Source organism: Phalacrocorax carbo, chromosome 8, assembly GCF_963921805.1.
Source record: "Phalacrocorax carbo chromosome 8, bPhaCar2.1, whole genome shotgun sequence".
NCBI lineage: Eukaryota > Metazoa > Chordata > Aves > Suliformes > Phalacrocoracidae > Phalacrocorax > Phalacrocorax carbo.
The window spans coordinates 28751145-28895323 of NC_087520.1; positions in this window are offsets into that span (position 1 = coordinate 28751145).

Consider the following 144179-nt stretch of genomic DNA (forward strand, 5'->3'; position numbering starts at 1 on the left):
TGTTTATCTGAGGTTGGGGCAGGAGAGGTTCCTCTGGCCCTTGGGCAGCTCAGGTGATTGAACCCTGAAGCCTGAGGGGGAGGGGAGTGTATGAAGCCACTAGCAACCGGCACAGCACATCCTCTGCATTTTGCCTCAGAAAAGACTGGAAATATTCACCTTGACTTAGATCAGCAGTTGAGCTAGCACAGGGGGAAGAGTCATGACAGTGGTGAGGGAGAAATAAAGTACGTGAATTAGGGATTTCTAAGTAAATTTCTGTCTCTTCAGTGTCATATAAAATGGATTTCTGGCAGTAGTTGCAGCGGGCAGGGAAGAAAATCATGAATATTGATTACTCTCTTAGGAGTAAAGGGTCATTTGTTAAATGCAACCTAACATATGATTGCAGGGGAATAGGTTAATTTCAAAGAGTTATTTTCCACATTTTGTATATTGAACATACTCAGAGAAGGAAGAAAGTGATTGATCATGTTTCATTAAATTTTTTTCCAGCCCTCAATACCTGTGCTTAATTGACAAGGACTTGAAAAAAAAAAAAAAGGAATAAAAGGTTAAAAAGCTTTTTAATTATGTCTTAGATATCATTGCCTTTACTGCAGCATGGAAGGTTCAGCTCAGCATGGGTTTGCAGACCAGGTATATTTCGCAGGGGCGTAGAGAAGTTGTTACTATTGTGCAGAGCATCTGCCATAGTATAACTTCTTTCTCAACTAATTAGGTTTCGATAGCAACACTTAGTCATATCATAGAAGAAAATTAGGAACATGGTTCCATATTCATTGTTAGCAACTTTGCTGTTGTGACTCATCCTGAAGTGCATATTCCACCTCCTATAAGCTCATAGTCTCTCACTTGTTTGAAGTCCCTGTAGTGAGGTGTTCAGGACAGCTTTTGGGCTTTGTGCTGTAGACTAGAGCTGATTCAGCATGTCAGAGCCATTTGATCAGCTGAACCTGAAATAAAGACCTATTGTAGTAAGGGCTGGGGGGGGGGGGAGGGGGGCTGGGGTGGGAGGAATTGACTGGCTATGAGATCTTAGCCAATTTCAGGAGTTTGAATCATGTGGTATTTATGATCAAACGCTGAAACAGAGGTGAATACTGCATGGAACTACCAGCTGAAGAGTTGACCACAGCTGCATCAGATCTTCTTTGCTCTCCTTTCCCCTTGCAGGTGTATGTTATTAAGGGCAGAATCTGTAATGATGCCTCAGCCAGTCAGGCTGTTAGTGCTGACCACTGCAGTCTTCCAGGTGATGGGAGACACATGCTGTTTATTGGGGGATTTTTTGTCAGCTGATCAAAGAAATACTGATTTCCCACCATGCTGCAATTTCCTGTAGAAGCTGTGGTGTGGTCTTCCTAGCAGAGCTCCATCAGGACCTTGCAAGCCTAGTATCAGTGGTTTTATACTTGTTGAAGAGTTGACTTACATCTAAGTTTCTGCTATACAAGTTATTGTAGTATTGGGTTGTTCTTCCAGCTAGTCAGTGCATCAACAGAGATGTGGAGGAAAGATACAGGTAACTTTTAGCAACTCTTGAATTTCTGTAATATATAAGACTATATATGAAATGTTAAAGCCAAATGTTAATTGGTACCTGCTTTAAGTATTATGTTATTTTTTTTCGTTTTTAGTTTCTATTTTGTCTTAGTTATGCACAATGAATTCTGTATTCTGCTGTTGTATGGTATATTATCAAAAAATAACCATGGCTTGATCTGCAATAGAGTTTGTGGATTTGTTACATGTTTTGCCTGAGATGATGCATGTCTAGATAACAGTTTATTTTTTTTAATAGCTCTTTGGAGGAAAAAATATCAGTGTAGTAGTTTAATGACTTTTAGGTGTATTAAAACTGAGATTTGAAATATTTAATGTCAGGAAAGATTGTGGGGTTTTTTTGAGGGGGGTCTTTTGGTGTTTGTGTTTTTGTTTGAGTTGGGCTTTTTGTTGTTGTTGTTTGAGAATTTGGAGGTTTTAAAAACATGCTTGGAGCCTTGATTCTCTTGCCTTCTAAAGTGTTTGTAGATAACTTTATTATTCCCCAGCAAATCTCTAGCAACTGTGCTGTTCACTGTCTAGCGATGAATTAGCACCTATGGTGACTTTGTTATCCACGTGACTATGATAAAATCAGCTTTGGGTTCAAGTTCACTTTTCATTTTCCCTTCAGACAGAGGTATAGAGAGAGAGGAAGAATTAAGTTCTTTCTTGCTTATGTTTCTACCAGTAGTGTGCCAAGTGGTTAACTTCTACGGTCTTGAAGTTACCAATGAGATTTTAAACTGTTAAGGTAAGAATAACATCCACTGTCATCTTCTGAGATCTTTGATGCAGGAAATGGGTAAACTTCTCAAGTTTGATCTAAATGCTAACGCAGATACTCAATAGCTCTGTGGATTTTTGTTTCAGAAATTAGTAACAAGGTAACAACCTGACGTTAATACCCTCAGTCCTCATCTGCCTGACATTTAATATAGATTAAGATTTCTGAAATTGATTGACCATAAAAAATGTATGGGGGGTGGTGGGTGTGGGACACCCTCTCCCCCTTCCCCCCCCCCCCCCCCAAAAAAAAAAAAACAAAAAACAAAACAAAACAAACCACAAACCCCAAACAACCAACCCAACAAATTCAACCCGACAAACCAAAGCAAATCTGCCTTCAAATTTCTCGTGAAATGTGAGATTTACTCTCTGGCAATAACTCTTGCTCTGTGGGCACTACATGTGGCCTGAAATTTGTGAATGCTGCTGCTGAGCTCACTGGTGATGTGATGAACCTACTCTCTTACTTGGATAGTTCACTTCATGGTCTCCATACAGAGATCTTCCTTTAGCAGAGCCCCTTTCCCATTAAAAACTTTGTCAGCCCTCCTTCTTTTCCAAATGTCATAATCTGCACAAAGAATTCTTAAGGACCTAAGATTGCTCAGAACTTCTTTGTAGCTATGGGAACAGGGCTGTGATCCTTTGAGAGAAGGGGAAAAAAAAAAAAAAGCCAGCACTAGTCCTGGTGATGGGGACCTTGTAAAAGAGTATATTCATGCAACAGTTACTGTATATAGCTGAACTCTTCCCCTTCTATTCAGGTGGATCCCTGATGTTTGGAGTTTTCTTTCTTAGCTTTTTTTATATATTACCCAAATCTTTAAATGTATTTTGAAGAGTGATATGGTTAACTTCTAAGCCTATGTACTATATTCCTGAATTCTCTGTCTGCGAGTATAAGGTTTTTTATTTCTTACTATTACAGTATTACATGTCAATGCTGTTAACTAGTGTGACTAATACTATTAACGCTGTTAATCGGTAAAACTATTTCTCAAAAGAACTTTCAGGTTTATCTGTTCGTTCATGACTTAGATAAATAATTGTTCAATGGCATGACAAATTTAGCAGAAGTTCCATCAGTGAAGTATTGAATTGAGTATTTTAAGAATGTGTGATGGAGTTGGTGTGTGATTAACATGTCCTCTGATACTTCATTACCAAGCTAATATAATGCTGTTTGTAGTCCAGAAGGCACTTTCTGAAGATGTGTTTCTGTGACATACAGTGTTTTGAACTTAGCCTTTCATTGGTTAGAGTATTTAGAAGTGGGGTTGGTTAGGGGTAAAATTTAAGGATACTTCAGCAGATCAATTGCTGAATATCTGATTCAACACAGGGAAAAGAAACCCTTCCATTAACTTAGATTATTGGATTTAGACAATAGCAGGGGATGCTGACAGGCTCCAAAGTGGCAGAAGCTTTTGTACATCACACATCAAAATATGTCAAATATAAATTGCTATGTTGGGAATCCTATAATGCTAAGCATGTTCCAGGTGTATGCTAACTAGATTGTGAAGTGAACAAGATGACAGGATAACCTGTGGTGTATTTTTCATATGCAGTAGAAGACATACTTAACTCCTAATCTAACAAAGTATTTCATTTGGAATTAAAAACAGGTGAATTCTAGTTTTGTTTTTGTTGCAGTTTAGCTAATGAAATAGAGCAAGAAATTCCTTCAATGTTTCTTAACTGCTGTTGTTTTAATGGAGATTAATGAGTGGAGTTTTTGCACCTGCTGACGGTTAACACAGATGACTCCTCTTGCTGGTGCAGTACTTGAAGTTATTCTAGTGTTCTGCTAATTTTCTATAATTTTGTGAGCTCACAATGGTCAAAGAATCAACTATGATGTATTATGGTTCATAAAATTCAGACCAAATCAGTCCAGAGTAGTATACAGTCTTTTATCACATAGTATTTCTCATCTTGGTGGTACTTTTCAGGAAATCAGCTAAAGAGAGATTGGATTCTTCCTCTCAGATTAGTTTATCCACTCAGCCTGCCAAAGAACTGCTCAGTAAGGGGTGACAGAGAACAGAATTTGCTTTTACAGTCATGGAAGTCTGCCTGCATCTTTGAAGAAGAATTAAAGCCTTAATGTTTTCCATTTAGTGATTTCTTTTTATTTTGCTAAAAGTTGCAAGAATGATACTATTTTTTTTTTCACCTGGGATGGATATAAATAGCAGTCTTCCATCTAAGAGTCCTGCAGTCCTGGAGGATGAGATATCCTGATCACTTATAAGGAAATCGGGATTTGGTCCACTTGAGACAAAATAAATTTCTTGCTTGTAAGAACAAACTTCAGGTTTTCTGAGTGACTGCCAGAAGGTCACAAACATGAATCACTATCTTCTGAATTACATTAAGTCCTTGCACTAGTGCAAATATCAATTACTATCAAATTAGAAAGATAGCACTTTGCATATCCTTTTTACATTGTTAAGACTGGTTACAAAAGGCATTTGAAAAAGTAAGACAAAGTCTCTATTTAAGCTCTCTAATTGGCACTAGTGAGCTCTATGAAGATTAAAAAGGAAGGAGCTGAGATGATCACTAAAGTTTTGGGGATAGGTGGCATTTGATCTAAATAGGTCATGTTTCACTGTGAACACAAGTCTTTCACTACAAAGTTAAATTGGTCCCTGTAATGATTTTTCTTTCTAGGCTGGATTATGCTCACTTTCAAATCAACAAGCACAGGATGGAACTTGGCAGATCTTCTGTCTGCTTTCGGGAAGCTCTATATGTTTAATACTTAATCTGTTGGATACTGGTTTACTGTTTTGCACTTGCTTTTCTTCCTCTTTCTGGTTTATAAAGAAATGGTCTTGCCAGTTTACAAGCCTTACTTTCTCATAAGTCTATAACCATAATGACTTCTCCCATGGAATAAAGTCTGGGTTTTGAGAATTATGCTATATGGCTTGCAAAATTGCATGCAGTATTATGAGTACATGTTAAACTTTTCTCTCTGTCACTTTTCCTTTCTTAGTCTTCTATGTTTTCGTCTAAGTCTTTATTGAAGCTGTAGCTGTGGTTTATTCCTTCCCCCCCCCCCCGTGTGGAAGTCTTGCATACCATGTCAGTTCTAAGAGTCTGTACTTGGTATTCATCGTCAGTTCAGGTCTATGAAGGAATGTGATGTATCTCAATTTAAAGTAGGACTTGGTGAGCTACTTCAAATAGATGGAAGCCCAATGGGTTGGTGTGGGGTTTTTTGGTGTTGGCTTTTTTCCAGTTTGTGTGGTGTGTGTGGTTTTTTGTGGTGTTTATTTTTGATGTGGGGTGTGGTGGGTTTTTTTGTGACAAGCATAAGATCATATTCTGCTAAGCAAGTTTGTTTAGTTTGATTTGTAAAACCCTAGTCAGACTCTCTAATTTGGGTAAAAAGCATCATCCACTTCTCAATTTAATATGAAGGCTTAAAATGCTGACAGAAAGGCTATGTATCCCTGTACTTCTAGCCAACTAGAAATTCTCTAGGAATTGAGAACTGCTGACTAGAAATGTCAAATTTTAATGCTTATCTGAACAGGGCTGTAGCTACAGAACTTTTGTGGTTTACCCTTCATTGCTTTTAGAGGTACTGTAATTACTAAGATTCGAGAAGGCCATGATGTAGAGGAACTGAAATGGATTTTAAAATATTGTCTGGAAGGGAGAATAGAATTCAACGCAGTGTATTCCTCAATCTGTTTAACATATCACTCATACGTTACTGACAAGATACTTGTTTATTTTGTCACAGAGACTTTTTCCTTTGACAAAAGAATGTGACTATAGAAATAATGATTCTTGAATTGTATGTGCTTTGTGCAGTGCTCCAAAGGAAGGCAGAGGGGTGAGAGCTCAGGAGATCTTAAAATAGTTCTGTATCAAAAGTTTGAATTTAAAAAAAAGAAATATTACATCACTTTATATTGTTCATTCTCATCTTTTCAGATAGGTGATAGTGGGGCCCTGTTCTTCCGTGAACAAAGCACACTGGGCTCCTCAGTTGTTTGTGTACTTTGTAGTGTCAGTATATCTATATAGTATTTATGACAATAGAGTCTTATGTTCTTGCTAGGAAAATGAGGACAAATAAATAGATGATGCAAGGCCTCATTCCCATTTTGTATGGTTTCTGAAATCGTAATACTTTCTGATGAAAGTCAGTGAATGTTTGAAAAGCAGTCTTCATAATAGCATTTTTAAGATCATATCTTACAAAGAAGTTTGTACAATATTGTTCTGTTTCTTAATAGATATGGCATTTTTTCTTGCTGGTGTTTAACATTGTCTAAAACAGAACTCGTGTTCTGATTATTCAGTATTTTCAGGGAATCCATAATAGGCAGGATAATGTTCGTAAGCCTTGCAAAATGTGTTTTAACTTGGGGAATTAAAAAAATAACAACAGGGAAGTTCAGAAACTCTTGGGTTTTCTACTTATTTGTGCAGTCGTTGGAACATTCATCATGTTAGCTTATCAGATAGTGGGGTTTTTTTCAGCTGAAATAGAAAAGTCTGGATGGTATGCCCTTGGCAGAGTACTATAAACTAGCTTACATAGTGTCTGGCAAAGGTGAAATGTGCTGTTGTGGTTTTTGTGAAGTCAGTTTTGCCTCAGAGCTTCTGAAGTTCCTATCAGCCAAAGTGCAATACGTACCCTGGAATCTCAGTATCCGTTTACAGAAGTGCCATGTCAGTCCCTCTGTCTGTATTAACTGTTTTGCATTATATATATCTGGAATATGTTTCCTAGGGTAAGGAAGGTTGAAAGAAAAAATTAGAATGTATCTTCATCTACTCAAATGTTGTTCCCTGATTCTTTTTAACACTTTGGGCTGCATGTTGATCTCTTCTACAAAGACATGTGTTTCTGCATAACATAAAAAATGCATATGCTGCTTGGGTACACTGGTGACAGCAGTTTTCCAAGAGCTACAGTGATGTTTGAGCAGATCTTGTGCTGATTCTGGGAATATTCTATGAATATAATGGGGAACCAAACTCTACTGGAGAACAGAGGTTCAGACTGTTTATGGTTATTAAAATAAGTAAATTTCTGGTATAAATGTATTTAGGTATAACATCTGAACTAAACTGAACTGTGTTGCTTTATATTTTGATCTCCATCTGACTCAGTAGAATAAGACTGTGTTCCTTTTCTCCAATGATTTTTTTGTTGAACAGTCTTTTTTCTTCCAGAAGAAAAACAATTAGGTTACAATAGTTGACAGCAAACACTGGTACTGAGTGACTTTAGTGGGACTACCTTGTTTTGTACCAATATAACTGAGTGGAAAATGAGGCTGATGGATTCTTTAGTGGTGACCCCTTATCTCAAAAGCTATGCTGAGATCTCTAAGGGTGTGTAGGTTTCAGCAAGCCTTTCTCCCAGCCTTCATGTGCAAGAGGTATAGAGATCATGGGAAGAGTTCTAGAAGTCCACTGGAGAGAACCACAAAAAGTGAAAGTAACTTGCACAGTTTGGTCTAGTGGTTTGTTGTTAATAACAGAGATTTGGAACTGAATACTGGAAAAAAAACAGATCAGCCAAACAGGAAGACATTACTCAGAGGTGTATAATACTCCAGCTGAAAATCCCATTGGATCTCTGAGGAAGTAAGTGCTCTTCTGGGCTACCTTTGAGTGTGCCCAGCCCCTGGTATAAGGGAGTCTTCAGCTGTGCATCATCAAGTGTCTTGGCAAATCAAGAAAAAACAGCTGACTGTAGAATGCATAATCCTCTCACCAGGACAGGCTTCTTAAGTACTTGAAGCAGGAGCAGCTAGAGAGCAGGATGAGTAAAAGTGTAAAATAATAAGAGCAAGACAGGGCGCTGAGAGGAAGGATGTGCTCTGGTTGAGAACCAGCCACTTCAGACAATGCGGTTCTCAATTTTGTAGTTCTATCACATAATGATGTTTCAATGGTCAGGAGTGCAGGTCCTACACATGGATGAGTTGGCAAGGGTTATTTTTAGAATTTAATACCGATATTTCATGATTATGAGATAAATGTAATTGTCATTGCAAGGTGCTTGCGGTGTTAAAGGGTGTATGTGAATTAGTCCTCGCTTTTGAATTCCTGGGGAGTTGAGGCCTTTAATCCTTATTCCTAGGAGTCTAGTAGTTCATCCTGTAGACTGAAAGTCAAAAAGGTAAAGGAAATAATAACTCAGTCAAGACAACTAGAACGTTTTTTTCCAAAGGATATAAACAAGTGTCCTGCAGAAATGACAAACTACATTTGCCTAGCGAACCATGTTGGTCTAGTGAATAAGGAAAATCCCTTGTGGAATTATTTGAAGAAAACTGAATGTGCCCTGAAAAGGGATGGGAGGGAGTGAACGGAAAGGGCCTTCATCAGTGTCTTTTTATTGGTGTCCTGTAGAGCTTACATCCCCCTAAGAACTGTACTTCTCCTTTTACTTAGGAGCTCAGCAATATCTGGTGGGTTTTTTGTTTCCAGTAAGAGGAGGAGTTGAAGGGAAGGTGTTGAGGAATAATAGAACCTTATAACACTCTAACATCTACTGTTCACAGGTCTTGGAGTCTTTAATGAATATCAAGTAAGCCACTCCTGTTACACAGCTAAATGTCACTGGCCCCACTTCATGAATGGATAAACTGAGACTGGAGGTTAAGGGACTTGTCAAATATTGTTCAGAAAGTCTGTGTCAAAGTCATACATTCCTGACTCTGCTTTCTAGCCTGGAAACAGTTTTGTTTCTCTGACATTTGGTTAAAAATCATAGCGAAAATGTATGTTTAATAGATAACAAAGATCTGCTGCTATTATTTGTTTGGTTTTTTTACATGTGTTCTTAGAATGTTTCCAGGTATCAGAAAACGTTTTTAAAATACTTTCAGGTGCCTGAAGATGAAAACTTCCTCCTCTTAACCTGCCCCAGTCTACTTCGTTTTTTTTCTGATGCCAGCAAGAAGTGAGTAGAAAGGTCAGGTTCTGTTTCTGAATCACTGTGGCTTACTCTGAATGTGTTGCTGCTTCTCCCCGCCCACTGCCGTCCGTCCGTCCCCCCCCCCCCCTTCAGTTCCCATATTTCTGTGTTTGTCTGTGCTGGTTTCTAACACTTAAATGGAGATACAAAATGACTCAGTCTACAACGACACACTTAGATTTCAGATGTTATACTGGCCAATAAGCTCATAGTTAAGCTGTTTTTGTGAAGTGTACTACTTTTTATTACTGGTGAAAGTGGATTTAGGCTTACTATGAGGAGCTGTGGTAAGATTCATTGAGATGTATCATAGGTGTATTCCCATAGACATTTAAAAAGATACAGTATTCCAGAACTTATTTTCCATTTTTGAAAGAATGTTTAATATTTGTTGTAGGACATGAAGAATGAAAACATCACAGTTTAATCTATTGCATCTCTAACTTCACATCATTGTGAATCCTTGCAAGGAAATGTGGTCAGCTTACCTTCCAGAATAATGTTCTAAATAATTTCCAAGAGGGTTACTTGTAAAGAGGCAAAATTATATTAGTATGGTAATTTCTGATGCCATTGGATATTTCTGTCACTATAAGGCTGTGGTGATCCTCTATTCCAATGAAATGTAAAATTATTAAATATCGGTATTATGAATGATAAGTAAATAACTGTAGATTTTTCTTGAGGATGTGTTTGTGCACAGAATTAGCAGAAAGGCATGTAATAAGGTAAACAAAGAGTTCAGAGCATGTGATTAAGGTCCCAAGGTTAAGATCTTACGAAGAGTGCTGCCCCCAAAACTCTGTGCTTTAGCTTCCTGCTTATGCACTGTAACAAACTAAGCTTTCTTTCCTAACATGTTTTTTTTCCTTTACCTCGTTGGGGTACTGATTCCTTTGTTCTGTTGTGTATAGACCAGCAGATCTTTTGTCTTATTTGTGGTGTTCTTTTTGACAAAAGTAAGGATATATTTATTTGGGTATTACATGATCATATCAGTTAAGAGACACTCTCTTGAGAAATCAAGTCTTATTTTCCTCTGGTGCAGAAGAGGGTGACTCAATCCAAAGCCAGCTCAAATTGAGGAATTGACTCTAACCTGTATCAGCTGGAATCAGGTCTCCTTTCATGAAAAGACAAATCAGTATCAGAACTGAAAACCTGAAGTCTTCTGAATCATCTGCTTATCCTTAATCATGCTTCTCTACTTGAGAGGGAAGGGTTTGTGACATCTAGTGTGATAAATATGTTCTGAACTCCCATGAAAACCTCATTTAGGTTGAGGCTGTCCATCAGAAACTAAGGTAGCCAGATAGCACGTAGTTTTAATTTGTGGAAAATGTCATTAACACTTGTAACTCATATTTGACTGTTGCACTTATATTTGCTATTTTCCATTTGATATCTAATTGCTGTAGTAACAAGGCATTAAATCATAAAAGTATAAAGAGGCATTACATGCAACTGTAGGTTTTGGGGGGGTGGGGGAAAGGATGAGTAAATAATGTTAATCTGAGTAAATTGATCTTTTTCTGGAGATCTTCAGTTTTAGGGTTGCTGAACAGAGCGCACTGCTTTGATAGAAATGACTGCCAGATGTAGCTTTGCACTGTAAACAGCATAATGCCTGTACTTCTGGAGCAGCACTGAGTAAATGTTTGTGTGGAACTCTGCTTGTTACAAAGACTTAGATCTATCTGATATGTTTCCTGGGTTGCTAGGACACACGAGAAGTGTTTTCAGTCATCTGACCGCAGGAAAAAAAATAGGAAGAGAGCAGATGCTTTGGAAGGCAGGTTAGTACTGCCTTGATCCACCCCCAAGCTGTGTGTGTGTGCCCTGGGGCTAGCTCCAGGTGCAGGTCTATGGAGAAAGTCCCCTGGTGACATATTGTTTTTTATAAAGGGTCATTATGGAGTTTAAGGAAATCTGGCTGGAGTCTCTGATCCAGGCCCAGGCAGAAGGGAACACCACAGTGGATTGTAGAAGACCTTGTTAAGAGATGGTGAAAGGGCTGTTGCCACCTTTGCATGCTTTACATGCTTCATCTGCTGAACAGCTGCTATTGTATCCTGAATGAGTAAGAATTAATATGCATTCAGGTTTACCTGTCAGACAACATGAAAGCAATCAGATGGTAGAAACCAGGCTTAATATAGAGGAGATTCGGTATCATTAGCAAAACATTTTGCAGTCTCCTTTGCTGGGTTAAACATGCTGAAGGATTGTTTAGATAGACAAAGCTGGTAGTTATCAATATGGAGGGGTCCTTAGGTAAGAAAATCCAGCATTATTCCAAAAGGTAACACTAGGCTTAGGTTAGGAGAAAGACACACTTTGTTTTTTTCCTGTCAGATCTCAGAACAGTGAATTAAGCACCATTAGTGGTGTAAAAGTCTCTTGGAAGGTGAATCATGTTGGTAACATTAGCAGCTGACTCAGGGTTTCAGTGTTTTCTGTTTTGGTTTTTTTGGTTTTTTTTCCCCCCAGAAGTGGCTAAAACCTAATTAAATCAGACTGGATGTTTTATCACTTCATCTTCATATTTTTAATACATATCAATATACACTTAGTTTGGTATTGGATTCCAGAGAGGAAATCTGTGAAATGAAGTCTGTTTACAGTTTGGTATTGGCATTTTTCCATCAAAAAAGAAATTGGAGGGTTTAAAAAGAAAAATATGCTTCTTGGGGAGCAAGTCAAGTCTTCAGAATTCTTTGCTTTTACTGTGAGCTACTTTTGCCCTTGTAGAAGTTGGTCAGTCTCTGTGCCTTGGTTATGCAAAGTGGGAACCACAGCACATCCCTATTTCCTAGTGACTGGTAGAACATATCTACCAAAGAGTGAGGTGATGTTTTGGTAATGGAAGCTGTGCTGGAATGGAAATTACTGGGTCCATCTCAAAGGGCAAACAAACCTTTTTATTTAGGTGAAGCTGACAGGTTACCATTGGAATGTACCTTCCATAGCTTTAGCAAACTTGTCCTAGGCTTTACACATTGTGCTGTTTGTTACTGTCCAAGGCCACCTTTTTAATTAGAAAAAAAACCCACAAACCAAAAACCAAACGAACAGCCCACCACTGTTAAAGGACAACTTCATATGGTGTCAACTAACTTGCAACCCAGGTACACAAAAGTTTCAGGGTTTTTCTCCTAACTTGCCTGGAAGAGATGAGTAGGAGAGACACCCAATGCATTCATAGCTGTAAGAAACATGGTAAAGGTTGTAAAGGGTGTCTCCTACCAAGACTGAACTATCTTCTTTGAAATTCAAAGTGCAGCTGCTCTTCAGCTGAGGAAGGTTCCCCAACAGTCACTCAGCTTCTGTGGAAGCAGTTCCAGAGTAGGCCTGCAAACAAAACAGAAAGATAAACCTTGTTCTTAGATTTGTCAGGCTTAAGGGTGAAATTTGTCCAAACAGCAGCATTTGCTCCCTTTTGTGCTAAAGTAGACCTATTACTACTATTACATGCTATAATGGAAATAACTTATACTGAAGAATTTGTAACCCTTTTTGTGTAGCTTTACAGTTTTCCTCAAAAAAAAAAAATCCTATATTTACAAAATTCCTTGTGTCCTCCTCTTTTAATAAGAATGGGGAAGGAAAACATTCTACTGATTTGTCCTCGCTTCATTCTATGACTAGTACATTTCTTGTAAAGAAAGACAAGGTCTCTTCTGGGCTGTCTTGCTGCCTTCTAATGCCCAAATAAATGCTTATAAGAAACAGGGACTGGCCAATTCTGTTGACAGGTCTAAAACATTCAGCCTCTTCCTGTCCTGCAGGATTGCTTCTGTAAAGAAATGCTATGTTCCTAATTTAGGGATACATTTATACCAGCAAGGGAGGATACAAACTGATAGTTCCAGCCTTGTAGCTGTCACTAAAAGTTCAGGACCGTCTTCTGGTTTTGGATTTGTCATGTGATAACTACCAGCCAGTTGTCTTAGTGGTTCTGTGAAAAAACCTGGTAGCTTTCTGGTAGTATTAGAAATATGGTCTGGTTGATTTGGGGGGAGCATTCCTGCAAGATCTGGCAAGAACTATGATGCATACTTTCCTTTCTATTGGGATGGGAGTTTTTAAGTGAGCTAATCATCCAGGTGCCAGTATTATCCCACTAGACTTGAGAGTTCTAGCTAGGACCATTCTCTAAAAAACCTTGTTTGGTGACTTCTGATTAAGGTGTCCTGCACAATCAATTTCTTTATAATTAACAATTATTTGGTGTTAGGAGGCCTATATTTTTAGACCTCAATGAAAGAAAATGTTGAAGTACTCAAATATTTAAATCACAATCCCCTCTTCAGTAGTACTTTTTTTTTTCTTCCTGACCCTGTTTGTTTTGCACTTCCCACAGGAAGTCCTGCATATCTTTCAGTTAGTTGTCTACCTCATATGGAGTTATAGCATATTGAAGATCTGGTTCTGTGGGGTCTGGAGTGTTTCCATGTGGTTTAAGTAAGGAATAAGTTTGAGAAAATACAATCTGTTTGTGGACATTCTGGAAGCAGAAAAAGAGGCTAATTTTGTTTAGCTAATTATTCACTGATAATTATTTACTCAGCTTTACAAATTGATGGAAACTTGTAATGATGTTGCTATGGTACCTGATGTCACTTAAATGCTGAGTGAAGCAGCTCTATTTAATTGTAAAACTGGACACAACTATTGAACAAATGAAATCTGTCAAACTGAATTTTGTGAGGGAAATCTTACCAACAGAGTTTGCAACTTAAGCATCTGGCTGTAAATAAATTCTTCCCTGTGAACCTGAAAAACACAGTTGTGCAGTTTTCTGACTCAAGCCTGCATATTATTATCTTGTTAGAGTAAGCAACATCTGAATAACAAATTCTGTTATCTGAAACTGCTGAAGGCCTTTCCGAACTCTTCCTTCACTGTGAAACTTTAGCTGTTTCTGTAATAGTCTTAGTCTTGCAAAACAGCCTTTCAGAGAAGATGGCTATACAAGGCTTTGATGCAAAGACTTTCTAAATCTAATTTTCCAAGCAGTTTAGACAGCAGTTGATGATCCTCCAAGCATCAAAATGTGAATATTATCAGGCCTACAACATTTGAATGTTTAATCCGCAAGCTGGAGATAAAGCTAAAATTTAGGAAATTAAAGTGGACCTTCGTTATTAATTCATTTGCTATATGCTTAATTGAGATATAGCTGAATTCAGTACTAAATACAGCTGTATATTTCCATATGCTTTTCTTCATAATCTGGCCATGTATAATGCATCAGTATTTTACAAGCCCTACCAGCAAATTATTCTGCATGTACTTCTTTTCTAAGTTCTTTAAACATTTTTCTATATTGTGTGATTTCAATTGTTTCTGCTCCTTTCTTGGTAAATAGTCGAGGAGTAAGCACATTTTCAAGAGCTGTAGGGAGGCTAAGATGCCAGTTGCATTTTAACGATATGATGCATTATCATTCCTACTGTAGCCAATTCTCTTTTAAATCATTGCAGTTTCTGCTTTAGCCTCCAGCTATAGAATTCTTTTCAAACTGACAGTGAACTTGGCAGATCGCCAAGAGAAAAATAAAGGTGTTTTGGTCCACCAAAGTATCTTGAGTGGTTCTTAGTGATACAGTTTTCTTCTCTACATCTGCAAAACATTTTTTTTCTGAAGTGAATTTTCATGTGAAAAGCCTTCTTAATAATCACCAGTATTGTTTATTTCAATGCAGTTATTTAACTGCACCCCTGGGTGCTTACAAAATAAACAAGAGAGTCTTCTAAGGAGTTTTAAAAGTGGCAGGTGCTTAGTCTGTGCCCTATTCACTTAGTTTGCAATGACATTTTTGTGCTAATTTATAGACAAACAAGAGACAGGTGACACAGCATCAAGTACAATGTGCTAAATCGACAAACTTTGGTCTGGATAAGATGTTTGTGCTGCATATGCCCACAGTAGCAAAGTGGATTTATACTGTTCATATTAAGTTGTGCTTCTCAGAACTAGTAATATCACAAACTTAAATGCTTATAAACTGAAAGAGAATCAAGGATTTTGGGGTTTAGAGGTTTCAAAGAACCTCCCACAAAAAATATAATTGCTAATGCTAATTCCTGTAAGCAAAATGTAGTTTTAATTTTTAGTGTTATTGAAATATGAATATTAACTAAATTAGATTGTTAAATGCAGCTGAAATAGAAAAATATGTATCGGACTCTGGCTATGAATACAGTTGATTATAAAATACCATATCGTGGCACTCTTAGGCTAACAGTATTGTACACTCTGAAGTGGTATAGATATTACTAAATGTTATATTGTAAAATATGGCCAGAGAGTAGTACTAACTGAATTTAGCAGCAAATGGAAGCAGGATATTCATGATCCCTCCCGTTTTACAGTCTAATCCATTGAGATACCGGATGAGCAACTGTCTCAAAGCTTTTTAATGATCTTGTTTGTAAGTAGGAGGAACTCTATTTAGAGAGGATGAGATTGGAGGACCAAGGGAAGATGAGACAGAAGATTGACCATGTTTTTTTACCAAGGCAGTTATCGTTACCATCTCTCCAAGGGGAGATGGTAATGAAGAGCAGTATATGTAGGTGTAGAGACATTGGGGTGGCTACGTGAACCTACCATGCTATTTAAAAACACTATTAAACTAGGCAGATCTCTTACTTTAAGGCCTGTATTCTCTGCAACTGGTAATTGTAGGAGTCTTCCTATTCCTAGATTCACTTCTGTTTATATACTACTTGTCCCTGACATCAGAAGAAACAGAATAACTTATTACATTATCAGTGTCACTGCATTTGCATGTGAGGCCATGTATCGAATTGCTTTCCCTTACAAAATCAGAGTGGGGAGCTGCAGTGCACACACAACTGTGTAGCTTTTGTAGTGCCTTACATTTCTCCTTATCATTCTCAGTGGGAGGTGTAGCTGATGACAGAAAGGAATGGGATGGGGGCTTGTGGCTGCAATAGAAAAGAATGGCAGAGGTTTTTCCTACTGATTCATCCAAGCCAAACAAACGGGGCTGGCTTTGGGAACCAGGAGCTGCTTCTGTGTAGACAGTTTGTGCAACTTGGCATACAGCGTGAGCAAAACGTATCATCAGTTCACATCAGAATATTGTCTTTGGGTCAAGGACAGTTGTCCTTGGGAGATTTATGCATGTGTTCTCAACTATCCCTTGCATGTTTGTCTATTAAAAATCCTTCCCTCTCTGAGTGAAGTACAAAGATTCACTAAAAAGAAAAATAAGATTGGAAAAGAATCAATTCTATTAATAATTGAATTGGTGGTTGTGGTATGTGCCTTTTTCTTCTCCAGACTGAAATTTGACCTGGACTCTGGGAAATGCAGAGCAAAACTTTATTTTTATCTAACTAAAACCTAGCCCAGGCTTTGATACAGCTATTGATACAATTCTTGATCAGCAGGTGCATTATTATCACCAATACTTCTTGAAGTACATTGTTTTTCATTATGGAAGGGGATAACGTAGAGGTAAAGCCCTGCTCTCCTTATGACACTGATAAAATCCCATTCCCTAAATGGAATGAGAGAGGGGCTTCTCTCAAAGTTAAACTATAATCTAGACAATAGAGAGGCAGTAGATCTAATTTTCTGGACTTCAGTAAAGCATGTCATAAGCTACCACTTGGGAAATGGTTAGTTAACCTGTAGAAGATTGGGATTAGTAGAGGAAATGAATGGTAAGGAAAGGAATGGAAAACAGCATGGAATTTTTTGTGTAAGGGAGTCACTAGTGGAGTATGTCAAGGTGTTGGATGTTTAAAAACTACTCTAGTATGTTCGTTAGTGATTTTTGGGTGGGGAAAAAAATGAGGGCTTTCATGAGACCTGTAGATGAGGCAAAGCTGAGAAAGCATCATTAGCACTAAAAGGGATCATAATTTTAAACAGGTTGAGTAGATGACTGAGAACTGAATAGCAGCTGGATAAGCAGCTCTGGTTCCACAGATAGCAGCAGCAGAGAAATACCGTATATATTAGCTGATCAGAAGGTGATTCCAAAATACAGAACTGAGGCAATGAAGTATTAGTCTGGACTGAGCAAGATGTTAATACTATACAAAGTATTATATTCATTACTACCTTTACATATGAGTCAGCCATTTGAGCAAGAAGGTAGAAGTAGCAGTACAATAAAGAAAAGAGGTATTGGTTTTATGGATGAAGACTTAAAGTGCGCCTATATAGTACAGCAGCACTGTACGGACAGAGATATACTAGTTCTGAACTCTGAAGAGTATAAATCTCTTGCAAATCTAAGTCAGCTCTTTTAGGTCTATGTTTTCTTCCAAGTTGTGTGTCTCCTGTTTATGACAGGCAGGCTATAGCTGTCACTTACGTGCAAAAGCAATTAAAATAATTTCTGCTGTTCTCACAACTGATGTTAGTTCCTCTTTGCTTTCTTTTACAAACAAATGAGCTGTGTTATTACCTATAGCACTGACCATCCTTCCAAGTATCCTATCATGTAAATACTTTGTGTAAATAATTAAAAGCTATGTTTCATAGTGGCATCTGCAACTTGATAGGAAAGATTTGATTTACGTCTGCTCTGGGTATTTTATTCCCTATCTTATTAAAGCTTTCAACTTGGATATACCATAGTTTTTTTTATGGGGAACCTTGCCAAACATTTTCAGATGAAGAGAAATTTTCTCCAATTAAGAGATACTATCAGTGGAATAGAGCTTTGTCACAGGATAATGGTCTCCTGCTGCTTTGTTAAATGCCAAGGTAAACCTGAGGCATTTATCAGAAATTAATGTCAAAGCAAAGTCGAGAGCTTTATCTGGAAAGCTGGAAACACTGAGCCTATGAAAATGTTCTGTTAGAAAATAATTCACTTTTCCCTGTATATCCCTCCTCTCCCGAATTACACTTGGAAAGAAGAAAATTTTCTTTCTGGCACCAAATGCTGCCCACAAAACCAGATACCTTTTTTCACTAGAAGCATAAACAGGCTGCTGAATCTCTAACTTTAAGCTGAAGATGAGTAGCTCTGTTGACTTGTTTTGCAACTACGTATGAACTTTACCATTACATCCCATTACACTGAGCTGATCTAGGGCTTTAATTTTGTCAGGCTTCACATAGCCCTGATCCAAAGTATGTTGAAGTCAACTGAAGGAAAAGGGAAGTTTGAAATTGAAAAACATAAGTATCCCTCAAAGCAAATACATAAATCTGCTGGGCTTGCTCTGTTACCAGGTTAGGGCCTGAAGGAAGGGGTGGGGTGGGGGGAAAAAAGGGCTGGAAGATAATATAGCTCAATCATTTGGAAAGATGCAATAAAATGTCCTGTGGCACAGAAATGGGCTTTAGTGCTATGTTCCTGTTTATTCCTCACAGACACTGAGCTAAGTTTGTCAACTTGCTCTTTATGAAGAACCTGTTTGTCTGTTAGATCTAAAGCAAATCTTGTTAGAGGAGTAAATCCATTTAAGTATCCCTGCTCTTCAGTTGCAATGCAACATTTTTGCTAGTGTCACAAGGTGTCCGCTGCCTTTTAAACCCTAAATTAACCATGTGAAATCAACCTTAACTACTTAGTCATGTATTTAATTAGTCCAGAAATATGCATGAATTTTGATAATTGTCCTCAAATTTCCTTCAATAAAATGTAAAATATTAATATTTGGAGGTCTTAATTTCTTCCTCTTCTTTCTTTTTTTCTTTTTGTAGGAGTGATTGCTTTTTTGTCACTTCCCTTACCTTCTACAGATGTATGGAAAAGGCAATGATGAGTTGGTGTTTTTGTCATTGAATCCTTACTCAATCATACTGTAAAAACAAAATGGAAAATCTCTTGAAATTAATGTTTCAGATTTATAATCTAGAGATTAGAAGACAATATAAATTATCTCATGATCAACAGAATTATTTGGTATTTAAAAATACACTCTTATGGAAACCATTTTTAGCAAGGATTAGGTTACTTTGTACCATTTGCAGACCATATATTGCTTTACTGAATACCTAAAGGTGGAAACCATTGTACATAGAAATGAAGGTGAGTTGATTGATTTCTATTGTCCTAGTCCTGGAGATTAGAAAAACGATACATGTACTGGCAAGTCTAAGAGGAAATCAGTTCAATCTTTAAAACAGCTTTGTTCTTTGCCTGATGTATTCAGGGCAAGTATTTTTCATTTGGGAGTGTTTTGCATCTCCTTAAAGATTAAGATGACCCTGGGCCTCACTCAAAATCTGAATGCTCCCAAAACATTTGTCCATGTACATGGTCCATGTACTGCAGTTTTGTCCCAACAAAACCAAACAACTCCCTGAACCCCTCCTCTGCTCCCCCCCCCCCCAACAAAAACCAACCCCCCACCCACGCAAACTGCCCAAAAAGACCAAAACACAAAAACCCCACGCACATTTCTTGTCCATGTTGGCATTGTATTCTGCTTCATCTTAATTTTAGATAACAGTTCACCATTTTGGGGCCCTGGTAGTTATTACTCCAATTGACTAAGAAGCCTAAAAGAGACAAGTAAGGAGAAACAAGAGGTTTTAGTTATTTATTTTTCTTTCTCTTTCAGAGTAGAGATTCATTTCAGGACTGTTTTCAGAAGACTAGATATTAAGCTTTACTGCAGCATACAGTGTTTCTATGAATTCATTTTAGTTTCTGAGATTTACTGAGGTATGAGAGGGAAAGTCATTCCATGAATAGCTTGAAAGTGCCAGTAGCAGGCAGTTGTCTGTCACCAAATAGGGAGGACCCTTTTCATTTAAGACACAGAGGGTTTGGGAGGAAATGAAGAGATAAAATGGTGAAGCATTCCTAACAAATTAGCACGTAATAGTAAAACTTTGTTCAGAAAAGATGTATGTGACCCTGCAGTGTTCCGGGATGTGGCAGGTTTCGCACCACAGTGGTCAGCTCTGCTCCCCAGTGTCTTCCCCAAAGTCACTGATCTAATGTGTGTGTGGTGAGGCAGGGACAGGAGAAGTTGTTCAGCTATGCCATGTGGTGCAGGAGCATGTGTAATACCAGATGGCAGGCTAATGTGAACCAAAGACCATACCGCAGCCCTCCTTGGAAGGAGGAGGGGGGAGTATGTACCTGTATGGCTATGTCTGTAAATAAACATTTCTTGGTCAGTTTTATCAAAATTGATCCACAGAATAGAAATGAGTTAGTAAAACATGCATTAGCATTCACTGCAACAAATAAATTTATCTTTGTTTTTAAATGTCCCTTGACTTGTGTCAAGCAGTGAGGTGTTTCCAGAACCTCAGACTATCTTGCAAAAGAAAAATTGTTAAATAGTTTGAACTGGTGGAATCATTTTTATTAAAATATTGAACACCCTTCTGAGGTTCACTTGTGTGCGAAAATACTGTAGATATCTATTACACTTCATATTTATGAAGTGTAATAATTTGGTAAGTTTCATTGGATATTGGTAAATGAAAAAGAAATGTTGTACTTAACCTAAGGAATCAGTGAAATTAAGAAAAACATTTCAGGATAGGATACAGGGAAATGAAAAAGTGACTCACATGTTTCTCTGCTTTTAGTCCTAGGAATAGATGGAGTAAACAGTGGAAACTTAAATCTCTCTGGGTAGTTATGAAACAGACATACTGAGATAAAAGACCACCCTTTTGTTACTTTATTCCCTAGTTGGTGATTCAGAAATTATATATTCAGATGGAAGCTTAACTAACTTCTGAACCAAGGAAGTACTTTGCTGGGCTAAAATCGGAAATATTAGCTGTTGCCAAATCAACCTTAACAAAAAATGAACTGGAGCTGATCTGATTCCGTTTCTCAATATGTAATGCTTTTTGGTAAAATTCATTCCATTGTTATTGAGAGAGAAGAATTTCTAGGCAATGTGAAACTATAATCCTGTAAGCAAAAGTAGATTAAAGCTATGCTGGTTTTGGTAACTGGCCTGCAATACTTTACACTTCAAAAATAAAATATTCTTGTTATTTCTTCTAATTGAACATGTTAACATACAATTTAAAAAAGTCTTAATTTCCCTTTGCAGGTCATTACTATGATTGGTACAACCAATGTTTTTCTTTGTTCTAAACAAAGTTCTTCTAAGAAATGATCTTTGTCTCTGTTCTCCTCCTTTCAGGATATATTTTGATGCATCCATAGTTACAATAGCAAAAACTGGGCTCTTGACAGAAAATGGGATGTGTGTTTTGTGAAAGTGTCTCAATATCAGCTTCTGCAAAAAGCAGGAGGAGACCAAGATCTGCAAATCTTTTCTGGAGAAAAGAAAAACAAATCCATAACCTTGGTGGAATAAGGTAATAGCATTAAAATAGCATTACTATACATGCTGATTTTTCAGGAGCTTTTGGAAGTTTTGGAGGGATGTTTCAAGGCTTAGCTGCAACGTCCAATCAAAACAACAGGCAAAGCAGCACCTCACTTCACTGTAGTATAGGTGTGATTTGGCTATGTCACTTGCAGACCCAGCTTCAAATCCCAGAGAAATAAGTGAGGAAAAGCAGGAATGTAAAACTACGTCTTCAATACCTCGATGAAGGCTCCTTCAGATTATAAAAACAAATCTATAATTTAGAGTTCTTAGGACAAGCTGGAACTGTTAGGATGAACAGAAAATTATGTGGATGGAAAGACTGTTTCATAGCTCCAAGACCTTTTTGCTAGTCTATCATAGCAACAGTGCACTTAGATGAAATTCTGGAAATGAGTCCCTGAAGCTGTCTCAAGGCTCTAGGGAGCAGTCCTTTATCTCTGATAATCAGCTCTAGTTACAATATTGTCTGTCTTCTTTAATTGTAGAGGCATTAATAGTTGTCATGTTAGGATGTTAACTGAAGAACATCCTCACGTTTCCATTTGTGGTTTTGCTGAGTAAATTGGATGCTACCTTCCATTGCATGGATGCAATGTGATTGTTAGGTGAAGGACTGCAGGGTGGACCTGAATCCTAACTAACCTTTCACTGAGCAGTATTAAGTATACACTCAACGTACAATGATGGTGTTATATATAATGCGCCTGAACCTGTCTAGCTGAAATTGCTAAGAGTTTTGCTATTGATTTCCAGTAGACCATGATCTGTGCTCTTGGGTGTCATGGTTTAACCCCAGCTGGCAACTAAGGACCACACAGCTGCTTGGTCTTGGTGGGATGGAGAAGAGAATCAGAAGAGTAAAAGTGAGAACTTGTGGCTTGAGATAAAGACAGTTTAATAGGTAAAGCAAAAGCCATGCATCCATAAGCAAAGCAAAACAAGGAATTCATTCACTAGTTCTGATCAGCAGGCAGGTGTTCAGCCATCTCCAGGAAAGCAGGGCTCCATCACATGTAACGGTTAGTTCCGAAGACAAACACCATTGCTCTGAATGTTCCCCCCCATTCCTCCTTCCCCCAGCTGAGCATGTTGTCATATGGTGTGGAATATCCCTTGGGTCAGCTGTCCTGGCTGTGTCCCCTCCCAGCTTCCTGTGCACTCAGCAGAGCATGGGAAGCTGAAAAAGTCCTTGATCAGTGTAAACACTACTTAGCAACAACTAAAGCATCAGCACGTTATCAACGCGATTCTCATACTAAATCCAAAACATAGCACTATACCAGGAAGAAATTAACTCTATCCCAGCCACAACCATGACATTGGCTCTGGTTGGTTTGAGTTGGAATATGTAATCCAACAGCTTTCAAGGTAGAACTTAAAAAACCTGATTTTTCTTTAAAAAAAACCAACTTTCCAGGTTATTTGTCCAAATCAGAAATAACTGTAACCAGTGTCTATGAGCTGAAGTCAGTATGGATGTAATAGCATGAACAGTACATCATTCATTAAACTGCTACAAGTAAGAATAGTATGGCAGTAAATATATACTATGAAATAGTTACACTGTCAAATCTCCAATTATAAAGACATATCAGAGGGAAGGGAGTTGTAACCCATTACACTACTGCACATCCCCAAGGGTGATATCTCAGTAAGGCTGAATACTGACTACTTACAGTAATTTCTAGTGGCTTCAATGGTTCATGGCAGAGAGATGAATATCAGAATCCCCAATAATAGACTTTCTTGCCTAGGTTTCTATTTATAATGAAATTCTGTTCAGATTAGTGGAAAAAAGTACATCCAAAGAAGAAAAGGAGTGAAAACTAAATAGAATTGTCACAGGATTTATTTTTGCTTTAACTTGTAGATGATGATTAAAAATGTGTATTGATTTGCAGTTTGCTCTGATACTTGAAACTGTCAAAAGCGTAAACTACTTTGATTTAATAGCTTTATTAGAGCTGAGGCTGGGTAGAGTTATGTGGGGTCACTTTTTGCCTGGGGTGGCCTATTGGTTTTCAGTGGAAGAAAAGAATATGAATGAAGCACTGACAGATCCTATCTGGGCTCCCTGAGACAGCTGGTTTCAAGACAGTCTGTCTAATGCTAGAATTGTGACTTCAGTTGCTTTCGTTGGCATATCACAATAGTTTAATGTTTTGAGAGAACACCTACAGAATGGACTGAGTCCGTAATGTGTTAGTAGCAACAATTTTCATGAATTAGAGAAATGTTGGATATCTGTGTACTGATTCAGTTGTACAGAGTTAGGGTGTCTGTGTGTGTATATGTATTTATATATATATAAAATAGTCATAAGTGCTATGAATACACAAATTAAGATGAAACTAGAACTAACTTTGTTTCCTTTGGGTTCATCTGTGTCTTTCACTAGCAATAAGAAGTCAAATGGACATTATTTATTTTTTCATATTATCATACAAGTATTGTATATTGATGCTCAGTTTGGCTTGGCTTATAAATATGTGCGGGTCACGCCTTTGTTTATATACCAGATTTTGAGATCCGTGAGTGTCAAAAGGGCAGCAGAAACACCTGAACAAAGATCTTGCGATCTGGTGAGACATTTTTGCTGTGACTGTTTTCCTAGATATCACATCTTTGCATTTAATTTGACTTTTGGTCTTGTGTAAAATTACATTGATTGTATATAATATTCTCTTTATTAGTTTACTAATTCTTATAGGTATATTTAAAAATTTCATACTTCCCTTGCCTGAAAACTACAGGAAGAATAGTGCCTAATCTATGGGGCACAGAACATGAATAAAACATCATAACAAGCAACAGCAACCACACAGGGGTTAGGACTCATTTTGGGAGAACTGAAATTGGAGCCTAATGTGGGGAGAAAATAGCAGACTAGGAACATCGCCATATCCCCTCAGGAACTTGAATGCAGCAATTCAGGAAAAAAAAATACTATGAGATTTCTAATGTACATGCAAATGCACGCAGCAGTATTGGTCCCTGAATCTTCTTCAGCTGAAATCTTATTTTGCAAAAATTAAGTTGCCTTCTGCCAGGAAAAACTACTGTTTGTCATTTATTCGAAGAGACTGCCTTGTCTTGTGGGAGCAGTTCACTACATTTGCAATATGGAAACAACACATTTCCATTAATGCAGACATTGACTTCCATCTCCATAAGACTCCTGAAGCACACTACTCTAAATTTAGAGGTGCTTGCCATTCCCTCCTGCCCCCTCTTCTTCAATTTCTTTTTTAAATGATGTAGTTAGATAGCTAAGATTGATTCTGTAATCAAACCCAGCCCATAAGATGATGCTCACTTTGTGAATAGATAGCTTATCCACCTTCTATCCTAATGTTCAGATGTATAGCAGAGAACAGTAATTCTTTTCATCTCTTCCTTGCTCCCCCACTTTTTTTGAAAAGGTGGTTATCCTCAATATTATACAGTGAGCACAAGGTATTCACAGGAAAGTGTGTGTCTCTTATTGCCTGTTTCTTCTTAAAGTGAGCTATTTTGTCCTGCAAACCAGAAATAATATTGCAACTGCATTGTAAGGGTCACTAACGGGAAGACTCATGTTTAACACTTGCAACAAATACAAGATATCCTGGAAAACAAGTATGTGGGATATTGGATGATACCAGTAAAATCTGTTTGGTTTTTTTATCTGGTTCATCAGAAGATTTTTGTTTTCTTCCTGACATGCTTATAAACCATGAACTTGTACCTTGGTTCTTTAATTGCAATGCAGTTTTGGGAAATGGATGTTGGAAGATGGTAATCTGTGTATAGTGAACATATAGGAATGCCAGCATGCTTTAATAAGAGCTCTAAAAACAAAAGAAGTCTAAAATCAGGACTAAAAGGAAGGGTAAGAACAGGAAAGGTTAGGACTTTTTTCTATTTGAAGAGAAATTTCCCTGAAGATTTGAAGGACTTCTGTAGTTGTGCCTCTCTGCTTTTTTTCTTTAAATTACTATTTAAATGGTGTTAAAATAAACTGCTTGAGCTGAAAGTAGGCAGGCTAAAAAGGGGCGTGAGTTTCAGATAAAATATGTGCAACATACTCTTCTACATTTGTGATATAGTGTTTTGTTCTGGGCATTATATGGTATGTACCAGAGCTTGCTGGAGTGGAAAACGATGCCCCTTGTAACTAACTCCCACGTCTTTGTGTTAAATCACTCTTCCTTTCCCAGGTCTCCAAGCAACAGTATCTTAAAGATGAAATATTCATTTCTGAAACCTAATTTAACTTCAGAGTTGCCTGAGCTGCAGAGCTTATCGGTTCATGGAATCCACAAAATTCGATGAATTAACAACCCTTTTCCATAGATGGAAGGTTATTTTAAATTTTTTTCAGGATCTTGTTAAAATGCATCTTCCAACTTTTAACCTTGGTTTGGCTGGCTATGATTTAATCATTTGTGATACAGGGGATAAGAAAAACTAGACGCAATAATCTTCCCATTAATAAATGCAAGGCATTATTGCTTTATAATAGCTATTTGCAACCCTGAACAGTGCAGCCCCATAAATAAATGAAGGTTAAAACATTTCAAGGCTGTTCTCTATTTCCCTTGTTTTAGTTCAGATTTTTTACAGTATATTTTGTCCAGAACCTTAAGATTATCTAACAGATCACTAGCGGTATATTTTAATCAGTTAAGTCAGTAACAAATGAAACTGGACATAAAAACATTATGGAAATAATGAATGATTACAAGAGCTTAGAAAGGCTGAGCTTTACAAATGCTATTATAAACCAAGCTAAGGTGAACTCACCAAGAGCATCTGTGGATGCTTCCTTTATTTCTGTGAATTTTCAGTGACCGGCAGCTGGATGTCTGTGCTTCTGCTGTTTAATTATGAGACTCGTCAGAAGTATCTAATTTGCAAAATTGTTTAATGTGGAGATAATATTGTCTCCTTTTTCCTCATCTTACACTAAATATGAAGAAATGGTTGGAGATTGGAATACTTAGATACTTTTTGGAGGTTCTTATCTGGAGCTAGGATTAATCATTAGTGCATGCGAGTCATAAATCTTAAGCATTTATCTAGTCTTAAAGACTGCCATTGTTTATTATAATTGTTGGGTCTTCCTGAAAACACAGAACAGCAGTGCTGGTGATGCAAGATGCAAGCAGACCCCTCCTGCCCACCTGAGCTTGTCTCTTGGGCTACTTCTGGACTGGCCTGAGCGAGGTGATTAGACGTGCCAGGATGTCTCTTGGAGTAACTCCCCTGGAGTCACTCCGGGTGGAACAGGAGTTCCTCTCCTTGGATGTCTGCTGCTGATAGGTCTCATGAAGGAGATCCAGTAAAATCTGTTACTGGTGGTCTCCTTGAGAAAAGGTGAAAATGAGATGGTGGACAACATGCAATGAGTCGTGTAATCTTTCTGTTGCTCTGCTCTACAGTATGGCTTCCACAGAGGCTGTTTGGATTTACAGTCACCATATGGCTAGAAATATTTTCTCCAAGGAAAGAAAACTCTGGAGAGTTGAATTATTGTATTATAGGTGTATTATGGAGTAGGTGTATGCAGACAGGACTTGCTCATCACTAACTTCAGCCCAAATATAAATAAATCTGCTGGTGCTTGTGATAGTCATTAATTCTGATCTTTATCCTAAAACCTGAATATTTTGCCTGATGAAAAAGATTTACTTAGCTGCAATTGGGTACACTTATATTCCAAGGAACTTGAATGATTGCTTAATAATTTCTATCCTTCTGTATAAAAAAATATTTTCGTTATTGTTAGGTTCTTATTTTGTTTTTTCCGAGCTAGAATAAAAAGGCTGCAAAGGTGAGAATTTATAGATATTTAAAAATATTTTCCCAGGAATTCTATTGGGAGCTCTTAGAATGAGTTTGCATTTCAGGGCGAATTTTTAATGTTTGCTATGGTTCATAAATGTCAAAAACACAATCACGTTTTTCAGCAGGAGAAATTACAAGCCTTAATTCAAGCATACCTCATCATTTTGTAGCTATGCTTCTTTTCCAAACAACTAGGCAGAACAAACTGGCATGTGTGCAAAAGGAGTAAGCAGAAAGTGCTATAAAAATATGTACTTTCTGCATGGTTTTTATAAAACTCCTATGGTGTCTACCTTTTTTCCTATTTATATTATAAAGATGCTTTGGTTGCTTATGCATTTTTTTATTATCAGAAAATATATACGTTTTCCAAGACTGTGGTGACTTACAACTAAATCAACTTAAATATAAATCATAGCAAGATAATAACCCATTTTTTTTGCAAGTTAGACTATTTCTCTTGACTCGTGCTTGAGAAAAGACAGAAAAAAAATAGATGAGCATTGCAATGCTCTGTGAAGGGTAGTAATCAGGGCTTCTGCAGGACCAAATTAGCACCCCTTTGTTTTTTAGAATTATGGTTTGTTTTAATATTTCTTGCCATTACTTGTGCTGTGGTTTTAAAGTTGTAGCCCTAAAACTTTAACCTTAAACAGCTCTAAAAAAAAGTACAATTAAAATGTAGTGAGAGACTATCTGGAATAAAGGCTTCCTTGCTGTAATGTTGAACACTTACTAGAGAAATATAGTGGTCTCTTCTAAAAAGAAACAAATCTGTGAGAAAGCATCATCCCAAAAGAAAAGGTCATTCCTGGAGGATGTGAGCAGTTTTAGATTATTTAAGATACTGTTGTGGAAGAAGAATCCAGAGGCAGGACATTAAGTTGCTTTTCAGCCTTTTGGCTACAATCAAGTGTAGTGTGTAGTATATCTGATATGTGTGATATTTGTTTTGTTTTTTAAATCACATGGTGGGAAGACAGGAGACTCTGCCTGGATTAAGGTAGATGTTAAGTCCAGAGAGCAAGTCCAGAGTCCAAATTAACCTATTGTGGAGGGAGGCAATTGCTGTTTTTTGGGGAATGATGGGATCAATCTTGGTGCAATTCCTGATTAGCATGTAGGTCTTGATAGTACTCAGGACAGAGCTAAAGAGGAGACAATACAGCACAGTAAAATGAACCAAACTGAGACCACAAGAAGTGCAAATAAGGAAATTGTGGAATCAATTTTTTTAATCTTGTATACATTATTTTGATGTGGTGCAATATATCTCAATATGCTGTAAGAGAGACTTCTGGATCACAAAAGCACTCAAACGTTGGTTAATTTATATTTCAGAAGATAAGTTGGCCAGCGGCTATTCCCCCTTCCTTTTAAATGTTATGATTAATGGGAGAAAATAGTTTGGAACAACTGTTCTTTCCATTAATATTCTGATTATCAGTGGTGTGTGCCAGTTCAGTGCAGAAAACATAATTCTAGATTTCTCCTCGCTGCTGCAGGCATGTCTCATAACCAAGAGCCAGCTCTAGTAGCAGCACAATCTAGATCCATCAGCTCCCTGATAACAGGCAGTGAAGAGTGTGAGAAAGTTTAGATGGTGCATACTGTGCTTTTTGACAAAAATACACAGCACAGAAAAAGTATATGCCCTGCAGATCAAACTTTTGCTGATATGTAGAACCTGAATAAAGCAGGAATCTAAGAACAAATCACAGAGAAACCAAAAGTAATTAGCACTATAGCCACTCCCCTTCTTACTGGCTTATCTTCAATTTATCAATGTATTTGATCATATGTAAACAGACCATTGTTAGGATGGAGAAGTATTTGGAAACATTTTCTTGTTGACATTAATGAAAAATAACATTTGATTCCCTGGGTACTTTTTCAGCTCAGCCCTGAAACTGAACATAATTACCAATGTTGCATTACAAAGTGGAGCTCTTTCTGTTTAGGGAACAGAACAGTCATTAATGAGAGTTGCTTTTTTTTTTTAAGATTTTCTGCACAATGAGTTTAGTTTATTTCACATGCCAGTCCTTGTCTGAAAGTAGCAGACCTCCCTAAAATAAAAACCAACACCCTGTCGTTGCCTTTTAGTTTGTGCTTGATATTTTTTTTGTCAGAGGGAAAATAAAACATTTTAATTTGACTTCACTGTCATATGGTTAGTTACCAACCTGAGATTTCAGTGAGATGTCCTTTGAAGATTTAGAAAAACAATTAGTGTGCAGCAAATAGTGATATGACTCTTAATGGCAATTTAGCTGATTAATATCCTTTCATGTTGCAAAGCAGCATGAAACATAACGTGTAAACGAATGCCAACAATGAGTGTACCAGGTGTGTTACCAAGAAACAATCTCTAGTGTGATTTAATTAATCAAAGCATTGCATGGAGCAATTATGAGTAATCTCATGTAAGTGGCAGTGGTACATGATCTTTGATTTAAAAATGGCTTTAAAGAAAGACATCATGGCTTAATAACTATGCTTTGCCAGTCACAGAACAAACTTCTGCTTAATGAGGCATTTGTTTTCTGGTGGGTTGTTTTCTTTCTTCCTCCACAAAAAAAACCCACTAATGATTTCAAGTGTGGGTAACTGGATGGATTAAAAATCACTAGTCTATTGAATATGTTACTGAATCATATTCTTTCAGTGCTTTTCACCATGCACTTTTCCCTGAATCTGCTGACTTAATTTTTTTTTAATAACTTTCTGAGGGGCTAAAGCTGCTCCTGCTAAGGAGGGGGCATTCCTGACCAGCCTCAGGTGGCAGCTAAGCATGTTCATGTGATTCCAAAGCCAAAGAGCCTGAGGTGCTCTGCAAGGTTAGTGGAGCTGCTTCAAGTGAGCATTTTGGTGGAGAGGAAGAGGGCTCAGCTCACAGTAGAGGAATGTAAAAGAAGGAATAAAACCTTTCCAGAATGAATAGAATGGGCAGGCACTCAAGGCCGATCCAAAATCAGAGTAGTCCAGTGCTTAGCTGGAAACCTCAGGATTTGTTATTAAAAACAACTGGAACACAAATCTATTTAGAGAATTGGGAAGATTTTCCCCTCTGTTTGTTGGAGGAAAAATTATTATGACAGATTTACCTGTTGAAAAAAATCTTGCCTTCCCAATAGAAATTGGAAAGGTTTATCACCTACCATCTTGCTCTTTTAGTGAGATTATAATTGAAATATGTTACCATGCTGTTACTAATTGCTCTGCTATTAATAGTTTTCAAATATCAAAGTAGCAAAAACATTGGTTTTAGATCCTAACATAAACTATTGATGTGTGGATTTTCCCATGTCCAAATCCCAGCTCCAAGAGAACCTTGTGTTTTGAGAAACACACTTACGCTACTGGTGTAAGGTCTTTCATCGAACTTAATATAGCGATATGTGGCTCAGACTCATACCTTCTTGCAGAAGTTGTGGGACAGAAGTGTGGGCACTAGCTGTTCTACCCATGCACAATTATTTCACTCTTAAAATTCTCTGTAGGGCATTTGTAGATGAATTTCATTCGCTTTATAATCTGGAGGTGAAAGGAGGTCAAACAAAGCTGCAGACATCAGCCCTACAAGAAAAGCATGTGCAAAAACCAGATAATTAAAAACAATAGCTGAACTAAATGCTAATTGATGGAGAAAACTTCATGTAAGATGAAAAATTCTGCTACTATTCAGCAGTTACATTTCTGTTCAGGGCACTTTTCAGAGCTTGTTAAATTAACATTTCTATGTCATTGTGGTTTAAGATTTCACAGTGGAAAAAAGACAACTGAATACACAAGCTCTGGCACAACTCCCACTGACATAAGAGTGGGAAAATAGAGAAAGACTGAAGCTTTCATTCTAAAATATCTGCAGAAACTTGGTATGCAAAAAAAAAGTGTATATGGAAAACATTCCTGTTGATACTATGGCTGTGCCCCAGGACTTAAGAGGGCGGTACTGTCTGCAACTCTGTGCACTGGAGAGAAAGTATGTGCATTTTTGAACATAGTCTAAAAATTTTTTCTTTAAATGGAGACCCCTCCTGGGCCCTCAGCCGTCAGCAGAGCTGAAACTGTTATGTGAAGAGCTTAATGCTGTTTTCCTGAATGCAATGGGTTAAGGACATATAGCAAATGATTTTAAAAATTACTCTTGGTCCTTATTCAGCTTCCTTTTAAGTTCCATGGCCATCTTTGTACAGTGGAGCCTGATATTTTTCTGGAATAACAAGAAGGAACTTTTTCAGTTTCCTAGTAAAACCTGGAAAAAGACGTTTAGCTCAAGATGGTAGACTTCATTCATATATTTAGGAGTCTAGATTTCCTTTTATAAAGAAAGGTGGCAAAGTTTTCTTTCTACTTGATATGCCTTCTAGCTTGCGGTGCCACACAGTGAAAACAAATACCTGCTCGCTTTGGTTCTTCATTGGAACATGAACATAGTATCCCTTCAGATGAGGTGTGTGACAGTTATGGAAATATATACCTAGGTATGAATGCCATGAATATCATGAAGTCATAAAGTAGTGTTGCTATTAAATGCATGTGTGGAAAGTGTAATTTCTTTACAGGAGCTGTATTTGACTTCTACCAAGCCAGGGGCAGTGGAGAATCTTTTTTTGACCTTGATAGTTGGTCTGCCTGACCAATGAGTATGCAGAAATTGTTGTGTAAGCAGAGGAATGCAGAGGCTGGGCAACAGAGTAGAGAAGCAGCTTTACTAGAACAGCAGGTATGTTGTGTAGCAATGGGGCTCTAACACCATGTTGGAAGCACTAGGGAAGAAGGAAAGGACTTTGTCTGGTGCTATACTTAGGAACAGTTGAGCAAAGTTGAGCTGGAGAGGCAGAAACAGACTGCAGAACTAAGCACGAACAATGAGTTGCAAAGGTTCAGCTCTGGACAATTTGGTGTACTTGGACTATGTCCCACTGTGCTCTAGGTTAACTTAAGGAAATGACTTTTATTATTATGTGTTTTCATGAAATGGCTTATTTTCTTAAAATTGACTGATAAAGTAATTGTTTTGGTGTTTTTTTTGCAAAGTTTCTTTAGTTGAAATGTTGCACTTAACACTAACATTTTTTTAATGTTGCTGCCTGCATTTTGTTTTAAAGAGCCGTGGCATTTAAAGGCTATGCATAAAAGAGTTAAGATGTCCAGAACATACAGTGAAATTTTGCTTTATGCATTGCCTTTCAACATCATGTCTCTCTATGTACTACATATGCTGGGGAAAAATAACAGCTGAGAATGTTCTGGGTTACACTTTGTGGTTCTGTCTTAAGCTCCCCTAAAAGAAACAGAGCTTGAAGTTTAGCCTGAAAGTCAACCTATTATGCCCTTCTTATTTTGACACATAAAATTTGTGGGTTTTAAGATCAATCATGCAGAGGCCCAGAGGAATAGAGTAGCAGTAAAATATCTCCCTTGGTTGTTAATTTTCTTGTTAAAGTAGGCCTTTAACTATGTACATTACAAATCAGACCACTGTTATACATGCAAAGTAAGTGGAATTCATCACATTTTGAAATTTATTATTAAACACAAGCTTAAATCCATCCTTTTCTAGAAGTACCTTTAAGGAAGTTCTGAAATGTTGGATGAGATTCATTTGACTCCAAGAGCTGCAACTTTAAAACAAACAGATCAAAGAGCTTGTGAATGTGATGAAAATCCTCTAAAATTCTTAGAGGAGAAAGAGCTCAAATATTGCTTCAATTCCCCTCCCACCTCCACAATTCATGGCCTTTAGGGAGGAGAATTTATACTTCCTTCTATAGGTGCTATTTAAACCTACTGCTGTTGGAGGCAGCAATTAGTTCTTCTGACTTTGCTGGCTGCTTTTGTTTCCTCTTTACCCTGTTTCTTTTGCTGAGCTGGGAGCCTATATGGGCTAAAACCAGCACTGTCAGCAAAATATGTCAGCCAAAACTCTCATGGTACCATACTCTAAGGAAAAAGAAAGTGAGTCCACAGAGCAGAGGAGATCCAAGAGAACATTTCGTCCTAACAGGTGTGTGTAGAACTGTATATGCAAGGTTAACTGATTTTTGGCTCTTGCATTCTGGGACAGAGGATTAGATAAGCTTGGGGAAAAAAAGTATGTCTGAAAGATGGACATAAACAGTGCTGTGTCTCACAAAGGAAAGAATATTTTTCTCTTTGATGGTATTTTGACTACCTCAGAATGTGGTGAACATGAAATTGGTGGTTTAGTCCCTTGTTTCTTTTTCCTATTACAAAGTTGTCTGCTCAGAACCCATTCAGGGTTCATGTCTGATAAACCTACTTTAAAACAAACAAATGGCACAACCCCAACAACAAAACAAAAAGCCCCACCCCTCTTAATAACAAAAACCTCATTAAATTCTCTACTTTGTACCTATAGGCTCGATGATTATAGGCAACACACAGTGCAAGTTGTCCAAGATCACACCATTGCCAAACTATGACTCATTCTCTAGTCCCACAGTCCTGCAGTGAAAAAACCTGGCACAGCTTACTTCCCAACATATCTCTTTCTCTGTGCTGGATCAGCTGTGCTGGCTGACAAGCTCTATCATTATCAAATCTAGGAATTCATGAGTCATGACTCAAAAGTTATGAGAACTTACAAATCACAAGTGCTTGTATGCACGTGTATACACACATTCTCAAATGGGCACCAATTATACAATACATATTTCCATATATGAGGATTATTGTATCTATTTTACATGACATCTTCACCTTTCAGGTTTACATTTCACAGTGTGTTCTTCACATGTTTGAAAGTTTGAAGTCTTTGATTTATCTCAAACAAAAGACATCACTCATTTTCTTATTTTGCTGAAGAGCTCTGGAAACTAGTTTTTAAAATAAAAGAAAAAAAATTAAACAAGTGATCAATGTTGTTTTGGTGGATCGGAGTCAAGGTTGAAATAAAACACATTTTCTGTCTGTGTCAGAAGCTGTTTTCCTCCTCCTCTAGTCTATTGTATGACTAGCCTACTCGGAGCAGTAGACCCTGCCTAAGCATTTATTTCCAGGTATATAAGGCTATAACCTTTCCTTTTATAAGATACTAAATTTCTGTGCTGTTCTTATAAGGTAGGAATGTGCATATACATATAACTTGGGCTTGGAATGAGCTATAATGCAGCAATATGACAGACTGGCATTTAAAGTGTATAAAGGCATATTTCTGGTTTAGATCACAGAAGCATAGATTATAGATTAGGGCTTCTAAATTCTTAGTGGTTTCTGAATTTGCACATAGAAGTAGTCAATACATAATGCATGACTTGCACATATTATGTTGTTGTTATGCAGTTTTCCCCTCATGCCTCTAATTTGTGCTTTGACAACATATGTGGTAGAGATAGTGTCTGTAGTGTCTGTGCTCTGCAAAATTTACAAGACTGCAGGTGTCTGCTATTGCTTTTCAGGGATTGCAGAGGAGTTCTGTCACCCCTTTCTCTTATATTATCTATGGACCCTGATGTAGCTGTAAGTCTATTAAAAAAAAGTCAGAAATTTAAAACAGTGAGTGGAAACTGTAGACATTTTTTATTATTATTAGGAAGATTTTTGTTAGACATTAGGAAAATCTTTCTAATAGCAAAATTTGGCAGGTACACAGATTGCCCAGAGATATTATGGAATCCTTATTGGTGAAGATTAAGTCAATACTAGAGTCTAACACTGGAGGAACTTGTCACTACATTACAGAGCTAACTCAATGCGCCACATCTCACTTTTGAAGCATTATTGCTGGATAAAATAGCTGCATGTTAACATGTGGCCCAGTAAAAGCATATGGAAAACAGCAACCATTCCAAACCCTTACACCAGGGTTCTCTGCCTTTCAGAAAATGGTGGTTACTTCAGTTGGATCGCTATAGTTCATTATGTCTTTAAAACCAGCCTCTTTAGAAACCTAGAACCCCTATTTGCTCATGTCATGCACTGCCTTTTCTTCTCGCCACTCCCAAGATTTGTTTTTGTGCTGTTTCTTTTAGAGGAAGAACAAGATTTCCCTGGTGTATAAATAAAATCTTAAAACAGAGTAAAACCTACTCTAATTAAAAAGAAAATAAATTGTATTGTAATCTATTGCTAAGACTAGAAGTAGATGTCAGGAACTGTCTGTGCTTTCACAGCATACTTCATAACTATTTGAAGGGGGGTGCTACTTCTCTTGTGAGCTATAGGACATGTTTCTCCTGGGCTAAAGTCAGAACTCCTGTTCACCTCAGTGAGAATTGGCTCAAGTATGGACTAAGTAAAGATTTTGGGTTTGATACTTGAAGAGTAAAACAGAACTAGAGAGGTTTTCTTGCTATAAAAACATGATTTCTGTACAAGGTGCAGGGCTTGGTCCCTCCTGGAATTCGGGACAGACCAAAATGCCCAAGCAGAGATCAAACGCTCTCATGCTACAGAAGCCAACTGAGCTCTCAGGGATCTGCTCCCGTGTTACACCCCCACAGCTTGGCAAGGGGCAGGGAGCACAGGATTGCTTCTGGTTTCTTTTTACAAAAGAAGAGTAGACAAAGAACATATTGAATAAGAGCTACACACAATGATTAGGAAAAAAATGCATAAGTTAATATAGCTTTTATCCTATTTGAGAGATTGTGCTTCCTGTAGCTGAGAATGCCACTTACCATAGTATGAATACGTACTTTCTTCAAGAAGTAATAAAATAAATATTCAAGTATTTTACTTTTTAAAAAACTTATTAGGAAGAAGTTATCGAGGTCCATTTTTTTTTCTAGTTGTGAAAGAGGCCAGTGCTACAACACCAGCACGCTAGCATTTTGTCCACCATGATGATCAAAGGGCCCTAATGTCCTCTAAAACACAGAATGTAGGAAATAAACAGTGGGAGAAATTTTTGCCTCCTCTTGTTTGGTCTGGTGTAGAGGATCAAGTATTTTGAGTAGGGAAGTTGTTTGCTGCTGTGTTGCATGAGTTAGTTACATCAAATATTCCTAAACAATCTCTGAAGAAGAGGGCATGGAGAATCAGTACTGCTCAGAGGGCTAAGAAAATGTGTTTAAACCAATACCCTTTCAGGATATTCGATCAGGTTGAACATGTTTCAGAAAACATGGGGCCAAACAGCGAAATGGCAAAAATCCGCTTGGTGCTGTTGAAATAACTTCAATGCACACGTGCCTTACTGACCTCTGGCAAACATAAAAAATTGGACTCTTAAAGCTGACTCTGCATTTTTGCCTGCTGTCTTAAAGCCTCTGGGACACCTGTCACTTAACTGTTTAGTAAAAGGCTGGGTCTTCTTTCAGATACCTGACTGAGAACAAGCTGAAATTCACGGGCTATTGGAGGCTCAAGGCAGAGCCAGGAACAGGATAACAGCATCCAGGTCTCCTTTTGTTTGGTGCTCGTGGTGGTGGTGTTCTTTGTTTAGGGTTTTTTTTGGGGGGTGGGGTGTGTGTGTGTGGTGTTTTGTGGGTTTGTTTTTTTAAGGGAAAAAAACCAAGGGGAGAGAGACTTTCCACATGAAAAGTGGGAGAGTGACCAAAAGCTGAACTTTGGGCATAGGGGTAAGAAGAGTCTGAAATGAATGAATTAATGAGTTGGCTTTTGTGGTTTTTGTTTTTTTTGTGTGTGGTTTTTCTTTCAAGGTGCTGCTTGGTGGACGTAGGTATTGGGCTTTCCATTCCATTAAATTGCTACTTTTTCACTTGAATTCATCTGTGAAAATCAAAGCCTACATACATAAGAGGTGTTGCTTACATAATTAATGCATTTGTCCCTAAGTTTTAAGGCAAACATGTAAGTTAAATCTTTCTGTACTCACCCTTTCCAAATGCATATGGCACCTGAGTGGTTCTACACCAAGTGTGCTGAAGAACTGCACATAAAACTTTCGTACTACATGGAAAAGCCAAAGTATTTCAGGTACTAGGGATACAGCTATGTGCATTGCAGTGCATTTCTCTGGGGTTCTGAAGTATTATGTTTGATAATTTGATAACCATATGAAATTTAATAAAGTCTAACATTATGTAATACAATGTACAGTAAATGCTGTTTATATGTCTCACTGATAAACAGGACATTTTGTCATCTCTGAACAGTTAGCTGCATGTGTGCTAAACGTTGCTTTTAATTAAACAATGAAGAATGTAACAACCTTTACTCTATTGTAAATTTTGATGTGGTACAACAATTTGATTCCTTAAAAATTAATTGCCTAGGAGTGTGTTTAAGTAATATTGATTATGCTGGTGCCTTGTGTTGATCTGTGATACTTAACCCAGCATTTAAAATGTCTTTTTTTCCATTATACATTTGTGATGCAAGAATAAAAGTAAAGTACAAAACAAACAGGCACTTGAATTCTAACAGCAATAAACAATAAACGTCAGGCATCTGGAAATTATGGTTGCAATTTCATCAGAGTACACTTTGTTCTTCTATTATGCCTGTATGAATTTTGCTACAGGCAAAATCTATTTCAGATAACAGTTAAGAACCTTTCTAATCCACACAGATAGTCATGGAAAAATGCTAGAAAAGGAAATGTTGGAAAATGTAATATTGCCAAGTAAAACTGACACTCGTAGAAATAATGTGGTCATATTTAGAACTGCAGAGAATTTCTTTAAGACAATGTTGAAACAGAAATTTCTGGGATGTTTGACCCTGCTGAAGGGCATATAACTAATAATATGCAGTGTATCGTTAAATGTGTTTGTGTACTCTGTATAGATAGATATTTATCTCTATACTATGGGCTAGTTATTTTGCTTGTTTAATGATTGTTACCTGAAATAGCAGTTACCAAGTCAAAGTATACATTTGAAGCCAGTACTTTTCCACTGCCAATGATTACATTTGAGTAGTAACTGTTTCTGCTCCAGGTCATCTCTATTGCCCTGTGAAGGCAATTTCTGTTGCCTGATAAGTTATTAATTTTACACTTTTTATCATGCATTATGATGCTTTATAACTCTTTAATTTACTCTGAAGATTTATGGCCTGTTGATCAGTTATAATTCTGTCAAGTTCTAAAAGTAGGTTGTCTTTTATACATAGCATTTTTGTGCCAAAATGCCATGTTATGGACAGCTTAAATTCATCCTAGGGTTATGCTAAAATAATACAAAGCTTAAACTTGAGTAAGGATGACACTGATGTTAGCGAGATGGTTAATGTTTTGTACTTCTGCTTTTGCTCTGGGATATAACAAAATTGAAAGGATAACTTGATTTGTACTCTTTAAATGATCTTTTCCAAATTGAAAGCAGGTGTATAGGCTTTCATTCATCTCTACCTTTTTAGTAAGAAAGTCTAAAATTTCTTTCAGTGTAAACATCAGTCCTAGAATTTTTTCCATACTTGCTAAGGAAGATGTCTTTTGCCATAATAAAATGCAAGAATATATTATTTGCATCTGCAACTTGCTTTCTTCATGAACTAGGTGTTCCTTTCAATAACAACTAAAAGGTAATAAACATAAAACTTGATTCATATTCATGCAGTAAACAGTATGGTAATAGAAGTGTTAAAACTTGTAACTGTGCAGTGGTTCCAGTTGTTTTTTTATGAATAGGTATCTTCTTAGTGTTATGAAGTATGACAAAAATAAGGTTACTGGAAAAATGTACCTTCTATCCTGATGAGTCAAATAGTTTTAAGGAAAAGGTTTTTTTATTATTATTATTAAAATGGTGGAAGTAAGGGTGGAAAAGTTTTGAGGAATATATTTGGAACAAGAATTGTTTTCACCTTTTGATGTATTACTCAACACCAAAGAAACTAGAGAACTGTGACTCTTTAAAACCCTTATCCTACTTCTGAAAAAAAAAAAGCTTTAAAAAAATAGATGCAAGATTACCTCTTTACTAGTAGAGGGAAAAAGTTTATTTCACAATGAAAATTAAGATGTTTCTTTCCTCAGTAGTGTGGTGTCTGGACGTCTTTTGGGTTTTTGTTGAAATGTAAAAAGGAATTTTTGATCAATGTAAAATAGTTCATAACTTTTTAAACAAATGCTTTCTAGTTTTGCATGTGTCAGAGATGGGGAAGTCTAATGTTTTCTCCATACAATTTTTTGTGGAAAAGGATAGTTCTCTTTGGCTGCAAGAATGTTTCCTAGTGCTCTTTATAAACGAGTAGAACATTTTCTCTGTATATATTTTATTTAACTGATAGGTTTGGAATCACTGAAGTACTTGAGGAGCAAATGCTAGCTTGGGCTTCTCTATTTAAAAATGTTCTCTTTGAACAGAGAGGTAGAATTTGGTTTCAAAAAGGGGAAACAAATTGGGCAAAAATGCTGCAAGCAACATGGTTTGGGGAGGAATGCAAGTTCTTCTGTTGATTCCAGCAAAGAGATGTAGTTTACCGAGTCATGAAGAAGAGTCTATGCAAATTGTCCATGTAACTTGGCTGAAGAGGCTGTCTTCTCCCTCAAGAGCTGGATTATGTACAGAAGTTTAAGAATCCGTCTATAAAATTCAGGAATTAAGCTCTCCATGTCAAACTAGAATTTTTTCCATTTCTTTCCTACTCCCTTGCTTCAGTCTTGGTGAATGAACACTTCAGTACCATGTTAATGTTGGTAGCTGTGCTTACAAAGATTTCAACAGTCCATATCTGTCCTCCCAAATGATGTGAGCTGAAGAGAATCTAAACAATCCTGAAGGTGAAAATAAACCTTAATATTAAGTATAATCTCTTACAATACTTGTGATGTCTTCTCATGGGTGTTCTAGTTCTGAAATATATGATCAATCCAAGTGCAGAAATATAAAAAAATCATTCATATGTAATATCAGAATGAACAAAACATATTGATGACTTTGATGCCACTAGGCTTGCAAACCCTAGGGCTAGAATTTGTCATGATTGTGCTTGTCTGAATTTTTAAAGAAAAGAGGACAGACTCTGTCTTAAAGTGGACTACATGTGTGAGAAGGATTAATATTTCAGCTCTTGTTGTGAGATCACAATCATACTCTAGTCTTTGGCATTATTTTTACAAGGAGATAGAGCATGCAACCATAGGAACAAGCAGAATCCTTTTTAACAATGTGTGCTGTATTAAGCACTAAGTTAATATTCAGTTTGCAGCTGGTTATATGTAGTAACTTTTAGATTCAGAACAAATACTTATTTAAATAGAATTTATTCCAAATGGCACACAAAGATCATCTCCCCATATACTTAGTGGGACGTCATTTTGAATGAAAATGTTTTACCTGAACAAATTTGCTTATAATTTTGCTGATTATGGACAGAAGTCTTGTGTTTTCCTGTAAATTTTCAGTACTGTAAGCCTTTTATCTCTGTTTTATATTTGGATAACTTAAATTCTAGTTACTATATTAAAATGTACAAAGGACCTAAAGAGATGTTTTTTCATTAACATTAGATTTTTAATTCAATTCCCTGGTATACGTCAAGAGCATCTTAAACATTAGTAGTTTATTAATTTTAAAGCTTTTTAGTTCTAGTAGTGTTCAGCGTAGCCTTAAATGACCAATGTTCCTTAGCTGTCTCCCAAGACGTGAAACAGGAGAGTAATTGCCTCAAGTGTACGTGTACAAACACACGCAGTCTAGGAAACAAATGGGAGGAAGTGGAGCTCCGTGCCCCCTCAGAAGGTTATGACATCATAGGAATAAATGAAACATGGTGGGACAACTCAAAAGATTGAGAGTCTCAATGGAAGGTTATAGGCTCTTTGTAAAGACAGGCAGGTTAGAAGAGGTGGAGGAGTCACAATCTACATTAAGGAAAAACTTGAATTTATCAAAGTCAGCTACGGTGATTACGACTGCTCTATCAAATGCCTCTGGGCTGAAGTCAGAGGGGTGATCTCCAAGCAGCACCTCACAGTAGGTATCTGCTACTGACCTCATAACCATGATGACAATGCTGATGAAGTGATACTTGGGGCACTAAAAAGCAACAGAACCTGGTCCTTGGGTGACTTCAACTACCCAGACACCTGCTGGAAGAACACATGTGAGCTGCTGTATTCATCCACCAAGTTCCTGGAATGCATAGAAAACTATTTCCTCATACAAATGTTAGATGTGCCAACCAGGAATGAGGCACTGCTGGACTTGCTATTCACACACCAAGAAAACCTGCTTTGTAATATCTCGGTTAGTGATAACCTTAGCTGCAGTGATCATAATATTGTGGAGTCTGGGATCCTTCTGAGCATGCAGAAGGTCAGTACTAAGACAAAGGTTCTAATGTTTACAAGAGCAAACTTCAGCTTGCTCAGGGCTCAGTTGGGAGGGGTTCCATGGGATGCTTCCACGGAAGACAAAGGGGCTGCCAGTGAGTGGTGGGAGATTTCAAGAACTCCTCTCTTGAAGCATGAAACCAGTTTATCCCCTATAAAGGAAAGGGAAGTAAGTGGAGCAAGAGGCCCCCTTGGCTCAACCACAAACCCCTGGATCTACTCAAATCCAAAAGAGAAGCATACCAGAGATGTGGAAGTGGAGGATTATCAGTTGAGAGCTACAAAGGCATTGCCAGAGTGTGCAGAGATGCAGTTAGAAAAGCAAACCCCAGCTTGAATTGAAACTGGCTGTAGATGTCAAAAATAGCAAGAAACGGTTCTTCAGACATGTCAGCCACGAGCAGAAACAGAAGGAAAACATAGGCCCACTGTTAAACAGAATAGGAGAGTCAATCACCAATGACAGAAAAGGCAGAGGTCCTCAACACCTTCTTCACCTCTGTCTTTACCAACACTGTAGGGTCCCAGGCTTTGGGAATGAAATTCCTGGTTGATCCAAACACTAGCCCACCATCAGTGAGGGAAGAGTTAGTACATGAATTACTACATGAGCTTGACCCCTACAAGTCAATGGGCCCGACACAATCCACCTGAGGTTGTTGGAGAGAGCTGGTTGACATCATTGCAAGGCCACTCTCCGTAATCCATAATCTTTGAGAAGTCATGGAGGACGGGGGATGTCCCAGAGAACTGGAGGAAGGCAAATGTTACCCCCATCTACAAGGAAGTCCTGAGGGAGGCCCAGCAGTCTTGCTTCAATGCCTGGGAAAGTTATGGAATGAATCCTCCTGGGGGCCATCACAAGTCACATGAAGCATGTGATTGGGAAAAGCCAGTGTGGCTTCACTAAGGGCAGATCATGCTTGACAAACCTGGTGGCCTTCTATGACAAAGTGACTGGCCTGGTTGACATCGGGTGGGCAGTGGACATTGTCTACCTGGACTTCTCCAAGGCTTTTGATACGGTCCCTGACAGGCTCTTCCTGGAGGAACTGATGTGTTATGGCCTAGACAAGTGGTCTGTGCAGTGGGTGGGGAACTGGCTGACAGGCTGCACCCATAGGGTAGTGATAAATAGCTCTTTCTCAAACTGGCAACCTGTCACAAGTGGAGTCTCCCAGGGATCAATATTGGGCCCAATGTTATTCAACATCTTTATAAGTGATCTGGATAATGGGATGAAGTGTAGCCTGATGAAGTTTGCTGATGACACCAAGTTGAGTGGGGAAGTAGGCACTCCAGAAGGGAGAGCTGCTCTGCAGGAAGATCTGGATAGGCTGGAAGAGTGGGCCAGCAAGAACCTTATGAAGTTCAGCAAGGACAAGTATAAGGTCATGCACCTGGGAAAACATAACCCAGGAGTGCAGCACAGACTGGGATCCACCTGGCTGGAGAGCAGCTCTGTGGAAAGGGACCTGGGGGTCCTGGTGGACAGGAAGCTCAATGTGAGCGAACAGTGTGCTGCTGCAGCCAAGAAGGCCAACAGGATGCTGGGTTGCATCAAAAAGGGCATCGCCAGCAGAGAGAAAGAAGTCATTATCCCGCTCTACTCAGTGCTTGTCAGGCCACACCTGGAGTCCTGTGTACAGTTCTGGTCCCCGCTATACAGAAAGGATAGAGACCAGCTGGAAGGGGTCCAGAGAAGGGCCACCAAGATGATCAAAGGACTGGGAAGCCTGCCAGATGATGATAGGCTGGGAGAACTGGTTTAGTTCAGCCTTGAGAAAAGGAGACTCAGAGGGGATCTCATCACCATGTACCAGTACTTAAGGGGTAGCTACAAAGAAGACGGAGACTCCCTTTTTACACGGAGTCACATGGAGAGGAAAAGGGGGAATGGAGACAAGTTGCTCTTGGGGAGATTCTGATTGGACACCAGAGGGAAATTTTTCACAGTGAGGACAGTCAACCATTGGAATAATCTCCCCAGGGAAGTGGTGGACTCGGCCACGTTGGACACTTTCAAGAATCATCTGGACAGGGTGCTGGGCCATCTTGTGTAGCCTGTGCTCTTCCTAGAAAGGTTGGACTAGATGATCCCTGAGGTCCCTTCCAACTTGTGATTCTGTGAATTCAGGATCACAGAATTCTCTCCAGATTTATTCCTTGAATCATTGACTCACCTGCCCTGTTTTGAACCCAGGGACCCTTATTAGTGTCCTACAGTTGCCTTTAGTGCTACTAATACCTTGGTTTTTACTCAGTTTCACTTTTCAGCCAAGTTTGAGCACGTTTCAAATATTTCTCTTCTCTCCCACAGAATTTCTGCCAGCCTAGGGCATATTTCTTGCATTTTGTGAAATACAAGAATTATCCGAGAACCCATGATACTATTCTTGTGGCTTCTTATTGATTATTAAAAAAATAAAAACAAAACACGATCTTCCTCTGTTTCCTGAGGTTCAGGTAACTATATACTCATGGAAATCACAATTACAGAGATAATTTTGTTATTGCATTGTCTCATGCTGCTTTGGGTCTCCATTGATTCATTCTTCTCCATCGTAAATTTAAAAATCTGTCATCTTCCTGAAGGTGCTCTTTGAGTCTGTTTTTTCAGTTCTTTGGGTAGGAGAAAAAAGCTTTAGCACATATGTGTTGATTCCTCAATTTTGTCAGAAATAGCAAAATTTTGTCTGCCTGTCCCACATTTTAAGTTCTTTCATGCTGTCTTTTTATCCCTAAAATGATTCATGAGGCTACTGCTATGTGCTGCTTTAGTCTTTACCTAACAAGTGGTTTATGAGGAATTAACATTCTTGTTTTGGCACACTGAAGTTATGATACTTTTAAAAGATGTTTCAAATGTAAGTTGTTCCCATTTGAATGACCTCCACCTTAGCTTTCTGTCCTTCAAGCATTGAATTTTTTCTGCTGTCTCAGAGAAAACAGGTCCTGCAAGCTCGTCTTGGCACCAGGACCAACTTGATGAGGACTCTCTCTGAAAGATTCTGAACAGAAGTTAGTAGTAACAAAGACCTCATCCTTTCTTATTGTTACCGTAAGTTTCACACATTTTTATAAGAATCAAAGCACTTTGTGTCCTAATTTATGTTGGGACAGTAACAGTTTTGGGTGCTTTTGGCTCTCGGACACATTTTTGCTCCCTTCTTCCCCCCCAAATCCTCCTTAAACATATCAGTATTAATAGGTTACTTAGTCCAAATTCTGTGGCTGGGGACTTAAACTGTGAACTTTAAATATTTACTTATCCTTATGTTACATAAATCTAACCTGCAAAATGTGTGTTTCATTCTATGAAAGAAAAGCTGAAAATCTAACATGAGTTGCAGATATTTATGATTACCATAAAACACTGGTTGGTGTATGAACATAAATCCTTGTCTTCTAATAGGGTACAGAGATTCTGGGAGAGATGCTGTCTGGTAGGTTCACCTGTGCTTTATGTTGACTGTATCATCAGAAAATACTGTTCAGTTCTGTAATTTTGACACGCCACAGCCCGTGTGATACAAGCGAGAAAGATCAGATGCATGAAAAGCACAGCACAGAGTGGGAATTTGACGAGTACAGAGATAATGTGGGGCAATATGGACCTTAGTCAATTTGGAAACTTGGAGTGTTTACGCAATGGAGTTCTAGGCTTCCCAATGACATTAAAAAAAAAAAAAATCATCATTTTGCCTGTCTGCACCTATCTGTAAAGTAAGAATGGTGATATTTCTCTCTTTTGTGAAGCTCTATGTAAGACTAAAGGAATGTTATAAATTATTATTTAAGTAAGTTCTGCCTCTCTGACAGCACAGATGTCAAGTAAGACCAGGAGACCAGGCTTTTATTCCATTAAAAGGACAATTTAATACAACCTTATCAACTAAGTCAAAATCTTGATTCTGGATAATTTCTTTTGCATCTTTCTCATTTTTGGTTGTTGGGTTTTTTTGTTTTTTTTTTTCTTCCCTGTGACATCTTCCCTGCCACCCCATCTCTTGGAAGTTTGAAAAAAACAATTCCAAACCAAAAAACCAACCACGGGCTAACTTGTCACCCTGATTTTACTTTACAGCCATGGAAAAAAGGGGACTAACATTTACTATTAATTTACTATTATTTAATTTATTATTAATTTACTAGCTATTCTGTCCCACTTATTTATTAGGTTTTCTTGTGTAGCAACAGGGGTTTGGTGTGTCTAGAAAAGTTTGCAATCAGTCAGTAGACCACAGGGAGAACAACACTACAGTTTTACATGGGGGACTTGCTGAGTGATATATTTTTTCCTCTCCTACTGTATGGATTCCAGATTCTCTGCAGTGGAGGCTGTGACCTACTTAACAAAAATGAGATTGCTTAATGGCTACTGATTGGTTGTCAGAGTGTTTTCTTTAAATATGCGTATCCTTCATCAGCTGCTTTGTAATAATAATAGTCTCCTGTGTTATCCCATTTGTCTGTTTATATCACAAAGTAATGTGTCATACTATAAAATGCAAATGTGCTCGTTGAGATAAGCTTGCTTTATCCTGATGTTGAGTAGTGTAACTGCATTACGTGATGTACAAGGTGTCAACTAATTAGGTATTAATATATCTTATGTAATTGAATTTCAGAAATCATTTCTTTGAAGTGAATAGTTCTCTAAATTGCTAGGCAAGAGCCACCAAAAAATGCCAGTGCACAGGAAATGACGCAGAGATAATCTGTGGAAGTGTTTGTATTAAGAGACATAAGGTGACTAAAGCACCACACAGATAACATAAAGGAGAGCTAATATCTTGTTATATTTTTGTCATCTTTATTCTACTTCTGGTTATGTGCCATTGCAGTTGATGAACAAGGCAGAGTTTTGCTTCAGTAGAAAGGGAAGATACTTACTTCTAATGTTCTGAGTTGTTGTATTTTGCATATTTGCAACTAGAGTTGTTAAGAACGTCTACATGATGGTTTCATAAGTTACTTTATTTTGGTTGGGTACTATTAGAGAAAATGGGAAAAAGAAGAACCAAAGGATGAAGCAATTATACAAGAAACATATGTGAAACAAATCCTTTAAAGTTGTTTGGGTTTTTTGTTCCAAATGTGACATTAGAATCCTAAAGGAATAAAATCAGTCTGCTTTGATTGAATTCAGCAGGAGTAAAGCAAGGCCAGTGTAAGATGTCTTGATAGTACAACCTTAAGTAGTTAGTGTCTATGAATACTGGATAGATCATATGGAAATTTAGAATTATGGTTTATTTTTAAGAGGTATCCAGCCCTTGACTTGATTTCCAAAACTGCTTCCATTCTAATAAAATGTGGTCTTTCAGTTTAAAACCCTGCTGGCCTTCTTCAGGGGCATTACTAAAATCTCTATGTCTGGACACATCCCCCTTACAGCTGTGACTTGGGTGATCAGACTTTATACACCACGCTTCAAAATCTGCAGTTAAGATATTCCCGCTATTCTGTGAATGCACTAATTGCCTCCTGAAACTGCAAATTTATGGACAGGGAAAATTTTTTTTCTGTGTCAACTGTGTTCTTGCATGGCCCACTAATCATTTGTATTTTCTTTGAATCATGCAGATGTGTTTGCTGGGGTAGAGATGGAAACAATAAGGACTGTTTTACCCCTGTTACAAATATACTTCTCTACCCCCACATGGGCCTAGCCCAATTGGCTAATCACTTCTGCCTACATTTCACTTCATGGAATGTTTGCATTTTTATTGTGAATTAATTCCCAATTTCATTGTACTGAAAAGTCCTGTTTGAAACCTAGCAAATACCAATTATGAAGGTATGCCTCCCTAGCCAATTAAAATTTGCAGGTGCAATAACTTTGCTATCAACAGCTTTGTTTATCTAGAAAGTTTTATATTAAGAAATATTTTGAAATAGTATTGGAAAATGAGTCCATTAGAAATATGTTCTTACTGCTTGGTGCTAAAAGGTAACTTAGGAGGGAAAGACTCACTCTGGATGAAGAGGAAATAAAAGGAAGAAACAATATTAACCTCTGTTTAATTAACTATAAGGGCTCAGATTGCAAAAGGGGCCTACCCTTGCAGATAATTAGACTTATGTAGTTGTTATGTAGGGGCAATTTTACTTCTGTAGCCTGGCTATCCTTTGTACAGAGCAATCCTTTACCGTGAAGCCAGTGGGAATACAATGAAGCACTGTAATGACAGTGAAAATAAAGCAGGCAGTTTTACTTAGAAAATGGAACATAATAAACTGTGTGAAGTATTTGGAGTGAAATACGTAATGCTCCCCAGATTCTGATAAACCTTTTCCTGGGAACATGCAGTGATTGACTATTAAAAATAGAAAGGCTAAATCCAGAATCAAGAGGACTCCAGGAACCGGTATTGGCTAAGCTGACAGTATGTGTTATTACTAACTACTTAGAGTCAGGTTTCAGTTTGCTGCAGTCACGCTACACAGCACTCAACAAGTCTTATGCAGTTTTGGAGTTCCTGCTGGAAACAGGCGAGAGCTTTGCCATCTCTTCTTACCTAGCTCGTTCTTTTCCCTTATTCAGGTTTCAGTAAGATCTTTAAAGGCCTGTCTTACAGGTGTGGTTTCTCCAAAGTAAGCCATGATTCATCCTTGTACAAGGCTGTGATATAAGATATGGTATCCTAAAAGAAGGTCATAGATTGCTCTTCGAACAGTGGGAAACACAAACATAATTTCTTGAAAGTAACTTAGAGTCTATCTTTTCTGTGTGGGTTTTGGGGGTGGGGGGAGTGGGGTGTATTTTTCCCTATCAAAACTCCTGGTTACCCCTTCATACAAAAATCCCGAAGTCGAGTGACAGAGGTCTGGCTAGGTCAAGTTTGATGCAAGTGTATTGGGAACAGTTCAGTGGGGTTAAGGGGTCTAACAGACCTCTACCTCTTCTCCCTGCTAATGATTCTACCAAGTCTGTTGTGGTCTGGTTCAGTGTTTTCCCACAGATTGCTTTTTCCTTCATTCTGTGACCTCACTCTTAAATCTTTACGCTCAGAAATTTTGGCTTATGTGACATACAGCTGGAGTCATGGCACTACTTTTTGATAGTGGTGTGACTTTCTTCTGAGCCAGGTGTATTTATTTTCATCTCTCTACTGTTCCTCCCAACAGTAGCTGCGTAGTCAGGTGAATAGCTGGCATTTTGCTATTGTCACCAGCCACTCTTATATTTCTAAACAAAGGTAGCTCATGATGAAAAAAATAATCCACATTGCCTCTTGCTGAAGTATTCACTTGTGCTGGTGTAGGTCTTACATGACAAAACTCCATCCTGAACGTCCTTGGAATACGTATGCCTATAGCTTATGGGAAGTAATCTGTGTGGGCGTTTGGTGGCCTCAGGCAAGCCAGACTGGGACCTGGCTGCGGAATGCACTTCTGAATGTGCTCACAGCATCTTACAAACTGACATAAGAACCCAAAATACATGTATGAGTCAATTTTACAAAGGTTGTCACGTAGCTACTTAATGACTAAAAAAAAAGAGAAATGGGAGCTAGTTTCTTTTCTTTCTTCTAGGCACTTCTACTTGGTCAGGCTAAGCTTATCACTCTGGGCTACTCTTCCTTTTGTGTGCAAGAGGGAAGATGTTTAGTCTAGCAAAATTTTTTGCCCACCTCCTACTTGCTAGTTGTAGACCTACACATCTGCATAAGGCAGCTACTCCACACGAATGTGTGGGACTTCCTTCACTGGGGTGGAGAAGGTGTCTTGACTTGCTCTAGTTAGTTTAATTTACACATTAGTGCTTGCTTAAGATATGTCAGAGGCACAAGCTAGCCCTTCTTGCATATGGGTGTCTTTATAGGACTGAAGCCTTAAATGAAAGGCAGCTCTCATAAAATTTTCTTCCAAGGGAAAAGGAATGGATACTGTAATAAACACTATGCATAAGTGAAAGATAATGTGGGGAAAAAAAACCCTAACCAAAACCAGCTCATATCCTTAGCTTAGTTGGCACTTGGTGCATATTGGACTAGCTAAAGCATCATAATTAATGATTTAATGTGATTAACTGTAGTGGTATTTGTACTACTTCCAGTTTCTTCCACAAAGCTGCTACTAAAGAAATCTTTCAGTCAACAGCAAAGTGATTGGTTAATGGCAGACATGGAGAATAATTGACAACTCAGCCAAAACATCTCGGGATGAAATATATTTTGCCAAAGAGCTAAAACCCTTGTGTTGAGAAAATGCATTTTTTCCCTCTGATCCATTCTGTCAACAAAATATTTTTCATTAGAAACATCAAAGACGTTTTATCTGCAAATTTCATTTTTTGAATCCCTTAATCTATTCTGTTGACAAAAACTTCTGTCAACTGCCTTAAACCATTGCATTAACAAATTTCTTGTTGTCAGTCATGATTTATTCTTTTGGCAAATGCATTCTCTAATATTCTGCTTCATTCTGTGGAGAGAATCTATAAGTCATTCTCCATCAAAATTTTTTAGGAAGTGAAAGTTGAAAGTAAAAGTAGTGTCACAGCTGCTAATCTGAATTTATCCACTGACTTGGCTTATTTTAAATATGTCCAGCTAAATTAAAGTTTCTGCTGAATAATGCAAAAGTTGAAGTAAGGAAGTTGTACGTGGAATAAAATCACATTTCTCACTAAATGTTTTCTTTGCAGTATCTGTCTGCTGATCATAGCTTTCAGGCTCACAATACAAAGATGATCTCTGACGAGCTGTACTTTAACTGTTTTATAGATATTGATGTACCGGAGCCTTATTGTAACCTCACTGCTTATAATGAACTACTGATATAGAACAAAATATTGCAGCTAACTCTAATGTATTCCATGCTAATTTAGCATTAACCAATGTAATGTAGAAGTTAATTACTAGCAAGTTCATTCCTTAAAGGATATTTCTGTTTAAAAGCAGAATCACATGATGATAAGAAAAGGATAAGTAAAAGCTTAGAGTGGGAAACATCAGTAACCTAAATTAAAAAGATACTATTAGTCTTTACTTGTACAAATGAAAAAGAGAGTCACTAGAGTTTATGATCCACGTATAAGACAAGATAATGGATGGACAGTGATTTATTTCCTGTGCACTATTAGTCTGTATTGGATATAACTTTGCCTTGTCTGATTTTGTTCAGAGATATTTATTTTTCAGACATTTCCTTAGTTGCCAGATCAAATATAATACATGTATTTGGGATTAAAAGGAAATATATAGGCAGCCTAACTACTAGGTAATTTTCTGTGTACAGTGTATAACTCCATATCTACCACATGGTGAATGAGATTGTAAAATAGAATTGTGCTATTAGTATCTTATTGAAAGTATCTGCATGTGGTCCTGAGGAAACCCTTCAGAAATGGAATTTACTCTCAATAAAATAGGAATAATCAGGTGTCAAAGTAGTCCTACAAATTTTTGCTGTAATGGTTAATTTTTCTGAGCTATGGCAAGAATTAAGCTGTAACCCTTGATTCCTTGGCAGGATATCATAATGAGTTTGAGTCATAGTTTCAGCTTAGCCTCTGCTAGCTAGAAAACAGCAGTATGCTATTTCTTTACACCTGGACAATTTCTTTCATCAGAAATTCTGAATTGTGCCACTGTGTAGTTTGGCATGCTAATATATGCCAAGAATTGGTAGGAACTTGACATATGTGGCTGAAAATGTGTGCCCTGTGAGTAGTAAATATGTGACTAAGGACATAATTTTTTTTACTGCCAATGGTTAGGACAGTTAAAATCAAAACTGTAAAAGAAAGAAATCACTGCAAGAAACACCAGAGTGATACAGGCGCTTTCCAATTATGTTTGAATTTACCCTTTTATGTGCAGGGAGAAGTCCCATAGCTCTGAATTCTCCAGCGTATTGTGCTCAGCGTGTCAGTCCCCTACCCAAAGAAGGAACAACCACAGAACTACAAATAATGGCAACAAAAGATTAGTACAAATACTAAGACAAAATAGAGAGATTCTAGGCTGGGATAAACCGCTACATTTGCGTTGAGGTGTTACTTGAACAAACAGTTCAGTAAGTCTGTAAAGTAACTTGTTGCTGACTGCTCACAATGCTGTTACCTGTGCCCTTTGAAATTTTTGAACTGAGGTCATCGAGATACTATTGTATAGCTGTGGATTTTGGTGGGATGTAGATCGATCATCTTTCCTAGTCCTGTGTTTAAAAATCATGCACTAAAACCAAGCTGCCTTTTGAACAAACATTTGGTAATTTCTGACTTCCTGCAACATTTCAGGGGTCCTGCAGCAGAGTATTCTGGGGTGGTTCTTGAAAGATGAAGGCAGACTGTGGTTTTAAACAAGGACTTGCCACAATACCTGAGGTAGGTAGACTGGGGGATGCACAGGCCAGCTGACCAGTTCAAAAGCAAACATGTCCCCAGAGCAGGCATTACATTGATTATTGTTATTTACCTTTCACAGATGTAAATTGAAAAAATCTTTAAAAATAGATCAACCCCCACTTCCTCTGAAATAATTTATTACTGTGTGGGGACTCTTTCTAGTCTCAACTCAGCCCATTCTTTTTGTGAAGGAGTAGTCTGTGTTCAGTATTATTTTTGTTGACTCAAATATTTTTCACTGTTGTGCAGTTTTGGAGGGACTTTAAGTCTTGCTGTAGGTTAGTTTTTTTTTCCTTGCTGTGTGCTTCCTGCATTCTGGATCTTCTTTTCATGGATTTAATTTCACACTTTAATGTCAATTTTATCTCTGGAGGTTTTTGCCCTTTATCTACACAGGGACTACAAAGCAGTTGCTTTGTATAAAGGCTGCAGTATGCAATTGACTTGACAGGTCATCATTTATTAGCATCTTTCATTAGAATGTTAGGAATTTGGCATGTCATACATTTCCAATAGAATGTTTGATTGACAGCAGTCAAAATTTATTTCTTCATCTACTGTTGTACCAAATACTGATAATAATGAGTTGCATGCAATGCCAGTAATTAATACAAAAATATGGAATAGCCAATCAAGGGAGTATTCTGCTCAACATAATTTCTGCTACTTTCAGAAGGGGATCCTAAATTCTTGAAGAATAAGACTTCTTGAGGTTGAATTTTATTTACAAAAGTGTTGTTCCTTGTCATAATACAAAAGCTAAAAATAAAGATGACAATCATTTCTATCCTGTGTAACAAGCCAGAGAAACCCAACAAAGCAGTGTAATAAAATGATTATTGTTTGCATAATAATAAATATAATGTAAAATTAAGGGGACTACTCTTATATAGCCACTTACACCTTTAGGGCTAATTGAAACAGAAAGTGGCTTTAATTTAGACTTTGATCCTGAGGACAACAGTACATCTGACAATTTTACCTTCAAGAAAAATATTGGGTTTGAGCAATATGTGAATAATGTATGCATCATTGACTTGTTTATCACTAAAGGAGTGTTCTTCTCTTTTCTCAAGCTAGAAAACCTGTATTGATCATAATTGCCCTAGTGACAGAGGAAGCTACTAAGAACAGTTGGGAAGTAGGGGAAAAGTGTAGTTCCCTGAGTAGAAAACTCGACTCTGCAAAAGCACCTTTTACTGCAGGGAGCGTAGTTGTCTTCAGTGGAGGTGTAACTTGTTGGAGTTGTTCTAGACAAGCTCAACAACAGGTCTGTGTACATAAAAAGAAGGGAAGCGTGAGGAATTAGGGCTGTACAGGCATCTGCCTAACTTTGAGCATGCAAGTAACCTCAGAAGTCAAGAGAATTATAGAGAGGCATTTACTTTTTTTTCTGATGGGGACTAAGTTAATAAAGAAGAATGATAACAATATATCTGCTCTATGGATTTTTCCAGTGATTATTCAGTGGAGGTTATGTATAATGGGAGCTGATTACAGTTTAATGAATTGCTACAAAGGAAAGGACAACGCTGTGTAGAATTTTATTTTTGCACAGAAAGAAAAAGAGCAAAACTAGACATTTTACTACTTTCTCCAAAGGTTAACAATATTTTACTGTTTTGCTTAATGAAGGCAATAATCATCCATGTTCTCTACAGCCTTTAAAGTCTCCACTGCCCTGCTTTCCCACCCCCACCCCCCACCCCCATTGACAAGAAATGAGAGAGGAAATTGTGAAGAGGGTGCACAAAGAGTATGGTGTTATAGCATGGCCTTCTCCTTCAGCAAGTCTTATTACTTAAGTCCAAGCCTCTCACTGAGATTGTTGGGATTCATTCATTGCGCCTATGGGGGGAGAAAAAAGGTGACTTGGAGCTAGAATATGCGCTAGGAGCAGTTTTCAGTGAGTTTCCTCCTTGGAGTTGTAATGTGCAGATTACTTTTGCTAATCCTAAATTACTGGCCTCTCCCTTTCTCACACTATAAAACAATAGTGTTGGGGGATGGAACTGGTATTCCTCTGTTTCACTTTGCCTGGGTAGGAAGAATGAAATAATTGCAATTTTTTAATCATATGACAAAAGACTTTGCTGTAGTAAAGGTTTGGTGTGGAGTTTGAAAAAGCCAAGCGAATACCTGTACATTCCTTGATGCAGCTGTATCAGCTGGGCTGCAATTATAAAATCTTACTCCTTGTGAAAAGATACATTTTCAGTGGAATACACAGTTTTATCATGGCACAAGAGGGAGAACATGGTGGAGAGGATGGGGCACTGGAGACCTGAATTCTGCTTCCAGCTTTGCCATTTTCCTGGGAAAAGTAAAACTTCTTATTTTGTTTCCTTATCTGTAATACAAAATACAGATATTTCCCTTCCCTTGTGAAGCCCTGGAATACCCACAGTATCACAGAATAATACATTGTTACAGAAACCACTGGTCATGAGAGTTAAATAACACTGGAAAGCTTGTTTTAAGTTTATATATCTTTTAGTTTCTTCAGTAGACAGGGCGAACTATATTCTGTATTCCCATTATGATAATTTCCTTTGTCCTTCTGATTCAGTTTGGTCGTACTACAGCTGCAGAATAAGGGTCTCCATCATTTGTTTATGCTATATGTTGTAAATTATATGTTTATTTCTGAAGCTTGTAGCTTTTTGCTGCACCACTAACAGTAGGATGAAGGAGTACAAGAATATGCATTTGTAAGATTTGCCATTGGTCCCTGCAATGACCCTGATTTCACTTAAGTACTTAAAAAATCCTCTAAGAGAATAACTCTGTTTATAACAATTCTCATGATTCCCTAAAATCAGCCTGCCATTTAGCCAGATAGATACAGCTTGCAATACCTGTGAATACATGCCTCATTTTGGCCTTCATCGTATATTTCTGGTGTCAAGCATTGATGAGATCATAGTTGATAGTAGTTGATGATACAGGATGAGCAAATGGCAAGTTGAAACATTTTAAAATCCATCTGTTCCAGAATTTACTCAACTGGACCTGATTTCCCTCCTGTCTTGTGTCAGCTGATGTAAAATCAGGAATACCTCTACTGAAGGCAAATCAATTATGCTGTGTAGAAGAGGTGAAGGTAGGAAAAAATGGTTGGTTCCTTCCCTGGTCTTGTTTGATTAAATCAAGCTATATCACAGAAGATGATAGAGTTCTGATCTGACAGTTTTTAGACAGATATAAGTAATTATATGTTGACCAATTACTATATAACATTATGGATTTTTTTAACTTAGGCTATTTTATACAGTCTCCTGAAACCCCTAGTTTTCCTCTTTCTCAATAATAATGCATTCTAATGTGAGTAAAAGTAGGATTTCCTTCTGTTCTTGAATTCTATTTGTTGCATTTTGGACAGGTGTACTCAAATGGTTGTTTCTAAACAGTTTGAATATGGCTAGTTGACTTAATATTTGCTATAACAAAGAAATAAATAATTAAACTCTGCAAACAGCTAGCTAAGCACTGAATGCTTCCAGAATTTCATTGTGAATATGCCATTTTCTCATCTTTTATGTAGATTTATATAGTCTATTTGGTTCCTGTGGAGCTGATCTAGGGAACCCAGTCTATTTCCTTTCATTGTGATGCTGGAATGAAACAATGTTGGAAATGAGTGGAAATGAGCTGATTATTTGGAAAGAACTTTTTTTCTGTCCATATTCATTAGTCTGTCCTAAATTGTATTGGTCCCATACATTTTACACTGTAACTTTTATTCTTGCATTGGTGTTTAAAACTCCTTGATCAATAGCATGTTACGTTGTAGCTTTCTGCTTGTTGTGGTGTTTTTTTTACTCAATCTGTTTCTCAAACACACAGCATATGTGCACGCATACCCCTAAGACAAAATCATTGTTCATTCTTCTCCATAGTGTGCATATTGCTTAATTATATATAGACAGAGATGGCATTCTAGGTTTTCTTATTTAAGTTTTGGATGAAAACTGATGGCTGTGCCATTGGAGCCAGTTGCGTAAGGACAGCATTAGCACTTAAGATGGCTCAGAATGTAGATATCCAACTGAACAATGCAGGACCTGGTGGGTGAAATCAATGTGAAATGTGCTGTAAATCAGTTTATTTAAATATTACTTAAAAGTTTATATTTGTGGTCATATTGAGCGCTCTACTAGTAGGATTAGCAACTTGCTGTCTGCATTCCAGGCAACCAAGGAGGGTTTGTATGAAAAAAATAAGAATACAGCTGAGCAAATCATGTATTGCATAGTACAAGGCTGAAATACTGTGTTTTCTGTTACTTTATTAGCATATTTATGCAACATATAAACCTTGGTGTTTCAACATTGCTCATTTCCAGCTCAATTAAGGCTGTCTCCTGAGAATGAATAATGGTTTAGGAAGAGCTCCTCTTCATCTACAGTGGACTTTATGGCTAAAACAAGGAACAGTTCTTTTTTGAATCACAGCTGCACCAGAAATTTGTTTTACAGTATAAGAACTATGAAAGACACAAATTCAGTTCTCTGACTTGCTGATGCTGCTAGGCTATCCCAGATTGCTCAGGACATATAAAAATGAATAAAAGGCATTTGGAGGGTTATGAAGCTATCCTAGTAATTGCATTATAGGAACTTATTCTGTGCAAAACAAGGCTTGGGTGCAGGTTCTTTTGATATGCTAAATACCTTTTGCCTTTGTCCTTTTACACCTTTCCAAATTCTGCTGCTCTTCCTCCTTTTTCCACAGCTATTTGATTTTTTGTGTGTGTGTGCTGGCTTTGTATTGCTTGTGCTTGGAGCAGATTTGAGCATTCCAGTGAGCCTGATTGTTTCACTTCTCTGAACTTATTTCTGTTCTATTATATTAGTATCTTGTTTTTGCTGAGCAAAGCAGCACAGCAGGTCCAGCAGCTGCCAGCGGTAGGGAACATGCCAGACCAAACCAAGAGCAGCTGTTTCTTTTTTCTGTGTTTGACATGAGCTCAGTGTAATTCTTTTTATGTCTGTCTTGATATTTTTCCTTCCTAACCAAGAAAAATCTTTGAGATAATAAATAACTGAGACTTGAAAGTGACACCTGTCAGTGGACAATTGGGTCTTCTCTGACCTGTAGAGATGATGAAGCCAATGATATTGAGTCAGACCAGCTTCCCTACTGAAGTATGCCATGAAATGTTTTGTTTAGCTGATGTAATACTGTACCTAAACTAAACTAAGGAGGCAACTAGATTTAAACTAATATGGGCAAAGCATGCAACTTTCCCCTTTAATTCCCCTTGTCACTTCGGAGATTGTGAAATCCTGTTTCTGCGTGTTGACAACTACAAGTGCGTGAGCTCCTATCTAATTTAGGCCTTTGATAGATATGCTCAAAGCAGAGAGGAAAGTTACCTTAAATCTTCCAGATTTTCTGACTTTCAGCATTAGGCTCTTATTTAGTATGTTTAGAGAGAGACTGATGACCTTTCTACTCACTGCAATATTCTAATTGGTTTAAATGAGCTTCATAATTGTCTGATTTTCTATTCACTGTCTTAAGATGTCTGTCATAAAAGCTGCTATAAAAATATGTATTGACTTTCAACAAATACTGACTTTCCTCTGCTAAGTCATCAACCATTTAAGTGTGTCCTAATATTGCGTAGGGAGCATGCCTGTTGACATAGAGGCTTAATGTGTAGACAGTTAAATCAGTGAGACCCTTACCATTGACTTCAAGAACAACTAGATCAGGATCCCAAGAATTTAGGGCTCAGGGTGTCCTGCAGAATGGAATTGAGAAAATGAGATTTATGTTGCTCCTGTCTTTTAGTTTCAGATTAATATAGGCTGGTACTGCTGAACAGTTGTCTCTTTACATTCCACTGTCTGCCTGTGCAGAAGTAACTGAAATAAGAAGCAATATGACAGAGACACCAAGACAACACAAGGCTTGGCTGGTGCCTATGGAGATGGGCCCATCTCTTCTCTTGAACCTTGAAAGGGTCTGTTCAGTTTCCATGACTCTGAGGGTTCAGTGGGGATGCATTTACTTCTGTTTCTCTGGAGTTAGTAAGACTTGTTCTCTGGGTGGAGAAGGGGACTTTGTACATGAGCTTTTTTTTGCAACAATTCTCCTATTTTGAATGGGTTTTTTAATTGCTACCTGTTTTTTACATTTGTTTATTTTAAACTTCTCACTCACCGCCCCCTCCCAGTTCCCTTCTGTGTAAGTGTGCTTAAATGGGGAATTTGTGTGCTGCAGTCCCTTCTCTTCATGTCTAATATCTAATTGCCACTAGTGAAAAACAAAGAAAATGTGTGAGAGGACCATCATAAGGCTGCTGTTAAGTACAAGCCAGTAAAGCCTTGGTGTCAGAAATTAATTTTAAAAAAACTGACTCTGTGGTGTACTCTCCCCAGAGCTAGCTGCTACTGTCTAGCAAATACATGACAGTTGGGTACATTTCTTATGTCCAGTGGTACTGCAGGTTTGTTCAGTGAGTTTTTAAAATTTTTTTTCCATTGTACTTGTATAATATTCACAGTGCTAATTAGCTGTATTATTACACTGTATCTCCCTTGTGGTTATTTATTTTTAAGCTTAAATCACCTTTAACCCATTACTAGTTATTAAGAAGTGGCTCTTTTGTATTGAATAGGGATGCTCACAAATGAAGAGTTGGTTTCATTTCTTTACAGAATATTTTTATATTGTACAGTTCAACTTTCATAAAACTTTCCTACACTAACAAGCCATTAGTAAAAATCTATCATATTCAGGTTATATTTCCAAAGCGGCATCCATAAATATAGCCATAATCCAACTGAAAGTATATGTTGCTTAGTGAAAGAAGAGTATATGTATTTTAACTTTCAGCATTTCATTGACATTTGTCTGTCTTTACCTACCGTGTTATCAAGAAGATGAACATGGAGCTGAAAAAAAAAACCAAACCCAAAATAAAGCTTTGCTCAGCTGAGGTTTCCCAGAAGTGACATGACTTGGAGATTATATTGAGACAGAGTCACATTTTGCTTGATGAAAGTATTCTGCATTACACAGGGATGTTTGTCTGCAGGGATATGGGTTACACTAAATTACTATTGCTGTTCATGAACAAAAGTGGAGTTGGATTTTTAATTTTGCATCATCCATTACATTTCCCCGAGTCCTGCACTTTAGCACTAAAATATTTAATGCTGAATTTCTTAGTATTATATTAATCATAGATGGTGGATAATTTCAGTGACACTGGAATAAGTACAGTGTTGATATCTTACTATCCTCACTAACTATGCAGTTAAGGAACCTGCTTGTTGATACAAGCCAATGGAATAGAGCAAACTTGCATAATAAATGGAAGTCACAACTATACATGGACATACCATATATGATGATGATAATGCATATAGCAATAATGAACTATATAAGCAATAAATATATATTAACAGTAAAATTTCAGAAGAAGATTAATCATTGGTCAATAAAATAAACTAAAAAATCAAACCAAACAATAAAAACTTTAACAAAAGCCAGACCTATTAATCCTGCGTGGCAAAAACAGGGCAAAAGTAACCACTTCTAAGAGTCTATCTGAAGGGTAGCTACATCTGACTGGTATCTTCTCCAGGAAGTAGAGTATGTGCTATTGGTGCTAGTTAGCTTTTCCAGTATTCTAGAAAGATTTTTTTAAAATTTCCTGATCAAGTCATGCTCCCAGGTTGTCAATATTCCATTGCAATGATGTATAAAAATGTGTGTATGGTATACTTTAACCAGATACCTGGTTATCTTTATAATGTAATTACATGACACTCTACTGGGAATTAATCTACTTCAGACTCTCCTGATTTTCATGATTTTCTAAATGGTGTTTTAACCCTAAGAAGCTACAAAAACCCCTGTTTGTATTATTATTTTTTAAAATTATATGGAAGTAGTTAATAGAACTCAATTTTAAAAGTATTTTAATCCTCTTTGTGATAATTTCCCTCTTGTAGTTGTACATACAGACACTATATTGATTAAAAGGTAAATGGTTATCAGCTTTAAAAGAAACATCAAAGAATACTCATTGTTTTCTCATATCTGAATTCGCTCTGAGCATACTGGATATTCAAGTATTATTTCCTATGAACTTTTTCCTGCTTTGGCTGACTAATGACCAGTAGATCTTTTTCGGAAGTATTAACTGTATGATATTATTTTCAGTTTATAGACACTTGATCTGATCACCTCAGGTACAATCCAACATAAATGTTTATGAGACTACATGGAAGTATAGATTACCATAAATCTGCTAAATATATTCCTCCCATTTTCTTTAAGACCTACCATGAGTTATTTTTTATTCCCTGGTTCTTTCCAATTTCATATGGATCTTGAAATGTATTTAGCTATTTGCTTTCTCTGTTCCTTAAAGGATTCTTGTTGAAGCTGCTTGTAAAATAAGCATGGTATAAGACCCATTGATGTAAATGAAAACACTCTTACTCCATTCATTAATTGCAGTAGGACCTGGATCAAGGTGACAAATCTGATTCTGCAGTTAGGTGCGAAGTGGTGGAGGTCAGTGGGATGTTCAGAGCATACAGCATCATGAAACAATATGGGGGTGGGGAGGCGGGGGTGTAGAGTAACATCCTCTAGTTCCCTTTCTATACATCTGAGAAAGTGAGACTGTCTCCAAAAACATGACATGCTTGATTATACCTTGCTCTATAAAATGGCATACAGATTCAGTCCTCTCCTCTGCCCCTCGGGTGCTTTCTTGAGACTGCAGTGCCAGTAAAAGTACCTCCTTAGATTTGCTCTCATACCCCTTTATAGAAATAGCCTCCTATGTGATTCCCTGGTCACAGGAGGAGATGGGAATTCTCTGCTCCATAGATGTTGGTAGCCAAAGGAAACTGAGCAGATACATATGCATAATGGTCCAGATGGGAAATTTTTTGTAGTACTTATTCCTCGTTAAAATGAGGGTGGGAGGTGTGAACCCAACCTACTCCTTAAGACAACCTCCATTTGGAAAGCCCAGATTTCAAGTTCATAAAGCTTATTTTTAGGTTATCATATTTTAAAATAATTTAGTTGTCTATTTCAGTAAAGCACTGCATTTCCATTGAATTTGATTTGTAAGATAATTTTTTCCTGGCTGTTGCCAGGAGAACAAAAGCAGTTTTTGTACTCCAGTACATTGAAGCTAGTACACACCGTATCTATTAGCCTTCAGAAATACTGCTAAAATAATCAACATCAAAAGTATTGAATATGTTAGATATTTAAATTGCATTTACAGTGGTAAACAATTTTATTTTCAGTCTGCTTTAGGATCTGTATGGCCCAGTATTGATTTTAATTTCAACTATTTTGTTCTGGTATCTGGCTTGGCCATTATATTAGTATTCCCTCTGGAAATCCAGCTTTTCTACCTAAAAGAAGTCATGCTAAATGGAAATGACTAATGACCAAGGAGAACAGTTAGTATTTCACTGAATTTAGAAATACAAAAGATATTGAAGACTTTCTGCTGTAGCTATTTAAACCCTCTCTGAGATGCGCTTTGAATTAAATTATTCTAGTACTGCAAAAATGGCTGCAAGTGAATCTGCAAAGGGCCAGAAGTTTCCTTGCAAATACAGTCTTTGCTGGTCTCACTAGGAGTTTGAGATCAACGAGCATCCAGCTGGATGGGAGGGAATTAGAGTGAGTTTCATTTGAGGGCTTGAACTGCTTCAGATATGGTAAATAATAAAGCAAGCTCTTTAAAACATACTGCCAGTGTCTATACCCAGGTGCTTTAAAAACTGGTTAAATTCAGGTGCTGCTCATGTTAGGGAGCCTAGCAGTAATACTGTTTTTGCAGGATTATTGTACCACAACCATAATGTCATCATGGTTGACTTAACTTGACTGAGTGGCAGGTAGTAGTTTTATGTCCCTTAATTGTATCTTCTAAGATTTAAAGGCAATTGACAGTTACATGCTACAGAATTCTAGTCCATGTGAAAATAAAGTAACTCTATACACCATTTTTACTTTTTTTGATGGTAGACAGGCATACTACTTTTGCATAGTTCAGACATAGGCTCCTGTTATACCGTAGGCAAAGTTATCCTACTGCCCTTGTACCTGAATACAATATATATAAATCACTGGCCCAGACGCAGAGAAGATTTTAAACACATGCTTAAAATTGTAACATACATTTACCGCTGAAATGAATGTGCACAAAGCGTAAAATCAAGCATCTCCTCATTACTATAGGCCCAACCAACTCATAAGCCCTCCAAGAGTTTCCAGCCCAAAAGTTTTCCAGCTGAATAGCAGATCATTATCTAATGATCTTCGAAAAGATATGAATTAGAGGCACCAAAAATATATTCAAACCTTTCATTGTAGATATCAAATTTCACATACTTCCTGCCATCACTACATGATATAGTGTGTTGCTCCATGTATTAGATGAGCAGTTAATGACAATGTTAATTTTTGACTTGTGTATTATTTGATAATGTCACAATGTACAACTGTAGATGTCACATGGTAAAAAGGACTATCTCTTGTCTCTCAGTGTGGGTGTCTTAATCAGATAGCTATTGCTATTGAGGAGTGCCTGGGGAAGGTTAATTCTTGGTAACTGATACTCAAGAAGTTCACCTAGGGAAGCATTTCCCTTGATTCCTGCCCCCCTCCTCCCCTCCTTTCGACTTGTTTCCATAGTCACTTCATTCGCCCATTAGGTGTGTGTTGTTTGGTGGGGTTTTTGCTTGTTACTTTTGGTTGGTTGGTTTGTTTGTTGTGGTCTTTTTTCTTGTTGTTTTTAAATCCATGAAGTAACTAATTGAGAATTTTTATGGTTTGGATTTTCTCAGTCAGGTGCTGAGATGCTGATTACCCTAAACTTTCACTGAATGCAAGAGGAATTGTCTCTGTGCATATCAGGATCAAGCCATGAAATTATTATGCAAAATAGTTTAATTGAAAGTGTTGTCTTGTCTTATCAAAGGAACTTAAATGCTATTGAAATTCAGGGGAATGTGGGCATCCATCTTCTTTTCACTCTGTTGAAAATCTCAGCTAATACTCTCTAAATAAATTAGAATTTTACTTGTTTCTGACCAAAATAATAATTTTTTCATTTCTTGATGGTTATATAATAGTAATTTATCTGCTTTTGTGTACTAGTGTGCCCAGGCCAATAATAGCTTCTTTGATGCAGCTGTCATGAATTGCATTTACTATGTTTTTGGCAGTAGCTTCAGCTCGTTGTAGAAACAGTGTGAGGAGCCTATTTTAACTTCTTATTCTGATAATCTACATTATTTTTGGATAGAAGAGACACCTTTTTGTTTGCACATAGATTGGCGTTCATTTTTCTCCCTATTTTTCCAGTAAGCCTGAAGCAGACAAGGAAACATGATTTCGTCCAGTTCTTTTGCAAGTGTTGTATTGTCACATGCCAGAAGAGCTACTGAGAACATTCTGTTCTGTTACTTAATTAAAAAAACAAACCAAAACCAACACAACAACAAAAAACCTCTCTCTGCTTCAAAGAAGCTCATAATGACTCATAAGAATCCTTGTGGAAAATAATCAGGTAGAATTTATGAAGATATCCAGTGGGATTTCATTTTTCTGGAGGCTTAAAGTCTACAGTGTGTGTGTGAAATGTTTACAATAGACTCATAAGTATGTTTGCTTCATGACTGATGAAATGTAGATATTTTTTCATTATAGACTTGCACAGTCTGAAATAAGGACTTTATGTATGCCTAAATGTAACTCTGTATTACAATGCTGGTTAACTTAAATATAAATCTAAACATGAATTGTTCTGTCTTTTCTACTGAATGAAATTTCTTCCCCTACTTTACTGCAATTTATTGTTATTTCAATCTTATTGAACCTTTTGAGCTATATTCAAGTTTTGAAACCAGGTGAAATTCATGAACCCCTTTTCTTTGCATAGTTATTACTTTGTTTTGTATTACTTGTGCAGTCAGTTCATTTTTTTCTTGGATGTTCTTGTGAAGGAAAGATGTGTAAGTATCATCTCTGTATAAAAGCTGGATTGGCATGAGGGAGAGGAAATTAGATTCTTCCTTTGAACTAATTTTCACATATTCTCTCTGGTTTCCATTCTACTTGCTCTCAAATGCGTTTTACTTCCTGTTCCCTCATTTGAGTTTATCTTTTCTCATGTCTTTTTGCTCCTCTTTAAAAAATTTTTTAATTTAAGAACTGCTTCCAAATCTACAGTTAGAGTGGATTTGAAATCACTCATCTCTAGTGCATTGTATGGGAATTCGGGAACACACCTGAACACTGTCAAACGCAGAAGCTGCTTCGACTACTTCTAAATACAGAAGCCACTGACAGTGGTTTCTGGTGGCAGCAAGTGAAACTAAGACAAAAACCAATGGCCCAGGCATCTCATTTGTATAACGCCTATGATCCAAGTGGCTTGATGAAGTAAAATGTAGCTTCAAATACTCTGGGAGCTCCGAGCTCAGGCATTAAAAAAATCCAGCATTCTCCTATATTAACATTATGTGCTGTTTTTATAGGGAACAAAGGAAAGGTGGATGTGGTGATGTTTGATTCAGCACTTTATTGGGTGCAAAAGGTGAAGTCTTCAACTAGCATAGAACAGGTTTGGTTTTCTGAATTTTAACTAGTCTCAGGAAAGGAACCAAAAATAACATGGTTATTAACATTCCTACTTGGAAGAGGTGGTATAAATCTGTATGACTCTGCAGCTGGTTCCATGGAACCAATTTGTATCATTTTTATGACAGCCGATCTAAAAACATGGAACGTATTAGAAGAAACCTTATCAAGCCAGATGACAAACTAACTATGGGTGTTGAGAAAGTGTGGCTTTTTTGCTAAGTCTAATATTTAGCTGTCCATTATGAGTTTTGCTTTGGTGGTTTTTTGTTTTGTGGTTTGCTTGGTATGGGGTTTTTTGGTGTTCTCCCCCCTGCCCCAAGGGTTTGACCAGGTCTTTGAGGCTTGGGTAAGAAAAGGAACTGGAAGACGAAATCCACTTGTTTTATAAGGTTTTGGTAATTTATGTTTGAATTGGGAATTGTAACAGCTAGTTAAGGGGGTTATAAAAGGACTACAGCGCAGCAGGTATACCGAAGTGTTCAGTTTACATCACTGTCTCTGTGGGGCAACTGTGAGCATGGCTAGATAACTGGGCAGCTCATAACACTTGCAACCAGGAAACTTGGCTTTGTTCATAGTTCCACTGTTGCATTTCTGTGAGGTCTTTATCAAACTATTTCCTGCTTCATTTTGACCACCTATAAAATGGAGCTGAAGTGCTTTCCACTGGTCAAGTACTCCAAAATTTACTGGGGTAAATTCTTTGATACATAACTGTTATTAAACACACTATCTACATGAATTCTTGGGCTCAGTTCCATCATCCCAGTTCCTGATTTGATATGGGCTGATTATCCCCAGGGCATCTGCAAATTAGTTCATTCCCAGTCAGCCATTTACACACTAAAACTTTGGTCCAAAGGTCACAACCAGTCTGCTACTCACAATAACATGAAAACAAGTGTGCAAGAGCTTGTGAAGAGGTAAGCAGTCACAACATCATAAGAATTATATCTCTGACAGATATATCTCTGTTACAAAGAAAGAAAACCTTGATAACGCAATATACTAGAGGGCTTAGTGTCTTTTCTATAGATCTATGGCTTTAAAGATATGGATTTTAAATTAACTGAAATATAATTAAAGGTATGTCCTTAGCCACTGTACACTGTAAAACATTTACAGTAGCCCTTGGGACAATGCTAGCTATACTTTGATTTTTACAGTCAAAACATCTCTTCTTGCTCTGCATTATGGAGCATAAAAAGATTTGTAACAATGGCTGGTGTTATTTGGGCATTTCTTAAGAAATCATTTGAGCTGATCTTCCATTGATAGAGTCAAATCTGGCATGAAATTAAATCCAGTTCAAGAACCTCACGAATAGCAAGAGAAGGTCTGGCCACTAAAGTTCTCGCAATTACTTTGTGGTCTTTCCAGGATTGGTGTCCTGAAAACCAAAGTGACAAATCTGTCTGTGTTTGGGTGGTCATCTATGCCTCAGTAAGCAGGCTTTAAAGACAGGTTCTAAAAGCCAGAGGCACTCAGATATACTCCATTAGAAAATCATTCCATTTCCCTTCATGGTCTGAAGATTTAGTATCTTAGGGGCTTTTGCTCCCCAGTCAGTAGTGGTGTTTGATAAAGGGGAGGGAAAAGGAAAAAAGGGGAGGGGGGAAGGGGGCCACGACTTGGATTTACAGAGCAAAGACTCTGTATGTAATATATTTAACTGTCAAGTACTTGTTCTTGTGAGTAATGTGCACGCTTTCAAACAAGAGAACTGAAGTTATAAAGAATTCTCATGGTGAGTGTTGTAAGAGATGCATCCATGATAGAAGGTATTGGCAAGGCCTCCAAGCTGTTTTCTTTAAATTTGTGTGAGTATTGGATTATTTATATTTAATCTGTATGCTGCTTTTTATTTCCTGGATTTCTGAAACACAAGACCAGAAGAACCCGTTCCAAGACCTGAACAAAATATAATGTTTCTTTGGACAGAGGGTAGGGTCCCAGAGAAGTCTGGGAACCACCAGCTGAAATATGGTAACTGTTGCAAAGAGATGTAAGGCAAAACGAATGAGTAGCCCCACACTGTATTGTCACAAAATCCCCACGTTGTCTTAGTGTAGTGGCTGAATTCAATCCCTTTTTCCCCCTCTCAAAGTCTTCTGACATTTCATTGGTACTGTAAGATTGGAATTTGACAGATAAAATATCATGTAACAAACAAACTTCATCCTGCTATGCATGCTTTCTCTAAAAGCTGGGCTGGGCACACTGCAAACCTTTTCTGTATAGAGGGTTTCTTTCTTAATACCCTGCATAACCACATCTCTTTCCAGACCTCAGTGTGTGTGTGTAATTGTAAGCCTGAAGGCTGCTGCTTAGGGTTATCCTCTTTGGTAATGTAGGAATATAAATGCTTCTAATACTTGAGATAAAGGTACTGCTCCAAGTTTTAGTATCTAAAAAAGAGCCTTGTACTCTGTATGTGAACACTTGTCAGTGAACTCCAACTTCTGATCTTGCATTCTGCACCGTGAATAATGCAGACAAAATAGCGTCCAGGTGCTTTGCCTGGCTGTCGCTCAGATTCAGCCTATGGAACTGTTTCAGTCTTGATGCAAACTGCATTATAAACACTCTTTGCTTCTGCTGACAGCAGAGAAATGACTCTGGGATAAATAGTGACATTAGCTCAAAATGTCCCTAAAGAATTGCAAGTATTTCATAAAAATATTTATCTTTTTGTTTCTGTGGTTGTTTAAGGCTGTGCAATGACGCATAGGCAGATGGTATGTGATGGATAGTCCATCAGTATTTCATATCACCCCAGCAGCCACCCTCTAGAAAGAGAGACCGGAATTAAAAGGTTAATATTTGTTAAAAGCTGACATTTTTGTATTCTTAAGGTTCCAGTTCCTGAGGGAGGAGAAAAAAAATCTAATTTACAGGATATATTTTAGAGTTATGACTTGGAAAGCATATTTTGTTTACTTTGCTTTCTGAAAAATCTCAGTCTAGCAGAGAGTTGGTGTTACTCTAAGTCACCCAAGTTCCACTGAAGTCAAGGAATTACTTTAGCTTTTCAGCTGACAGTCTATCCCTTATATTCTTACTAGATTAGATGAGCTGGTAAATAATTGCAAGGGAGGTGGAGACACAATTTACATTTGCATTTCGGTCAATGTCTGTATTAATGTGTTAAGCTATTGCTCTTGGCCCTATGGCTATACCTGTGTACAATCTTACATAGCACTAAATGGAGTTGCCTGAGAGAAACTGAAACCAGAAAGTGATCCATAACCAGGTAATAACTCCACTTCCACACTTGAAGTTCTCATGAGGAACTGAGCCCTCGGACTTCCCAATCAGTTAAATGGGGTCCTTCTGCAACACAGAATAACAAATTCCAGGCCAGGCTAATTCTGTTGGAATCAATGGAACACTACAAGCAGAAAAAATTGCTCTAGTTTAACATTATATCTTGTATTCCAGACCCCTCTTTCATTTGATGTGGTGGAAAGGGCAACATAATTCCTTCAGCTGATTTAAGCGTGAGTCTAGTATTGCTTCTGCTTGTTAATTCCTTGGTAGCCTTTGTTCAGCCTAATACAATTCAGTTTTTCACTCCATTGATACTTAATATTTATAACTGCACTTTAAAATATGGACATGCATCTTGATCGTATTTGTAAATCAAAACCTATTAAAGATTATAGCTGCGTCAAGATTAGAATCACACCCTATATGTGTCAGTAATGTTTCATTAAGTGACCAGAGGGTAGTCGGGTAGTATTTTTCAGTATTAACTGGTATGACCTAGCAGGATTACACTTTCTAGAATTCTTATCATGGACTTTGGATAGAATCTGAATATGCTTCATAATTACTTTACTGCTTAAGGCTGCTGGATATTGTTTAGAGTGCCCACATATATATGTTAAGGTTTCAGTATTTCCAATTTTATTGCAGTATTACACTGATTTTTCTCCATTATATATAAAGCATAAAAATTTAATCACTCTTAACACTGATATTTAATTAGTTGTAAGTAAAGCGTTATGGGATTATATTACTTAAAAATATAAATAATGATAAAGTATGTTTATTTTTACGATAATATACCTAATAGATGAAAGAAAAGGATAAAAAATACTTATTATAGATGTTGCTAAATCAAATAATTTAGCAATGATGGATTGGGTTCTGCAATCCTTTTTTGAGATTCCTTTTTTCTTACTCCTCGAGTAACCTTACTGATTTCAATAAAGACCACTTGGTAGTTAAGTACAGTAGTGTAAAAGAGGGTACCAGAATGTTTCTCAGTGGAAAGTGGTAACTACTCTTGGAAGAAATAATTCCGTATTTCATGAGAGTCGCTACATATTATTTTTCATTTCTTCCTATTCATGCTCTCTTTCTAACCAATAGAAAGGTCGCTGTCTCTCATTTTGATTTGATTCCAGGGAGGTTGAGAGGATTGGCAGTCATGTTTTATAGCCAGGGAACACACAACATTCCTAGGGTGCTTCTCAAGTGTATCAAAACAAAATACACAATCACATCTATCACACAAGCTGCAGGTGGCATCATGAAACATCAACATTATCATCACAGTACAACTGATAGCAACTACAGGTCACCTTAAAACCATAACAGTTTTTCATCTCAACTCAGTTGTTACTCTCTTAAAATGTATGTTTTCTCTTAAATTACTTCTTTGTCAGAAGGAAGATAAATGGAAAGAATTTGGCAAAAAATATTGGAACTGAAGCTTGACTATAAGGTCTTGCAATTTTTCAGCATGAGGCTTTCTGGAGGCACAAGGGGTGCGGAGGCTACTGCTAGTCTTTCCAAAGGAGCCAGATCCCCATGAATGTAAGTCTTCATGTTAACTCTGCTCTGTAGGGATTGCCCAAGCTGACAACGTGGAAGATTCACAATAGATTGCTTCAGTCGGTGTGGTTTTGGACTTTCTTTGGATGAGCATTTAATTGCTTTATTATACTCAGTAGTGGGATAGGATTGAGGTGGCGGGGGGGCACAGGACAAAAACCACCAAACCAACAACAAAACCACCCACCCCAAAATACTTTACAGTTGTCCTTCTTTCCTAGAAAAAAATACAAAACCAAAAAATGGCTCTGAGGATGCTTATAAATATTTTCTTTTCCCATCACTTGAGCCTCAAACTTGCCTCACCTTCCCACAATAAAGTTCTGTCTAAAATAAGACCTTCACAAATGGCTTCTAATTTTTCAGCATCTCAATTATATATTCACAATAAAATGCAGATTTTAACTTAAGACAATTTCCATACTTTTATCTACTCTGTAAAATAAGAACATCATTTTTCACCTGAGTTTCAAGAACCTGAGTGAAAAGAAGATCCAACTGTCCGTAACAATTATCTGTAACCCATTGATCTGACAGTAAAATTCCTGGAAAGGGTTAAAGGCTGCCAGTTTGTCACCTGATAATGATTGTAAATGGATGAGATATCTCTCATTATTTTCTTTGTCCAAGAAAAACAAGGGAAAAAATGGTGGGGTGGGAAAAGATAGGACTTACTACCCTTTTTGGAAGAGATGGGTTTATTTCAGTGTTGAGTTTTGTTACAGTAATGATTTTTTTTTTTGCCAAGGGAGGGGCAAAAAGTGGATTGGGACAGGTCCTGGGCTGCTTTCTGGGCAGATGGAAGAGCCTCGGCACACACCTACTCCACCCAGACTGTGCTGGCATGGATGAAACCTTGGTAGACCCTATAGGATAATCCCAGAGTGTGAACCTCATTGGAAGTCACACAGCAGTAATAATAATGAGACAGTCCCCAGAAAATATACTTTAAAAAAAAGAAAGTATTTTGAAGTGCAAAAGATTTATGAGTCAAGAGGTCACAGAGAGTGGAAGGTTGTTCCTGGGAGAGAAAAATGCATATTTCACTTCATAATACTCTTTGAACTTCAACTCAGACATAGTCCTGTAAAGTCCAGAGGGAATAATTTGCTTCTTTGCACTTATCTGATATTTTTCTTTTAAAGTTTTTTAAAAATTCCTTTCAGAGACATTGCAGAACCAAATTATGTCTCTCTACATCTGTGTGACACTTATTTGCTTACTTAATGAATTACATGGGATTTCTAGCCGATTCATTCCTGTTCTACTATTTTCCCTAGGTTTCTTGAAATTTTGCAAGAGAAAGGCACAATCCACGGCTTTATTACAACTGGGGTTAATGCTAGAGACATGTCATATGTATTTTAATTAGTAGCAAATACAAATTAAATTCCAGGATAAAATACTGTCATATCTTAACACAGGTCTTCAGGGGGTCAATAGTTTCACGCTTTGCCAGAGATGAGGGCTGTTAATGTTAATATTGATTAAAGCATTGAAGGTAATATTTTTCAGATTATGGTATATGTCATAGCCTTTTTTTCTGGCAAGATGATGCATTTAGTTGCTGGCTGCAGAACATAGTGAGATAATTACCTTACTGGCTATATGGAGAATAACTAATTTCTACCTTAGGGATGTATATCTGTATACATGGAGCACTATATATCTACTTATTACTGCAGAGAAAGAAAGAGGAAATGTGTGTGCTCATATACATATATTTGAAGAAAGAGAGGTAGATTGATTCTTTTATCCAAAAACGTTTGACTATTGACAGAGGCGCATTGCTTTTTCACCAGCTGACCTACATGAAAGAAGCCAGCCCCTAAGGGTATAAAACAAAAGAACGTGAGGGTGAAAATGAAGATGTTTAATTGTGGAGATATGTAACAGAGAATATTGTATCTAGTAAAAGCTGAGAGTAATATTAAGTCTGTTGTTCTTGAGACATACTCTCACAGCTTACAAAATACAGTGTGATAATTTCCTTGAAGCAGTTATGGCATGTAAATGTTTGTTTTAACCTGTGGCAAGCCTAGATACCATTTTAAATATTTGATGTATAATTTTTTATTAAAATCTTTGTTTGAACCTAGGTTGAGTTAAGAGCTATTGATTCCAATACCAGTTTTAGCTTGAAATGTGTACTTTTTTGGTGGTCTAATGTGGTTAAGGGACTGGGCACCCAAATATTTGCTCACTTTTTTTCATCTACATCAGATCAAAGATACTGTGTCTCCCTATGCCTTTTATTGGGTTCTCTTATTCTCAGAGTACTTTCTCTGACAGAGAAGAAATAACTACAACAATATGTTCATAATAATATGTTCTGCGCAAGACAAAATATTCTGGTGGTTTGCCCTACCACATTTTATTCCTCCTTCTATTCTTAGTCACAGGTCAGTTCCCATCATAGAGAGGTGCTGCTGTGTATGTACTCCACTGATCTCTTTTCATCAGTGTAGCACCTGAGCTGCAGTAGGATCCCTGAGATGTGACCAGCTGAAAGGGATAGAGAAAGTGGATGTGACCTTATCCTCAAAACAGACTAAATCTTTGCTATTTGGTATTAGAACAAATGGAAGTGCTGCCTGAAGGGCAATGATCTTTAAAACACCACTTAGATGTGAAGATGGATAGGGGATTGAGTGATAATTCTTCCTAGTAATTCCATGCTGGGTTTTAATGCAGCAAAGTCCATGGGTTGAGCACTTATTTAGGGGGGTTGGAGAATTGGCAGATAACTACAGACCTTTGGTGTCAGAGACCCTCCAAAGCAATTAGTGTAAAGCATATCTGTCTCAGTTATCTCCTGAGATCATGTGGTATCATATGGGCGTATGGGAGAGAAATAATTTTTTTCAGAATTCCTATAAAGCCTAAGAAGTATTCAGTAAAGGGCATTCTATAGATGATGTGAGAGGTTATGGTCATAGGTAATGCTTGCAACATGGCAGTTACAGATCCTCAGCAGCTAGTTTATTGAAACTAGTGGAAAAGGGGTAGCTTCATTAATCTTATAATGAAAAGTCATTTAGGCTAAGAACTGGTGAAATTTTCAAATCACGTTTTGATATTTTACTTGAAAAAAAAAGTAGACTTTTGAGACTGCGATGGTGCAGCGAGGGCTGGCTCCTCCCTGGGGACCAGGAACTGTTGGGGACCCTTGGGCAGGCATGACCAGCAAAGGAGCAGGGCAGGTGGGAGGGCAGCACCCAGCCCAGACAAGCAGGCACCTCCATGGGGGTGGGATGAGGCCAGGCCAAGATGTCAGTTCATGAGTGAGGGGTCAGGATCAGGCCCTGGTGAGGATAAGTAGGGTCAGACACAGCATCAGGTGAGGCAGGTCATGCCCAGGTAATACAAAAAATAGTATCATATATGTTGTGCTCGCAATGACTTTTAAATAGTTTTAGCTGCTCTAAAGGCTACTCAAGTAGCTTAGTAATATCCCATCAGATCTATGCAATATGTATCTTTACTACAACTTTTTCTTGCTAGTACACTGTGTATTTTATAATGTCTTATGTCATTGATAAATATATTTGATCTATTGCTCTTCTATTTTCTTTTTACTACTCAATGGGTAGGATTAAAGACTAAGTTTAGTGTTGCAGTTTGAAGAATTAAACTCTCAGAGAGAACATAATACTTTTATTTTTCCTTTTTCTAAACAAAGAATGATTAATATTTTTTTGCTTCTGACACTCATGATACAGATCAAGTCCATTCTGTTTCTATTTTTCATTCTACAGTGAGTAAAAATACAGATTTACATGACTCAAACATATAATGATATATCAGCCTGAGCCTTCACTTTCCTTAAGAACACAGCAATTTATAATTAGGCTTGATTTATGTATGCTAATGTGTGATATGAGTCGGAAAACCAAGGGACCTCCAGTACAATGAGATACAAAATGGGCAATCCATAAAAGTTACCTGTTGGCATTTGTTTTGTGTTGTTTTATTTTTTCCTCCCACTTAATGTGTTCTTTCACACTAATTTATAGAATTATATTAGATGTTTAGTCATTTTGTGCCTATATCAAGGTTCTTCCCTGACACGTAGATTCCTTCAGGCTATAATAGTTAGTGGGAAATTTCATGTAGGGGTGTGACTATTCATCTCATCCGAAGTGCTCTATAAAACTGTTGCAAATGAGAAGTGGGGAAATTGTATTTTTTCCAAGTACTAAAATGAAAAGATGATTCTTGTTATGAAATCACATGCAGAAGGATTTATTGGAAGTGGCTACTTTTGAGACTGGAAGACAGTAGAGAAGTTTTAGAAGTGAAAAAAAATCTAGACTATGTAGATATAAAGTTATTCACTGATAATAACTTTTTTTTGATAGAGTGAAAATATATTTTTGTGTTAAGCCATTTAATTTTATTTCTTTCAAATGTGAACTGTGCCTGAATTTGTTTCATAAAAGTGCAGCAGTTAATTACAGAAAAAGATATTGATGAGAAATAGTATCAGGAGAATTTTTCATTCCCAAAGTATATATGCCATACTTTGGAAATCACGGAAATACATGTGTTGCAGTGAAGAAGGGTGAAAAACGCAACAGGTATCCAGTAAAGGGTCACTGCCACCAAAACTTGTACATTCAAGGGAATTGTTTTCTACGTAGAGGACTTTTGTTTGTTGTTTTGTTTTTTTAAATTAAAAAACAAGCTTCAAAAGTGGAGATGTTGGAATTGCCATTGGTTAAAGCTGCTGTTTTAGATTAAATACGGCCAGGAAATAAGACTACCTGAACAGAATCCAAGACAGTTAATGAAGCTACTGGGCAGTGCCTAAGAGCTCTACAAACTCCATGGTTAAAGCAAGTCAGGTGAAAATGTCTAGCAAAAAAAGCACTGATTTCTGAAGACTTCTCCATGAAAGGGAGCTGAGGATAATTCCTTGTTTTCTTTTAATAACAAACATTTCCTATGTTTGCTGCTGAATTCTAGATTCTAAACATGTGCATGATCCACTCAAATTCCTGCCATATGAGATGAGATATTAGGATTTTTCTGGTTCAGTGTACTTCATCTGAGAACTGATTAGAGTGACTTTTAAAAATGTCTTTACTAACAGATCACTTGTAAGGGTAAGATTTCTTACGTGATCTTCACACTATGCTTTCTTTCTCTTCACACTGTGCTTTCTTTCTCTTTCTGCTTCTTCAGTGTACGTGTATATTTCCCATAACTATCTTTTCAATTAGGGCCACTTAAATATCCCAAAATTGTCTTCTCATTAAAGCTCTACCTGTATATATGCCAGAAGCAGATGAGCCAGAGCACAGGCTGTGGTATAGTGGAGGTAGCTAAGATTTCTGCTGTTCTGCTTCCTCTAATCAGCACTACTGAGTAGTAGTATATAATAATGCAGGCAAAGTATATCCTGAGTTTTTTTCTTCTGCCCATCCTTATTATTTGCAATAGGACTTTGACACCTTTCTACAGTTTTTGTCTTCTCTGCTCAACCCTGAAAGTAGTTTGAGTTGGGCTTTCTGGATACTGTGGACTTGATCAGGATTATAGCCCTTGCTAGGGGTGGTGATAATATTCCTCACACAGCAAAGGCATGAAGATGAAATGAAAGCAACCAAAACCTGAAGGCTACTTATTGACTAGTACTTGAACTACTCACCTATTTGAGACAAGCCTAACTCATACTTTCATCCTTTTTCTTTTTCCTGCATATACGTGTTCACATCCTGGGGAAAATCAGCAAATCTAGAGAAGATTTAAAGCTGAGTCTGTTAGTGTTGCACTTGACCAAGGAAAACTAAATTATGTCTTACCTATGATTACATTGACAGTGAGAGCTATTTCCCATATTTTCATAATAAATTCCTGATTCCTTTGATTAGTGTAGGCTTATGTTTCATATTTACCCTGGATTTCATATATCACATTTCTAATGTATCTTGAAAGACTCTGAAGTGGCTTAAATATAAACCCTCCAAAATCAGCAGGTTTTGGGGTCTAGTGAAAAACATATTTCCAAGCTTTTATTGTTGAATGACTGGTATAGCCATAGAGCTGATGAGCACAGTTTTTCATAGACTAACTATATAATGCGTTGGTGTTTGTGAAACTTCACTGAATGACTGCATGAAGTGGCTTACCTTAAAATTTATAGGATGATAGCAGTGATTTTAATTCTATGTACTTTATACTCAAATAACAAATTATTATGAAGCTGCAGATGGTGTTTTCATTTTTCACTGAGACACTATTTAAATTTTGCAATTAAATTATTCTTTAGGTAACTTGGTACATATTGTAATTTATACATAACCACTAGGAATCAACATCTCTAAATGATCCTGAATCCTTAATCCAAAATATGTTACAGTAGGTGATTGTTAGTCTTCAGCTGCTGATTTGATTGCAGATGTTACTAGGGAGACATTACTATCTTAAGTGTCTTGGGTTTTTTAAACCTTATTTATGGGTAAATATTCTTCCCTTACTTCATTTCTGAAATACAGTCTTATTAAAGAAAATGTCAAGGATTTTTTTCGCCTTGTGTTGCCATTATCTGTTTTTGTACAAAAGTGGGTTGTGTTTATGATTGCTGTTATGCAAGATTTAAAGGAAATCTCCACATGGTGGTAATGCATTCTTCTTTGATCAGATAAATTCTTTTTAAGCTTTATCATAACATTTCTGTAATGAAGCCAGGTTCTTTTGCAAATTAAAATAATATGAAAGTGTTTTGACAGTTACAGAAGTGAATGCTATCTATACTTAGCAACTAGGACACACAGACCTTTTGCTGTCCAGATAATCTTACAGTATCACTTCATTACAAAATGTCACATCTGAAATAGCATTTTAGTTTTTTGCATGCTGCTTATTTCCTTTATAGAGCAAAAAAAGTCTTTGCATTTTCCCAACTTTACTCTCATAATGAGAGATTTGGCATAAAGAACACATTGTATTTGTGCTGTGGCCTGATTTTCTTATCAAGCACTTGCTATGTTCCAGATAACTTTAACAAGTGTGGTACTGTGTAACACTTAGTTATGGCTGTGCAGTTCCTTCAATCCATTTGCTGAGTTCCCAATGATGATAATATGCGATCTGTGTGTGGAATGAAAGCTGTATTGAAACTTGCAGCTGCTGTTAGGGTCTCTGCTAATTCACAGTTTCCTAAGATGTATGAGAAGTGGAAGTGATTTTTTTTTTTTGTGGCTTTCTCCTTGCTTTGCTACAGAGTGGATGTTGCGGCAGGTTTACTGTTCATTTTTAGAATCCTAACAATTTACATCTCAGTTTTATTCTTCAACTTGTATGGCATTCTCATTGAAATTATTACTGTCCAAACTATCTCAAAATATAGTTAATACTACTTGAAATTTATGTAGACTAAATATATACTTAGGACTTTATTTAAAAACTGTAATGCACATTTTTCCCTTAGTTGTTTTATATAGTCTGATCAGATTACTTATGTTCTATAATGAAGCTAAAAACAGACTCCTGAAATCCATTCTACCCATGTACTATCAAATATCTCCATGTCCAGAGGTCCGCAAAACTCAGAGTAGAGTGCAGGTTTTAACAGAGAGGGCTAAAAACTGAATGAGATGTTAAATGTGAATTTTGAAACAAATAGTATGGGTAACAGGGAAAGGAAGATGCTCCCTAGACTGGAAAAGAAAGGGGGAGATGTATTTTGTTATTTGCTTGCATGGATGAGATTGCACCCACATAGGTGTTTATAAATGCTGTTTAACCCATATAGCTGTACGCTGTACTACAGAAGCAGCAGAAAGTGTATTAGGGGACAGTCCTTCACATGATACTGCAGAGCTGTGCTGTGACCTGGGGATGAAAAAGTTGACACTGACCATAGTGAAAAGAATGAAGTGGCACCCTTTTTGTGCTGGTAACTGTCAAACCTTGTCCCTTCTTTATAGCTTCAATACCTGATATTTGGGCCTGTCATTTTTGGACCTGGTGAGGTGTTCCCGTCTGACAGCTGTGCCCACCCTGTGGTCACAACTGTGGTGTGGAAATGGCAGAGCTACTCTTGCTTATAAACAGGTAATCCTATCTATGCTCTCCCTGCCCACTGGTGTGTTCATACCCAAGCTATGAAACACCTCCTACACCATCCCCATTGTCTTGTACTTCTGGGCAGTGAAACCACAATATGGGGTCTGGAATTTGATGGTAAGATCTGTTCCCACTGATATATTTTTGCCTGTCTGCCAGTAGTTTGGTGACATTTCCAGGAGTCTTGTTTATTTTTCAGTGATGGAGGTGGTTGTTTGTTGTGCATTTTTTGGGGTGTTGTGTTGTTTTGGGTTTTTTGTGCTGGTGGTTTTTTTTTGTGTGTGTGTTTTTTTCTAGTACAAATTATTTGCTTGTAAGTACAGAGTAGCCACCTTTGTTATGGAGTTGGCATAACCAATTTAGGACCTCAGTACTTTTAGAGAGTGTACTGTGCCTGACCCTATTATCTGCCAGAATCCAGTAGTAGTTGAAATGACAGCTCTACCTTAAAACATTATTAGACCTGGAATCTAGTAGGTTTTTCTTCTTGAGCCTTTTCACTTAATGTCAGAGTCCTCTAACAAAAGCTATGGTCTCAAACCAGTTGTAAAGAATAATACCAATCCAAAGTAACTATTGTTTGAACATTTTCCATATTCCATACTGTATGAGCTTTTTTCATATTCATATGACATTTCTATTTTCATTGGCTCAGGTACAATGAGTTCAATACTTCCTTTATTAAAATCCATTTTTTAGAATAGAAATAATTCAATTTTTCTGCTCTCTACAGTACATGCTTTAGCACACTGCGCACACTTAGTTTGCAGAAGAAATGCAGGGTGAATACTTACTGTTCAAATGCACAGGAAATAAAAGGTCCTTTTTAAATTTGATACATGACATGATGTCATGAATAAGGAGAATCTGAGTGTTAAGAAGTGAGTGGCATCCTGGGTCATCCCACAGCTGCAGAGTCAATCAGTAAGTTGTCTGTGAGCCTATATCACAGTGGCATACAAAAGAGAAAACCTCAGATGTAATTGTTTGTTGTAATTTGTATTTACCACAGACCCCTTTCAAACTTGTGGAGGTTAGTTACTGCATTTTGGATTCTAAAATGTGATGGTAAATGAGTTCCTATCTGGAGCTGTAGTCATTCCTAAACTTGTTTTGGGGAATTTTGCACAGCTGCATAATCACTATAGATTGATTATAGTTCTTAGTATAGTGGGTGCAAATGCTGGTATAAAGTGTAATGGCCTTTAGAAATATATCAGTGAAACTCACTGTGTTTACAAAGCAGTGCAAAACAAGTTTGTCCATGATAGAACGAGTCCAAAAACTAACACAATGCATAAATCGCTTGTTATGCAGGAGTCCTGGTAACGAAAAGAAAATATAATATTATGATTAACAATAAGCTATAGATTCAGAAGTTAATGAATTAGAAGACATTAATCTACCTGTAGAAAAGCTGAGTATTTGTGTAGTTAATGCATTTTATTTGCTTTTTACCAATGTAGCAAATTATTTGAAGCCAGCTGGGAAAGATGTTAGCCTAATTAAAGATTCTGTCTTATGTTAAGGGAAATTGTACTTTTTATTATTTTTTAAAAATGTGATCTGTATTGGCAGGTGGTCTTGTCTCCATTGGAGACAGACATATCGTTACAACTGAATGAGGTGCAAAAGCCAGTTGATTTGAATATTTAACTGATTTGTAAATTGATAATCTATTTAAGAAATGTGTCAGTTCCTTACAGACACAAGAGCTAATGCATGAAATAAGTGGTTTAGATATGTATTTGTAAAAAAATATTATTGTAGGTACATGCTAGACTGGGCTTCTTTTAACTGTGTATTATCATCTTGCTTCAAAGCAGTCTTGAAGAAAATGTTCCCAACTCTATGGAAGTTCCTTTTTCAAAGTCATTATTTGTATTTTTCTGGTCCCTAGAAGCCACCACGTATACAAAGTTGAGGTGCATGTGGACACAGGCAGGCAGAGCATCTACAGCTCCATAGTGCTTAGAGAGCTATTGGGCAAATCAGGCAAAGCCAACAGGCTGACATATTAAGGAACTGAGATAAAGGGACATCAAGCAATTTACAGTTTACGTCTGAGCCAAAACCTGAGGAAGCCTATAATTCTTCCTCATATTTATCGAATAAAATTTCTAAATATATCTAGTAGATACAGATCACTGAGTTCTCATTATCCTCCTGTAGTATAAACAGCTCTTTCCTAACTACACATAATGAAGTTTTTTCTCATCCTTATGTTTTTCAAGGCTGAATGGTTCAAGTCCCAAAGCTCATTCTCACAATAAAGAATTTTAAAATCCTCAAATACACCTTGTAGACTTTCTGGCATAATTTAAATTTTGTTTTGAAAGAGCTTTTAGTAGTTGTATTTTAAAAGAAAATATTTAAAGAGTTAAACATTTATACTGGAGATGAGAGGTTATTGTGGTTTTGTGGAGGACTTTCTGTTTTGCCAGTGTTTCTTTTTTGATACAAAACTGTGTCACAACCATCTAGTCCAGAGGAAATAATATAGTGAAACAGTAATTGCAGAGCCCAGGATGAAATCCTGGCTCAGCTAAAATTCAATGGAAAAGCTCTCACAGGTGTCAGTGAGACCTAAATTCTACCCATTGGTTTCATTGCCATTGGAAAATTCACACTGAAGCACATGACAGCTCTCCTGTGTGCTGACTGGCTTCTCCAGCAGTAGAGGAAAGTGAGAATAAGAATGTATGGGCTTCATCTGCTCCCCCAGAGTTGATTTCCCAGTGAGTTGAGTCAGAATCATAAATACGTTCTTGATATTTAAGCTAATATCAGAAGAAAGGGTAGATTTTTTCAATTAGTTACTCAAGAATTTATATTCTGCTAGCTTTATTTACAGAAGTTTATATAGCTCAGTTGGCCTAAGAAACTGCTAAGTCACCCATTATGCTTATTATAAAATTATTTTTAGATGCATACAGATCCTTCAAAGTAATATTTTTTAATTACAATTTCTTTTTTTTGCTTTGAATATCTAAATTCTGTTGAAATCAACACAGATAAAACTATTTCTTGTCAGATCTTGATTTTAAGCACTTGATATATTTTCTAGAAAGATTAATAACCTAACATAGATCCTCATGAATGTTCCATTTAATGCAGTTCTGTGTCCTGTACTACATCTTAAACGCTACCTTTCCTATATCCAAAAGATGCCTAATCATGATTAGATAAGGAACATAAAACTGGCTGGAGCACTTCAAATTACTTGTCTGCAGCAGGAAACTCTTATTTCCAGCTATGTTTGACTAATAATATTAGCCGATAATCTACTAATAAATGCATGATTTGCATTAAAAAAATTAACGTTGAGTTCATGGTGCAATTTTAGATTATTTGAAAAGCGTTTTCAGCTTCATTTGCAGTTATTATTGACCCGCTGATGAAGCAAGACCATCACTCTATGCAAGTTGCTGTAGCTTCATTGACATCAAAAGGCAAATTTAGACAGGATACAAATCTAGCTTTTAGCCTCTAAAAATACAAAATAAAAGTCACCACCACACCAAGTAATTTCAAAACTGAAGAGAAAGGACTGCTCAAAGTAATGTCTGCCATCTGAGACTGCGTAGAAAGAAAAAAAAAAAGTCTCTGTCCAAGTTAACAACGTTTTTAAAGCTTGTAACAAAGACATGAACCAGTCATTTTGGCAGTAGTTCAAACAACAAAGCTGTGAAATTACCTGATAACTAGTTAAGGCCATGCACACCATGGAGTGAAATACTGGTAATACATGGAAAGAGAATTGTAGGCAGATGGTCAAGGCAATGGGAAGAAGAGAGACTGGCAATGAAATTCTCCTGATAAAGCAAGTAGTATAAGCAAAATAAAATATTTAATTTTTTTTAGAGTAGTCACTTCTGATTTAGCATATTTTCTTGTGGATTAACTTCAGCTGAGAAACGATTTGTGGATGTTCAGCAGGGGAGAAGAAAAGACTGAAAATCGGCTTGGTCTTAACTCTCTCTTCTTCAGGATATCTTCCAACTCATACACACTTAGAACATCGGACATGGTCATCTGCTCAGGGGAGATGGGTCATAATCTGATCAAGTACCAGATTAAAAATTAGATTTTTGCCCTATTCTACCTGTTGGAAGATTGTATACTGAGCTCTTCAGAAAGTCTGTGTGTTCTGGCAGGATGGATTAAAAGGACTGGAAAGGAGGCTGTGAATTCCCAGGTTGTGATTATGCATAGGTGGCTGGCTGTGTGACTCTGAAGAAATAAGCTTTTTCCTTGAATGTCATGACTAAAAGGGCTGTTGCCAAACATAATTTCAATCATATGAGGCATTTTAATACAGGTCCAGGTAAGTAAAGAAATTATTTAAATATAGATAGATTACTGGCAGTCACACTTTCCTGAAATACAGTCTGATTTTTTTTTTATGCTTGCACATGCTCTCTCTCTCACTCCCCCATCGCCCATGAATAGAGACAGAGGTGTAGGAATTCTTGCATTTTATTTGTGTGCTTGCAATCCACAGGACTTAGTGTTCTCACAAGCTGAAAACAACTGGGTATTGCTGTATACCTTCTTCCTCTGTTTTTGCACTTCATCCTGTTACTGAAGGAGACAATTTTGAAGCATGTCTTGATTTTTTTAGCAGAGTGTATGTGTGGGATTGTTGTTGTTATGCTCTGTTTTGAAACAAACATGGTTGTAGTGGCTGTTTTAACATTATTTACAATTTCCTTATTAGACCTTCTTATACCATGATCTACAGAAAACCAGTTCTGCCTGCAGCAATCTTAAGAGCTGCTCATGCAATTAGTGCAAAATCCTGTAACAACTTTAAAGCTGAGGCATAAGGTGTTCAGTGTTATTTCTAGTGTACTCATAATACTATAGACAATACTTAGTCTCTGTTAGTTGGACAAATATTACTTGACTTAGCTGTGTGATGACTTTACAGCCTATAAGCAATGTTTCTTCTTCAAGAGATATTTCTGAAATAGGAAGAAACTCAACATTGATAGTAAATGCAATGAGTCAGTCATGGCAGTTACTCATAAATGATGTGACCTACACCTAAAGTAAAATTCTGTATAAAATTTTCTGTCTGAAATAATAACTCTAGAAGTGACATTTGCCCTTTAGATATACAGATAAAAATAAAGGGTAAATTAATCATAGTGAATGAGTCACTTTAAAGATTACAAGCTTCCATGGTATTATTATGAAAGTTTTGTTCCCTGAAGATGCTCTACACCTGATAAGGCTTTACAAATTTAATTGAAAAAGTTTAATAAAGAATTAAAATTATCATGTGCCCTTTTGCTGAAATACAAATGAACTAAGAGACTCTTTGTAAAAGAAGCTAAGGTGAATTGCATGTTCATATTCCTTTGAATACCATATCAATTTCTTGCTACTGCTAATAAAATTATGGTTGGTTTACTGGGTGGAATGATTTTAAAATAGCTTCTGTGCAGATATTACAAAGATTTCAGTATCACTATTTCATAGTGTTGAGATAATGGGAATGAAGATACACTTAAAGGTCATTGCTTATGTTGTAGTTGTGTCTTACAATGCCTGAATGATGTTCTTTAAAGAGTAACTGAATACTTATAACTTGCAGGACTGATAGTCTTTCAGATGCTGACAAACATACATCTATCTAGATAATGGAAATTATTCTTTTTATATATATGTGTGTTCATATAAATACAACATATAGTGCATTCAGCTGTAACTCATGAATAAATCTTGAAGATGCATGAGGAATCAGGGCATTCAAATCTGATTTTCAACTGAAGGGAAAAAAAGACTTGAATTATATTTCTTTAATCCATTGGGAAGAAGTGATTTCATTTAACCCTTTCTCTGTTAAAAATACTTGCTAAGCCATAAGTCTAAAGAATTTTGGTAGAGATTTTCAAAGGCTCCCAAGAGAATTAGCATTTAACTCCCACTGAAATAAGGCAGTAAAGCCTATTGAATTGCTAACAGAACTATTCACAGAACTTCTTTGGTCTTAAAGGTACAGGGCAGCTGTATTCCACATCCTCCACTGGGCTTTTGTTCATTTATCTAGTCTACTTTTTTGTATGAAGATGTTGAGAGATTTGTACCGCTGTTATACTCTAATACTGTGACACTTTCACAATACACCTTTAAAATTTTATTGCATTTACTGCATTTATAAATAAATAAATTGCATTTATTGCATTTACCTTACTTTCTAAGCACCCTTCCCATCTGTTTCTTCTTGATAAAATACCCATCTTTACTGGAGAACTCAGGTTGTTTTCTCTGATTTTTATAGCAAATTCTATGGTTTTCTATAATGTTCTTCTATGTCTCAAAGACATAGTGTGCAAGAGAAGGTTTTAGTCTTCCTACAGGTGTGGTATGTCTGCAAGAGGCTCTATCTTTTTCCTAGAGTGTGATGTGGATTTAAAAGATCTGTTAAATCTGTGTAAGACATTTTTCTGAGATCAAGAGCAGCTCGTAGTTTCCCCTAGCCTTCTCTTTTAGAGAACAGGTAATAATCCTCCAAAATTAACAGTGTTAACAAAATCGTAACTTCAAAGATGAACTCTTCATTTTTTTGGCCATTCTCCATTCCTTTCATCACATTATGCTATTTTAAGACTTTTTTTTTTTCTTTGTAATACACAATGTACTTCCATTCTGTTTTCCAGTGCATCTTTTTATCTTTCCCTGGATCCGGACACTGAATTCTTGTGCCATTATGTGACAAAAGCAAGTTGACATGACTTCAAACTTCTAGACTTACAGATTTAGGCCAAACTTTGAATTTATTTATTTAAGTCAACACAGGAGATGTTATGCTGTTAGCAATCTACTTTATCTCTTCTGTTTTTATTACAGTAAAATTGCTGGCTAGTCAAAATACTTCAAAACAACAAATAGTTTAAAAATATACCGAACAACTTTTTCAGAAAATGTCTTTAATATTAAATGTTAACTGTAAGCATTTTCACTCATGTCATTAGGGAGCTAACAGCAATTCTCCCATGAAGGGATGGGACAAAATGAAGAGACTATTTTTAACATCTTTAACCCACAGCCTCCAAGGAAAAGGTACTTCCTGAACTTTCACACGAACACTGATCAAAACCTGCTCCTTTTTTGGGGATTGTGTCCTGGGTATTTGCCACTCACAGTACTAGGCATAATAAGTGAACTGTGGCCTTAATTTTAAGATTAATATTCCTAGATGGCCTGAAATTAAGGACTGGACTGAAGCTTTAAGAGTTTATGCATGGATGCAATTTGAATCAAGGCACCTGGGGACTTTGAGTGTGAATATATGAAAATAGACTTTTACTTGTGATTAATTTGGACAAATAGATTAAAAATAAATGAAAATGAGAAAATTTGAAAGGTGAGGAAATATTTACAGGGTGAATCCTCATTAATTTAACAACACAAAGACACCAATGCCTTCTTTCCCCAGCCCTGATGTTTAACCGGTATGCAGTGTTGCGGCTAACACAATCTCTTCCAAACAACTAGTAGTTTGTAATTGGGCTTATATTATCTGGATTCTACAGACTTCTGAGTCTTCATACAACCTAAGAGGTACAAGGTGCCATGTCAAAATGCAGAGATTTATAAAAATTCCTTTTAAGCTTAAGCAGCTCTAGGCATCTGCTAGTACTCTCTAGAAGAGGGTCCTTTCAGCCTACAGTAGGCACAGACACAATCAACTAATGGGCATATCTATATTAATCTTAAGATAATATTTTAATCACTTTAATTTTCACTAGTCTTTCAAGAAAAGAAGGGAAAAGAACCCTACATCACCAGCAGATTGTTCCAGTTTGGAAAAAAAATCTCTCATGAGCTGAAATGGGAAGTCAGCTGAACTCAGACATTTTAGGACCACAAAGTGAAGTGTAGGAATATGGGTTTGGATACATTAGAATACTGTTAAACAATACTGTTAGAGCTGTTCAGTATTCTTAATTTACTGGGATTTGTAAACAGGCTTAGACTTTCCTAATGTACATTCATTTATAGGTGCAAGAGGATTGGCTCAAATATTTTTGTCTCAAATACTTAAGCTCCCCTTTTTCTTCTGTATCACTGCTGATTTGGCCAACAAATTAATTGGATTTACAGCACACCAAATAATAAACCTGACTAAAATTATAAAAAGTGATATGTGCAGCTATTAATATGCTCTTTTTATAGTACCTTATTCATTCTTTAAAAGCCTATTAAATAACTTTTAATGTTTGTAAAGCAGAAGAAAGCCATGTAAACCTGAGATAAAAACCAGTGAATGTGATTATTTAGCAGTAATATAGATTGCTTTTACACTCTTCTGTTTGAGCCCATTGAGATATTATATATTTCAAGAGATGAAAAGAAGTGTAGCTACAATTAATTACTATGAATTGAAAGCATCAGTTAAGAAGTATCTAATCCTTGGTAACGGAAAACGGTGATGGGAAAGCAGTGAAAAGAGGTCTGAATTTTAGTTACCCTTGATTTCAGCCCCTCATCATGGCTGAAGAGGAATAAATGCTGTAATGTCACACCCAGATCTAGCTCTGCAGTTTCAGTCTGACAGCTTGATGTCAGCACATTGCTGAGGGGAACCTACCTGGAATAAGTCTACGCACAGCTCATACTATGTAACATTATGCTGTCATCAGGACAGATGTGCCTGAACTAAGACCATGCTGCCATGCCTAGGCTTCTGCCAATAATGGTAATAAGATGCCCAGTTTAGGCACACTCATTTCTTGTGAAGCACGCTACTTAGCATATCTTCTTCAAATCGTGGTGCTTGCACTGTTAAAATCAGTAGGTGTTTGGCAAGCCACCAGGTATAAAGGGAGTTGGCAGTCTCAGGGGAGTGGAAGCATAACTTCTCAAACGGAAGTCATAAATTATTTACATGTGAAAAGCAAGATGGGTGTTATCCTGACCTCATGTGAATGCAGAACAGCCTTCTTCACCCTTTCTACCTGAGGTGCAATAGGGAGGCAATTGTCTGTGCAGCCCAAGGATGTTTTGCTCTATTACAAGAGCACTGTCTCAGAGTCCAACCCGCTCCCCAGGAATTTTAAAGTACCTACTGAAAGCACCTTAGAGATCGTGACGGAAGCTCCCGGTACAATAGTAACTTTGCTAGGGCAGAATCCTAAACAAAGAATGAGAAAACAAATTTATCATTTCATATCCATTAGTGGCTAGCTATGGTGCTGTACACACATTAATAATAAAAACTGTTAGGCCTATAAAATAAGGCATCTGCACATTTCTGAAATATATTCTTTCTGTTATCAGTACCCAACTTTTATGATAGACCATCATGTAATTTCCTGAGTATGCTGTTCCTTAGCTGGTGCACATATAATACATCTGCTGTTAACAGGAAATAAATATGTGCCATTTTGGTATTAAGATTCATGTCCCATCATGATATCATATCTTTTTTAATTTTTTAACCTATACCTGCAGTAAACCAGGATGCCGAGGGACTTGGATGATCAGATAATGTTAGAAGCACATGGAACTAAAATGCTTTTCCTTTCAGTGTCTTACCACCATCTGCTACATTCTTTAGAGTGGTATTATTTCTACAGACTATTAATAGGAGTTACACATCAGCCTGAGCTGTTTCTAAATACTTAATTCCAAAAGTAATATTCTTGGTCATATATTTGATACAATTTTTTAACCTCCTTAGACTGAAACTGTTTTATCTTCATTTTTCTGATATTTTCTTACCTATATAGTGGTACTTGAAGCTTCTGTGTTGGAGTTTCTAAAAAAAACCCCAAACCCCAACAGAACAAACCACTCCCTTATTGTATTAAGGAATATTATAATTTTTAAATGATGATGGATTTTCTTGTTTTCTATTCAGATTATTTGATGTGTGTGATTAACATGTTACTACTGTGAAATATGTTTACTCTTTTCTTCATCAAAAAAAACCCCATGTATATGTGAGGATTCCATTAGGAAGTCCTAATTGTATTTCCTCAAAATTTCATCTTTGCATATATAAACACACACACACTTTGCAATGACTTACAGAACACATTGTTCAGTACCTTGAACTAATATATTTTTTTATAGATAGGTGGGGGGGAAATCTTTGGAATTCTTGTTCAAGGTACTGAACAATATCTCTTTACTTTTCATATTTTGTTCCCTTATCCTGAATTATTTAGTGGCTTAGCCATGTGGTGGGAGATTGTTTTGTTTTATTACAGGGGAGGCAGTTCCCCATGAGACAGATTAGAAATTAATTTTTATTTACTTCTTAGAACTGTATATCTGCTTGTGTCAATTGAAAAATGTATGCCTCAAATTGTACACATGAATCTATTTTCCTAAGATTTCAGTTCTTCAAAGATTAATTTTATTAAGCTAGATGGTAATATAGTTTATAAACATTTTATAAATGATTGTACAATATCCTGCCATAAAATAAGCATAGATTCAAAGGTGCGTAGTAGACCTTGTAAAATAAGTCCTAAACGTGAAGGGCTCTTTATTTTTAAGGTATTAGTGGGCACATAATCCAAATATTCTAATGCATGGAGTGTATTATAGCTATATATAAATTGAAGTGATTTTATCTGTGTTAAGGTTTAATAATTCATAGACTTTACACCCCTTGTCTAATAAATACAAGTATTATTGCTATTAAAAAAAAATGCTGTTGTGAGTTTCTAGTTTATTAAAACTGACATAAATTAACCAGTAAAGACCACTTTCTTCTCTTACGGGAGTATTATTTTTTAAATCATCTTTGTGTATTACAGTCAGTGCTCCTATTGACGTCAAGTATTACACTCCATAGTACTGATCTGAGTCCTCTATTACTCATTAAAAAAAAAAAAAAAAAAAAAAATCAGTGTCCAAGCTGTTGAAACAATTAACCCACTACAGAAGCTTCCTATGTTCCCAGAGAATCTTTTAAGGATGGTTGTTAGGAAAGCAAACAAGATAGTTTCACATGCTCGTAGAATGCTATAGAACTGGCAGGGGTATTAACAGCTCAGCATGATTCATTTGTCCTTCTTGAGTGCTCCAAATCCATCACTCCACATGACAAAATTCACATTTTTATTGGATTTATGCTTCTTGGAGAAAAGCTACATTTCCATTTTTAATAGATTTTCAGCTTCCAGAATAAGCCTTAAATTTTTTGTTATTGCCAATCTCCTAACAATTCTGCACAGGCAATGTAAGGCTTATTAGTTTATTTTTGTAACAGTCTGTATATGCACATGAATGCAGGTTGCTGAGCAAAGGGAAAGAGGTCTAATTAACCAGACAGTTAATTACTAGGACAACACCAATCTTTTGTTTGGAGCAATAACATTTACATAATACAGCAGTTCCAATTTTTGGTCTGAAAGAAATAGAGCAGGCTGTCTGTTAAATGGTGGAGCTGGAGGGGACACATTCTAAGCTCATTTTTATCAAGGTAGGTAGGAGTTTCATAAATAGTTGAGTAAAATCTGAATCAGATACAGTTATGTTTACTATTGGGATATATTTACCAGGTAAACAGAGCTCTATTGCTAAAACCGTCAAAAGCAGTCTATACTAATAAATATGTAACTTTGCCAGTGTAATAAAATTTTCTGTTCCTGTGACTCTTTCCAAACAGAGATTGCTAGTCTTTAAACCCACAGGCAGCACAGTTAAGACAGAAAAAATCTATAATTTAAACCTCTTCTGATCCTGTAGCACTCAACCCTGAAGAATGCCTATACAACCCAAGGGGTACTTGCCTCAGAAAATTATTGTCTCTTAATTGGCCTTCTCTTTTGTCTGGAAGGGGGGGATGTAGGAAAGAAACATATTCAGCTGTCTAAATGGAGATGTTGAGTCTATGGTCCTTCCATAATCAGTAAAGCATGGGGTTGCATTGCTAAAGCAAACATATGCCACCATGAGGAAGAAGTGGAAGAGAAATGCAATAACAGATTATGCTTAGGATACTATAAATTGCATTTTTTTAACTCTTTATCTGTACAGGTTATTAAGAGACCCTGGACAACTAATCAAGACTAGTTACCTAGATTATCAGCCCCTAGAGGTAATCTTTTTAGGAGCAAGAGGTTATTGCCACTCAACTGCCTAGGTAACTGAGTTTGGTGGAAGAGCTACAATTCCTCCAGTTGTCTTCCTCCTGATCTATGGTGATCATGATAGGATTGCACAGACAGTAACTGTTCACTTCTGTTAGTCTGGTCAAACAGGAGCTTGAGTTGTCCTTGATGGCTTTATTTTATTTGTCCAGCCAAGTATGGATGAGGAAAAACTTGCATTTAGGAGCATGACTATTCAGTGGGTTTGGTACCCTTGCTCCAAAGGAGGGTATTAACTAGTGTTTCAATTTCAAAAGAATTGCTCCTTTCTCCCTCTGTTTCTGTAAGAAACATGTCCAAGTGCTAGTGTCCCTTACAGGCTCACTTGATGAAATCTGTAGTCTTCAGCCCTTCCTTTTTGTGGTTTTCAGGTCCACCCTCCCCCACCCCACCCCTGCCCCGTTGACCATATCTTAGTGTGAACCTGACATTTTGATTCTGATTCCAGATCCCATAGCCTCCAAAAAAGATTGGTTCAGGTAATCTAGTTTGCATCCTTCTCCAGTAGGAGTTACATTATAATTCCCCTAAAAAATTATTTCTCTTTATATATTGCTTCTCAGTTAGGTAGTCTTTATGCAAATTCTAGTGGGCATACAGTCAGCTGAAGCTGATCATGCTAAACATGCTGTGTCCCTGTTTTACAAGACACTCCTGACTCTAAGTAGGTTTGATTCCATATATTTCTAACCTAATTTCCATCTCAATAGTATCACACCCCATGCGTTTGCACATTTCTTTTATTGAGACTTGTCATCTGAATGCTACCTTTTATTCCACCACAAGGTTTTACATAGGAATACTTGTTGTCATCTTATGATCTGCTGAGCATTAATATTCTGCAAGGCACTATGGATGTTGTGCTTCACTGAGCACGTTTCACCTGAAAGCAGTTTTTTAATATAAATATTTGCTTAATATTCTGTACATTTAGAGTATTTTATCTGCACCAGTGCTTTACTGAAAGTAATTTAAATTCAGTGGGAACTGATTATGCATAAAGAATCAACCTCTTTCATAGTAGTTTTAATAATATACATATAGATTATAAAACTTATATGCCTGTTTGGAAGAACATTTTGTGTGGATAAATCCATGTCCAAGCACTTAATCTATTTCTATACAGACACTGGATTGTATATTTAAGGGACTCTTTCTGCATAATATTGTGTGGTGTGCTTCTGAAAGTTTAATTATGAGGCACCCTTTGCATAATAGTTCTTTTTATTATAATGGTAAGCTATTAATATAAATAGTGTCTCATGGAGGAACTGTTTTAGCTCTTTGTTTATTCCAGCTGCAATCAATTTGGAGAGAGAGAGGCTGAACCCTTGCACAGTCTTTGAATTGTTTTGTTGTGATGGCAGTCTTATTTCACAGGTCTTTTGGAACATACTAGGCGTTGCTGATTTTTAACTGATAGTGTGTGCAAAGAGTTGTTGTAGATGGCTTGCACTTTTGGGTTGCATTTGCCTCATGTGGCTTATGGGTGACCAGTGTAAACCAATCATGTGTTTTTCCTCCATCCCACTTAGATTGGATGTATTTCTTATCATAGAATGACCTAAATTCTGAAGATATCTTTCAAGGTCCTGAATAGTTAAAGTGGGCACCTAAAGTGTCTACAGGGCTGAAATTAAGCAGCATGACATACAAATCAGTACTTGTCCTACCTTGGGTGGTCCTGAGCTGCTGTCCTAAACCTGGACTGGTATCTGAGATTCCTAAATAAATAGCCTGATCTTCATGTGCGATGAGACCTCCAGAACCTCTACATTTCAAATTATATTTTTGTTTCTCAGAGTTTTTGAAAATAATGTAAAGGTGTAATACAGGTTTTACTACCTAAAATTAAGCATTTGAAGTTCGAAACTTGAGATTCTCTTTGTCTTAGTTTCCACACCTGTGAAGTAAAATTAATAAATAATTAAATGTTTTAGACAGAGGTGTATTATTAATGTTAATTTATAATTAATGTTCATACATTTTTTTAAGATTTGAAGTGACATACAACTGTTAAATATCACAGTCATGGTAGCTCTACTAATGAAAAGGATTACTTGAACAATAGAAAAAATTGTTATCCTTTCGTATAGTTTCATCACTGCAAATTTTAAGAAGTTTGTTTTAGTGATGTCCCAGTTACATAGTATCTTTGGTCTAATGCATTAAATTACAGTTGTTGATTTCATTGCATTTTAAATATGTATTTATTTAGAAATAGATTGATGTCCTACTCATAACTGATATAAAACTTGTAAGGTGTGTTGATGTTGTGCACTTTTGAGGTACATATCCGGTACTGACAACCTTATAATAAATTATGGCACCATGTGATAAATCATAGAGCTGTTGTAAAATATTATTTTGCAATTCACATTCAATGTCACTGTATCTTTTTCCTGTAGGTTTGAAGCTTAATAACCAAGCAACCTCTAAAAATGGTCAGCCTTCTCAAAGCATGAAATCTAGATGTGTAAGAAGGTCAATGCTTGCTTCAGTGACCGTGACAGTGTAAAAGAGACTATGCCCTACACTTTCCACTGTTTCTTTAGCAGACCAATAATGGGCTTTTGTAGAGCTGATAAAATAGGTGTTCAGTTTAAGCTGAATTTTAATTTTTCTCTTCAAATTTTGCTAGTACTCTCTGTAGAGTATTATTAGTTATCTATTGTACCTAGTGCATTCTCAAAGCTGGTAAAATATATTAATGTATTTTTTCCCTTCACCTTGTAACTACTTTATAATTGTATTAGACACACATTCTACTTCTAGGTAGACCTATTTGCTAGTAGTCCTAATAGGAAATTCTGAAGTGCTTAAATTATGATATTTTGGTGGGAATGAAAGAATCTTTTTAAATACCAGACTGTATTCCTTTGACTGCAGACTACGTTCTGCTCTGGTTTCAAGCAGCCCAAGTGAATGGAAGGGATATGAGAGTAATGGAGTTCAGAAGTCAGCACTTGCTGTACATCTCGGAAAAAGGAAGCTTTATAATGACTTATTAAGATCCAGGGTTTGGTACCATGTTCTCATTTCATATAAAACTGTCATGGTTAGCAAATTAAAACCCAAAAACATTATATGCTTAAGAATTCCACAGATTTCAGGTCAAGTAACTTGCAATGGTATAGCATATGTCAGTATCCGAAACAGGTCAAAATACAGTGTTTCAATAAGGCTTGAATGAACAACTGTTACTTTATTCTGTTACTGCCTATTGGTAGTTACCTTATTTTTCAGCATTTCAGCATTATATTTCCTTCAGTATAACTTTTATTTATGAAGTATAACTTCAGTATAACTTTTATTTCAATTGACAGAACTTAAAAACATATTAATATACTCAACTTTAAAGAACAGTTTAAATTTGTTATCCGTGAAGGGTATCAGCTATGGTTCTTCATATCTTAATGTTAGTCCAAGCACTTGTGGATACTAATTTTTCTTTCCTTTTCCCGCTTCTTTTGTAACAGAAACGAGCTGGTTAATAGTTATGTAAACTGAACTATATGTTTTGATCAAGTAATAGTCTATTGCTTTAAAAATACATTCATTATTTGGTTTTGGCATCCTTTTTCCTTTGGCATATTATTATCCTCTCATAATTAACTACCTTATTGTCATATCTAGATAGAAACTGTTCAACTGTAGTGCACAATAGAAAAGACATGTCTGTCAAATGAACACTGAAGGTGCTTTTCTACACAAAGTTGCCAAAGAAACTGGTGAGGACAAGGGCAGGGCATAGTTTCTCTTGCACCACTAGTAGTTCTCGGTGAGTTCCTGAAATAAGAGGATTAAGCCAAGCGAGCAGTTTTAGTTTTACGTTTAGGTTTGAAAAGCTAGCAAATTCTAGGCTTGGTATGTAGGAGCTTTGAGTAGAACAGCACTGGACTTTCTGCAGATTCATTTGCACGCATTTTGCTTATGCTGAGTTCAAGAGACTTTCTTCTCCTCTGAACAAGAAGTCAGATGAGGAATTGAAAAGGTCTAATGAGTCTAATCCAGAACCATCTTAGAAATTTTGGGGTTTTGCTCATCATCTAAGAATCACCAGGCTCAGATATGCTCGGTGTATCAGAAGAGACCTTTGTTTGCTGTCTAAGCCAATCCTGATATACAGCACTGACTAGACTAAAAGCTGTAGCTAGAATCATTATGCAAATAGTGACAAACAAGTGCAAAAATGTGAAACTGCTCATCTCTGGGGGAAAAAAATCAGATTTGCTGAGAACCTTCTATTATCTACTCTTTACTGTTATTTATACTACAGCCATTGGCTATTTTTGTTTCATATGATAGCATTGGCTGAAAATGAATTTAATATTAGTCTTTATTGCACTGGGGACAAATGGCATAGTGGTCAAAAATGTGAGAAAACACCAAACGAAGTGTAAATAAAAGAAACCTTTTATGCTGCAGCAAAGGAGGAATGTAATTGTGTAAATGGAATGACACTCATTTTCTTGCCTGTAATAAGGTCCCACACACGCTTCAGATATGAACACGTATACAATAATTTTCTGATCAAAAAAGAAGTTCCCAGAGCTATGCCAGGATTAATGCAATCATTTATGTGAATCCATAGGTTCAGTCCTGGAAAGAAAGATTTTTATATAAAGCTTTCTTTAATCAGGATTGTGTATATTTCCTATTGGCTGGTGGAAAGGACAGGAAAGCTACAGGTTCTGTAACTTCTGGCTTTGCTGGTGATAATGTGCCACCAGGCTGCTCAGACAATCAGTGTAGGTAGTTCTGCTCCTGCATCCATATTTTGTCACTTGTATCTTGCAATCTACAGTATGTTTGATGAATCCACACATATTACGCTATTGATTACAAAAACTATTGCAATTCACCATTGTGTAGGAGAATGTGATTTATTGAAGCTATTGGCCTTTTTGCATTAACTACTTTTGTTAATTAATTTGTATAGCTTCATTCAATATTTCCATGACAATAGCAAACCTAATTATTGCATTTCACCAAGATTAAATGTAAGATCTGTTTCTTATAAAGTACTTCATCTAGTTTCAAAGGAAAAATTCAGTTCAACATAAACCAATTGTCTTCTCAAAATGATGACTTAAGAGTTGTTGAATGTTGTCCTGGTTTCAGCTGGGATAGCGTTAAATTTCTTCGTAGTAGCTAGTATGGGACTATGTTTTGGAGTTTTGCTGGAAACAGCGGTGATAACGTGGAGATGTTTTAGTTGTTGCTAAGTAGCACTTACACTGCTCAAGGACTTTTTCAGCTCCCCATGCTCTGCCGGGTGCCCAAGAAGCTGGGAGGGGACACAGTCAGGACAGCTGACCCAAACTGACCAACGGGATATTCCATACCATATGACGTTATGCTCAGTATATAAAGCTGGGGAAGAAGAAGGAAGGGGGGACATTGGGAGTGATGGCGTTTGTCTTCCCAAGTAACCGTTACGTGTGATGGAGCCCTGCTTTCCTGGAGATGGCTGACCACCTGCCTGCCCGTGGGAAGTAGTGAATGAATTCCTTGTTTTGCTTTGCTTTCATGCACAACTTTTGCTTTACCTATTAAACTGTCTTTATCTCAAACCATGACTTACCTCACTTTTACTCTTCCAATTCTCTCCCCTGTCCCACCAGGGGGGAGTGAGCAAGCGGCTGCGTGGTGCTTGGTTGCTGACTGGGGCTAAACCATGACAAATGTCCATGGTTGTATATATTGGGTCTAACTATTACTTAATGCAGACACTTGATATAATTTTGTGACCTAAATGATAATTTTTTTTACTGTTGCCAAAAAATAGCTTTGAACTAGGGACCGCTTGGTGGACTAACCTTTCTGTTTATTTTAAAGATGTGGCTTTCTGTAGAGAAAATATTTAGCTCTCTTCATTCTGAGAGATAGCCCATTGGAATTGACCATTTTTCATAAAGAAATGCAACTAATCTTCATTCTCAAGGCTTACATCCACTTTTTATGACAAGAAGCAAATTCTATTCTCAATATAATTCTGCAATAATATTACTGAAGGCACAAACTAATGACCACAAAAGGTTGTTTTGTGAACTGGTGGTGAAAAGCAAAACCTTCAGACATTAGGTAACATGCAGGTGCATGCTTATATTTTGTGAATATTATTTCCACATATGGGCAGGGAATTAATGGATGGACAGTGCCATAAATAGCTCATTATTCATTTGTATGCACACATGAATTAGCTTGACCTCCAAACACAGTTGTTGTCACAAACTTATGCATGTTCACAGACGCTTGTGACCTGATTACTAAGCATAATGCACTTATGGACTACCATAACTAGAGAAAACCGTAGTGTCATTCTAATAGTAAAAACCGCCTCATTTCTTCCTTTTGCTGCAGGGAAGCAATGGTGTTTTAATTCAGTTTTGGCTTTGGTTACATTATAAGCTTTGCACAAGGAGCTGATGAGGTGGGTTGGTTGTTTGATGAGCCATGAGACCAAAACATGCTGATGAGTATTTTGTTTATTTATTGTTTTAGGTTTGCTGTAAATGTTGCCAGTTTGGTTTTTCTGTTGTTGTTGTTGTTTTTTTCTTTTTTTAGGAAGCAAGTGGTTAATGGTTTTGAGTTTGTTTGGAGAAGTAAGATTTGTATTTACTTTAAACCCTCTACATACCACACAGCTGAAAATGCTGACACCTACAATAATATTTGAAAAGCGAAGAAGGAGGAAAAATAAAATACTAATGTGTAGAACCATGAACAAGTTCTGGTGTAATGAGTGAAAGGTAGATATTGTAATATATACTTAGAAACTTGAATATCATTTTATAAAAAGGATATAAAAGGTGTGACCACACCGAGGGCTGTTTTTCTTACATTAGCTGGAAAAAGTACTTTTTATTGCTTAATATCTCATTTATGTGTAAGAATTTGATAAGATGAAATAATAAAGCCTAAAAGTGTCTTTAAGTCTATTATATGCTTACCACAAATAATTTACATGATGAATACAAACTTCATCCTAAAAAATGACTCTGTATTTTTGTCAGTCCTAAAATAGTCAGATCATATATGCTCTTTCAGTGTTTGGGAGAGGGGACTTTTACAATCAGGGGTTTTTAGCAGCAAAACAGCTAGAGATAGGAAGAAAAATGCTTGCATGCTTGATCTTCTACTAGAACGCACCACAGAGGCAGAACCCAGAAAAGGAAAAATGTAGTGAATATTTCAAAACAAAACAGGCAAGACCAGCTTTTACAAGAATGAGGGAAATGAGATACAGGATGGAAGAAAATTTGCGGAGCCAATTTCCTATTGCTCAGGAGCATCACACAGTAGTTAGAACACACATACATTGGCTGGGAAGGTTTGTTTTTTTGCTGCTACCATAGTAAACCCTTTATGAAGACAAAAAAATGGAGTTGGGATCTACAAAACCTATTCCATGAGAGTGAAGAAGCCATGGGCTCTTTTTGAAAGCATGGTTTGGATATTGTGCCACTTCACAAAATCACATGTTGCAGAGAAGGAAGAAGCATAGCCTATCCGCTTATTTGCATTTGCTTAGGTGACATGGCATTGAAAATAGGAATAGACAGAGAAGTAACAATATTTGTGATTTCTGATAGGGTGTACAGGAAAATTAAAAGTACCTTGGAAATACTTTTTACAAAATACAACAAAAGCTATGTATGGTATGCCCTACCGTATCTTTTAAGTATATCTGTTTTCTATTAGAATTCATGCATTTTTGTCCCTCCACATTGTCGGACAGAAAGCTGCCATCTGAGTTTTAACTGACTGAGACCATAACGTGCTGGTGACTTAAAGGAAAATTGGAAACTTAAAAACTGTTATGCTATATTTAGTACAGATGAAGGCTTGGTAAAAGAATATTGTTTAAAATCAACTAGAATAAAACCTCTGTACAATTTTACCAGAGGAACCTGGAGAGTTGATTTATGAACTTATGAGGCTGGTAGAGGGGAGCAGGGTTTCTCCACCACAGCTGTTCCATCCCTGCCTACAGGGGCCCTGAAGCCACAGCAGAAAAAATTTTCTTAATGAGTGACCTATGTAACTGCTCTATTTCAGAGAAAAACAGATGAGGTACAGCAATAGGTAGATGGTGTTGCCTGCTATTTGGTTGACATACAAACACCTGGAAGAATTCAGAGGAGCATTTACAAAACATGGAGAAAGTTCTAAAGACACAGTTAACAGTTAACAGCAACATTCTGCCACTGTTGAAAACAAGCCTCTTTGCTTGTGGTACTGTGTAACCCAGCGGAAGAGCAGACAAACACCATTAAACATGCAGTAATATCCAAGAGTGTCTGAGCTTAAGTTACTTGTTTGCTATGGAATTTTCCTCTAAACATATCAGTGTGAGTCAGTCTGGTACCCGCCCTCTACCTGAAAAAGAGAAAAACAGATTGGACAGGAAAGGAAAGACTGAGGTTTTTGAGAAAGCACTGAAGGCATTGAGTATTCCCATGCTGTTTATACATTTTTTCTTTAGCCTTACTCATAGGGTGCAGGTGAATAGTGCTGCTTTCTTCAGAGCTGAGGTTGTTGCTTCACACAGTTTAATAATGGAAGTAAAGTCCTATAGTGCAGGTTGAGAGAAACTAAACCTGGAAAATGGGGCTTTGGGTATAGTTTCAGTTTGTTTAAAAAACACTTCTGAGTATACTAATCTTAAAGGAAGGTCTAACTACGTAGAAAGGAGAACCAAGCAGGATACAGTTAAAATTTGGTTCTTTGACATATCACTCTGAAATTAGTTATCAAGCATCATCAAAATCATACTAAGGTGTATTGTGATTTGTCCAGTATACAGGAAAATATATGAAGGAAATTTATATATATATGATGTGTTTTCTAGATGACCTTTTTATTGCAGCTGTCAAAATTACTCTGTGACAGATTCAATATTTTATTTTGCTTACAAGTAAAGTTCTATATATATAATTGAACAGCAACTTCAGAACTCACAATTTCAAGAATTCACAGTTGATAATGAAGTATGTTGTCAGATAACATAATGAACATCAATTTGTAAAAATAAAAGTGATGAGCTGCTTCTCAGTTTTTAGGTTCAAACCTAAAAAGTTTGAGTGTGGCTCGGAGATGGAAGCTTTATATTTGTTTTTGTAGGGAGGAAGAAAACAAAACTAAGTATACCAATGGCTAATATGTATTCTCAGTGGCTAGAAGAGGGGCAGCCTGTGCTGAAAACATAACTGGTGTGATTCATATGATATCTGTCTCTTACCTGTTGCCCTGTGATTTCATTGCAAGTAACAATCATTGCAATTCATGTCTCTAATATTTTCATTTGCAAAATGCAAGCCAATCTAATGCTGCTCATCGATATTGTCTCTGAGCATTAATGGTCATTTCAGGCAGTACTAAACATCACATAAGTAGAGTTAGGATTCCTTTCTCTCCATTAACATTCCTTCCAATTAATTTATATTAGAATAGTGTTTCCTGCAGACACTAAGATGAGACATTCAACACAACAGCTTAAAGGGTATTGCTGCACTGTGTTGTATTTTTCTTTCTTGTGCAGGTCTGTCCCATGCAGGTGGTCTCAGAACCTCAGAAAGTTCTCTCTCAAATGGGAATTATTCATTTGACTTAATTTATTGGTATTGTTAGACTTGCTGGAAATGCTGAAGAAACCAAGCCTTGTAAAATCCATACCATAGAGATGGAAGTATATTTTCAATGTGCAGCAATGACACTCTGTCAAGTAATCAAAGAAAGAAACTTAAAAGGCAGAATTAAGTGTTGTGTCAGCTTTTGGGACTATCACTTATTTAGTGGATGTAAAAGGAGGAAATAATGCAGTACGTTTTCTAGCCCTTAGGAGATATGTACTCCTTACAGTTAATATGACATCTGACATTGAAAGTATTCAATTTTTGTTAGAGAAGGTAATGCAGGTACATCAAAATGGTGTTTGTGCTGTGAATAACTCTCATAGTATCTAAAATGATCCAGGAAAGAAAGCAAGTATCCATTTGTCTCTTTGATGAACAAAGTGTATAGTGTATGTCCCTTCCTTGAGGTTAATATTGTTTTTATTCTGAAATTGTTATCTGAGCAATTTAAAGGATGGTTGAGTGACATATGCAGAGTACAATGCAGCCCTACTATCTCTTTATTTCTGTTAGTCTGGGCTGGGTTTCAAGGAATTCATGAGCTAGACTTAAACTGAGCTTAGCCACTTTGGCTTTGTTGTAGTCATAAGTAGAAATGAAAGCAGACAGAGTTTAAGTGGCCTTAAAATTAATAGAATAGTTTTTAGCTGTTATTCTGGATTCTAAATGAATACAGGAACATTTTGATACTGCATTTTCTGAGTAGTAGTATTTATTTTTATATTCAATATAAAATGAAAGCATGCCTTAACTTATTGCACTATTATTCAACCTACAATTTGAATATGATGAACATACTTATTTCAAATTAAATCCAAACCTGTTCAGTTAGATGCCTCTCTAAGGCCTAGAAAGATTTTCTGCAGTGGATGCAGTATCTTACCTGTACAAAATCTCCCCACTGAGTTTTCTGAGCCTTTTTTTCCCACTGAAATCCACTGTGGTGATCTCCAGATCACCACAATAAAAGTTCTTAATTACACTTCTAAGAATTAGAATCTTTTGGAATGTCTAGAAAAATCAATCACTTCTTCCTGAATTTGACTCCCTGTGACTTTGATACCATCTTTAAATCACTGTTTCAAATAAGGATTTGATTAGAGAGTTGTATTTTGTCTCTGCTTTCCTATTCTGGGATGTTAGTGGTGGTATCTGGGGGGCTTTTAGAGTAAAAATATTTGTAAAGTTTCAGAAATAATATTTATAATTCATGAATTATTCTTTTTTTCTATTTCTTTGTAAATGTCAACTTCTGTGTAAAGTACAGTTTAATTTAAAATATTTTTGCAGAGTTACATTCCCACTGACCCAAAGGTTTGTGACTGCTGCAAAACTCAAACTAGATAAGCTACTGCCTTGTACCTTGCAGTGATAGTTAATAGCAGTATAAGTGGGTATGAAATAGTATTTGAATAATGATTTGCACTCATTTTGCACTGGTAAAAATTACTAAGTGAAATAAGGCTCAGAGCAACAGAGAACCAGGCTGTGATTAAAATGTTCAGTAGTTTTACTGTTGTGAGTGACCTTTCCCAACTCCTGTTGTTCCATATAAGTGCTTTGAGGCATCTTTTCTTTTAATCTTATTGTGCTTTGTGTTGCTTTTCTTAAACTTTTTACTATCTGCCAAACGTTTTTTTATCCGTTGCAAAACATGAAAATATTTCACCCTTCCATTGAAATTATTACAGTATGACTTTTGACTAGTTTAACATTTAAAATATTTAAAAGGGGGGGGGGGGGGGTGTTTAACTGGAAGGTTTACTAAGATCTAAGTGTGTTCTCTGGCTTTTACTTTCTTTACATGTGAAGTCTGGGAATCAGTGTGTAATGTGGTATGATTCCTCTATCAATTTTATTCTTTACTTTTTTGCATTTTCAGAAGATTGAAACCAACAGGGTTTAATTTGAGGATTTACCCATGCAACCTTGACCATCTCTGTTCTTCCACAGTCATATAAGCTGCTGTTTCCTGCCCAAGGCATGTTTCATATGCTGTAAATATATGAAATAAATAATTCTTAACTGTTTAAAACAAACAAAAGCCCCAAACCTCTACTCTTCACTAGAAATGCTAAGTAGAGCTTTTCGAGGTCCTGACATGTTCTCGCCCTCACTGAGGTCAGTGGTACAATATTGAAGTGGACATGGGACTCTTCCAGAAGGACTATGGATGTGCTTTAGAACTCTGGTGCAGGATGATATCCAGAGCTAATAATGAATTCATCTTATATAAAAACGCTAATGTCTATGCAGAGCTGTAATTCACTGTTATTTTTAAGAACTCTTTTCTCTCTTTTGTCCCCGCTCTCTGGAAATTGTAGCCATGGCATTTGTGTTCTACAGACAATTCCATTACTTATTCATTTCTGTTTCTATCTTTTCAAAGGCTGTTCAAATCCATAATTACATGCATTTGGATTTTCATAATTCAGGAAGTGCACCACCCCTATCCCCCCATACTCCCCCCTACCCCTCGCTGGTGGGGGTCCTTCTGTCCTCCTTCCTTTGCATTTCTTCTAGACAGTTACAGTATGATCCTAGGAGTGATGAAGAAATTTGGCAATATTGATTTTCTACTATTTTGTTTGCTTTCTAAGTTATATACATTTTTATATATATATGTATGTATCAGTTTCCCTTCAGGACACTTAATTTACATATGTTCAAATACTTGAGACTGGAATCTAGATAAAATTACTAAGATAAAGCTGAAATTTAATACTGTTGTCAATCTTTGTAAGCTCAGGACTTCTGCTGCCATAGTTCTAGTCTGATTTCATCCTCCCTTTCTAGGTTTATTTTTGATACAGTTGATCCATTTCTGTTAGATTATTAACAATGAGCTGAAACCTTTCAGTATGCCAGGAAGACCATGACTTATAACATTCCTTCAAAAATCTGAAGACTGTAAAAATCTGACTTCATCTGTTTAATATATTGATTGATAGCTAATACCCTGTTCTTCAAAGCTACATGGGGAATATACACAAACTATCTTGAAAAAGTTTTATGTTCTCTTTTTTGTGCTTGGCCAGTGTCCTGTGCTTTATTTACTTAAAAATATGTTTTACATACTAATATCGGGTGTAAAGCAGTATTTTTTTTTCAACAGGAACTAGCCATGTGATCCATCTTTCAGTACAGACTCTGAAGCAGGTACCTTCAGCCTCCTTGTGTCTTGTGGGAGCTGGCATGCTTTGAGTTCCAAATAGTCCAGTCCTGTCTTTTGAATATGATTTTGACTATGAATCTAGCAACTAAACGTTGGAAAAGGACACTAATACAATAATTTTTTAAATGTTCCTGCACTAGTATCTTAAAAAAAAAGCTTCCTAACAAATATAGATAATCTTATTTCTTTGAAGTTAATAGCTTCCGTGTAACTGTCCTTTCTACATCATAATAGCATCTCCTCATCACATAATGAGCCATTAGTCTTTTCAAAAATTGTATGCAAATCTTCTTGAACTATTTAAAGTCTGAAAAGTCTAAGCAGTCACTAAGAGGTGAGGTTTGGTTTGGTGTGGCTTGTCAAGCCGCACCTGGAGTACTGTGTACAATTCTGGTCCCCGCTATACAAAAAGGATAGAGACCGGCTGGAAGGGGTCCAGAGAAGGCCCACCAAGATGATCAAAGGACTGGGAAGCCTGCCATATGAGGATAGGCTGGGAGAACTGGGTTTGTTCAGCCTTGAGAAAAGGAGACTCAGAGGGGATCTCATCACCATGTACCAGTACTTAAGGGGTAGCTACAAAGAAGATGGAGGCTCCCTTTTTACACGGAGTCACATGGAGAGGACAAGGGGGAATGGAGACAAGTTGCTCTTGGGGAGATTCCGATTGGACACCAGGGGGGAATTTTTCACAGTGAGGACAGTCAACCATTGGAATAATCTCCCCAGGGAAGTGGTTGACTCGGCCATGTTGGACACTTTCAAGAGTCATCTGGACAGGGTGCTGGGCCATCTTGTCTAGTCTGTGCTCCTCTTAGGTTGGACTAGATGATCCCTGAGGTCCCTTCCAACTTGTGATTCTGTGATTCCAATTCAAAATATATTAAATGTATCAAAGGTTTTTCCATCACCCAAGAGATATATTTTGCTAGCTTAAGTGCTTTTCTGACTCAGGGCATGGATCTGTGATCTTACAGAACTGAAGGACTATATGGGGAGAAAAGCCAGAAAGTCTGAAATAGGCTTTTCTAAGCCACCAGTAATATCTTGGGAACATCATGGGAGACTCTATCTTCAGCCCCAACATTATACATTTTTTTAGGTGTTTCTGGACTTAGTGAAAAACCTTCTTATGAATTTACTCATTAATACTTCAGTTGTGCTTGGACTAAAGGGTACACAGTATGTTTATGTAAGATGCCTTCTCAGGATCCTAGTAACAGCAAATGTGGAAGTTTATGAACCTGACTTAAATTAATGGCAAGTAGGTAGTTCTAGTTGGCTCAAAATATGAGGTGAATGTTAGGTCTTAGTTGTCTCAGACACTACTGCAGTACTTGGTATCAACATGTCAGTCATTCTTTCCCTGTACAACCTCATTTTCTCTAAAGAAAATGGAAGTTTGATGCACTTGCAAAATTGCAGGCCTGATGATGAGTGCAAGTAAGAAGGAAAATTTCTAAATCTTTGAGTGCACCTAGCCATCAGCTAGTGAGGCACCAACGCCTGCCTTTTTTGCCCATTGTTATCTGTAGATAGAAAACTGCTCACAAAAATAGAGTTTAGGTTGTAACCCTTTGAAAAATTGATGTAAAGATACCAGGAGCTATATAGTATCTTTAACGTAAAAATTTGGCAAATGGACTTCATTTTGTCATTTATTTTTTAATGCCCTTTCTTTGTTTAAATCCTTATTATGTTTAGGAAGAGAATATCCAGTAGATTGGGTAAAACTCAAATAACTTTACAGTAATTAAAATGCAGATTTATTTCTGCAGTGTAATATCTTTGAAGCATACCAAGGTCTGCTGAGGGAGTCTGTTTTGTTTGTGTATCCTAATAGAGCATAATGACTGCTTTCAAGCCATTATAGTCCATCATGTTAGTGTCTCCATATGCTGGATATACTTATCAATGATATTTCCTCTGAGAAGTGTACAACAGTTATGTGGTAGTGTGTGTATATATATATTTTACTTTTAATTTAAAAAATCACTTCACTTTCAAAATAGCAGTCATCTCTTTATAGACCTTTGAACTTGGGTTTTTCATTGTTTTAATTTTCACTAAAAGTTCCAGGTTAGTTGAAACAAAGCTTTTCACTTATTTGAGAAATAGGTCAACTAGATCATAGGTAATGGTGAGGTAAGCTTTCCCATGGTGTCCTGCCAGAAGTTTACCTGTTGGCTGTATGGTACCCCTCTGCAGTCAGTTCTGTCCACCTGATTGTTTATAAGATCATTCCCAGTTCCATATTAACACCAAGCTAGTGGCATCCCCATCCTTGATGAGGGAAGAATTGACAGAGTGACTTCCTAGAGCCACCAACATATCTGAAATAATGATGCTAAATAGCACCTACTAAGGCACTAAGGCCATATCTGGTCTGTAGGACAGGAAAGGTTTTCTCTGCTTCCCCACCTGCTGGATTTGGGGACTAGATAAAAGCTCCCCCTTTCTGCCCCACTTGCCTGTTGCATTCCTGTTGGAAACACTGAGTGCGAAGAGTAAGGATTATCTCGTCTGAATGTGGAGTCAGGACATCACTCAAGCCTTAGGTCACATCCCAGGTCCCCATGGTGTGATATTCTACGTGGCTAAAATGTAGTGAAAGTGTCTTCTTTTGGTGAAGGAAGGGGGGGGGGGGGGCGGGGTTGGGCCTGGCCTGGCCTGGGAGTCTCCCTGCCAAATTCAGCCCTAAGGCTAAGTTGCAATGTCTTGGAAATAGTCTGCAGTTACGATTAAAATGCTGTCAGATCCTTTAACTTCAGCTGTGGGAGTGGGGTTGCTGTACTATACAGAACCTGTAAATTAGAAATATAAAGTATGTTTTAGAACTAATATGTGTCTAGATGTTCTATTGCTTTTAATGCCCTTTCTGTTCCTCTTAATTTTGCTTTACAGTGTGACAGTGATGAATTGATGTCTACCATTTCCAACTGCCAGGTAGACTGTGTACACATTTATTAAGAATAATTAAAAAGTAACAAATTGTAAAGTGATAACACTAACAACTAGTGGAAAAAGTGTAGACGTTTTGACAGTATTTTTGAATTTCATTAAAAGATGGTAGTGACAAAAACCCAAGAGACTATTTCTACTTTACTAAAGAAATAGGTCACAGATTCAATTACAGTCACTGAAGCATGGACTCAATCTATCATGGCAAATTAAGTACATTTTAGCAACCTACTTTCCTTTAAAAATTTTATAGACACTTTCACTGGAAGAAGAAAGACTACAGAAAGAAATGGCAAACTGAAGGCACTTTTTTTTCTTTTTCTTCCTTCCTCTGTTGCTAAGGAGTGCTTGGCTTATTTACTACAGGTGTAAGACAGAAGAAATCATTATGGAACATGAAGATATGTAATCATCATTTTTCATTTTTAATTAATGAGATATCGTTTGTTCTTTGACTCAGAAGCATGGTTCAGATTGAATCCACAGTGCATCAGCTAGATGCTTAGTTCTCTCATTGAGAATTCACTAATTCACTGCACAACCTTATGCAGTTTTGCCACAGATCCATAGTGCTGGGCTGAAAATGTGTTGTACTCCCAGTTCCAAATAAATAAATAAATGAAGACACATACAACCTTTGGATATGGTTTAGCTGAGTGCAAACATCGGACTGCTGAAACACTCTTTTGCCCATAGCAGAATTGATTTCATGTTGACAACCGGAATTAATAAAGATCCTCTTTCAACAGAGTAGCAGTGGCCATATTTGCTGCATTACTACAGCAAAGATAAGAACTGGTGAGAGATGTAATCTATTTCCTCTTTAAATATAACCCCCAGATTTACTATGGTACCCCTAGGAGATTTGTGCACTTTCATATATTAGGGTATTCAGTGACCTTTAGATAGTAGATGCATATTAGGTTGGTTTTTTTTTTTTGTTTTGTTTTTTTTTTTTTTTTTAAATGTATAACATTTGATTATGCAAAGAAATCTACATCTATGACACAAATGAAACCAGAGTGATGTTGGTTAAAAATAACACAATGCTTTCCGAGGCAATGTTGATTAAATATGTGATCTTCTCGAAGTACACTGTGGACAAGATGCTTTACGTTTCCAGATACACCTCTTTCCAACAATGCTTTTTATTTACTATTCAACATTTATTGCTAGTTATTCAGGGCCAGATTCACCATTGCACTATTTCACTGTGACACCAGGAAAGCCAACAATAGGGAAAGATGCTTCCAGTGACAAACATATCCATGTCAGCACAAATTGTGGAAGGTTGAAAGACATCCACCACTCCTATTAGTCATCAGATTCTGCTGTATTGCAGGTACCTCAACAATCATGGGAATATTAGGTGATAAAAAGACGTCCTGCTTTACCCTTTCAACCTTAATATACTTACTTTCTTGTCAAAACTACATTTCCCTTTGAAACCATTCCACTTTATATCTATATTAAAGGCACAACATTTAAGTAACTCCTGTCCTGGGTTTTCATGTACCCTTGCTACAATCCATTATCCAGAGAGGAGAAGTGATCGTGATAGCAGCTAAAGTAGTGAACAAGTATTTTGCAGAAGAACCAAACCTACAGAAAATTCTCCTTCTTTTGGTTATGTTCTAGACTTGGTGCTAAACCCCATTTTTCAGGAAGCTTCTTAATTAATAAACATAATATTTCCTTTTTAGCAGAATTAGAAGAAAAACATATTGGGCACTATCAATGATATTTAATAAAATTGAATGAACACATAAGTCTTTGAATATAGACCAAAATAATAAAATGGCAAAATGTTAGGAATTATGAAAAGCAGGGTTGGATGAGAGAATTGCATCACAGGTCAGGAAGAGTCTGGAAAGAAGGAAGGAATACTGTTGGAGAAGAGATTGGAAAAGAACTGTTGACTTTGGGTGCAGTGTAGCTGTCCCCTTTTGAGTTGGAGTATGGAAGATGGAGCTATGTCTCCGATAGTGAGGGGGACAGGATGGGACACAGAAGGGACTGGGGCTTAGTCATAGTATAGACAAGGAGAAGGAGAAAATTACATCATTATATACCAAAGCACCATGCAATGAATTAATATTAAAACAGTAATTTGGAAATTCTTGCACCCAAAGAGTTATTAATGCATTGTAACTGTTCCAAATGGGCCCAAAAAGTTTAGCATTATTCTAAAAAAAAAACCCAAAACAACACAAAAAAACAAACCACCAAACAAATGTCTTTCAGTACAAAAGGGAATATTTTTAAGTTCTTTATTGGCTTTAAATATATCTGTCTTTCTGTTGAAATGACTGAACATGAAATAGAATTATGTTCATTTTAACATATTTCGCTAACCACACCAGTAAATGCTATAGGTACTTTAATCACCAGTGCCTGTAATTAAATAGATATTTCTTATGAAGAATGTAGGATTCCCTCCAACCTTAATATAACGTGTATATTTCTGTAGCAGAGCATTAGTAACTGTAAATGCAAATAAGAAAACATGAGCAGGACTGTTTCTGCTCATTGTTATACCAGCATATTGTGGGAAGTCGTGATTCTAGTAAAGCTTAAAAAAGTTTTATGAGTGTCCGGTGGCTAACAGACAACCAGGCTTGATGTTCCAGGCAGGTGGTTTCTGACATATTCCTGCTAAATGTGCAGAACATAATGGAGGGCAGCAGAGCTGAGTGCTGCTGTCTTCCTCGTTCTCGCCAAGGTTCTGGAGGTGTTTCTACCATGTGAAAAACAACTTGTATGATTGGAAAACATTCCTTTCTCATTAGCGTGTAACGGTGTTAATATGATTAAGACAGCAGCAGTATTATCTAAATGCTGATGCTATTAAAAAATGGTTGTTGAATGTGTTACTTTGTGTTTGGCAGATGTGAAAGCTTAAACTGAGGTATGTTTAAATACTACATTAAGTGAGATAATCAAGTGAAGATAGAGAAAGCATAATATTTATTCCTTATGTCCTTCTTTTTCCATTGGAGCTTGCAGCTGGTGTTGTGGCTGAAATCCACTATTGCATATAAAGCGACCATAACACTATGATACTTTTGCCGCTTGATCTCATTGGAGGGCTGATATTTGCTTTTGAAGCCTATGAAGTAGATGTTTAAATGCTTTGTAGGGGGTACACTTGGGAAGAGAAGCTGCTTATAGGACACTCTGTGAGCAGGTGATATTCATGTCCTGGGATATGTACTGGCTTTTAATTATTAGAATTATTTAACTTTGCTTTATGAAGTCCTAATGACTGCACCTGCCTGTTAAAAGCATTTATTTGTGTTGTTCTGCAGGTGTTATCACAGCACTTCAGCTTAATCTTGGAACTGATGGGAGGGTGGTGATGTTGGGATGGAGCATGCTGAGCTCTGACTTCAAAATCAGAGCTGTTTTGGGGATTTTCCATCACGGTCATGCTGGGAAGTTCAGGTTTTCAATGCCTGGCTCTTGAACAGCAAGTCTGGTAAACTAGGAAGGAGCTAGCTTTATCAGAAGTTCCAGTAAAGTCGCTCTTTAATTTTTGTAGTCTATCTACTTTTGTTATTGTTAAAACGTACCTAGAACTAGGAATAGGGGATTGTGACACTTCTGCTTTAAGTGGGGAAAAAAAGAATAGATTTATTCATAGTTTATGCGGTGTACCTCTGAAAATATTCTCTTTTCTAAACTGTTTTCTCTCTTTGTTCTGCATCTCATTTGAAGAAGTACCTTTCACTTGGAATATAGAAGCATCTAAATGTACTGCTTTGAGGTGGTTTTTTTTTTGTTCTGATACAGTAAGTCTTGCTAGTTTTAACATGTAATTGTAAAGAATATGTAAAGTTTGGAAAAACAGCTTGAAAAGAACCGCAGCTGTAGACTTGACTTGTAACAAATAAGACATATATTTTTAGTCACAGTTAATAGTCTTGAGACTATTTACATTCTTGTTCTGTGCCTGAATCATAGGAACTGAAAGAGTTCTGTCAATGTCACTACAGCCCAGGTGACATCCAAACTTATTTTATATAAAAATCTTCACTGCCACCTCTAAGGAATTATCGAAAATGTTAGAAAAGAGGGAGAAAAGCTACAGCCTTCAGGAAACCAGTAGTAAGCATTGGACCCCATGATAGCAAAAATGGTTTTATAGTACCTCATACATCAGGAAAATCTATGGGCACCACTTTTTATTCTAATGCTTCCATCTGGGTTGCAATTTTATATTGGTACACTAGGTTAAATTGATAACATCTAAAGTACCATCTGGTAAGAGGATCACTGAAGTTGCAACTTGTATCAACTTTGTTGTTTCTATGTTCACAGTTGGAACAACTGAAGGAGAGGAATATATTTGATGTTAAACAAATCATTAGGAGAACATCCTAAAGTCACTTGTGTGTAACAGTGATTGGTGTGCTAACAGGCCTGATGAAGATGTAAATAAAATGAAAATGTTATTTAATGACTGGGGAACCTCCTTAAAACAGTCAAGGTTCCCTTTAATCTCAGATTGTAATAACTGACAGCCTGGTTGTAGGGGAAAAATTATTTTCTGAATAGCATGACTCATCTGGAGTGTGCTGTTGGAGTGCTGGAAGGAACAACCATCATTTGGTGTGATTTCATAGCTGTTGCATCAGGGCCTTTAGGACATTCTGCATAAAGAATCATGCTTTAGGCTTGTGGTGAAATAGCAGCTCATGAAAGAGGACTACCTGGCTTTGTACACGTTGCACTAGTATTTTGTGGCTGTTATTCTAGCATTTGGACCAGTTTTGCAGGAATCATATAGGTGCCCTTCCACAAAAGTCCCATTTGTTTTTTTCATTCTTGTTTCTTACTCTGGATATTATGTAGGATTTTAGCAGTGGTGGAGCAAATTCTGCTCAGTGAATTTCAGTAATAATGTCTGCTTCTCCATGTGAAACCCTTGTGCACCAAGAGATGTAAGCATGTGGCTTATCCCAGGGAAAAGAAAGATGCTTTAGCCCTGGTACACATGCATATCCAGTGCTGCTACTAGGATGGGGAGTAAGTACCTTTCGCTCTCTCTATTTGAGCAAACCAGAGAGACACTCTTGCAAATATGACTTTCTTCAGTTCTCAAATTCTTTTTACCGGTAGGCTTAGGAAATGTTATTCCAAAGAGAAAACAAGGTTTAATAGATTATGAAATAATATATTTTTTTCAAATCAGCCAGTATCCTAAGTAAATAACACACACATAATCAATGAAACCATAAAGTTTTCATGTCACACTGGAATAATTGACTCATTCCTCACTTCTGGAAGTCTGAGAACGAATTGGGTTCCAATGAGATCAGTTTGCTATCTCAGCTAAGTTAGCTCTCTGGGCCATAAATAACAATGTGGTTTAGCATAAATGTATTTATTTTACAATTTATAAAGTGCACTCATCACTAGGATTCTTGGCATGTATACAAAGATAACAACAAAATAAGAACATATTGACTAGTTTTAACTAAGTGAACTCCTTCAACATATCCTTAAATATATATAAATCATCGCTAGCATCTCCAGGCCAAGGTGTCAATAAATATATAAGCCTTGGACATCGCTTTGAAAGTCAATGAACTAGGGAGTCCATCAGATCACCAGGGAGCTATTTCCAGAGTTTAAAATGCTCTAACAAAAGCTCTCTGACTCAGCCTTAGAATCTAAATCCATCGGATGATATATTTAAATCAGCCATTAGTACTATTTGGGTGGAGTCAATGGCTGTGATGTTATACAGGGAAAGTGTCTCACTCTAGCATAACTCTGAGCCAATGCTGCAGTAGTTTGCAGCCCAACCTATGCTGCACCTGCAAACAAAGGAGGAAGGTGCTTTGCAGAAGTTGCCATGTGAAAGCATGCACTCTGCACTGGCTGATGCTTCTGAACTTGAGGGAAGTTCTAAGAGAAATGAAGACAGTAAGTCTGCTTTGGGGCCTGGTTGGAGGAGTGAGGGCAAAAGCTAGTTAAGTCTACCTCCAAAAGACTGAGGGAACTTTCTTGGTTTAGCGTGTGTGTGGTTTCTTCCTGACAGCAAATAGAGCTGAGCCAAATACTAGGTAATTTGCAGTTACTAAAATTTGGAAGTGACTTGAGAGCTCATGTAACAATTTCTCACTCAACTTTCCTCCTAAAGAAGAAATTCAAGATGATTTTTCACTGAAAGGGTTTCCAATGTTAGGATGGAGATTCTTGGCAGATGATGATTTTTCTTACCCCAAGGTCCCAGGCAGAGCTCAAATCAGTGCAGTGAAGAAGTGCTGTACAGATGACAAGTGATTACAGCACTTTCGCCAGAGGACCTTGCTCTGTGTTTCCCCAGGGTCCTGGGCCTGGACATCACTGAAGTCATTGCTATTACTGGCTCCTCATCCAATACATCTGAGTATCTGGTCTGTAGTTTCTTTGTGCCTTCCATCCCCATCCATTTCACTGTGCTGTTGTGAAGATATTCTAATGAAAAGCTCTGGGACCTGTCTTGAGAGGTGCAACAAGTGCAAGTGACTCTGCCATAGCACAGCAGAGGCCTGGTGCCACAGCGGGGACTGAGCTAAGGGTGCAGCTCCCTCTGCTCAGCTCCACTCCACTGCACCACCCTTATCACAGAAAAATGGAAGTATCCCAAGATTCATTATGTCAGAGTAAGAGGTTATTGTTAAATTATTAGACACGATTGTCAACAGGCTATCTACAAACTTAGGAGGTACTTGCAGAAGATCTTTTCTCTGTGATTTGCAATAAGATTTGTAGAGAAATTACTAAGTAGTGGAAGCTAAGAATAATACTGACGCATGGCAGGATTGTGAATCATCAGCATTAAAAAAAAAATTCTAGGCTAGTGCCAACCGGCCTTGGCAGTCCTTGTCTCCAGTTGCATACTCCAGGCCTTAACATATTCTCTGAGGAGGAAGAGCTGAATGAACCTAGGTAGAAAGACTTAAGTCTGCTTTTTCTACAATACTTGCTGTGAAGGAAGTGGCTAATCCATCTTAATTCCAATTACTTTTATTCACAAAGTATGTGGAAAATTCATGGCAGCAAAAATTTCCATGTCCAGGAGACAGGGAGAAGATGCAGTCAAAATTTGCCAACCTGTTCACCTGTTAGGCTTTCACAGGTACTACTAAAGGAAAGGAACAATGTGTAATTTGTGACATAACCTAGGAGTTTTAAACCGTCCAGGGACCAATTATAGAGATTTGGGCACTTAGACTGCTAGCAGCCTTCCAAGCTCCGCGTGAGATGTTCCTTCTTTCAAAAGTCATTGTGTACTTCTCTAATTATTTTCCATAGGATAATTGACAGTTTCTGTGCCTCACTCATACAATCAATGGATTCTTCTAATGACAACCTGAAGATTAGCACTGTATCATGCTTGAGAAATATCCCTAAAGCCTTGGGATTACCTTTTCCCTGCTAAATCTACTGATCTGATAACTCTTCAAAGCCCTTTCATAATACACTTCACATAATGTGCAAAAACAGCCACTGGGTTTCTATTGAGGTCAACTCTGTTTGTGGTATATTTTATGGTACTTTTTGTAACTTAGTACATAAAGATCTTACTGATTTTTTTTTTTGTCCAATATGTGTCCATCAAAATATGCAACCAAAATACGGCCAACTGTTAACAGGTGAATATACAATTCACTTTTATGACAGGCGGGCTTCTGTAAAAGCTAGATCTAAGTATTCCTTAGGTAACTGCTCACTTAGAGAACAACTCACAACAGAAATAACATGCCTAAGTAGGCAAACCATGTTCACCTCCATGAAAAATTATTCACCTCTAAGTAGGAGTCATGATATCCTAATGTAGGTGGACACTTAGTGTAGATAGCAAGTCCTAAAATTCTTGCCTGTCTCCATATATTGGTTTCCTCAAATATAAAAGCAAATTTAAATCTTCATTGGATTTCTTCTGCATGTGAAGAGGTAAGGTTGATAAACGGTGATTTTTATTTCTACCAAAGCTCTTAAGATAGGTCTACTTGCTTGCTCCCAGGATGATGTTTGTGTGTACAGGAGAAAAACATAACTAGGCTTTGAGTTCTGCACAACATAATCCGTGGCGAGTATGAATGACATGAAAGGCAGCAGAAATTGCCTGGGAGGAGGCTGTTTTTGTTTGTTTTGAAAAAAAAAAAAAAAAAAAGAGGTTGAAAAGATTCTTTCTGTGGCTGATGCAATCTGGCTGTGTTTGCTCTGAGCTAGAGACACTTGTGCATCACAGCGAAGGCAATGGAAGGGGTGGGAAGAGGAGAAAGTCAAGGGGTAAATTGCACTTGCTGTAATACCTGCTTTTGATCTAAGCTTTAATTGGATGTGATTTAGAATACTGCTGGCATCACAGGGCATATTAATACTCTTCTCTTATTCTCTATGCTGTCTGTCCCTGAGGGAGCTGTTATGTTTCTGTCTGTGTTAAGGCTTCTCTTGTCCCTTCTTTTTTCAGTGAAAAAGCATTGGATGGTAGGAGAGAAATTGAAGACACCTTGTTTTCCTTTCTAAGTGGCATGATAACTTCTGTGGATGTTTGTCACGCACTTGTTTCGGGCACAGCTCACACAGTACTTATCCACATGCCCCTGAATGACCACAATGTGTTGTTTAATGAAGTCTGTTGCTCCTCCCTTTCTTTTCCTTGTTTTACCAAATATTGGGCAGCAAGTGTTTTTGTTCTTTTTTTTTTTTTTTTTTAAGTCACCTGTTAGTCACCCTTGGGCTAGAACAATTTGAATATGCTGTCATCCCTTACAGATATTAAAACTGCATATTTTATTTTTACTGAACTGCCTAAGGCATCTATGGAAATTACAGTCCATGGTCAGGATCTTCCTCACTCTTTGTCAGTTTGGTGGATAATATCTCCTTATGTAAGGAAGTTCAAAGAAAGTTCTGTAATATCAGTTTATACTTTTGAATCACTTCTAATCACTACAGAAATAAATTTAGTTACTAAATCAATGAGCTTTTCGGGCAGGTCAAATCTTATTACACCATCTTGTGGAAGAAGCCAGAAACGACATAACTGATGTTAAGCCAACAGGTGCCACGCTGTGTACGGTTACCTAGTAAACCCAAAATACCAAGACTTCATAGATTTTATGTGGACGGTGTTGGTTAATGTCTATTTTATTCTGAAACTTCGATTCAGAAATATTTCAGCACTTGTGTAATATGAACATTGATTTCTATGTGTATTTAAGTTCATATTGAGTTGGGTTTTTAATGGAAGCTAACAGGGAGATCTGGGGTTTTTTCCTCTCATTTGAGAAAATGGTGTGAAAGTTCAAATAACAGAAGACTGGACTCTTGTGAAAAGACAGGGCATTAAGTATTGCTTTCAAGCTATAAAATTAAAATCTATATTATGTAGCTCATGACATACTATTTCCATTTTCCTTCTGTCAGGCTTTTGTGGCTTCAGTAGGCATTGGCTGAGATATCATCTGTTCAACGGGCTGACATGGTTTTGTTTGACTTCTTATCTTTCTGTAGTTCCACTGAGAATTTTTTTCACAACAGAGACCTCTACTGAAAGGAGACAGAGCAGCTCTGCAGAGCTGGTGCGGTTCTGTGCAGCAAATCCACTCCGACGAGACCAGTTGTTAATCAGTGGTATCACACAGAATTTTAACAAGTGCCAGAGAAAAATCCATTGCTTACCTCATCTCCTCATGGAAATAGAGGAAAATAATAATTAAGTAGTTAAAAGTCTTACTTTATTTAGTGTTTTCAAAGAAGTGGGATATGTGTTCTATTCATATCACACCAAAGCCCTAATGCTGCAATTGGTGTGCAAATTGCTCCAGTGGGCCTAGCCTTTTTTTAAAGACAGAATTATGCACTTTATTATGTGACATAGTGTAGTTAAAAGATTCTAGTATCTTTTGGTTTAGTCATGCAATGTTCATAGGGGAAAGAACAAGACCTCTTCCAAATCAAGTTGTGTAACATAAGCACAACACTGACATCTGGTGTTTAAATCAGATTTACTCCTGGGCAAGGTTAGGTTAGCAAGTAGTAATACTTAGGGTTGTCAGGTGTTCAGGCAGAGGCCAGGGTACAGAGGTATGTACAGAGGCAAAGTAATGTGTAAGTGGTCTTGATGATGTTAGCCTAGTGTCCTCAAGGGTCTGTACCTTCAGTCACTGCAGTGGGAGCTCCTAGTATTTTGCAAATCTGGCCTGCAAAACCTGCGCTACCTAAAAAAGGGAATGAAGAACATGTGGTGAGGTCTGAGGGTCCTCATACTGATTCTGGGGTAAGGAGGTGTCAACTAAGTAACTAAAATTCCAAACTTGTCTGGTTAAGGACAGTTTTCCAAGAAAAGATTCGGCATAACAGGATTTTTTTCTATTTGCAGTAATGTTTATTTAAGACTTTATAATATCCTTTTTGTTAAAGTGCCAGTTTGACACATGCAATGGTAATTTCTGTCTGACCCTTGCATTTTAGATAATCTCTGCTATGTATTTGCTATATATTTTAAAAGCCGTAAATGGGCATGATCATTTACCAATACTTGTGTAGCATGCAATGTTAACATTTGTTTCATGGAAGCCAAAATCTTTTCCCCTTTTGTGCAACTGTACCTGGTTGTTGGCTGATTTTTGGTTTTGTTCTTCCTGTCACCCCTGAAAGAGGTGGAAAAAGAGAGTGGAAAATATAGTAGAAGGTGATGTGGGATCAGGCTTATTTAGATAGCTTTGAGGAGAGTAGTCAGTTTTGTACTTTAAAATATATAATGAGTTCTCACGTACAGATGAACTAATCATCCTTAACGCTGTCATTTCCAAGGACCCAAGAGAAAAAGCAGATGCTATTTCCCTATGACTTGGCTTCTGTAGCTGGTGCAACTCAGAAAATGTACAAGCCTGTTTCTGAAAATAGGTATTGCCCCAAGACTAGGCTGAGGTTCAACAGTGATCTGTTTGCTCTGTGATGAAAACAGACTAGGTTTAGGAAATATGTGAAAACCTGCTGTTTATTTCTTGCTTTCTCCAAAAGTTTATTCTATAGTTTTGCCCTACCCCACCTAAAGGAAGTGATTAGCCACTCTTGTCTTCCCTGTCCTGTGTAGGGCTAACATTTCTATAATTGGCATTGAATTATAACAGAAAAGAGGCTCTTGCATGTCTGAGTTTAGTAATGATATTAAGCATCTGCCAGTGAGTGAATGGAAAAGATGTTGGAGACATGCACTGGTGAGCAGCACATGTTTAGCAGTGGTACTTGTGTAATTATTTTTTTGCTCTGTGAAGTGGCACATGCAGAGAAACGTCCAAAGTGTCGCAGGGTCATTCAGCTCATGGGAAAGAGAAAACCTGGGGGTCATTAGTCTATCACAAGCCCTTAAAAAGTAGAGATTTTAATTTGAATGTTCAGTCATCTTGTATCTCCAGCCACATGCTTTTTTCTTATCACAAAGGCCTCATGGGCTTACCTCCTCCACTGCATGGTGTACTTGATTACACACTATACAGAAAAAGCTTGAAAACAAGAGAAGCAACAGCATTAAAGAAAATAAAGTTGCCATCAGAAAACGTTTGAAAGACTTCATGACTCACCTTCAAAGCTCAGAACAAAGTGTTTATTGTTATATTTCTGAAAATCAGTAATGAATATAAAAGTCTGACAAAAAAGGAAACAAATACATCCCTCTGAAGGGACTGGTGAGGCAGTGGTGTGTGTGGCTAGTTCTAATATACTCTAGCCTATTTTTCTGAATCTTCGTTCATTTAGTGTTGAGTCAGAAGTCTCTATTTCTTCTTTTACATTCATAATAGCCACTGAAAATAATAAGTTTTTAGCTTAACCACTGTAAATAGAGTTGGTTTCATTCTTTTCCTTGATTCCCTGAGCATTTGCTTTGCATTTTAGTGCTCTTTACTTTTGCACTGGAAGCTCAGCTAGAAATTAATTATGTTATTAATTTAAAAATATATTTCTAAAAGCAAAACCAGGTAGGAGTGGTGGCACTTAAAAGAATAGGTAGTATCATCACACTCCTGGTCTCAAAAAAGAGTTCATATTCAATGTATTCCCTAGTAATCCCAATCCTTTCAAGACAAAGCCTTTCAAAGTTCCCCTGTGGAAAAAAGTCCAAATTCCTGGTCTTGTGGAATTTGGGGGGATGGGGGAAACTGGGAGGAGACCATATAGGTTTTTTTTACCAAAATAAATCCTAGACATATTGTAAAGGACAGAAAAGGATGCTATCTCTGCAGAATACACACAATAAACCTATACAAAGTCAGCACACAGATTTGTGCCATCTTTAATTTGATTCAAATTTGGAGTATTTTTCACCTTTTCTGTGGCTGGCCAATGGAGAGGCTAAACTCCATGTAATGAGACTTAACAAAAGATTGAGACTTCATATCTCAAACCAAACTAAGAGAATTCACACACTAGCACCAAAATGTCAAAAATGGATTGCAGGAGTTACAGAACAATATATTCACACCAGAGGACTCCTTGCAGTGCAGTTGCTGAGGATGGAAATACCTTATCAGGAAACACCTTATCACTTTCTTCTGTACAATCTGAAAAAAAAAAAAAAAAGAGCTGAGGTCATGGCTACAAAATTCCCAGAATCATACAAGATGTAGCTGCTACTTTGGTGGTATTCTTGGGGAGGGGGGAAGGGAAGGAAAAAAAAAGAGAATTCATGTAAGAAAGAATGTTTTTGTAAGTACCAGTATGTATTTACTGTTTGTAAATGTAGGAATAGCCCCTCAAACTCTATCAGTCACTCTATATCTGGAGCCAGTATAAATATTTTTTTTCTAATCAATATCCCATCCTATTACTTCAGTAGAAGTTATAATACTTCTATAAAAATTCCCCAAGGAAATTAATCCTCTGAATTCCTTTCCAGATGCTCTATCTGCATAATCTAAATCCATCCACTGATTCCATATGGGTGCCAAGGTCCCCTGGGATGATTTCCACCTATGTCCAAACCTGCAGGGTTGCAGGCACGTGCTTAATATCCAAGTCAGCAGAGTGGCTCATGCAGCAAAATTACTGCTGGGAGATCCTTTTTCCAGCTCAGAAGTATTCTGAATTTAATCCACTGAGGTATCAGTATCTTTAGGCATCTAAATTCCCCTGGTGCAGCAGGATGCTTTTATCACTTGATATGCAAATGGTATGGGGGGAGGAGGAGGGATTGTTGTTTATTCGCTCTTGTTTTTAATCTAGAATTACCTTCTCCTTTGATTGCAACAAAATGTGCGGGGATCTGAGCTGAAAACATTATGATAGATAATTTTAAACACTCAAGAAAAATATTTTTCATCCATTTTTACACTAGGAACATAAAGAGCCTTTTGAAGTAATGGCTCGCAATCTCATAGTGCTATATAGATGCATTACAAGAAACACCACTTTCTTTGTTTCTCATCAGTGTGACAAGAAAAGGTAATAAAGGTAGAATTTGGTTTCTGTATAACTCAAAGGCAAAAGATACTGTTCTCTCTTTTCCCATCTGTGTACTCTACGGTTGAAGATTAGATGTTCTGTGACCCAAAATGCTGTCAAAGGTAATGAGGGCTCTGCAGGCAACCACAGAGTTGATGTTAAAGGATGAGTCAGTAATCTGCATAGGAATAGCAGGAGGGGGCTGAGATATTGATAACTCCATTATCCTTTTGAAAAGCAGCTTCCAGTCTACTTTCAATGTCTGAAAGGAACATTTTTGAACACACACAAGTAAATTCCCAACTTCTCCAGATTCTTTTCTTTCTAGGATAGATGAAAGAGTAGTTTCCTACCCCCACCCCCACCTCTCTGCCCTCCCCCGGAACAGTTGAAGAAGGAATTTAAAAACACTGTTAACACAAGAGGGACTTGATGTTGTGTTAATACAAAGAAGGGGACTGCCTGTGCAGTTAAACAAAAAAGAAGCCAGAAAAATAGACAAGTATTTATTATTAACAGGTTTTTTTAATAATACAGGAAGTTGCAACAGGATACTGATGGGAATGGAAAAGGGTAGGAAGGTCTATGGATCTCTGGTTCTGATGGAGTGTTGCTCTGGAAAATTGATGTTAAGTTTTTGTAGGACATTAAAAATAAAATTTGGATTGCAAATGTCTCCACATTGGAATCCAGGTGCAGAATGGAAAACTGCTGTAAAAGCATGAATTCTTTATGATCACTGTTTTAAATTATTTTTAATCATTATTATTATCTAGAATTCTACCACTAGTATAATCCACAACGGGAAATGGTATCAAAACTGTGTGGATGTCCCCTACTAGAAGACCTGCTTTCCAGACTTTGGCCAGGAGAATGAGAGGGGTCTGAGTGCCTGGGCCAGGTGAGGCAGGAGCTCCCGTATGGCAGGTCCCAGGTGGTGGGTAACTCATGGTGGACACTCCCAGCCAGTGGTTGGTTGCTCTCAGGCTCACGTAAAGAACCCATGTGGGTACAGCAAAGGTTTGCATTTCTTTGGGATTAGCAGGAGTGTACTAGTATTCTAAAAGATGAGGAAAGGAGACGATTAATATTCTTTGTTGGTTTCTTTTTTATGGATTAGAAATCAGGAGAAAATGCAGGCCATTTAGAATAGCTCTTTACCATTAGACTCTTTGACAACTTTCTTCAGGCAGATTGTGGCCTCCTCACTCCTTTCGCTCTGATAAAACACTTTGCAGAGACTCTTAGGCTGCTGCGTAATCTTGTATCCTCAACACTCCAGGCTAATGCTAATGCTGCTATAGGAAGGAAACTACTGTTGCCTAAAGAAGAGTGTGTTTGCCATCTTTTCAGCTGTATTTTTTTCTTTCTTTTTCTTTCTCTCTGCTTAAGAAAACAAAAGCTGTGTCCCTAGTCCTTAATTCACTATGTAGGCAAGACACGGCTGATCTGTTTAGGGTTCATGTGGAAGAACTGTTGAGCTTTGGGAAAACGAATATTTGTTCAATATTTTAAAAGAATTAGTTTGCTGAACATCTGCTTCTTATAAATATTCTAGCAAATTAATTTATAGTCAGAAACATTTGGGTAAACAGTGAGCCTTAAGCAACTGCTAAAACATGTCTATGGAAAGGTAGAATTCAAATTTACAATCTTATTTATGCTAGAAATATAACTCTAGGATTTATGTTCATCCAACTGGGAAAACGCTATGCTTAATCTAAACAGCTCAAATATTGAACACTCATAATTCACAGGCCAAAATAAAATAAAAAGTGCCTTTTTTGCAGATGTCACTCATCAAATCCATTGCATCTCATTATATAGCAGGGGCGCAGGGGGATTATGGGGCACTAAGGTGCATATGACAGCTTTGTATATATGAGTATTGTATACTTCATGTGCACAAATGCAGAATACATACATGCATATTGCAGTGCTTTTACGTTGCATATGGATATATTCAACAGTAAAAATGTACCTGTATTCTCTCATAATATTAATAATAACTGAAAGACTTATGTTAATATTGTCCAACTATATTTAATAGATTTTTTGTATCATTTTGAGGCTGGGGATTGAAAAGAACCAGCAACCTAGCTGAATTAATTACTCTGCTATTTGCAGTCTAGTTTGAGATATCTCTTTTGATACTATCTCTGCTCCTCTCTTCAAGGTGAAAGGCCTATTTCACATTCAAACACTTCTTAGCTTACTATATTTATATACCTTTCCTTTATTTTTCACCCAAACAGTAGTTCATTCATTTTAATTTAATCCTGTTCTGTTCCTTATATCCCTCTGTTTGTCACTTGTGCTGCTCGTGTGCTGGCAACTATTACAGTCATCCTGCAAAGTTTGAACTGGTATACAGCTCAGTCTATGGCTCTGCACGCTGGTTTAAATCACTTCTATAGGTCTTCCAGCTACAATTAGTAGCAACACTACTAAGACCTCTGGCAGGCAGCAGTCATTGCAAGACTTTTGTTGGTGCTCACAGCAAAAAATGAGAAACCATGAGAAATGACAGTATCAAGGATGTAAGAATAAGGTGGTGTCAAATCTGAATTTGCAGTTTTCTTCTGTGATGAAAACTGTTCTGTTTTTTCTTAGTTTTTTTTTCAGAATTTGTATGCAACTGTGTAAGCAGTGTTTACAAGTATTTTTGAAACATTTTATTAAACTATCCTGCAATTAGTTTCTTCATTAATCTGCCTCCCCCACTCTGAAAATTATTTCTAGCTGCAGTTGCTTTATTCTTCTCTGTTGAATTTTTAGTTTCTCTATAGTTTACCTCAAGTTAGTGACTATTACACGGTGATCTACTTCCTTACTTCAAGGTTTTTAGTATTTTATAATATACAGATGAGTCTTGTTTTTTGTTAAGTACATAAGGTACCTTTACATAAAGTAGATCAATAAAAAACAAGAATCTGTAGACTGTTTTCAGCTTATATTTCACAAATAAAACATTGATGATCCCTTTTAAGTTGGCCATCACTCATCCAGCAGGTTTCACAGATAGTAACAGTTCGTTAGTGATTTTGGGAGGAGAAGATGTATGACATTGTAAATATTTAAAATCAAATTTGAAAAAAAGGACAGAGATGAATGTGATCAAAGCAACACAATGCTGAAGGCAACATTTTCAAACCAACTTGGTAGATACTGTTTTCACTTGTCAGTGGCAGTATTGAAAAGGAAGTTAAACTAGACCTGGTGCAGGGAACCAAAATTCCCTGGCTGAAACTCACACAAGCTGGAATACAAAGACCAGAATAACTTCTGCTAGATCCAGACGGGGTGAATAAAACTATGCTAGAGATTAGCACTTGTTAATTTTAGCCAAAGGTGAATTTTCTTAATTTAAAAAAAATTGAAGTTGAAATATCACCTCAAATGTGGCCCCATGCACACAGGGATGATACAGGAATTATCTGCATTAGGGTGAGTAAAAGAGTTATCAGTTTAATTTTCACCTCAGAATTGTGAAAGTGAAAGAGTATTTCCAAAAAAACATATAATTTCTGCTCTTTGACAAAGAAAGTATTTAGTATCCTTACTCATATATTTATATCATTATATTTATATAGCACGGAGGAACTAATTTACATTAAGCTTGTTACTCTCTTATTCTGTGCTGTGCTCTAAGTGCAAAGAAACTGCCCTATGGCCAACTTGGATTGTTGCACTGCTTATTGCTGAACTTTGGAAAATGCTCTGAGGAACTGAGTGCTTTTAAAGCCAAACAACAACTGCTGATAGGGCTATGGAATTGTTTTTCTCTTGGTAGGGCAGTCTCATATAATGAGCACAAACATCAAAGAGTAATTAACAAATTTATGTCTTTTACCTACCAGTTACTTTAAATCTCCTCCCAGCATTCAGTTGCTGCCCTTCATTTATTGCCAGGAAAAGACATACCTGGGGGTCTTTGATGTTATTATAAGTTGAATTAAAATTAATAAATGTAGAAGTACAAACTTTAAGACAATAGATCAACTCTGAAATTATTTTTAGTCAATTAATTTTAAGATGTATTGCAGGATGCAGTTGTGTCTGAAGCTTTTTTAGTCACATTTTGCAGTAACATACTGCAAAAATTGACATGGCAATAGCTTAAATGTTTTCATTATACATTGTGCCTAACTAGCAGTAAAAATATTCAGACCATTTGTGATGCACCCTGGCTTTAGAAATATTCTAAGAAATACAGATAACTATGTAACACTGAAATAACAATAAAATGAATAATCAAATTACAGGGTATCACTTTCAGTGCTTACATCAGTCATGTAATTTCAGACCGTACATATTTTTCAAAATTAAAAATAACTCGTATACAGGCTGCCCTCTACAGTGTTGTTGTTCAAAGACACAAACATGGAGTTTTGATTTTTTAAAAGGTTTGGTTTGGTTTTTTTATGATATATTTTTGGTTTGGTTTGGTTTTTTTTGTTTGGTTTGGTGGTTTTTGTTTTTTTGTTTTGGGTTTTGTTGGTTTGTTTTCTTTTTTAGCAATGGTAGTTATAAGGATCACATAGGACTGGCTTCTTGCTTTTTATTTGCTGCATTTCTGTGCTATAGGAATAGGTTCATGGGATAAGTCAGGTTGGAAGGGACCTCAGGAAGTCTCTAGCCTAACCTCTGGCTCAGACCAGAGTAAGCTCTGGGGTTTTAGACCTCAGGGCTTTGTCCAGCTGGGTCTTGAAAACCCCCAAGGATGGAGACTGCATAAACTCTCTCTGCAACCTGTGCCCCTGCTTAGCTGTGCTTGGTTCCCTCAGTCTATTGTCTGGGCTCCTGCTCATACAGGCCAGGATGCTGTTGGCCATCTTTGCTGCCAGTGCCCTGGCTGGCTTGTGTTCAGCTTGCTGTCCTGTGGGACCCCACTGCCTCTTCAGCAGAGCTGCTCCCCAGCTGGTCAGTCCCCAGCCTATATTGCCGTTTAATATTTTTCTGGAATTTAGAATGTCAAAATTATTTAGATGCTAAACACATATTTGCCAAGTACCATTTGAATAGATTTAATTTTCTATTTCTACAAACTAAAATGCAAAGTGTAAATTTTAAAATCTTCATGTTTGTTGAAATACGACGTAATCAAAATATTTTAGACTGACCCATCCTTTCCTGTTGCTCTTAAAAATAAAAGAATAAATCCAAATAAGGTGTGTTCATCACTACTCTCTTGCTTTATTATTTGTCATATATTTTAATACATAAGTGACATCTGATGTATTACTTAATCAAGAAAAAAAGAATTATACCTTGCACATAATCAGTTATTTTTGCCATATCAAAAAAATTAGACTAACAGATGAGGAAAATAAATAAGATGAACTTTAATAATGAAAATGATTAGCCTTTGGAATTTTAGTTGACAGCTTTTGAAAATTAAATTATAAGTCAAGTACTGATAGGTTTGATATCTTCTTTGCAGCTTTGCAGATGATGTATTGCAGCTGTAATGGAATATCATTTATCATCTGATAATAACAAATGTAGTATTTCTGAGCTTGTCATCTCTTCTGTGATGACAAATAGTCCAACTTGTAGCAGTGATAATGGGATTTTATAATGATATCTCCAAACCAACTCTGCTGTAGTGCAAGATATTTTACTTTAAATCTCAAAATACCTATTAAAGGTAGATTACAATAGCCAAGCTTTTGAGACCTGCTTGTGTATTAAGCTTCTGTGCTACAAAAGTTGCATTTTTTCATTTGTGACATTGAGTTCTGTAATACAGCTACCTTGGTGTGTCTGTCCAAACCATTAGATCCTTTGAAAGCATCCTTGTCTTTTCAGAGACCAATAGACAGTTTTAATTTACTTGAGCCTGTCAGTTAGAGCATATGAATGTTCATTCATTAGAATGACTGAAAAAGGAGTAATGGTGAAGAAAAATTGGTTTTGTTATATAAAATGCATTAAAAACATAACTAGAGAATCTACTTCTTATAGACAAACATCTATGAGGATACTAAAGTAACTTCAACTACCCTAATATTCAGATATGAAACACAACCTTGATGCAAGTAATTTTAACAGAATTTGATCAGGTTGTCCAGATGCTTTGCCATTAAATACTTAAATAGGGCAATTTGAAACATATCTGATTATAAATATATTCTTCCAATGATTCTTCCAATCTGAAGATATAAAAAACTTAATCTGAATTTCTCAGGTTTAGTTCTGTATACTCTCTTGTTTTCCATGAATATTTATTTAGACAATTTTATTTCAAATGAACATGCAGGAGAAGTTTAGGGATAGATTTGAATTTTATTTTAAAAAGAAAATTTGACTTTCTCTAATGCAGTGCAGTAAAATAAGGGAGCTACTTCTAAGTTTACTGTAATTCTCTGGCCTCTTTCATCAGAGATAGTGCTCATGAAAAGCATATGGCTGCTCTGTTACTGCTGCTTTTGCTTTTTGTGTGAGTGTGTCCCATTAAGACAGGTCCCAGAAACATCTGGTCTGGGAACAGGAGAGACCTGTTGAAGAGCTCTGCTGGACCCTGGCCAGAGCCTTGACCCCAGCAGCCTTCCCAAAGTACTGGTTAGCAGGGCCAAGCAGGAACCTTAACCACATTTTTGCTTGAGAGAGGGCCAGACTGATAAATTCAAGAACTGTGCTGTGTGGACAGGTGAAAAATTACTTTGGAGACCTCCAGAGCATCACATGCACTCTCTGCATCCCAACAGCTGGCTGCAGCCCTGTTGAGGATTCAGAGATCAGGACCTTTCTCCATGGCAGCTACTGTAATATTAATGGCTGTAACGCTGTCATTGAAGCATCTAAAGAAAGCACTGCTTAGTGTGCAGCAGTTTGGATTTTACATCCACATACTGCTCACAATTATGAAGCAATACACATTTTATGCAAGTCTAATTCAAGACCTAAAGTAACTTATAACCATATTAAAAGATATCCATGTTATTATCCACAGTGTTTTACTGTCAGCATTTCTAGATAACATTAAATCTTAAATAAAATTAATCCAAATTGCTCCTTTTTATTATTACTTTTATTTATGAACAGGTGTTGAAGTTTCAAAGGGATGCTATGTAATCAAGACTTCACAGAAAACAGTCTGCTGAAATATGACCAATAACTTTTTAAAATTCTCAGATTACAGTAAAAGTCAAGAGATTTAGGAATCTTTAATCTAGTGATTACTCTCAAGTCTCTTAGACCCTTTTCTTGTGAAAATGAAGATCAAGTAATTCTATATTCTGTGTCTAAGGGACCAAGTATACAGATAATATACATAATGTCAAATACTTAATACTTTCAGTTGAATGCAACTCATGTTCATAAACTTCTTCCATGTTCTAATGTAAACTGAAAAATTTTCAAACTATAAAGCAAACTACATTATATGTACCCGCTTATGAACAATTCATAAAGAGAAAAAATGTCACTTGCAAATGCAGTTTGAATATTTTACCTGGACTTCATAAAATCAAAATAAAAGCATGCTTAGAAATGGAGCATTAAGCAAACAAATAACCTTCCACTCTTTCCTTCAAGTATACCAAAACCTAGCACCTTGGATTTTCCCTTGAATATCTAAGCAGTGACATAAAAATCCAAAGACTAGGGGCATTGACTTGAAGATAAAAGATAAAAAAAGCTGAAAGCATAGAGCATGCCTAAGCAGTGATAAAGTGAGGGTATGATAACCATCTACAAGTATGTGAAAAGTGTTAACACCAAGGCAGGAGAGGAATTGCTCAGTAAAGTGAGGGTATAGCTAGAAGTTACAGGAAGATATTAAAAAAGGTAAAGTTTTGGTTGATTATCAGCAAGAAGCTTCTGACAGTGTTATACATCAGTTGTGGGAAAGTGTCTGAAGTGATCTCCCTTGGGATGCTGTTAGCTAGAGCGGACAATCCACAAGATGATTTAAGAATAATCCTGCTCTTGTCAGGCACTGGGCCAAAAACTGATACAGTTTTTGACATTTTCACATTTTCTGACTCTTCATTTCTAAATGTAATTCTTGCTGGTGAAAAAGAAATCACATGATTTTATATCAACATAAACCCTCTATTATCTAAGAACAGATTTATCAACCAGTGAGAAATCCTGCAGATGAATACCAGTGCCAAGAGTTTCCTACCATGTTACAGCCTTGAAACAAATGACTGATGTCCAGTGCTAATCATTCACCTTCTGTCAGTTCAATTGCACATTCCTCTTTTAATGTGATCTAACCCCTGCAGCAACTGAGATAGTGTACATCACTGCCATAGTCAGACTTCCATTCATCACTAGAGAAAGAAGCCACCACCTCCTCCTCCTATCCCTACCTCTATACCCCAGTGTTGCAGATACTTCAGCCAACCGAAAAGGCCGAGATAGAAATTAATAAAAGCAATTTAAAGTTATTGCGTAGGTTTTTTTAGTATTATTTTTCTTCTTTTTTTTTATTCTAGAGATTTTGCTTCGAGTGCAACTAATGGAAACATATAGTCTTTGACATTGAGTCTTTGTGAGGTTTCTGTGTTAAATGAACATTGATTATTAAAGTATTACAGCAGTGTAAATGTACTTCTAATTCTTTTGACTTCAGTGGCATTCTGATGTACACCAGCTAGGAACCTGGCTCAGAAACCTTGTCTTTATTTACCTATCCAAATGGCTGGCAATTTGTAAACATGTAAATCTAGATTTTTAAAAACAAGCTTATAGGAATAAGAAGAGAGGAAGCACAAAAAAGCAAAACCAAAAAGGTGGTAAAAGAGCACATGGTAGTACCATACTAAATTCTTCTGTACACAGTCACTACCGCATTCTTATTGATGAGAGTATTTTCTTGAAAATATTTGACAAAATCTAGTCATCTCAAAATCTAAATACTGAGTCCTGCTCTCAAGTAAATCCACCTGAGCACTGCAGGAAAACAGAACTGAAACCTTAACTAATTTCCACATCCTTTTCTAGCAAGATCAGTAAATCGTAGGTAGGAGGTAGCACCTCAACTTTCTTTAATTAAACTGTTCCCCTACCTGTTCCTTTCAAAATCTCTTTCATATATGCTCTGTTTTATTTTATTCTGTCATGCCTTCAGTTGCTAAGACCTCCACAGTGGATAATTTTGAAATCTGCTTGCTATGTTTTCTTATAATATTGTGTTCATAATTGTTAGGGTTAATAAAAAATACATTTAAATTATTGAAGTAACAGGGCTGAATGCAATTTAAGAGCAAATAATGTTTTTACACCTTTGAGGGTAAATATTTCTACATTTTAATATTCACAACCACAAAATCATCATGTTCCAGGCTGTAGATTTTTCCCCTGCTGATGTGAGCTCTTCTGAACGTAGGCTCTGACCAATGCAGACTAAACTTTTCTCCTGTAACTTTGTGAGAACTTTTTAAAGCTTAACTCTCTGTCAATAAGTTATTGGATAACTTAATAAAAATGAAATGACAGATTTGTGTATGTGACAGGCCCTATGAAGTTTATGTCTTAAACTGCTATTTTCAATTTGACAAGCTCTATTAAACATAAAATCGAATGTCAGCTGTAATGAACATATGATTACATTTTATTATTAAAATTATCTTTGTAAGATAAAATTAATTTTTTTTTTACTGAAATGTATACAAAATTAAATACTAGATGGCTTGGTTCAAATAAGTATATGTGCTAGTCTTTCCTTACCTTATCAAAGAGGTGATTTTCTATGCATACAGATGAGTAGAGCTGGTGAATAATGTCAGGAATAATTAATAAATTGTTATATGACTTAAAACACTAGTGTGTTAATGTCCATTTTATCTGCTTTCTGATTAAAAAATTTTCTATGTAGTTTAGCTTATGAGTTGGTTGTAAATAAACTTTCCTCCTTCTACCAGATATGGATTTCTAGTTAAGTTGCTTCCCCAAAAAGCAATATTAATCTAGAGGGGAAGTAGAACAATTTATAATATCAGTTAGTTCAACTAAGAGACAAATTATACTGTGTGGTTGATTATGAGGTTTAAAACTCAAATATGCAAAAAGTGTTCATCTACTGACAGTTCACAAGTCATCCATAGATAGGAAATAATTTTCACCATAACTGGGACAACTTTAATGAGAGAATAATACATTAAAAACGTTGAAGAAAATTATGAGTAGGAAATACAGTGCTGTTTTTCCAAAAGGGTTGTTGCAAACTGCTTGCCTGTGTTATCTGGGGAACTGTAGAGTGGCTGTCTCCATCCTGACTCGCTCTGGGGGTCTTCCAAGTTAAGTATACTCATCTCTCTACGGATTCTGTGGAAAGGCTTCTGTACCTAGGGGTTGGAGCAAATCTCATCTACTTGGGACTGGGCATAAAGCCCAGTGGGCTAGAGGGCTCCTTCACAGTTACCTGCTGCTTTGGTCTGAGCTTAGATTCTGTGTAAAAATTTGCCTTTAAAAAGCAAAGGACATGCAATAAGGCTATTTGGTTGTCTGTATCTACACTGTTAACCCAACTTGCAGAAGGCCTAAATCTAGCTGAGGCTGGGGCTGAGGAGGCAGAAATATGTGTCATATCTTTCTGTACTTGCAGGTGCTGCTTTGCCTGGGTTTGCACTTCCTATTCTAACAACTATCCCAGTACACTTTAAAAAGAGATAGGTATGGCATGCTTCTACAAACTTGGGTGTTATTGTGCAGATTAATCTCCTAAAAGCTGCTTTTCCCTGTTACCCTCTCTGAGCTAATTGCTGAAGGGGGTTTCGGTAGTACTGCCGGAGTGAGGTGGGTGAGAGAGTGATCTAAGTAATTTCTGATGCTTCCCAACCACACTTCAAAATTCCACTGTGAATTTTCCATGTTCATGTTTTGATTTCTTCATTTGTTTGTGGACGTTGTGAGATCCTTTGGTCAACATAAAAAAGTGCTCAATTCTTACTTCAAGTGTTTAATTCTCTCAATTAACAAGAGATTATGTAATTGAGTGACAAACAATGATTCTTGCAATGTTGTTTTTTGTGGTGGTGTCTTTGGTTTTTTTGTGTTTTTTGTTGTTGCTTGTGTGTTTGTTTTTTTTTCCAAAGGGTAATTTTAAAAATAACTGTGTAGAAGAGAATGGCAAATTAAAGGAATCCTTTTGTGGGGCATAAGGGGGAACTTTACCACTCCTCATTAAAAAAGTAATAACGAATAGAGAATGGACTATGAATTCCTTTCACCTGTTCATACTGTTCATGCATCATACTGTAAAAAGCCATAGACACTATATTAAATAAAATTAAGTTTCCAATTTATATTCATGTACACCTGAAATGAAGTCACAGGGTTTAAAGGTTCTGCTTGTACATGTTCAAGGGCAGAACATTCCAGACAGATGATACTGGTATTGCATCAAGCATACAATATTTTTATTATTTGCATGAATCATACCTATGACTCTTTGATACCTCTGGGCTATATATTCCTAGCAGATCTGCACATTCAGAGGATTCATAAAGTACATTTGAGCAAACAAGCTACCTACTGTTCCTGTTCATCATGTCCCTTATCTTAATAAATAATGAAGGTGCCATGGGCTGACAATGAAATATTTTGAAAATAGTTTTAATGTATAGCTGGCAGAGGACCTGTTGGGCATTGATAAATTACACAAACAGAGAGTATGAGAAATCTGTAAAATATTAATAGTCTGCTTCTGTGGGCTGTAAAGAAGAATATACCTGTGTCTTACACAAGGTCTTATGCTACCCACATAAGGCTAAAGGGAATGTTTCCTACTGACCCACAGCATTCATGTACTGCAAACAAAGCTCATCGCCTCTGATATTGCTCAAAACACTGGTGAAGTGAACAGTCCAAGGGACTTGAAACACAGTGCCTGAAGATTCATCTGCAATTATTGTAGCATGTGGTCCACAAGATAAAGCTATCCCCGTGGTGAAGAGGTGTAGAAGTGGCTCTTGGGTTTTAAGGAGAGGAGTGAATTTAAAAGGAACCCCTTGTGTCCCACTACTCAGGGTACCCGTTACACTCTGGGTGCTTGAGTTGCTCTTTGCTGGTGGCTCTTGGATTGCACTGCCTGGAGGGGCTGGTTTACAGGGGGATATATGAAGTATGGGGCATGCTGTCACCTGAGGAAACAGAGTCCTGACATGATAATGCCATAAACAAAGGGAGGAAGGATGGGGTCACAGCCCTTCTTCCTCATCTTCTGCTGAGGCCAGGAGCTCTGTCATTTTCCTTTACCTTAATAATCAGCATATTCTAACTGGGTGAAAACAACTTCTATTACACTCTTGTCTTTATTTAGGGTAATAGCTAAATACTGCAATTATACCCCAAGGGATACTTTCTGTAAAACTATTCTCCAGTGTTACTGTAAAACCATTAGACATCTGGTTACATACTGTCAGGAAGCTATCTTTTATGTAATGATTTGGCAATATTATTGCTCTTTTAGAAACACTAGTTTTGAGAGGAATTCTCCCTCAAACTGGTGGATGTTTTGATCCGGATATTTTATTATACATCAAATGTACTGTCTGCAACAAAGTGCTCTTTGAATTCAGTAAATTAGGATTTCTGTTATTTCTGCTCAAAAAATAAATTCCTTTAACAGATTTGAAAATTATTGAGTAGAACATATTTTGACTGGGAAATGGGTAATGGAGCAATGCATTAAAATGGCAATATAGTATCATGATTTTGGCTCACACGTGATGATTTTACTTCATTTCTGGATAATTCTAAAGTTGAATTAAAGCTACAAATGTTAGTTTCAGTGAGAGAGATAAGCATGTGTACAAATTAGAGAAGTACAAGTCTCTGAAGAGTTTAATTTTTGTAGTAACTATACCATAAAACTCAAAATTCTGCCTTAGTAGGGCTATATATGCAAAGAAGAGATTTCAGTTGGTGCTCGACACAGCTGCTGGTGGGCTGAAGGTGCACTGGGCACCTCTGCAGCCCTCTCACCACCTGAGAGCCACCTGTCACAAAGCATTTGCCCTGAGTGACAAGACAAAAAGTGGCAGTTGTCTGTCCATTACATGTAGTTCATAGAACTAAAGAATTTTTTTTAAGTTTTGGATTTTGGGTTATTTCACACCATACAATTTCTGTTTAGAGGACAGTGTTGCATTTAGGCATAAGCTGTGAGTAACTAAGTGTTGAAGCACAAGTATGATTTCTGTTTTTTCAAATGTATTTTCTGTATCCCAAATTATGTTCAAATTGCTTACTAATATATGAAACAAACGTGAACTTTTTTAGTTATCTGTTTAAAAATAAAATCTCTGTAGTTATCTTAGCTCTGAAGTTCAGCTAATATTTTTATCCACTTCCATCTGTTCTTATTATACAGCCTTAATTTAATTTTAATAAGAAACACACAGATGAGTAATCTGTAACACAATCTAATATTCTATATGTGAGTATATTCCCCATTATCTCTGATATTGAATTATTTCACTGTGGAGCATAATTATCTGCACAGGCAAACTCTTATTTAATTTCATTTAAAATTATGTAAAGATTTTCCATACATCATGCGCTAACCTTGCTGCTGGATTAACGTGATGGACTATCAGGACTTCTTTAGGGACATAATGCACTGTTGGGTCAATAGTCCATGAACAAAGAAGGATTTACACAATAATCTATAATGGCTCTTTAGGAGCTGTTATGGTCTATCAGGATAAAAATCAGGTAGATAACACGTATAAAATGCATACTTACTTGTGGAAACAAAGCATTTGACTGCTTAAATTCTAGCCCTTTAAAGGTCAGGTTAGATTCTTTTAACATCTTGAATGCAAGTTTACCTGTGAGAAGATTTAACTCTACTTGTTTAATTGCATGCTATGTAATAAAAATGAAATTCATTAAACTACACAGCAGGCTTATGAAAAAAAGAAAATATCTCTTTTTAAGCTATCGACACTTCCTTTTTAAAAATAATTTTCAATGGTTTATTTCTACCATCCTCTCTGCCTTGGTGGCCAATGAATTTCAGAAAAGAGACACAGTGACCTGGACCCAAGAGCCCCAAAGGGCACGGGGACTCCTGGGAGGCAGCATTTCAGCTCTGCAGCACGCTTTGGTGTTTCAGCCTGCCTCTGGCTACACTGCCACTGCTTTCCTCTGACATTTTCCTGGGTGCGGGTGTTCCTAGAAAGCAGTTTATATCCCCAGGAGATGGTATGATTGGCTAGAAAGATATTTGTTTCCACTTTTCTCTATGAAATTATATTCTCTAGTCTTACATGTTAAAAGAGAGAAATATATTTCTTGGCAGGTTTGTTTTGTCAAGCTCTCACAGTGTAGGATGGCACAACAATAGTTGTGTTTCAGCCTCAGCAAAGGAAAAGGGAGGATTTAATTTGTTTTCATTTAAGTATTTTCCTATTAATAGAACAGCATCTTCCTATTGCTCTTACATATAACACTAATTTTTGGTATTTAGACTTAATGTAGACATTAGGACAGTTGGATTTAAACACTAGCGAGAGATCCCTTCAAAGTGACAAGCTGGCACCAAAGAGGTGTGTCATATATAATCTTTCAACATTTCATAAAGCAATATAAACTCCTGTGATCTTTTTGCAGTAGGGGGCAGCAGAACAGCGAGTATCTGCTGCGACGTGGCCTGCGAGTGTTGACATGGGACTTGGCAGTTGGGTAATTTTTGATATTGTCCTGACACATAAACACCTAGAGTCAGGTTTTCAAAGGTTATTTGCACAGTAAAAGAGGAATTAGCCAAATGAACTTACATGCCAAAAGTAATTTTGAATATTCTAAAAAGACGATCGTCCTATGAAAATATTGTTTTTGGACAGAAAAAGCCCTTGCTGTCATTAATGTGTGAATAGAAATGAAAACATGTTCAAAATAAATGAGCTTAAATGACTTCTGGGAAAGTGCAGACATAAAAATATAAAATTGCACAATTACAGGTAAGTCCAACATTACTTGCAAGCATCAGGCCACATTACCTCAGCCACAAAACCCTCATTTTTCTATATTTAATATTTGTTCACAGCATAATGCATAAAATACGGTATTAATATAAAGAGTAACTGTGGTGCATAATATATTGTTGTGTTTGTTATTATGCAATTTACTTCTAAGTCATTACCTACATAAAAAGTCAACAAATTATCAGAGTTTATTCCATTGACTTTCTCACAGCTTGAGAAATAGCCCAGTTGTATTATCACAGTCTGATATATTTCCCATTAACTGAGCTTCTTTGGCAAGCTGGCATTTTAATTTAATTATACTTTTTTGCTAATGGTCTTTATTTTTCAGTGTCTCTGTGGTAAAATGCCTTTAAGGTGTGGGATTTTTTTATTTCTTCTTTTCCCTCTTTTTGGCATGCTTTAGTGTAAATTTATAAGCTGACAACATTTAGTGTAAAATTCAAAGAGGTAAAATTAAGGAATCTGTTAAGAAATCCTATGCTTAAATGATTAAGCATTTCTTCACTTTGAGAATGTGATTTTTTAATAAATTTAGTATCGTACACCCATTATTAGGACCTGTAATGGAAAGAGAATATACCCTGTATAACACAGAAGTTGAGGAGGTTTCATGCAGTTTCATGTGTGTTGTCTCAAAAACCTTGTTATTGGGCTCAGCCTTAGACCACTGAACTCCTATTAGGAGATTTGCCATGTTTTTTGTTGGTGGATAGTTTCTTGGTCCTTAATGTACATCCTTAGTGTAAATTAAAACTTCTGTTAAGAATAAAATACACATAATAATACTTCTGATATATGATTGTTAGCAATGTAAAGTTCCATTTTTAATACATACACTGATTTTCACTCTCTAGTCTTTTTTGCAAATTCTCTTAGCTCCTTGCTTCCAGAAAGGTGGTACATACACATCCTGCTAATCCTTTTAGCATCCTCATGTTTGCACCATCACCTTCCTAATAGCCTGCAGGAACTGCTGGATCTTTTTTCCTGGAACATTAACAGAAGTTTGTGGTGTGATCGCTAGCTGTTTGCTTTGGCACCTCCTAGGAGCCAGAGAGAAGAGGGTAGGAATTTTTCAGTGGTGGGACATTGCACACTGGGGTGTGAATTAGGAGATCAAAATACACCTAAACAAATGGGACCCATGCTGTAGGGATGATGGAAAACCAGGAGTGGACATAGCACATCCAACCTCACCGCAATTACAGCTTGACTAAAGCACTGATAACATTGCAGAAAGGGGAAAGCTGCTGTATGGAGAAAATGTACTGAAAACATGTGAGTTTTTTTAATTAGTGCCTTATGTAAATATAAGTTAGTGACAGTAGGCCTATCTCTGTCTTCTGCATACCTGATAAAATAAGTATGACTGCAACTAAAATTCCACCTTTAATATGAAAAAAACAAAATAAGAAATCACACTTTCAGTCCTGACAGCAAAGCTCTCCAATTTCTCACAAAGAAGTGACTGCTTTACAAGAGTGTGCCTGCGTGCATACTTTAGTGTCAATTGCCTTAACTGCAGTGCAAGTTTAGAGAAAATTGACTGCCTCCTCCTCTGCTAAATTCCCAGTAAATGCTTCCTGGTTTTCCTTCTGCCATTATGTCTCTGTCCTCAACACTGATACCTTTTACTTTGTGCTTTACCCTTCTAAATTTTGACTTTTTCTTTCTTTGGTCTATGTTCATAGATGCTGTTGTACTTTTTGTGGATAGTTGTTATAACCACGCATACAATCATAGTATATACTGAGGCACGTGTTAGATAAAAGCAGCCCTCTTAACCATATATTTGCAGATTTTGTTTACACTGAGTTTCTGCTTGCTGAAGTAAAGATTGATTTTGTCGCACAAACTTTGGGATCTGCTTACCTAAATTCAGTCTTGGCATGGGTTGATTCCCCTTCATGTGCTCAGTTTAGAGCTTTTATATTTGCTGCAGTTGGTCACAGCTAGCCAGATTATGTATCAAATATAATGTATGCCTTAATGACAACAAATAGTAAAGAAATCATTTGCAGTAACTGCAGACTGGAACCCTGTACAAGCTGGGCTGTATACAGGAGGCAGAGCTGTCTTGGCTATAGCTGCTGTGACAAATGCTGTTTGTTCTCTGTGCATGTCAGCTCTGCAAGATTCAGTATCACAATTACATCTTCCTAACTGAAGAAATCATGTAATGAAAATAGGTACTCACTGGGCTATTTAAAAGGTCTTGGAAAAGGATTGACATAAACATCCAGAAGAGCATGAAAATGAAACCAGTTCTTGGTGTATAAGAAAGAAATACTATTACCCATATATGAAGTATTAATAAAGATGTTTTAAAAAGATTTTCCTGTTGAAAAAAACCCCAAAACTCAGAAAAAGCCATAAAAATTAGTTCAAGATCTTGAAAAGATATCCATAGTTGAGACTTAAGGAATTCAGTGTATTTAGATCCCTTAAGACAGTGCTAAAAATGGCCAATTTAACCACAGGAGGGAAAAGGAAACAAATGATAAAAACATCCTTTAGCCAAGTGACAGTGCATAAAGAAGTTTGAGAGTTAAAGAAACTGGAATAAAAAATAAAATACCAGCCTAACATTAAGATTAATTAACCACTAGACAATTTAAAGTGGTGATCTCAAATGCTGACTCTCCATCATTTGAAATCAAGAGTGGGTATCTTCCCAGCTAGATGAAGACAGAGAGCCTCAGTTGTGCTTGTCCATCATATGCTCTTTTTCAGACAAGCTCTTTAATTTGTTTGCACTTGCCACCATCCACAAAAATGTATGACGCTTTTAATAGAAAACTATTCTTTGGGGCCTCTTTCTATCATCAGAGTGAGTGCAGTAGATAACCTCTCGTTTTACTCTCGTTTTACAACTTCCTCTGTAAATGTTGGCTTGACAATTAGCATTTTCAAAGTTTAAGAGCAACCTTCAAAGACAACCATCACCAAACAGAAGGATGATTATCCAACCAAACATCAGGATTAATGCAGACCATTAACAATGTGATAAAGTCTACCTCAAGCATTTATTTGGCGCTATTCTCTGTCCTCGCTAATACTGATGCAGTAAAAGGCTGTCAGCTCAAATACTCCCAAAGTTAGATTTGAAGAATATATTTACATATTCCACATTTGTGTAATATTGACCTAGAGTGCTGGGAACCTGTTGGTGCTCCCTGAACTAGGAGGGACTGAAATGTAAATGCTGCCACGAAGCTCTGCCCAAGGCAGAGTGCAGCTGCCTACCTCAGCCAAAGCTCGAGGCAGCATTGACGTGACCTGACAGATCTTGGGCTCAAGCGCATTCAGCATGACTTTGCCTTGGCTTCTCACTGCCAGCTGGCTTTGTTTGCAAGCAGTTAGGAAAAAAGTAAAGAATGTGTTTTGCCACATTTTTTTGAAATTTTTATCATACTACTTCGTTCAAAGGTCAGTGTACGTAGTTGGTTGAAAGTTGAAATTTTGACCATACTGCTGCTTTTGCTGCTGATCTGAGCAGGTATGACTACTTGGTGGCTGAGCCTTGAGCTTCAGGCCTTCAGTCTGTGTCTGTTCCTGGAGCTCTGGAGGTTGCCATAGCAGTGGTGGTGTACTGGCTTTGTTTGTTTAAATCTGAGCAGTGTAAACTGTGTTAACGCATCCCATCAGGACGGCTGTTCATAAGGATAGGAATAAATCAATTAACTAAATGGATTGTATAGTTCATACAGAGCACCTTACAGTGCTCTTCCTTCATGCCTTATACTGTGATGGCAAGAACAGAGGACATCCAGAACTGGTGGTGTGTATGTTTTAAACAATTCTTTTGCTCATGCAAAACTGAGAAGTGGAAGTTATGTACAATAGAAGGAGAACAATGGGAGAGAGGTCTTGACTGCATTTTTCAGAATAAAGCTGGAGTAGAGCAAAACCAGAAGATGTTAGCCTTTACTCACACTGTGCCCTAAAGGCCTGGCATATGGTCATAGCTTTACAAGCAAAATCAATTTTATTCTTCCATAGAAAATAAACAAGTTTTTTGTTGTGTCTTTTTTTTTTTTTGGCTTTGTTGGTGGGGGTTTTGGGTTCTTTTATTTTTTTTAATTCACAAGTATTTTTCCCTTTTCTTTCTGTTTCATAGTGTTCTGCATCCATTTTTATTATTTTTTTTTTGCTTGGAAATTAACATAGTACTGGATATTAATTTGGTATACAAATGTTACTATTCCTAGTCCTTTACAATGAGCATGGACAGATGCAACTGTTGCCAGATGGAATAATTCTTGCATTCAGTTAAGATTCCCTACAGCATCTTGCTCTAATGCAGTGTAGTTCAGGGCTGTTAATCATTAATTAAATTCCATTTTATTAGATAGTATCTCCATAAGTCATCAAAAATAAGGCAAAACAAAATAAAAAAATGTTTTCAATCAATTTTACATCTGAAAGTAAACAGCCTTAGTCATTTGTGGCATTGACAGGATTAAAACTCACGAGCAAAGTTTGTCCAGCTGCGATTCCAAAGGAGGATGGTTCCGTAATGCAGCAGCATGAAAGGAGGAACTCCTGCCACATACACTGGGTGGTTTAATTTTGGAAACAGTCTAATAGTTCTGGGAAATTCATCGAAATCTGCTAAAGCAGACTGATAGATTTCAGTTTAAACCTCTTAAACGTTGTGATGGGGTAGCTGAACCCCAAGACTTTTGAAAACTAATGCAAATAAAGAGCTTTTGGAATTCATGTAAAGGAGAACTTTTAAATCTTTTTAAAGGACAGAGTAGCTGTAATTTTATACAATTTTATACAATCTGAAGGCAAGAAAGAAGTGACTGCAGCAGCTGAGCATAGGCTGAACTTCACTGCTTCAAAGCTGACAAAAAGACACTTCTAAATTTTCTGAGAATAATATAGTAAAATCGGAGAAGCTTAAGAGAAGAGCCAAAAGAATGATTTAAGATGTGTAAAACCAGTGCCACCTGAGAAACTAAGTCTATTCTGCTTATTGAAGAAAAGTTAACTAGTGACTTGATCAGGGTGTATAATTATCTTCCTAGGGAGAAGATTTCACACTCAGAAGGGCTGCTTTAATAAAAAAAAGAGGTAACAAGGCAAACCAGCTGGAAACTGAAGCTAATTGAAGTTAAAATCAGAGGAAAAATTGGATGCAAGTTTTCAGTATGAATGTTAATTAATCATTGGAATACCGTTGTATGTGGCAATTTTCCACTGCCATTAAATCAAGATAAAACAAAGCAGAACAGTTTTAGAGGGATGCAAACTTTCGTACTAGAATAACATAAAATTCTTGGATTGAAGAAACTAATTAAAATAGTATTACAATTTTAAACATGATCAGTTTTGCAATTTTAAAAGCGCTAACCGGGGCTACTGGGGCTCTATTTCTTTACCTCCCTTTGGTTCAAGCACATCTCTAGTAGGCCAGTGCATATTCACTGACATCTTGGTATACTGCCTCTTTCCTCTGCTTATTTGAATCTTGAACCTATTAGAAGCCAATGCTCATCAGTGTAACAACTGTTGATTTTGAGGCTGCCATGGATTTGGGTGGACCCTCTGGGGGTCTCTTACTCTCTTCAAAAGTCTGTATCTGTCCCTTCTCTATCTTTTCCAGGCACAAAAATTAATTGTGTGACCAGGCTGTAAAAGAATATATAGCTACACATATAGACAGTATAGGTGGTTGCTGCCAGGAGGAGTGGTCCAGTTTCCATAATCATCCATCTCCCTTTTCCCAATGTTACAGTTTCCTGCTTTCCTTTTACTGACTCTGCTAAATTTGCTGAGGTAGCTCATGTGCCTGGGCATAAAGCTATTTTTTTTTCTGTATGGTTTAGTTTAGAAAGTTTATCAGAAGAATCTGTTCAGAATGGCACTAAGACAAGCCAGCACAAGAGGAGAGGCGGGAGCATGCAGCTGAGAGCAGGAAAGGGGGTATGCTAAAGGGAAAGGTGGATGGGAGAGAGTGTCCTGCAGCACTGAGCCACAAATCAACTCAGAAATCACTTGTGATTGTGCCTCAGCTGTAGTCACATGGAACATGCACACTGCTTGGTGATAGATAATGTTTTCAGTGCTTACGAAACTCAAGCTACCCATAGACATATTTTTGCTACTGCTGCAGCTTTATATAACTGTGGCCATTACTGTTTCTTTTGTCTTTGTTCTCTGGAATGTTTAAGAGAGTTCTGCACATGCTGTTTAACGAGATTTATTTGGCCTGCAAGCTGCAGATGGGCAGAAATCAAAGGAGGTGGAAGTGGACATTGACATGGCCTCCAGCATGTTGTTTATGGAGAACAACCTTCTAGTGATGTATGACAAGTCTGAGGTCAATTATTAGTATCTATTAGCCCTTTGGAAAATGGAGAAAGCAATAGTTCCTGATGGTGCATTTTTTAGACCTGGTTAAAATGAAGAAGCCTGATGTGAGAAGAAAAAAGTGCTTCAGTGTCTATGTGTACAATTACCACACAACACCAGGGCACCTTAACACTCAAAATACTTAACACACCAAGTTATCTTGGTAGGAAGAACTGTCATCTAGATTCTTTCTCCCCTGTATCCCCTCTGAAACAGCTGGATTTGATTATTTATTATTATTCACTTCTTCCTCCTTTTTTCTCTAAATTCTCCTCATTTCTCTTTTTTTTTTTTTTTTTTTGGAAAGCTAAATCAAAGAGGAGATTTACATTGAGTTCTGAGCACAGTGAGCGATGCAGTAACTTGCTCTTCTGCAAAAAAGAATTGTAAAGTCTTACATGAGCCACCTCAGGCCAGCTCTCCTCCAGTTCAGCCACATTGTGCAGAAATGGACAGGCTTTCCAAGAATTTGGGGAAATGCCAATATAACATTAACATGAAAAATATCTGCAGTTGTCTAGAGTAGCTGCTAAAGTGATTTCTGACTACTGATGTTAAGTGGTACTGTAACATTATTTGTAAGATTCAGCAGTTTTTCATAGACCTTTTTTCATATAATTGCATATAGAATAGAAGTAAAACAGATTGGTCATATACATCTAAGGAATTATGAGGAAATTCATGCATACTTGAAATGGGGGCAGTCAGAACTGTAAAAAAGATTCTTTTTTACAATTTTATTGGCAGGAGACAAAAAGCGTCTTTTTCACTTAAAAAGGGTTGCCTATTCTTCAGAAAACAAAAAAGATTGAAAAACTAATTTCTAAAATTTAGGAGAAATAATACCACAAAATATTCCTTGGCTTCTATTATTTGTACCAACGATGAGTACTTGTACAGAAGAAAAAGGGTACAGAGTCCAAAAAGACTGTTGTCTTTAAAATGAGACCAGAGACTTTTTATACCAGCAGTATATCTTCGAAGTTAAGTTTTCTTCCGAAGAAGGCCCTCTACCCCACTGTACTGCACTTGTTTGAGGACGTCAGTACCCAGTGACAACTGCCCTTCATCTTTGCAGTGTCAGGGCAAAAAACCTTTTAGGAAAAGTGATGATTTGGACATTGAGTAAAAGATATGAGAGGCTGCATGAGTTGATCAGACGCAAGCCTACGATGCCTCTGTGTCTCTCCGACAGGCTGTGCTAGAGGACATGGTCTAGCAGAGCAGCTCTCATAAATTCTTTTGAAAATATTTGAATGCACTTTCAGTAACAGAGGAGGGAGAGCTCTATTGTCTGTGAAACTGAGGCTTGCACAGAGCAAACCATGTTTGTTTATGCCTGGATTGAGACATAAAACATTCTGGGGGCTCCAAAGCACCTAGTTGCCAATATCTCCTCATGTCGCTTTGGAGATACATCTTGATAAACAGAATACTCGAAGTTTTATGTAATTTTACATTAATATTTTTCTTGTTACAGAAAGGATTTCAGTTTGTTCCCCAGTGGCTCCACTGCAACAGAGCAGTGGCATTTACTCTGGGGAATACTGTGTGTGGGTGCCTCTGTGGGAATGTGTATGTGTGCGGAGAGATGATAGTATCTATGTTTGTAGGCTGTCATTCAGGTGTTGGCATCTGCATTGCTAGCTCACAGCAGTGAGATTCTCTAGGATTAACCCCTAAATCTTAATGAAGACCTGTCTTCAGAAATCCTCTTCTACAATGGTTTTCAGTGCTTTAGGCAGACATACAACTTTCCTTTCCCATTCATAACTTGGAGTCTTATCCTTTTTTCTTTTTAAATTTTTTTTCCACTCTCACAGAAATTAAATGGCAGTGGCTGGCTCCAATCACCACATTTTCTCTCAGCTTAATTTCTGCTACAAAGTTCTCCAGTTCTTTTATCTGCACAGCTGTTTTTAATGGGCTGTTCAGAGAAGGAAATGATAATGGGCACTTTGTGTTGTTTGGATTATCACTAGTTCTAAGGTTGGCAGCCAGCATTGGCAATATGCTCTTCTTCAGGCTGCATTTTCTTTTTTAGCTGGACAGCAACCCAATGACACTAGACAAAGCTGCAGCAGCAGGCTGGCTAGCAGCAGTGTGCTATCTACTACTCATTCTGCTTCAGCTAATACCCTAGTAGCTGTGACTGTCAACTTAGGAACAGTTTTCCTTCCTATCTTTATTTCTTTCTTAATTTTTCTCCTTATCCTTTATCTTTGGAGTTGTTTTCAAGGGAAGCTAAGGGTGAAGTTGAGATTCATCAAGCTATATAACACATGCACAGAAGGGAAGTATGAAGTATATTTTTACGATAAGGCTGGTTAATAGATGTGTAAATTAGGGAAGTGTCTAAAGATGCTTTTGAAAATGTCCCAGCCTTTCCCAAAGTAACCTCTAAGCCTTGTCATTTGAAACAAAATATTTGGGAAAATGGATGGATAGTGTGTGATTAGAGTCTATGTGAATTAGAAGGAAGGTTTGTATCCTGCTGTCATTTCAGGTAGCTTTCTCCAGTTTCAGTTAAGGTGACACGGTTGAAAAGAGCCTGTCATTTTTATATCCTCTCTTGACCTCTAGATAGCTTGGATATCTCTACAGTCCTCTAGAGGAGAAAAGTAAGAATATATGAAGGAAAGAATACGAAGCAGAACTTTCCTAAGTAACAATATTCTTCTCCTGGTTGTTAATACTGGCCACCAGCTTGGAACAGGGACATGTGATGAAGAGTTTAGGCTTCTTATTTCAGCCCTCTGTGGATACTATCATCATTGTAAAAATCACTATGCTCTTAAGGTCAAGCCAGATGTAGAGTCACTATTCAGTCTGCTTTGTGGCAACATAAAGCAGTTTATTCATCTCACTGAGTAGCCTAAAATAATAAACCCATTACTTCAGTTACATTTAAAAAAACCCAGTTAGATACTAGTTTTGGAGCAGTTTCATTGGGTCAGCCACTATACAGTGTGTGTTCAGTTGCCAGGGATTTCTAAGAGTTGTTTCTTCTCTGCAGTGTATACTCTAGTTCAAGTACCAAGGAATTTTACTCACACAAACAGAGCTAGTATCTTTTTGGTTACTGAAAGTCCACTACATTTTATCTCAGATGGCAACATTTTCTGATTTCTGCATGTGTTTGTATGTAGTTTTCTCTAGTGCTTAGTAAATTTATTCTGATTTTTATTATTTTGGAAATAGGATATATACATACATGCAAAAAGTCAACATAGTTTGTCAAAGGTGCAGCCGTAAGAAATGTTATGTGATATTACTTCTTAGTACTAAATAGAGTTGCAAAAACCTCTGTTTAGTTTCTAAGGGAAAATTACATCCTCTTCAAAAACAGAAAAAGAAGGTTCAATTTGTTAAAAAAATTACTAAATTTATTCCCAGAAGGGAGAAACACCCTCACACAACTGATGTTTCTGCTGGAGAAGGCATTTTTCACCTTCTGAATTACCAAAAATTTGCAAAATTTTCAAGATTTTTCCCAAACACTTCTTGAGAAACTATCAGTTCCATAATGGAGAAATAGGGAAGTACAAAGTACAAGTAGCTAAAGGAGATCGAATAAACCTAATATAACATAAAAGCAGTTGGAGGAAAAGAGAAAATTATAATAGAACTGTTGTCATATAACCATCTAGTACAGAGCCAACATTTGAGAGAACATTGTTATCAGTATACCTAGCACATTCCTTGAACTTAAATCCATAAGAAAGTATGTTTATTTTTCTAGAAGAAAAAGGTCTGTGAACTCAATGTAGTCTGACAGTTCTCAAAAGCAGTGTGAAATTATCATTAACCTCAATTACTGACAAATTGTCTGCATGTTTTTTTGGATATGCATTAAAAAAATAAGGTTTTTTAATATAACAATAATATTTAGTGTTTTCGTAACACATTCCACCTCTTGAACTGTTTTGTATGTATTAATTGTCATGACA